Below are 143,577 nucleotides of genomic sequence, written 5' to 3'. Positions count from 1 at the left end.
TGTGCCTATAGTCGTGACAGGTAGCATGACTCAAACACTAGCCACTGGCATTGATACCATTGATTGCCCAGAGCAAGACATCAAATGAACTAGGGGAGTGTGTCTATTCTTAGCTCTGACTAAGAGCTTGAGACCATAGTTAGGTCTGTTTTGTGCTCCATGATTTCTGATGCTCTGCTGACCCTTTTTTAAACACAACTGGTCTACCCCTTATTGTGCCATAAAGAAGTCTATTACCATCATGAGCCAGTGGGTCAGAGCCACAGGGTCAAAGAGGGACACAGAGGAACATTCCACCAATGTCCTTGGAATTCCAATGGAAACACTGGAATACTAAATGTGTATGCACCAAACAGCAGAACTTTAAAATACCTAAAGCAAAAACTGCTAAAATTGAAAGGAAAAATAGACAAATTCACAATTTTGGTTGGTGATTCCAACACTCCTCTCTCAGCAATTGCTTCAGTAACTAGATAGAACAATCATCAAGGATATAGAAGAACTAAATAACATCGTCAACCAACAAAATGTAATTGACATTTAAAGAACCCAACAGCAGCAGAATATACATTTTTTTCCCAAGTGTCCATGGACCATTCACCAGGACAGACCATATTCTTGACCATAAAACAAACCTCAACAAAGCATACAGATTAAAAAGGAAAAAGCAAAACCATCCTTATTTGTAGATAACACCACTGTCTGTTTTATCACGTCCTACCCACCTCATTACCAGGGGAGGAATTCCTACCCTATAGTTATAGAAATGGCCTGACACACGACACTGGACAGACAAGATGGACAACAGTCTATTAACCACATACACTCAGAGCCCAGGGAAAGAGGGCATTGCGTGACATGCAGGGCCACACAGGGTTTTATGTGGGAAAGAGAGAGCAAGAGGGGATAAGATTGATGCAGGCTCCGTAGTAGCAAGAGGGTGAGGTGACCTCTAGTTCCTTCAGGAGCATGTGAGTGGCTTGTTTGAGTAATCTGCAGAATGGCAGGGGACTGAAATCCATTACTGAGGCATCAGCAGGAACTTCAGCCCCTCTGGTGAGGCAGGTAGTCTGTCCGGGGGACCACAGCCATGGAGGCAGAACGAGGGGGTGAACTTGCAGTTAGAATGTTAAGGCTTTCCTTGTTTCACCACATGTCAAGACAGCACATAATACTGGGTCATTATTTTAGGCCCTACGCTCCATTGTCTAGGTAGTAAATTATAAAGAATCTACATAAAAACAAAGCAAAACAAACAAAAAAAAACCCCTAGAACTAATATGTGAGTTTAGAAATGTAGGGTACAAGAGCAACACACAAAAAAAACAGTTGTATTTCTGTGAATTCAGAACTAATATGTAGATAACAAAATGAAAAACCCAACACCACTTACAACCACTCCAAAAAAATAGGAAATATTTAAGTACAAATACAAAAAAAATTTCAGGATTTTATAAAACAAGGCAATATAGAAGTAAATAATAAAAAGACAGACCATGTTCATGGATCGGAAGGCTCAACATAGTAAAAATGTTAACCATCTCTCAAATGGATCAATCAGCTTAACACAATTTCTATCAAAATTCCAACCAATGTTTTTGTATATATAGACAAGCTTCTTTTAAAATGTCTATGGAGGCCCTGGCCAGTTAGCTTAGTCGGTTAGAGCATTGTCCCAAGATGACAAGGTTGCAGGTTTGATCCCCAGTCAGGGCACACATGAGAGGCGACCAATAAATGTACAACTAGGTGGAACAACAAATGAATGCTTCCTTTCCCCCTCCCTTCTCTCTCCTTCCTCTCTCTGTCTCTCTAAAATATCAATAAAAATAAATAAATAAATAAATAAACAAACAAGCAAGCCCTGGCCAAATAGCTCAGTTAGTTGCAGCATCATCCTGAAGCACAGAGGTTGCTGGTTCAATCCCCAGTCAGGGCACATACAAGAATAGCTCAGTGTTTCTCTCTCTCTCTCTCTCTCTCTCTCTCTCTCTCTCTCTCCTCTCTCTCCTCTCTCTCCCTACCTTTCTCTAAAAAAAAAAAAAATGTATATGGAAATGCAAAAGCACTAGAATAGCTAATGTAATCTGGATAAAGAAAAATAAAGTAGGAGTGATCACTGCATTTAATTTTAATTCTAAATGGCCAAGTAATTAAAATAGTGAGGTATACAGGAGGACCGACAAACACATAGACCAATGGAATCGAATAGAGTCTGGAAGTAGACCCATACAGGTACTCCCAAATGATGTTTGACAAAGAAGGAGAAGTCATTCAATGAAGGATAGTCTTTTCAACAAATGAGACCAGGGTACTTGGACATCCACAGACAAAAGTGAGTCTTGACCTTAACTTCACACACCTCACACAAATTAATTCAAAATGGATCATGAATTTAAATGTAAACATTGTAATGCTATAAAACTTTTAGAAGAAAACAGAGGAGAAAATCTTTAGGACCCAGACAAAGAGTTCTCAGCCATGACACCAAAAACCATAATCCCATATGAAAAAAATAATAAGAAGAAGAACTTGGACTCTATCAAAATTTTAAAATTTTGTTTCATAAAAATAATAAGATTAAAAAAAATCAAACTACAGATCAGGAGAAAATATTTGCAGCCTACATATCTCTTTAAGGGAATTCTAACATATCAAATAAGCTAAAACTCAGCCCTGGCCAGTTGGTTCAGCAGTAGAGTATCAACCTGACGTGTAGAAATTCCAGGTTCAATTCCCACTCAGGGCACACAGGAGAGGTGACCATCTGCTTCTCCACCCCTCCACCTCCCTCTTCTCTCTCTCTCTCTCTCTCTCTCTCTCTACCTTTCCCACAGCCATGGCTCAATTCATTCAAGCACAACAGCCCCAGGCGCTGAGGATGGCTCCATAGAGCCTCCACCTCAAGCACTAAAAATAGCTTGTCAGTTAAGAGCATGGCCCTAGACAGGAGTTACCAGGTGGATCCCAGTCGGGGACCATGCAGGAGCCTGTCTCTCTATCTCCCCTTCTCTCACTTCAAAAAAAAGAAAAAGAAAAAGAAAGCTAAAACTCCTTTATACATACTCACCCTACTATCAAAGGGAAAGGAGGGCAGGGTCTGTAAATTCTGAATGCTGAACAGAGTAGGACTCCATTTGCACTTCTACTTTCAACTCTAGTCTCATATGAGTTTCCATTAAGATCACTTTCTTTCTTGACCTCAACGGGGATGGTCAGTTCATAGATTTTTAATTGAATCTCAAAATTATGTGCTAATCCCACCGTCTTACATTATACAACACAGTTATGGGCTCAGCACATACTTCTTCAACATGAGTTAAAAAATAATGCTGTATGCTTTTCAAAAGACAAGCTCCTTTTGCTTATTCCTTGAGCGGGAAGAACTGTCACCATCTCTCTAGGACATTCCTCAAGGGCTGGTTAAGGAAGAACGTTGGGGGCCAAAGCTTACTCGATGTACCATGTGTCGTGGGAAAGGCCCCTAAGAGGATCAGCTGACAACACAGGAAAAAACCAGCAACGAGACCAACAAGGACAGAGACACCTGGACCGTCCCATTCAAGGGAGTCACCAATGCCCCATGAGGAAGGACTGTGGGCTGCTCAGCACATCACCTGTTTTGCTCTGTCTGTGAACACGTGAGCATGTGTCTGCCGATAAGCTTTCTCACTGAACTAGATAATACACAGTGGCTGGTTCATTTCATAGCGTGAGTTGGGCTCTTCTCTGCCCCACAGCTCAAAACTTTCATTTGCCTTTCAAAGTATCTGGTTGCTAAGGACATTGCTGAGGTTCCACCAGGGATCAGTATTCGTCAGCCAGGTGCACTGGGGGCACAGGCGAAGGAAGCGGCGTTCTCACGGCAGGGCCTGAGCAGAGTGTGCCGGGGCGTGGCCGCCTGCCACTGTGCGCTCCTTCCCCTCCACGCACCACACACTTTCCTGGCTCTGACAACGGCAGCTGCTAATGCATCCCAGAACGTGTTTACAGTGTGTGCGCACAAGCGCTCCACCCCCGAAGCTGTGAACAAGGATGCCTGCCACATGCTGGACCTCCCAACGATGGGAAGGGGGGGTAGGGGGCTGAAGATCAGCTCGGAGCCCCTGGGCTACCTCCAAGATGCAAGGCCGGGAAGCCTGACCTGGGGAATGAGGCCAAGGTCTGGTAGGGCGTGCTTCCACCAGAGAGCCCGGGGCAGCGGGGCTCCCTGGAAAGGTGGTCCTGCCTCCTAAGGGTGCACGAAGTATCTGCACTGAAGGAAATTTCGTTTGAACAGACACAGGGCACTAGACCTGCCTCCCTGCCCCCCACCCACACATTTCCCTTCCTTCTCAACCTGAGTTGAGTTACTGCCAACGAACGGGCAACCCTTCCTCTCCGAAGGCCAGCCCTGCTCCTCCCATCAGGCCGCCTCCCTTCCACCTCTATCTCCATCCCAGCGAGCGGGCAGGTCACCACGCAGCCTCACAGAGAGACCCCAACCTGTGCAAGAGGGTCTGCACAGCCCTGACTTCCCCCCAGCAGAGATCCCCACAGTGCCTTCTCCTTTCCAAACTCACCGGGACTCCTGGCTCTCAGACCCTGCTGTACCACCATAAGCAAGTTTTGCTTACAGCAGGGGTCCCCAAACTACTGCCAGCAGGCCGCATGCGGCCCCCTGAGGCCATTTATCCGGCCCCGCCGCACTTCCGGAAGGGGCACCTGTTTCATTGGTGGTCAGTGAGAGGAGTTCCTGGAGTACTGTATGTGGCGGCCCTGCAAAGCCGGGCGTCGCTCACGTACAGTACTACTTCCGGTGACGCAGGACGCACGCGTCATGGCTCCGGAAGCGCGTCATATCACTTGTTACGACGGCTAGCAGTGACAAATATGGAACCGGACATTGACCATCTCATTAGCCAAAAGCAGGCTCATAGTTCCCATTGAAATACTGGTCAGTTTGTTGATTTAAATTTACTTGTTCTTTATTTTAAATATTGGATTTGTTCCCGTTTTATTTTTTTTACTTTAAAATAAGATATGTGCAGTGTGCATAGGGATTTGTTCATAGTTTTTTTTTTTATAGTCCAGCCCTCCAACGGTCTGAGGGACAGTGAACTGGCCCCCTGTGTAAAAAGTTTGGGGACCCCTGGCTTACAGTATTCTCCCTGCTCCCCCACTTACCTGTACCTTATTTTTGTTCATTAACATACATAGGTCTCTCTTTTTATAAACTATAGATTAAATAAATAAAGCACAATTAAATAATGCATAATAAAAACACAATTAAATTATGGGTCTCCACCCTGGCAAGGTGGCTCTGTGGTAGAATGTTGGCCCAGCATGTGGATTACTCAGGTTCAATTTCTGTTTAGGGCACTCAGGAGAAGCAACCATCTGCTTGTTGTCCCCTCTCCTCTGCTCCCCCCTTCTCTCTTTCTCTCTCTTTTCCTCCTGCAGCCATAGCTCAATTGATTCCAGCGCATCGGCCCTGGACACTAAGGATGGTTCTGTAGCGCATCTGCCTCAGATGATAAAGTAGCTTGGTTGCGATCATGGCCCCCAGATAAGCAGAGCCTGGGTCCCAGACAGGGGTCGCCTGGAGGATCCCAGTCAGGGTGCATGTGGGAATTTTTCTATCTTCCCTCCTCTCACTTGGAAAAGAAGGAAAATAAATCATGGATCTCCACTTGATAACATAGCTTAAAATATACCCCTAAATGAGCCACATCAACACTCAGGGTTCCCTGCCCTGATAACCGAGGTGATCACTTCTACCTGGATTGGAGGGTGACAGAGTTTAAAATGTCTGGATCACACATAAACTGACAACACCTTTAGTGATATCAAATGCTGGAGAGATATGGTCAGCAGGGCCCCCTCCGAGGCTGTCTATGGGGGTGTGAACTGGCACAAGTTGGTAATAAAGACATATATTTGTGTACAAAGATGTTGAAGACTTCATTATTGATAATATGGATATGTGAAATATTGATAATTTTGATAACTAAAAAGCAGGCCAGAGGCAAGATTATAAAATAGTCAGAATTCAATCTCATCGACACCAGGGCCCACACTTCCTCTGGAGGGAGAAGTCCATCGGTTGGCAGAGCACTAGACGAGCACATGGTGAGCTCCTGAAGACAAAGGCTTGCAGGAGCCAAAAAGAGAGAGACCGCTGCCCCCCAGCACGAAACAGGAATTTGTGGGGGAAGTATACACAGAGAAAGGACCAGGGAACAAAGAGAGGGGATAAGAAGACAACAGTCCCCAACACAGAAATGCAATTTATTGTCAACGATCCATGGACATTTAGAAGAACGGCAAGTAGTCCAATACCCTTGCAATATTCATGAAATTGACCACTTTAAAACTACACATTTCAAAACTTATAAAACTTAGGCTGTCTTCTATGAAGAAAACAATTAGACATAAATTAAAACAAAATAATAGCTCTGGCAGGATAGCTCAGTTGGTTGGAGCATTGTCCCAATAAGCAAAATCTGCTAGGTTTGATCCCCCTTCAGGGCACATACAGAAACAGATTGATTTTTCTCTCTCTGTTTCTCTCTCTCTCTCTATTTCTCTCCCTTCCTTCATAAAATCAATAAATAAATTTAAAAATTAATAAAACAAAATAACTTTTAAAACTGCTGTTGGAAAGATTATAAAATACTCCCCGTTGTCCTAAAAAAAATTTAACTTCTGATAAAATAGAAGGTTTCCAGGAAAAGGTAGATTAACAGATTTGATTAAAGAAGCAGGAGGAAAACCTAAATGATCAATAATCATTTAAAAGTTTTATTTCTTTTTTTTTACTCAGTGAAAAGAGGAGAGGCAGAGACAGACTTCCACACGCACCCCAACCAGGATCCACTCAGCAAGCCCAATAGGGGGAGATACTCTGTCTGGGGCATTGCTCTGTTGCTCAGCAACTGAGCTCTTTTTAGCACCTGAGGTGGAGGCCATGGAGCCATCCTTAGCACCTAGGGCCAACTCACTTCAATCGATTCATGGCTGCAGGAGAAGAAGAGGGGGAGACGGGGCGAGGGGAGAAGCAAGAGGGGAAGGGGTGGAGAAGCAGATGGGCGCTTCTCCTGTGTGCCCTGACTGGGACTCGAACCCAGAACTTCCACATGCCAGGCTGATGCTCCACCACTGAGCCAACCACCCAGGGCCTAATATAAAACATTTTAAAAAGTTGTTGTAGAACTACTCCCCATCCAAAGGTCTGTTCCCCACTGATCTCACCACCCAGCTCTCCCACCTTCAGGAGCAGGTTATTCCTGTTACTCAGACTGACCTAGAAAAGAATCAAAAAAATGGAAAATGCCTCTATCCTTGTTATGAAGGTAACAAACATCTTGATATGAAAACCTGAGAAGTACTAACCGATATTACTCATGACTACAGCTGTACTGCTTTTCAACAAAATATCTGCAAACCAAATCCGGCTGAGCACTAAAGAGACCATGTATCGTGGCCAAGGACAGTTAATGCCAAAACGACAAGGATGATTCAATATTAGGAAACCGATGGATGTGATTCATCATGTTAGTAAGTTGGAGGAGTGAAAGAATATGACCATCTAGACAGCTCTGAGGAACCCTGCTGACCAGCGTGCTGGGAATTCCAGCTTCCCAGGGAGAGTAACAGGTCTGGGAGGGGAATACCCCACCCAGGAGAAAGCTACACCCTGGCCAACCAGGATCTGGGAGTTGTGTTCAGGAGTTCATTGATTAAACCCCCTCCCTCCACTCCAATGTCAGAGATGGAGAATCAATAAGTACACACACAACCTGGCTGGTGGCTCAGCGGTAGAGCACTGGCATAGCATGTGAATGTCCCAGGTTCAATTCCTGGTCAGGGCACACAGGAGAAACAACCATCTGCTTCTCCACCCCTCCCCCTCCCCCTTCTCTCTCTGTCTCTCTCTCTCTTCCCCTCCTGCAGCCATGGCTCAATTGATTTGAGCACATCCGCCCCAGGTGCTGAGGATGTCTCCATGGAGCCTCCACCTCAGGCACTAAAAATAGCTCAGTTGTAAGCATGGCCCTAGGTGGGCCGAGTATCGGCCCCAAATGGGGTTTGTTGGGTGGATCCCAGTTGGGGTGCATGCAGGAGTCTGTCTCTGTACATCTCCTCCTCTCACTTGGAAAAGAAAAAAATACGAACAGAGGGAGACAGAGAATAGGGTCTCCTAGTGAGGACAGGGTTCTTTATCAAACTGTATAAACAGCCCCTGAATGTGGCATGAAATTAATTTATTAAGTCTTAATCAGACTTTTTTTTTTTATAGAACCAACTGGAATTAAATGGATGAAAAAGCAAATGTGACAGTGAGTGACTCATAGGAAGGAGAAGTGTGGTTTCTTAAAACTTTCGTTCCAGTAATAAGGAAACATATAATACGCATGCATTGAGTCACGATGTTAATCAATTCAGTTCTTCCTGTGGGTCACAGTCAAAAAGTTTAAGTAACATCGAGGTGGGGGTTGAGAGGAATCAGTTTCTAGATTTCTAGTTGCTATAGACTAAGGATCAGGGTTGAGGTAATCAGTGAAACAGAACAGAAGGTATCACAGCCTCCCTGCTTTTACACAGTGAATGGAGATGTGGCCACATCCCCTCATAAGTGTCAACTCATCCCAATTCAGTAATGCTAGTTTATAATGATGGCGTGAGGGTCGTGATTGAAGCAGGCCTTCTGAATTTATACTGCCTCAATGAAGAGCCGGGTTCTGCCAATTAGATTCGATTATTGTTCAAAAATATTCCCACCCCTTACCCTGCACATACGGACACACAATCTCTATGAGCGCATACTTGCCCACTCCAGTGTTCTGGGTTTGCCATATAAAACCTGTTCTAAGCTCACATCAGGTGAGGGCACTTCCCTACCCTCTGACGGTGGCCTTGGCTATGTGAGTTGCTTTGGCCAGTGAGATATTTGCAGAAATGGCACAGAGAATGAACAAGCATTTGTATTTGTAGCAGCATGATTTGCAACAGCAAAATGCTGATCAGCCTATATGTTCAGCAGTAAAGAATCAGTTAATAAAATATTGCCCTGGCCGATTGGCTTAGTTAGTGGATAGAACATCAGCCCAGAGTGTGGATGTTCCAGGTTCAATTCCCAGTCAGGGCATACAAGAGAAGTGACCATCTACTTCTCTCCTCCTCTCTCTCTCTCTCTCTCTCTCTCTCTCTCTCTTCCCTTCCTGCAGCTAGCCGCTTGATTGGTTCACGCATGGCCCTGTGTGCTGAGGATAGCTTGGTTGATTCGAGCATTGGCTCCAAATAGGGGTTACTGGGTGGATTCTGGATGAGGCACATGGGAGACTGTCTATCTCCCCTCCTCTCACTTAAAAAAATTACTATCCAAGGATGCAATACTAGGAAGTCACTAGATATTAACATAGAAAAAGACTGACTGGTATGTAAGAATATTCCTCACATTGTTATATAATTTAAAAGTTGCAAACAAAATACAGTGTAATCACTTTTTATAAGATACATACGGCCCTGGCCGGTTGGCTCAGCGGTAGAGCGTCGGCCTGGCGTGCATGAGTCCCGGGTTTGATTCCCGGCCAGGGCACACAGGAGAAGCACCCATCTGCTTCTCCACCCCTCCCCCTCTCCTTCCTCTCTGTCTCTCTCTTCCCCTCCCGCAGCCAGGGCTCCATTGGAGCAAAGATGGCCCGGGTGCTGGGGATGGCTCTGTGGCCTCTGCCTCAGGCGCTAGAATGGCTCTGGATGCAACAGAGCGACGCCCCAGAGGGGCAGAACATCGCCCCCTGGTGGGCATGCCGGGTGGATCCCGGTCGGGCGCATGCGGGAGTACATACAGGGGTGGGCAAAAGGAGGTTTCCAGTTGTGCACAAATAAGAAGCACAGAGTTTATTCTTGTAATATTATTTATTAATTGTTGCATTATATATTTGTGCAACTGTCAACCTCCTTTTGCCCACCCCTGTATGTATGTGCACCTTCTAAGAATATTAAAAATAAACACCACGAAATCCTCACAACTGGTAGAATTACAGGTAATTACTTTCCATCTTTGTCCTTTCCTGAGTTTTCCACATTTTTATAATGAAAAAATTTTATGTTTTTAAAGAAAGGGGGGGGGGGAGGTGGGAACACAATGGAAATTTCAAAAGAGAGAGTGAAGAGAACTTAGAGTCCTTTCATCCTGTAAATAAGTTTTTAATACAAGAGTTCTTCTTCCTTGTTTTTAAATTATCCTCAGAATAAAATGCTATTATGTTTCTCGCCAAAGACTTGGAGAAGAACTGCACCCCTGCGGACAGACGGACGGGACCACAGTAATTTACAGCACACATTGGCTGGAGCCCTTCCACGCTGACAAATTCCAGAAAGTAATTGCATAAAATACTTGGAGAGGAAACTGCTTTATGCTGCCATGCTATTTATGGAAATTAGCATCTTTGTAAAAATAAACGGAGAGCAAGGACCATTGTAAGCCCTGAAATGTGGTTTCCATACGATGTTAGCTGGGTGCTTTAAGATCTACTCTCAGTGAAGTGGGGAACGCGGCCTCCTTTCTTTCCGTAACGAAACAATTACCTAAATTGGTTTGTTCCTCCTGTGTCTTTAATCCCTCCCTTTCTCCTGGCTGCTTCCCTGTGGAGGACTTATATACTGAATGTTCGCTTTGCTTCAAAACCAAGAAACCTTCCCACTGGTGCTGTTCCTCCCTCAAACAGTATTATTCATTTTCCTTATTCAGTGTTTCACCATCCCCAGTCCACACCTTCCCCTGAAGCTGCTCCTTCAAATGGAAGGAACCATTTCGCAAGATCGGGGTTAACTCTCAGCTTCATGTGTCCCCTAAAACTTGTTCAAAAACCTCAAGGAATTTTCAGTTTCTCTCTCTCCCCCAATGGCACGTCTCAAGTTCTATACTTCAGGTTCCTAAATGGCTCCCATATTCATGTCCTCTTATCTACAACTAAGTCCTGACCCGTTTAGTCCAGTGAACGGAGTTGACAGGCTCATTGTTACTGATCTGGATCAGTGCCAGTGGCCTCCCAAGTGTCCTTTGCTCAGCGTGTGCCCATCAGTCCAGGGGAGTTTCAGGGGTACCTCCCATCACCTCTCAATCAACGTCCCCAGGACTGGGTGCTGCCCATTGAACACAGTCCTCTTTATTATGTGTTTATCATGCTCCTCAAGGTCCGGCCCAGCACAGCCACAAACTGTCTTTACCATCCTGATCACACACCCGTGCTGCCACGTACCCTACCCAAAACAGGTGGTCTCAATAGAAACGAAGAAGAGCCTGACCAGGTGGTGGTGCAGTAGATAGAGCGTCGGACTGGGATGCAGTGGACCCAGGTTTGAGACCCCGAGGTCGCCAGCTTGAGTGCGGGCTCATCTGGTTTGAGCAAAGCTAACCAGCTTGGACCCAAGGTCGCTGGCTTGAGCAAGGGGTCACTCGGTCTGCTGAAGGCCCGCGGTCAAGGCACATATGAGAAAGCAAACAATGAACAACTAAGGTGTCGCAACGAAAAACTGATAATTGATGCCTCTCATCTCTCTCCGTTCCTGTCTGTCTGTCCCTGTCTATCCCTCTCTCTGACTCTCTCTCTGTCTCTGTAAAAAAAAAAAAAAAGAGAGAGACATTTCTGAGATGGACTGAGGGAGCCTGGGTGACTGAATGGGAGTGACAGAAAAGAAGGCACCTGGAAGGACCCAGGATTCTGGCTCCAATGACGACGTGATGGAGAAGTCAGGCCCTGGGACAGAGCTGAGTGGGTGGGGAGGACTCCCACGTAGCAGGTGTTGTGTTTGAGGCCCCGGGGAACATGCTGGTGGAGGTGGGTAGTCGCTAGTGGACGTACTGGCCTACAGCTCACGGGAGAGGCAGGTGCGTCTCAGAGACACTGAGACACCTCATTTAGAGAGGTCCTTGAGTTTAAAAAAGAGAAATCAATAAAAACCAGAATAGAGTTATCAAGATAATGTTTTAAACTCAACGTTCACATTCAACAGGTAGTGTAAAACAATGGACTTTTTATGTTTCCAGTGTATCTATAATCCTATTTGAAGAGAACATTAGAGGGCTAGATGAGAAAGTCTGGATCATTCTGAGACCCAGGTCCCCCTGGGAGAAGCCCCAGGCAGGCGCCTCTGAGGGAGCCACTCGGGGGCCAGAGGAGGACACAGTGAGGGGGGCAGGAAGAAACCGAAGGGAGTAGAACTCTGAGACTGAACAGCTGGGGAAAAGAGGCAGAGCTGGAAAAGTCAGAGAGGAAGAAAGAGAAAAAGGACGGCAAACAAAGAGGGAGGTCCTGTGCACCCCCCTCTGCCTTCCCACGGGAAATGTCCGGTGACCCCAATTCGCAGTGGCAGGAATGGGGACAACGTGTTCACGAGGCAGAGCCTGTGTCCAGGACAGGCTTAAAAGGCCTTCTGCTCAAGACTCCACCATCCGTGTCAACAGAGCTGGGGACATGCATCCAAAATCACCATGCATGATGAGGCTGCACAAGAAGTCCATTTCCAACATAAAATCCAAAGTCCTGGGAAATCTTCACCCAGGATAAGACAGGGAAAGAGGAGGAAGGCCAATCTACTATGAAAAATTATTGTAAGGAAATATCTGAATAAGTGAACAAAGATGTGAGCATAGTGTTCACTGCAGGTGGCTGATAGCAAACTCAAGTAAACAGAACATCCTGGAAATGACTCAAATGTCTAATAAAGAAACACTGTGTTGTGGCCCTGGCCAGTTGGCTCAGTGGTAAAGCATCAGCTTGGAGTGTGGATGCCCCAGGTTCAATTTCCAGTCAGGGAACACAGGAGAAGTGACCATATGCTTCTCCACCCCTTCTCTCTCTCTCTCTCTCTCTTCTCCTCCCGCAGCCATGGCTCAGTTGATTCAAGCACATCGACCCCAGGTGCTGAGCATGGCTCCACGGAGTCTCTGCCTCAAGCACTAAAAATAGTTCGGGTGCGAGCATGGCCCCAGATGGGCAGAGCACCAGCCACAGACAGGGGTCGCCAAGTGGATCCCAGCCAGGGTGCATGCAGGAGTCTGTCTATCTCCCCTCCTCTCACTTAAATTAAAAAAAAAAAAAAGGCATGCATATGAAAGTAAAGAAAAAAAGTGAGTGCAAAAAGCCCCACAACTACCATCAATTAATTGGAAGCATAAGAAACTCTGAGAAAAGGTCAGTACAAGTGTTTATGGATCTCCAACCATTGGCCCAGCTACCCAATTCACTCAAGAAGACACGGGCACAGGCTATCGTCTCAGACTGAGTGGGCCACCCTCTTCCTCCTTGGCCAGAGAGTGGCTGGGAGGAGGCACCGTTTCTAACTCTCAGACCATGGGGCCTGGGTCTCCGTCTGACCTGCGGGAGCTGGAGTGAAGCTAACAGCTGGGAGTGATGCCCGCAGTGTCAGCGGGGAAGAAGTCCCCCCACGGGCAGAGCCAACACCCTGACAGAGTGACTAGTACCACAGCCTCCACCAGGGTGACAGCTGCACAAACGAAAATGCCATCGAGACCAGAACAACCAAAATATGCAGAATCACTGAGACCAGAACCACTGCCAAACTCAAACCGATGGAACCAGAATGCTGGATTAAGACCAGAAATAACACCGTGGCCAAAAAAACACCGGGGAGAACCACTGAAAGCAACACTTCAAAGTGAGACCAGAACCACTAAAAGATATTCACAGGGACTCTCCCAATAACAAAACTGGATTTTAGGGCCTAGAGCTGATGACAAAGAGGAGTAACTCACATTCTTTTTTTTTTTTTTTTTTGTATTTTTCCAAAGTGAGAAGTGGGGGGAGGCAGAGAGACAGGCTCCTGCATGCGCCCAACTGGGATCCACCCAGCATGCCCACCAGGGGGCGATGCTCGGCTCATCTGGGGTGTTGTTCTGCTGTAACCGGAGCCATTCTAGTGCCTGAGACAGAGGCCACAGAGCCATCCTCAGCGCCCAGGCCAACTTTGCTCCCATGGAGCCTTGGCTGCAGGAGGGAAAGAGAGAGACAGAGAAGAAAAAGAAGAGGAAGGATGGAGAAGCAGATGGGCGCTTCTCCTGTGTTCCCTGGCCAGGAATCGAACCCGGGACTTCCACACACCGGGCTGATGCTCTACTGCTGAGCCAACCCATCAGGGCTAGTAACCCACATTCTTAAGAGAGGTTCCAACACAAAGCAGACGTCTCCCATACAGCTCATGAAGAAGAGGCTGTTAAGTCCTGTTATCAACGGCCTCCACCTCCCTCGCCCCCTCCCTAATCTCTAAGAAGGGCTGAGATGCATTGAAGGAAAAGAGAATCACTTGTAGAGACTGGAGGTGCCTTCAAGTAGAGATGAGCAACCCCCCCCCCCCCCCGCCCAGATGGACATCTGCTTAGACTGGATCTGCTCCGGCCCGAGACCCATGAGAGCAGGAAACGGAGAACTGAAGGGGATGTCAGGACAGAGAGAGGAGGCAGAACCCCACACCCACACTCTCTGCACAGCAGGGGTGCAGGCATTTCCTGTGGATCAGTGGGCAACGTCAAAGGGGGCCCAGGTTGAAACCAGCCTGCCAGCAACCTAGCCAACAGGGCTGCTTGCTGGGCAAGGACCCAGCAGCACGGGCCAAGCTGAGCTGCATCTCCTGTTTCAGGAAAGGTAGGTCCTGCAGAACTCACACGTGCTCCCCAGCAGGCGAGAGTCAACAAGGGCGGTGAGGGAGTGGCAACCAGCACAGAGAGTAATCCATTGGCCCTGGTCTGTCGGCTCAGGGGTAGAGCATCTACCCGGTGTGTGGATGTCCTGGGTTTGATTCCTGGTCAGGGTTAGAGGCGACCATCTGCTTCTCCACTACTCCACCCCCCCTCCCTTCTTTCTCTCTCTCTCTCTCTCTCTCTCTCTCTCTCTCTCTCTCTCCCTCTCTCTCTCCTCCTTCTCCCACAGCCACTGGCCCCGGATGTTGAGGATGGCTCCATGGAGCCTTCACCTTAGGCACTAAAAATAGCTCAGTTGCAAGCATGGCCCCTGATGGGCAAAGCATCGGCCCCAGACAGGGTTGCTGGGTGGATTCTGGTCAGGGCACATGCGGGAGTCCGTCTATCTCCCCTCCTCTCACTTGGAAAAAAAGGAAGAAAAAAAAAAGGAATCCAGTAAAGAGCTGCATGCCTTTCTCCCCAACCCCTCTCCTTGTGTCCAACCCCAGGAATGTCGGACCCAGAATAATAAAAAGCAAGATCCATCCAAGAGCCAGTTCTCACCACCGCTGGCAATGAGAAAACAGCACAGCATGGCCCCACTTTGGGACCTGGAGCCATGGGTTCTGCCCCAATGAGACAAAAGAGAGGTGGGATTTAAATCAAGTAGGAGATCAAAATGTTAAATGGAATTGGACTTTTCATCAATGAAATCCCAGGATTTCACAGGACAGGGTTGGATGGAGTGCAGCCACCGCCTGTGATTGGGTCCACATTTATGTCCCAATGAGCCGAGATGCCTCCATGAAGAAGGCTGGAAGGGAGAGCTGGAACAGTAGCAGCTGTCTTCTCAGGGAAGATCAGGGTCCCCAGAGAGAGGACCTGGAACAACAGGAAGCTTCCAGGGTCCATGAGGCAGGAGGAGGGAGCCCTTCCAGAGTCTGGGTGAGGAAACAGGAAGCGCCTCCAGAAATGGCCACGGCCGGGTTAGAAAAAAACCAGACTGCTGACCTCATGGCTTGCTCTGTAATCTATCACAATTATTTGTGGTCAGTGAGTATACGGGTTTACATTTTAGCTGATTTAATAAAGAAAAATCCCGTTTTTATTAAATTAGTTGGCACATCCCATACTCCCTAATGTTCAGCCTCAAACGTGTATTAATTCGTTACCAGCCACCTGGTGGCAGCACTAGTGAGGCAAGGAGTTATATTGAAGAACACCTTTAAAGAACCCCCCAACACCAAAACCCCAAGAAACCTCATAGGGCCAGCTGTGAATCACACTCACACTGTCCCCGGGGAGATCACCAAGTGTCCAACCCACTTACTGTATGCTCCTTATGTGTCAGACTCTGTTTCTGTTTGGTTTTGTTACTTTCTCCCCATTCACAATGATTTAACTGCTCCAAACGATCCTATGATTGTTTCCCCCTCTACAGATGCGGAAACTGCGATGTTTATGCAACCGGTCGTGAAGTGGTAGGGCTGGGATTTGAACAGTGGACACTGTGGACAGTGGAGACTGCCGGCCTGGAATCTGCATTTATGATCTTCTGTGCACACTGCCCCATACATGGAAACACACTGCCGGAGGCACACAGATAACAGAAAAATCCGAAAGAGGTTAGTGATTCAAGCTGGGCAAACACTGCCCTTGGCCAAAGGTCAACAAGCTGCCTCAAAGCACATTTAGATTTTATAGGGCAAAAGGCAACAACGTGAAACCCACCTCCCTGGAGCCCCAGCCCCATCTGACAAGGCACAAACCAACCCCCGAAGCTCTCCCAGCCTGTGTCAGACCAGCCAATGGGGCGGAAAAGCAAGTGTCCGCTTTTGCCACATACTACACCTTGCTGACCAGGAAACCATAAACGCACCCTGAAAATACTTAACTGTCATTCTAGCACAAGATACCAATTAAAATGTGATTATGGAGCAGCATCAGTAAAAATGGGATTAACGAGAGAGATGTACTTCTGTTCTCATGAGTCACAGAAACCATGGGACATCAGAGCTAAAAAAGGCCTTAGAAGCAGAGTCCAAGGGAGGCAGAGAAATCTGATTAATCTACCCCAAGTATTATCTCTTTATTCATGTGTGCATGTTCACTTAACAGACACAAAAGCCCCTATTAAGTGCCGGGCCCTTTGTGGACCCTGAGGGTATATAGGCCACCAAGCCATATGCCTGAGAATTACAACTGCAGGGAGGTGGTATACTTGTCCTAATGCACACAAGGGGAGCCCATACTGTATGGGTTAGCTTGTTCTAAGTCACACAAGGTATGAGCTAGCAGCAGCCCTCAGAACACAATACTAAGATTTGTCCTGTACCTTTAAATCTGGGACTACAAACTGCTTGACCATATATATCTAGGCTTTAAACAAATTTGTCTGACTTTTAGCGCTTTAAAAACTAGGAGATCTCATAGGAAATCTGGACAATCTAGCTACCTTGAAAAACTGGAAGATCTGGCCATCGTGGGCTGTGTCCCCACTCGGTGAAGATCTGCTGGAGTTGAGTAGAGGTGGCTTTGAATAGACAAAGCCTATGTGATTCACTTTGCCACTGTCCCCACCACTCCCTACTGTCTTTCAGGCAATACTAGCTTCACTCCTTTGAGTCTGCCCTGTCGGCAGGAGGATGCAGTAGACGGGCTGGGTCCTCCCAGACTAGTGGGGAAGTCAAGAGTCTAAAGAAAAGATTGCAAAACATTGTGGTATGTGTTGACAGAAGTAAACTCAGAACACTTAACTTAGCAGCTGAGCTAAACTCAGACCCTGAGCTCTGCCCATTCCTTGTGTCCTGGCCTTTAGCAGCCCGGCCTGCACTGGGCACATGCAGACAGCCATTCTACATGGAGAAGACAGGATCCGTCACTGCCCCAAGTCACCACGGGCACATGGTACCCACAGTGGTGTTAAGGCCCTTGCTCAGGACTCAGAGATAACCGAAGGGGTTTGTATTATTCTTACAGGTAAGTCAACCAGAAATACCATTTGCTGGAGATTAGAGAGAAAATTGTATTCTCTTTGGCATAGTTATTAACATGATTCACAACACATGTTAGGTGATCTAACTAGAATAATGCTCCTATGTAAACATAGGGATGCCGCCCATTCCTCCTCCCTTCCCTCTTACCTGCAGGAGAGCAGAGTGCATGAAAACCATCCATCTCAGCAGCCACCAGGGGCTCTTCCAGAAAGCCATGAGGTCTCGTGTCTTGGGAGGTCTCACCTACAAAAGAGGAAATGGTTTCCAACCCACTCCAGCCCCAGGCGCAGCTCCCATTACTGAACAGGCCTATCAGAGGGCGACTGGAAAGGTTTATGTTGGTCCAGGATGGGGCTACCTACTACAGGGTGCAGGCTGCCTGGGGCTTCCTTAAGGATGCGACCAAACCAAGGTCAAGAGGGCAGCTGGACCTGCCTCAAGTGTGCGGCCTGTGCCTCTGGCCCTCCACAACCGGAGACATCTCTGCACCAGCCACTTTCCCGCTCAGGGTGTCAGCCGCAGGGTGTGGCTACTGGCAACCAACTCAGGAAGCCAACTTGGAGCCAAGGGTTAGGGTACCTGCCAGCTTCTGCTACTTCATGCAAAAATGAGTCTTAAGGCCAACTGAGCCAGCCCAAAGAGGGGAAGGGACCTGCCTAAGGTCACACAGTGAGACGGACTATATTCCAGGACTGGAATGCAAGTCCTCTGAAAGTTCAAGGCTTTACCCACCCGATGACACGTGGCCCCTGAGAGCCCCAAAGCTGCAGCCAGAAGAGGCCTGAGAGGCAGCCAATGCGGTCACCCAAAGGAGGGAGGGCGAACCAGCAGAGGCCCTGTGGCACTCGGAGGGCAGTAGGGGGTTTCTTCAGGGTTCTCCTGAGAGTTCACAGAGAAATCAGTGAGTGGAGGCTGGAAAAGCCCAAATCACCCTCTCTTTGCGCTTCGCCTCGCGGGTGCCTTGGCGGAGCCGGTGTCCGGGGGCGGGTCGGTGGCTCCTCTCCATCTGGAGAAAGCATTAAGGGCCTGGCCTAATGCGATCCGCAAATGTGCTGCGGCTTCCGACCTGGGGCGGCGACTCCGGGCTGCAGGGAGGCGGCCCGGCCGGGGACCGCGCGCCCCTCACTCGCCCGCTGGCAGAGACGCCCCAACGCACAGCCTCTGCGACCCGCGGCCCCGCCGTCGCTGCTCCGGCGCCTCGCCGCGTCCCTGTCACCCCGCTCCCACTTTCCGCGCCGGGCGCGTCGCCTCCGCTCTCAGCCCTCTAGGCGCTTTCGACCCGCGCGCGGCCAACCTGCTGAACCTTCCGACGCTCGAAGCTCCTGGCTGCCGTCCGCCGGGTTCTCCCTAGACGCCCCCAAACCTGAGAGACCCGGCTCTGAAAGCACTCCAGAGCGCCCCTCCGACCGCGCAGAGCCCCGCACGTCCCTCCCCGAAACCCCCAGACCCCGCGCCCTTAGGGGGTTTTGAAGGGCGGTAGGTTTTAGTATTGCCCAGTAACTGGCATCTTCATTTTTTAAGTTTGAATTGCCAAATGTATATGTCTAAAGTGTCCCCAACCTCCCAGCGCCCGCGCCGAGCACCCACCTGGCGCCGCAGACGGGTCTGGAAGGGGCAGCACGGGCGGCACGCGGTGAGGAGACGCGGCGCGGCGGCCCCGTCGACACTTGGTGCGGACTCGGCCCGAATCTTCCCCGACGCCGGCCTCCTGCCCGCCGCGCCGCCGCCGCGAAGTTAAATGGGGCCGGGCCGGGCCGCCCCGCCTCTCCGGGCGCGCGGCGCGGCGCTGGCCCGGACCCAGGGCGCAGGGCGCGCGCCGCCACCTGCACCGCCCGGCAAGTGCACGGCGCGGCCTGCCCCGCCCGCCAGCCCGCGCCCTCCGGCTACGCGGGGTCGTCGGCGCGCAGGGACCGTGAGGGGCCCGGCCGGGCGCTCGGAGCGCGCGGGGCCGCGGCGACGGCGAGACGCGGCTGGAACGCTCCTCCGCCCGCTTCCTGGAAGCCACTCCTCGCCCGGGCCGGCCTCCAGGCGTGGTGCCAGAGCCGGGATTGCCGACGCCGCCGCCGCCGCCGCCGCCGCCGCCGGCAGGCGCGCTGGGGAAAGGGGGCCGCGCGCGAGCCAGCCGGGGCGCCCCGCCTTCGCCGCGGCCGAGTGGGGATGCCGCCCCCCGCCTCCACCCGCCTCCGGCCCGGGCGCCGGCTCTGCTCAGACAGACCCAGCGGCCACACGGACGTTTGCCCGGAACCGCTGGCTCGTGCCTGCGCTCCGGCGCTCCGGGCCAGGCATGACCGAAGCGCAGACCAGTGCCCCTCCCGGCGCCCGGCACAGGGGCCGCGGACTCCAGGGACCTCGCTGCTCGCCGTATATCTGTCTCCTAGGGACCACAAATGGCCGAGTAGGGCCACCTCTTAGTCGGGAACCTCGTGCCACTTCCTGTGAGCCGAGCTGGGGTAACACCTCTGCAGCTACCCCAATAGTAGGGCGGCCAGGGCCATGATCTGGGGTGGGAATGGTGATGTCAGGGACCAGAGTGAGTTTCCTGTGGATGTCTGGAGGTGAAGAGAACTAAGGCACAATGTTTGTTGCTGGCCTTGGCCCACTCTCAGAGGTCTAAAGCCAAGGGCCAGGGGATTGCTGTGAAAGTCATTATGTCCCCACCCAGGTACACAACATTTCAACTTGACTTGCGGGGAGAGTGTTCCCCCACTGTGTCGACCTCCTAACGTGCAGCCAACCTCCCCTATGGCATTAGTTAATAGCATCATTCCCACTTCACCCCTGAGGACACTGAGGCTCAGGAGGACCAAGAACTGGTACACAGTAAGTTGCAAAGAGTTGGAGCCCACAGCTCTTCGGAGGTTGCTCTCCTGCCTGTTCCGTGGTTGGCACATTCCACATGGTATTAGAGCTTTACCAAGAGGGGCGGGTCCTGCATGCCTGGGCCTTTGTGGTCCCTTCCTCACTCTGGTTACTTCCTCTGGCCAAGAGGAGGATATCAAGACTGTCTCCCCACACCATACAAAATGGCTGGAATCTGGTGGGACTCGGGCAGAGAGCATTCAGTGTGAAGGAGACAGAGAGGCAGGAGGTAGGAAGACCAATCAGTGAGGGCAGGGAGGGTTGGGCTAAACCTGAGTGAGTGCACCTGTGTGCAGCTGAGTCTCCTTAAGACACTACTATAGTTATGTTCTATAAAGTCAATGAGTTTGTGAACATGGAACCATTGCTCCTAGGGGAAATACAGGGTTAGGTTCCTGCAGCCTCTGGTTGGTCGCGGCATTTTTGTTATTCAATCCATACATGACCTTATTGGATGTGTGTTTCTCTTTCAAAACAGGCTATTTAACCTATATTGTTGGTTCACTAACATTGAACTCAGCACAACCAGCACGTGAAGGAAGCTTATCTTGCAGCAGTATCTTGCCTTAACACAAGGATTTTCTCCACAGGGCATGTGCTGGCCTTCTTCTGCTTTGGAACACCAGACAAACTTCAGCACTGCTCTTGGGGGTCATTTTAAGCAGTGAAATCACTAATAAAAAAGACAAAAATATAAACAGTGCCATGACATGGGCCACAAAAGGACACTTGTTGACAAGAAGGCTGAGTGTTGCCTTGTTCAGTCTCAGCTGGGAACACACCGAGCAGGCAACTCAAAATTCTCACCCTCGTTAAATGACCATGAAAGGGTTGCATGGACTGATTTGGGGACTGCCAGTAAATGTTAACCAGTAGGAGAAGTCACAAATACGAATCTGCAAATAATGAGGACCGACTGGATGTGCTTCTCATATGGGAAGAGGAAGAACAATAAAATTTCAGAACAGGCCCTTGACTTGTATTGACTCAGTCATCACACCGGCCTATGGGGCAGGTATGATTTTCACTCCGTTTTATTGGATACAAATGAGACTGATGTAGAAAGGCTTAACACCACATGTCCTTAGCAGCTAGACTCTCCGACCACTCATGTCATTCACATTCTAAAACCAGCCCTGGTGTATCATGGGGTCTGTTGCAAAAAATCCCATGAATATTCAAGATGAAATGGAGAATTCAAAGAGATATTATGCTTTGCAGTGGCAGCTGTGCTGAGCCGAGTTTCCAACGCCTGCAATTCAAGAAGACCCTGAGAAAGTGTTTGCAGTGGAGGCTAGTTGGGGACATTTGAGCTGCTCTGCTCTAAGGTATGAATGGCTCAGCAGGACTTCCTGTCGCTGTTTCCTTCAGCCGGGCTCCCTCCTGGGAGTGCCCACAGTAAGCATGGAGGCCAGGACTGAGCCTTTGTCTATCATGCTGTCTACCTAGTATCAAGCCAACCCCCTCAAGACACAGTTGGTCAGCGGAGAAAGGAGAAGAAAAGACATCACCAATACCCTATCCGAAGCTCTGCCGTCCTATTCTCTAGCACAGGGGTCGGGAACCTATGGCTCGCAAGCCAGATGTGGCTCTTTTGATGGCTGCATCTGGCTCGCAGACAGTGGTAGAGCGTCAGCCTGGCGTGCAGGAGTCCCGGGTTCGATTCCCGGCCAGGGCACATAGGAGAAGCGCCTATCTGCTTCTCCACCCCTCCCCCTCTCCTTCCTCTCTGTCTCTCTCTTCCCCTCCCACAGCCGAGGCTCCATTGGAGCAAAAGATGACTCGGGCGCTGGGGATGGCTCCTTGGCCTCTGCCCCAGGCGCTAGAGTGGCTCTGGTCACGACAGAGCAACGCCCCGGATGGGCAGAGCATCGCCCCCTGGTGGGCATGCCGGATGGATCCCGGTCGGGCACATGCGGGAGTCTGTCTGACTGCCTCCCCTTTTCAAGCTTCGGAAAAGTGCAAATAAATAAATAAATAAATAAAAAATAAAACATTCTCATGTATTACAATCCATTCATTTCCTAACGCTCATGATCATGGTTGCGGGTGGCTGGAGCCAATCACAGCTGTCCTCCGGGACAACACCAAATTTTTATTGGATAATGCGTAACGTACACGGGTCGTTGTATGGCTCTCACGGAATTACATTTTAAAATATGTGGCGTTCATGGCTCTCTCAGCCAAAAAGGTTCCCGACCCCTGCTCTAGCAGGTCAAACAGTCCTCATACATGGATAAAGCCCTATGAATTAAGATAACTGGGAGCCATGGAGGGACCGCACTCGGGGAGGGCTGATCGGACCTTACAGGTCCTGTCCAATGTCACCACCTAACTACCCCAATGGGACTCTCCATACAAAGGTAGCCCTGTGTTTCTCTGGTCGGGGCCGTCGGCAATACTGGGGGGTGGAGATAGGATCTCTGACACTGGTGGGGGAGAGGCAGATCACACAGAATGCAGGCTTGGGTAGTGGCGATGACTCTGCCTGCCCAGAGTGGGGTCCTTCTTTAGAACAGAAATTTGCTTTATAAATTGTATTCAAGTCTTCATCTGGTTGCTCTCCTGCCTCCTAAGCGAAAGTGGTCACTGGAAGGAGGTATGACAGGAGGCGCTTCTACCGGGGAGAAGCTCTGCGTGCGTGGCGTGCACACCCTCGTTCTCGGTTTCTCCTCTCGTCCTGCACTGAGATCCTGGGAGCACCTTGGGGTGTCAGATACATGATTTCAAGTCAGGAGCTCGCTGGAGGTCTAAACCGATCAATATCTCTGTCAGGGGGGTGAGGGTGGTGTTGGGCTTTCTAGAAAGTTCCAAATAATTGGTGGTGGGGCAAGGGAGGGCTAGAGTCCGCTTAAGTGCTCGAAGGAACAGAATTGGGCCAGCAAACTCTCCAGGCCCCGAACCAAGGCCATTTCCTGTCTGGCCTCCAGGGCTGGGAAGGTGTCGGCCTGACTCAGATGTGTGTGGCTCTCACTTCAGTGCATACACAAAAGCACATCCACACAGACTCCACTGCGGAGAGTGAACAAAACCGTCCCCTGGGAAGAGATTTGCTAGTGCCCTTGACCTCATCTCACTCTGCCCTTGACAAAGCCCTTCTCTCCTCCCCCTCAAGGCAGAAGGTAGGTGTAGAGAACCAGACCTATAGTAAGGAACCCACCGCTGGGACCGGCTTGCGACAAACTAGGGAACTCTGGGCGAGTTCCTTCACATCTCTGACCATCAAATTTCTTCGTATTATGAAAGTATAGGATTAGAAAGTTCCAGCAGGCCCTTCCAATGTAGTTTCTGCGGTTGTTTTTACACTTTGCTGTATAATGCAGCAACAACTTCCTAATCTGGAACACAACATTGGCACTCTCTCCCTAGTGCCACCACCACCACAGACAGGGCCCCGGCCATCCAGCCAACACCAGATTTAAGCCTACGGCACAGAAGCAAAGACCTAGGTCTTACTTGAGACTATAAGTCCTCACTTTGCACATAGTTCTAACTTGTTTATCTAGTTTTCAAGACTAAATCTGAGGCTAGAAATTAGAAAGAGACAGAATGCCTGCTAGCCCTGGCCGGTTGGCTCAGCAGTAGAGTGTCAGCCCAAGTATGTGGAAATCCCGGGTTTGATCCCGGGCCAAAAGCACCCATCTGCTTCTCCACCCTTTCCCCTCTTCTTTTTATATCTCTCTCTTCCCCTCCCGCAGCCAAGATTCCATTGGAGCAAAGTTAGCCCTGGCGCTGAGGATGGCTCCATGGCCTCCACCTCAGGCGCTAGAATGACTCAGATTGCAGCAGAGCAATGCCCCAAATGGGCTGAGCATCGCCCCCTGGTGGGCATGTGGGTGGATCCGGGTCAGATGCATGAGGGAGTCTGTCTGTCCCCACCCCCCACCCTGCTTCTCACTTCAGAAAAATACAATAAATAAATAAATAAATAAGAAAGGGTATAGGAACAGCAGAAGAGTGCTTCGGAATGCGGTAGGAGGCACTAAGTAGTAAAGAGAACATGGCCTGATACAGCTTTGTGTACCTCATGGGGCCAGAGACCATCAGAGTGTCGCTGTGTGTGAGTGTGCTCCTGTCCCCACACCCAGGTCATCTGTGAACACGTCTGTCCATTACAGACTCTGCATGGAGGTGTCGGAGCTCATGCTACTTCTGAGAAAAAAATATTCACTCACAAGAGGGTTAAACTTAAAAAGAACACACCAAGCGATACATAGTCCTTCAACTATTCGCGCTTGGCTTTCTGGAAAATTGACATCTAGAACCTCATCTCGGACCTCTCCAGGAGACCAAGGTTTTCTTCCAGAATAGATTACTCTGAGCAAGAAGAACAGAGTGCAAAGTGCCCTCTGCACGTCATTGTTTTAGAACGCGAGGCCCATGTTCTTGCACACTGTCAGGAGCCACACACGCGAGTGTCTGCTGTGGCGCGGATGGCGCGTCGCTCAGCCTGTACCACAAGTGAGGCCCGCCTGTTTAGTCTGCTTCCCTGCGCGTTCTGGACTCTCCCTGCTTGACAATATTTGGGTTGGAAACACCACAAAGGAATACTTGAGAAGCCTTTCTCAACTATAAGTTCAATCAAAACATTTCTATGTATTAAGTTTTGCAAAACACACTTAACTTTGGGAGGGTCTGGATAGCCAATTAAGCACTTTTATCCCTTCTCTACCAAGACTCGGGTAACAAACGTTCTATGATGAATGTGAAGAACTAATTTTCCGCAGATCCCACCATCCATACTGGGTCAGCTTTAGGCCTAATGCACAACTCGGCCACAGGCAGTGCAGTGTAATGCCAATTAACTGGACATCTATTTTGTGTCCAGCACATGCTAGGTCCCAGGAGCACATGGCAGAAGATATAGCCACTGCCCTGAAGGAGTAAATCAGATGCCATGCGATAAATGACAGCCTAACCATGCATAAGTGGTAGTGAGGATAAAAGGAAATAGAAACAATTTGAGAGTTGATAGAGAGGTAGAACTGATGCCTCCTGAGGAAAGATTTAAAGAGTATGGGGGAGGCCCTGGCAGGTTGGCTCAGTGGTAGAGCATCGGCCAAGCATGTGAAAGTCCCAGGCTCGATTACTGGTCAGGGCACACAGGAGAAGTGCCCATCTGCTTCTCCACCCCTCCCCTTCTCACCTTCTTCTCTCTTTCTCTCTCTCCCCCTCCTGCAGCCATGGCTCAATTGGAGCGAGTTGGCCCCGAGCTCTGAGGATGGTTTCATGGCATCTGCCTCAGATGCTAAGAAGAGCTCAGTTGCTGAGCAACAGAGCAATGCCCCATGTGGGCAGAGCATCACCCCCTAAAGGGTTTCCCAGGTGGATCCCGGTCAGAGCACATGCAGGAGTCTGTCTCTGCCTCCCCTCCTCACTAAAAAAAAAAAAAAAAAGAGTATGGAGAAGAGACAGTCAAAGCTGGTACCCCAATTTCTGACACAGGCCCAGGGAAGAGAGTGGCCATCAGTGCCATTCACCAATGAAGGACACATAAGAGGAGGAGGATCATATCGGGTGGAGGGTGCAATGCCCAAACAATGGCTTCGCCTAGAATGTTTTGAGCTGGAAATGCCTGGAGGTCTAGAATCAGGAAATCAACCTGAGCGGGAGATTGGGTTCTGGGACCTGTTGGCATACTTGACGTCCTGGGAATTGACAGTGTGGACAAAACAGCTGGCTGCCCCATCCATTCACCCTCTGTGCATGCCTCTGTTTATCAGGAAAGGAATTTCTACAGGCTCTTTAATGTGCATGTAATGTGTTACAATTCCCCCTAAACAGTGAAAACATCAAAGGTCTAAAAACAAAACAAAATAAACACAAACAAAAAAAAAAAACAGGCAGCAATCAGAGGTCGTCAAACTTTTTATAAAAACCGCCCACTTTTGCAGTGCTGGTCAACCTGGTCCCTACCGTGCAACCAAACAGCGCCGGGATTGGCCCATCATAAAAGCTGGAACGCCCACTAGTGGGCGGTAGGGACCAGGTCGACCAGCACTGCAAAAGTAGGCGGTTTTTATAAAAAGTTTGACGACCCCTTGCTCCTACAGCTCAGTGGCTCTGGCCACACAGATGTTTCCTCAGCTCTGGTCTTTGCTCTTCTACCATGAACTTCAGCCTGAAAGACACACCCAAGGACCCTAGATCCTCATGGCAAGTCTGACATCATCCAGCCTGGTCTCTGGTTTACCATCAAAACCGGAGGGGGACTGACTCTTCATTTCCCATGAAATTGCTAAATGCTGCTTCATTAAATATGAACCAGAGCAGTGTATTTTTATTGTTGTTTTAAAAAAAAAAAAAAACATGATGAAAGAAACCAAAAGATATCATGAAACAAATATCCCAAATTCATGTATGGGATCAGGCAAACAGAACAAACTGTCCCGTGTCCTGCAAAGCATAAATAAGAAAAAAGGAGAAAAAAATTTTAAAAACTGTTATTGATGTAGAGGTCAGGTAGAGACCAAATTGTGCAAGACCACAGTTTGAGCCCAAATGTGTTACTCGAGCCACCCAATTCCCTACTGACATCACGACCTGGGGATGACAGAAAGTTCTATATAGATGCTGGAAACTGGGGAAGGGAATCGCCCCACAACTGAGACTCAGAGGGTTGAGACGCAGCAGCAGCCATGGCAACAATGGCGTCCATGATGAGGGAAGAGCGCTGTGCAATGCGAACAACCTCCTTTGACCCTGCCAAGAAGGAGCAGTCTGAAAATAAATCACGTGACAGATATACAAAAGCATAACTAGTACAGGTCTACAACATCACTATCCCTCTTCCGCCTTCAGAGGTGGAGCAGGAAATGTGTGCTCCTTGCTGCCTGCAGCAAACTCAAGGTCAAGGGCTCTGTCCCTGTGGGCGGAGGTGTGGCAGTCCAGCCCCTCTGGGACAAGTGACCCTCTGATGACTGTGGGCTCAGTTAGCAGACCCTTTGGCTCTCAATTGAAGCTACATCCCCTGACTTCACTTCTTAATGACAGGTTTATATCAGCCCTCGTCTGTTTTAACTCTGTTGCCTCAGTTTGTCTCAGGAGGGAGAGACGGGTGCTGTTCGTTGGACTCACCGTCAGTACTTGCCTAGTTCACCACCCCGTATTGCTTAGGGTGCCAATGTCTGTTCATCTACAGTGCTGCTCTCAATCCTGACTGTACCTTAGAATCATTTGAGGGGCTTTAAAAAATGACCAAGGTACAAGTTAACCCCCAATCACTTAAATCAAAATGTAGGGGCCTTTGTAGTGGATAAAACATCAGACTGGGACATGGAGGACCCAGGTTCAAAACCCCAAGGTCGCTGGCTTGAGCGTGGGCTCGTCCAGCTTGAGTGCAGGGTCACTTGCTTGAGCATGGGATCATAGACATGACCCCATAGTCACTGGCTTGAGGCCCAAGGTCACTGGCTTGAGCCCAAGGTCACTGGCTTGAGCAAGGGGTCACTTGTTCTACTGTAAAGTCCCCCCCTCCCGTCAAGGTACGTATGAGAAAGCAGTCAATGAACAAAGCAATCAATGAACAACTAAGATGCTGCAATGAAGAATTGATGCTTCTCATCTCTCTCTCTTCCTGTCTGTTTGTCCCTATCTGTTCCTCTCTACCTCTCTGTCTCTGTCAAAAATAAAAAAATTTAGGGGCCCTGGCCAGGTAGCTCAGGTGGTTAGAGCATTGTCCAGACATGCTGAGGTTGTGGGTTCAATCATCGGTCAGGGCACATACAAGAATCAACCAATGATGGCATGAATGAGTGGCATGAAATTGATGTTTCTCTGTGTGTGTGTGTCTGCCTCTCTTTCTTAAAAAAAAAAAAATCAATAAAAAACATTGTAGGAATGAGATCCAGACATATATTTTGAAGTAGTCCAGAGTTTAATACACAGGAAGAGAGGAGAAGCTCTTATCTAAACCATCTCAGCTATCCTGCAATGTGTCACCTCTGCTCTGGGTTCCCACACAGCCCAGTTCCCAAGACAGATGTGTGAGATGCAGTTTTCCTCCAATGAAACAGAAGCCCCCTTTTATTTTTCACCGAACAATAAAGCCCACCCATCTCTATAGGTAAAGCTGCAACCTGAACCTCCAAGACAAACACACACAAGTATGTGGGGGCAGAGGCCGCGGAGGGATGTTCGTGCAGGAAAGTCATGCTACCTCTAGGTCAACCAGCCTTGGACCCGGGTGGAAAATCAGAGCTTCTCATCCCAGCCGGGGAAATAGCCTAACGGGGGTGACAGGCATAACTGACAAACACAACAGAGGGAGCAAACACTACTTAACATGTGCAGCATTGGGGCTGAACCCGCAGCCATTCTAACATGGGTCTTATCAGGAACTATAGAAAATTGTCCCAGAGAAAGACACAAATGCCCATACACCAGGGTCCAAAGATCCACACCTTGGACCCACTCTGAGTCTCTCCCGTGTGATACTTTAGTCCCTGAATACCCCCCCCCCCCCCGCTGCCTCATTCTCAAAGTTCCTGCACACATGTGCCAGACATTGGCATTTAAGGAGGCTTGACTAAAAACCAACTGACCCTGGCCGGGTAGCTCAGTTGGTTAGAGCATCATCCCGATGCGCCAAGGTTGCAGGTTTGATCCCCAGTCAGGGCGCATAAAAGAATCAAGCAATGAATGCATAAGTGGAACAAGTGGGACGAGTCACTGTTTCTCTCTCTCTTTCCTACCCCCTCAAGTCAATAAATAAATAAAAACTGAAAAGACAAAAGAGAAATATGGAAACGTAATCCATCTTATCATTGGAGAAGGCAACAGTGGAAAATGTAGCTCAGATTTCTGGGCCAGAGGTTATCACATTCAAACCCCACGATCAGACGGACTTACCCACCCAGTCACGGGAGGCCCCGAAGCACCCCGGACTTCCCCCACGGAGCAGGGTCTTTATCTGCAAGCACACAGCACGGCCAGCAGTGACTGACCACGCGTGCCCTCTGCAGACAGGCCCAGTCCTCCATGAGGACAAGGAGGCACTGGTTGGCACACAGGCCTGTCTCTAGACTCAGGGGTCAGATCGGCATTTCTGCTCTGAGGTGGACTTGGAGGAGAGCCTGAGGAAGGCTCTTTCATTGATAAACTCAACAGTGCACAGCGGGTTTTCCATCCCGAGCTGGAAGGAGGGTGTGCAATGTCTGAGTCAGGTGCGAAGTGAGGGCCCACTCTTTGGGCCTGCTGACGTGGCCAGTAGCAAATGGCTAAGCATCCCTGTGGTGACCCCTGCTCAGCCATGGGGCACAGAGGTTTGCAGCTGGAAGACTGCACTTAAATATCAGCCTACCAGCCCTGGCCAGTTAGCTCAGTCGGTTGAGAGCATTGTCCCAAAACAACAAGATTGCAGGTTCAATCCCTGGTCAGGGCACACACGTGAAGCAACCGATGAGTACACAACTGAGTGGAACAACAAATGAATGCTCCCCTTCCCCTGCCCTCTCTTCCCCTTCCTTTCTCTTGTCTCTCTGAAACAATAAATCAAAAGAAATTAAGCCCTGTCTGGACAGCTCAGTTGGTTGGAGCGTCATCCTGGAGCACGGAGGTTGTCAGTTCAATTCCCCAGTCAGGGCACATACAGGAGCAGCTCAGTGTTTCTGTCTCTCTCTCTCTCTCCCTGCCTCTTTCTCAAAAAAAAAAAAAAAAAAAATCAACCTACCATTTAAAAATAACCAAAGACGTTTGCCAACACAGTGTCATATTTATTGGTCTATTCACAGATCAGCTAAAACACGATGAAGGGGAAAGACCAGATGCCATCAGTCACGGCAAGAAACAGAATATTTAGCATGTCTTCATTTTGAATTTTGCGTTTGGCATTCACTGACATAACTGCAGTGGGTGCAATTTATTTTTCGCAACCAGAAGCACATCCATTTATTTAAACAATGACTTTTAGGGCAATAAGCGAAAAAACAGAAAACAGTATTTTCATGTAGCTACAGCAAGAAAATCATTTATACAAATCAATTGGATATAAAATACATTATAAAGGGAACACACATACAAAAGTCGTTGAGTTGGCCAGAGAGCAAGGATGTCACAGAACACCGTGCGGAGAGGACACCGCTGCGAATTCACTTGCTGTGGAGGCGTGTCCCGGGTTTGCGTTACAGTTTACTGAGGTAAAGGCACAATCACATCAACATAGTTAATGGGGAAGAACCCGGACTCCCCACGCAGCATTCCCTCATACCAGTTCTCATCTATCTGATTGGTTAGTGTGATGATGTCTCCTTCTTTAAATCCTAATTCTCCTTGGTTTTCTGGCTCAAAGTCATACAGGCCACGGCAGCAGGGCTGGTCCAGGGCGGCGTTAGAACCTGTCCACATCACACGGAGACAAAAAGGCAGAGTTAACATGACAGGTTAGCCACGAAGAGCAGCAACGATGGAGCCTTGGCCGGACCATGGACAGCAGTGCCCTGCAGGCTGTCTCCCAACGAGGCGGAGTCAGCCCGGCTCCCTGGGGCTGGCTTATGGTCTCTGTCCTCCTCAGCCGTCCCAGCTGTCCCTCGCTGACCTCCGAGGCCCCGGCTTTTCTCATCAGCCAGATGATTCCAGCCCTGCCCGCCTCCTCGAGGCCCTGCCTGAAGGCCACAGGACGGACACAAGACCCAACCCCTGCCCTTAGGGAGCTCCCAGATGCTCGGTACAGACTGGACACTACAGGGGAAATACTGAGAAGACAAGGATGAGGGGGAATCAGTCGCTCAGACGAAAAGGAAGTAGGAAAGGCTGGGTGGTTGGGGACATCTCCCCCAAGCTGGGGACCGAGAGCTGGAATACTCACAGACCAACCTGACCTCTTAGGGTTACTGTACTAACCCAGAAGTTCTACAGATAGCGTTTTTAAATAATTACGTTTTTAATTTCCAAACTAAAACATGGTAATTGTAAAAAGAGAAAAGAAAAAAAAAAAGATCAAAGACATGCAAAATTAAGAAAAGTCCGGGCCCTGGCCTGTTGGCTCAGAGGTAGAGCGTCGGCCTGGCGTGCGGGGGACCCAGGTTTGATTCCCGGCCAGGGCACATAGGAGAAGCGCCCATTTGCTTCTCCACCCCCACCCCCTCCTTCCTCTCTGTCTCTCTCTTCCCCTCCCACAGCCAAGGCTCCATTGGAGCAAAGATGGCCCAGGCGCTGGGGATGGCTCCTTGGCCTCTGCCCCAGGCGCTGGAGTGGCTCTGGTTGCGGCAGAGCAACGCCCCAGAGGGGCAGAGCATCGCCCCCTCGTGGGCAGAGCGGCCCTGGTGGGCGTGCTGGGTGGATCCTGGTTGGGCACATGCGGGAGTCTGTCTGACTGTCTCTCCCCGTTTCCGGCTTCAGAAAAATACAAAAAAAAAAAAAAAAAAGGAAAAAAAAAAGAAAAGTCCGCTAGAACCACTAACCCAGAGATAAACATTACTAAACTCACATTTTGGCATAGATGCTTCCAAATATCTTTATGAAAATACATACAGTTGTTTCCATAAAAGAATCTTCCTGTATGCATTATATAAACGTCTTTGCAGATGACTTTTAGTTCCTGACCAGTTGTCAACTATATTACAGTAACATGATTTCTTTATCAATATATTATTGGATATTTGAGGACCTTCCTTCCTTCCCTTCTTTTTCTCTCTTCCTTTCTTCTTCTCTTTTTCTCTCTTACTTTCTTCATTCCTTCCTATTCTTTCTTGTTTTCTCTTGCTTTCATAGATAACAGTGAAAAGTACCCTAATGTACATGTATTTACAAATGTGACAATTCCAGAGGATGAACTCTTAGAAGAGACTGCTATTCCTAGACCGTGAACTTTTCCAAGACTTTCAACATTTCCTATCAACTTATTTTCCATCATTCTTTATATGAAAAGTTTTAGGAGCCCCTATTATCCTGTAGTTGCTAAGCTTTTATCTGTCATGTTTGATACAAGCATGATTACCAGCTTATCATCAGGTTTTTCCATTTTGTTTCTGGGAAGGGGGTTCTGTTTTCTTGGCACATACAGAAATTTTCAACAGCACAGCCAAATTGGTCAAACTTTTCATTCACGGTTCCTCTTCCACATTTATATCTAAATGTTCAACTAAATTTATCCCAGTTTTTAAATTTAATTTTTCACATGACATATTTTCTTTTAATCCATGTGGAATTTGGCAAATAAAGGCATTGTTTATTTCAATAATGTTTCAGCAGTTATGGCTACACATTTTATTAACTGACCCATACTTTCTCCACTGATTTCAAATACTTTCATCTTTTTATATATATAATTATCATGAACACTTGGACCTATTTTAAGATTTTTCTGGCCTTGGCCGGTTGGCTCAGTGGTAGGGCGTTGGCCTAGTGTACGGATGTCTGGGTTCGATTCTTGGTCAGGGCACACAGGAGAAGACCCATCTGCTTCTCCCCCTTCTCTCCCCCCTTCCCTCTCGCTCTCTTCCCTTCCTGAAGCCATGGCTCAATTGGAGCGGGTTGCCCCCCCACTCCAGCACGGAGGATGGCTCCATGGCTTCTGCCTCAGGCACTAATATGACTCAGTTGCTGAGCAACAGAGCAATGAAAAACACCCCAGATGGGCAGAGCATCGCCCCCTAGTGGGCTTGCCGGGTGGATCCTGGTCGAGGTGCATGTGGGAGTCTGTCTCTCTGCCTCCTCTCCTCTCCTCTCACTGAAGTAAAAAATAAAATAAATTTTAAAAAAGATTTTTTGGTTTTGTTTCACTGCTCCATTTTGGTCACTACTGTATCGTTTAAAATACTGTCACTTGAAAATAAATGTTAACAACTAGTAAAGCAAGTTCTTCCTCGTTATGCTTCTATTTCAGAATTGCCTATTTTCACAAAATCATTCAACCAGGTAAGCTTCAGTAGCAATGCATCAAGCTTCTCCCACAAAAATCTCATTTCAATTTTCAACTGCAGCATATTTTCTTAGTAATCACAAGATTAAATTTATAAGATTCTTCAAAACTGAGTGACTGCTGCATGCCTTAAAGAAACCACAGCTATTCGTGTGTTCTACACTTTTATCCTATGGCTAGACTGCGCCCGTTCCTATTTAAGAGTTTTGCATCTGTATTTAAGAATGAAATTACTTCCTTTTTATATTCTGGTCAGGCATTGGTACCAGAGCATGTTAACTTTATATAATAAAATAAACTCTTCAATTTCCTAAAATAGTCAAACTTAAAGATTTGAGGGGGAAATGGCCCCAAATTATCTAGGCCTATGGATTTCTGAATGTGGAATATTTCCTAGGACAGGTTATGACAGTGACTGAGTGTCCCCCTGCTCCAGTTTGCTACAGCCCCCAACAGGGACACATGCCTTGGGGATTCCCATGGTTCCAACGACAGACCCATCCTGGGGAGCAGTGGCTTGAGCACAAATGTCAGTTCTTCCATAAGGGTCTCTGGAGGCCTTTCACAAACCCACCTCTCTCTGAAAAAGAGCCAGAACAAGACCCCAGGGCTCCAGGTCCAGCCTGTGACCTGCCCTCCTGATGTCACCTCCTACATGACCTACGGCACTGCAGAGGGTTGCCAAGACACCACCACACTGACGGCAGGCCCTCTCCTCCCACTCTGCAGGCCACCTGCCATGACTACAGCAAATCCGACACGGCAGGCGTGCATGCGCCCAGGCCACCACCTCCGTGTACACCTGCGTGCACTCCCTGCATACGCACACCGAACATCACTCACATCTCACGCCATTTATTCCAAGCAAGGGACCGCGGCCACACTGCCCACTTGGCTTTTCTAAGAGCTGGAGAGTGACCAGCCCTCCTATCATACTCCATCAGCAAATGAACCCGAAACGTGCCATCTCCCCTGAGAACGCTGATTGTGAACGCCTGGGGCAGGTGAGGCCAGAGGGCAGGGCCTCCAGCCGTGTCTGTGCAGCCCAGGCCTGGGCCCGGGTCTTACCAGTGTGCACACTGGGGGGATCCACACCTCCCAGAGTTCAGGCTACATCTTGGATCACATACCCAGCAGGACGACATTCTGAAATCTCACAATGCATCTGTCACCCAGAGTCCCTTTGGCTGTCTGGGGCCGCAAGCCCAGGACTGGTGGCCTCCCTTACTTTAGGGAGAGGGAGGAACCAGCACACGAACAAAGTAGTCCGTGTTTAGCTTTTTGGTGCCAGAATAAACCATCTCAGCTGTGAAGTGTCATGAAAGTCAAAGCTTTCTGGCTTTTCTAGCCAGATTGGCTTTGACGGGATTTGACAGAGAGACACTCACTAAGACTCCTGGGTTCCCGGAACCAGAGCAGGAAGAGCTCGGAGCACAGGGACTCAATTACCAGTGGTGGAGAGGGAAGAGCTGTCCCTGCCACTGGTAAGGGACAAGAGCCCCTCACTCACGCCGCAGTGGCCTGTAACTCCCTGCCCCACCCTGGCAACAGCTTGGGGTAGAGAAGTGGGGAGGACAGACCTTTGAGGAAAAACCAACATCCCCGACAAGAAATTTTTTTTTTCTTTTTTTCTGAAGCTGGAAACGGGGAGAGACAGTCAGACAGACTCCCGCATGCGCCCGACCGACCGGGATCCACCCGGCACGCCCACCAGGGGGCGATGCTCTGCCCCCTCCAGGGCGTCGCTCTGTTGCGACCAGAGCCACTCTAGCGCCTGGGGCAGAGGCCAAGGAGCCATCCCCAGCACCCGGGTCATCTTTGCTCCAATGGAGCCTTGGCTACAGGAGGGGAAGAGAGAGACAGAGAGGAAGGAGAGGGGGAGGGGTGGAGAAGCAGATGGGCGCCTCTCCTGTGTGCCCCGGCCAGGAATCGAACCCGGGACCTCCGCACGCCAGGCAAACGCTCTACCACTGAGCCAGCCGGCCAGGGCCCCCGACAAGGAATTTCAACTGAACTGACCAAGTTTAAATTCTGAATTGACAAAGTAATAAATGGATAGCCTACGCTTTCTATTGGAAGAGGCTCAGTTACCTTGAAATGGTAAAGACTGCATTTTTTTCCACCATTAGAAGAAATGGAAAAAAGATTAATTTTTTTTTGAGGGGGGCCAACTGCAGAAATGGAAAAAAGCTTAAGCTGTTTCCGTTGTGGGTCAAAATGGAGCCTCCAAAGTAAGTTCAGTTAAAGAGGAATAAAGGAATAAAGTGTCTGTCCACCTGAGTGGCAGGTGAATTTTCCCTCCAACAAACAATAAATCACTGTCACCAGGGTTGGAACCCAAAAGCCCAAGCAGAACCACCTCCATTCCTCTGTGGGGTCTTTGAAACTGGGCCAGATACACATATATACATGAGTAAGGTGCCGAGACTGTCCTATAAGAAAAGACAGGTCCTTGCCCTGGCTGGCTGGCTCAGTGGTGAAGTGTCCACCTGGTGTGTGGATCTCCTGGGTTCAATTCCCAGTCAGGGCACACAAGAGAAAGGATCATCTGCTTCTCCCACACCTCTCCCTCCCTCCACCCTCTTCCCTTCCCGCAGCCATGGCTAGATTGGTTCAAGTGAGATGGCCCAGGGTGATAAGGATGGCTGGTGAAGCCTCAGCCTCAGGAGCTAAAAATAGCTCAGTTGCTGAGCAACAGATGGCCCCAGATGGGCAGAGCATCGCCCCTAGAGGGCTTACTGGGTGGATCCCGGTTGGGGTGCATGTGGGAGTCTGACTCTTTGTCTTCCCTTCTCTCACTTAAAAAAAGGAAAAAAGAAAAGATGGGTTCTGTGCAGGGGAACCCCTTGGCCTCACACTCTCAGGTGGGCAGTAGTTGGCACCTAAAATCTCTGCAAGGTGGTGCCCATGAAGCCGACCATCTGATGTGGACACGAGTGCTTCCGTACAACATGCGGCCGCACTCCCACCCCACGCTGGCCGGTGGAGAGACTGTGTCCTGGCCTGGCCACGGAGCTGGGTCCATTTCCTCCTGCTCCTGAGACCTGGCAAGCGTATCACGGGAGCAGAGGTGTGGAGAACATTCTCCTCCTTGGGACCACGTTGAAACAAAGACAACTATAACACAGAAAAGGGAGTGTCTCTGTTAAATATTTAGTACTAAAGCACTGGTCCACACAATTGGGAAGAGAGAAATGAGGGGGAGACCTAACACAAGAGGTGTAAGCGCTGTCAGCTATACAAATAGGGAAACCACGTTCTCCCCAAAAATAAATGTCCCTGTCCTCTTAGCAACAATATGGACCAGTTTCTTCTAACAATATTGGGTCCCCTCCGATTTTAACAGCAGGAAATTTCTTTTGAGTGCCCTTCCCCCACCCCACCTCTTTGTCCCCAAGTCCCTGATGCGAAGGGCCACTTGCTCACACAGACATGTTGGCCCGGTCTCTGCTGGTGGGGGCGGCCCTCCAGTCGGCAGCCCCAGTCCGTTGTGGGCACGCAGTAACAGCCTCCGTGTGCAGGCTGTGCCACCTGCCCAGATAATGTTCTTAGGGCCCCCGAGATAGAAACAAATTTAGTTACCAGGAAGCCCTCTGACAGGTGCCACCACTATGCCGATTCGATGGCGGGAGACTGATGACGTGCAGAGGGTCACAGCCATGAAGCCGCGGGGACCTCCGTCCCCAGGCGGAGCCTGTGCTCTCGACCACTATGTCATAGACCCACCCCAACACTCCCCCCATGCTTGTGAGTATGTCCCGGCCCAGGGGGTGGTCAGTCAGTCAGTGGGGCTGGGAAGAAGCCAGTGGGTCCCGGGCCTTGGAGAGTTGGACAGCCTTCTCCACCTCCACCTCCCAGGGCCCAGGAAGGTCCGCCCAGGCCCCGCCTCCCCACTCCCGGGGCCCTGGATGGGGGATGCGTGTCAGGCAAACACCCTCACAGTCCATCTCTCAGCCCGAGCTCCTGCTCCAACGTGAGCAGTGCAAGGTTTTAACAAGACAGCGTCCACTCCAGGTGGCGGATCAGACACCAGGGAGACGACACCGATGGACTGGCAGACTCCCTGCCCTGCTCATGGGTTCTCGCTCCCTTCCTCCCTCTCTCTCCGCCACAAGCCAGTATCTGGGAGTCTGTTCTCAGGGGCTGCCTTCCTAATCCTGACCTGGAGACAGAGATGGAGGTGGGGGTGGCCAGTAAGGCAGCGGGGTGCAAACTCACAGCTTTCCTGCGGCCCCTGAACTTGGGTTCTTTTCAGACCATCAGAGGAGCCCAATGCACTCTCTTCGCCTCAGCTGGCCCCGACTTTGGGGAGCTCATTACCCAGAGGCATCCCCCCCTGAGGGGCAAACTAGACTCCTCGTCCCTCTTCCTACTGGGGGAAAGGGCGTGGGGAGAGAGGTCATCTCCACAACTGATGTCAAAGGGAGTCCCTGTCAGGGTACAAGGAACGGATCCCCAGGAAGCTACTGACCTGCGGAGGGCTCTTGGTCTTTGGGTAAGTGCCCAGGACTGCTGTGCCTTTGCGAGTTTGTTCCTGCTTTTTATAGTGTCTCTCTTGCCTCCCTTGTCGTCAGGCTGCGACCTGTCACTTTCTGCTTCCGAAGAGTCCCTCAGGACTTTCTAATCTGCTGCCTCCAGTCTGCTGTGGGCTGGGAAGTCAGATAACGGATTATGTAACACCGAGGGCTGCCGTAGCCCGGGCTCTTACTCTGAACCAAGTACTATGCGCGTCCGGCACCTCTAATTCACGAGCCGGTTTAATCCTTAGAATAACCCTGCCTGGCTGGGGTGACCATTCTGGTTCTTTCGATGATGGAATCAAGACTCAGAGGTTATGGAGCCAGGTCCGGGCCTTCCTCTGACTCCAAGGCCCCCTTTTAACAGGAAGGCCGACAGGTGACACCTGTCTCGGCCGGGTGGGCTCACTCTGCTCATTTCCCGGTCTGAAGTCCGGAAGTTCAGAGGTGTTTCCTTAGTATTGGGGCCAGTGGGGAGCAGGGAAGGATAATGGGCAGAGTTGCTGGTCTAGTCAGGGATGGGGCTCATCCCCTTCTGGTGGAGGCTTTGGTTAGCCCACCAAGATCACCCTGAGATTTAACTGTCTGACTGCAGAGTTTATCTCTTAATACGCTGGGAACTCATGATTTCTGGCCCAGACTCATTCATTCTCCAGCACTCGGGGGGGGAGGGGTGCCCTGGGCCAGCACCATCCTCAGCTGAGTAGGCACCATCTCTTTTGAATTAGGACAACCACAGTTGGTTCAAGTACCATTCAACAGTTGTGGTATCTTCTTTCCAATTTAAAATCTCAAGCTGCGGTAGCAGGAATTCTCAAAGCTAGCACGATCCCTTGAGCTGACCCAGACAGAGCACTGGTGTAGAATTCTGATAAATATCCCAAAACCCATGTTGTTCAACATCTCTAAAACTGCACTTGTAGCTATTGGTGCGAACGTGCTGGGGAGAAACTTCCGATCCTTGAGTTGTAGCTCTGGATTAGGTCGCTTCTAGGCCTGGATTTCCTTATCCACTAGTTAATGTTAAGTATTGAACCGTAGTTAATGCACGCTATGGACCGAATGTTTGAATCACCCCCAAACTTGTACGCTGAAGTCCGAATCCCCAACATGGTGATATTTGGAGCTGGGGCCTTTAGGACGTGAGTAGGCCATGAGGGTGGAGCCCTCATGAGTGAGACAGTGACCCCATGTGAGGACACAGCAGAAGACGGCCATCTGCAAACCAGGAAGTGGGCCCTCACCAAACACGGAATCTACTGACACCTTGATCTTGCACGTCCCAGCCTCCAGAATTGTGAGAAACAACTGTTAGCTGTTCAAGCCACTCTTGGTCTGTGGTATTCTGTGACCCCAGTGCAAGCTGATTGAAACAGTTAAGTACGAAACTCCTAAGTTAAGTCTAGTGACAGTCTACGAATTGTCTTTCTAGAGATAAGACCCCTCTCTTTATCCACAGATGTGGTTTAATTAAAAATCACCTGCCAATGGAACTCAAGCTTCATCATGATAACCTATCAGAATAAGCTCGTGACTTGTTTTAACCTTATATTAATCCTCCACGGCTTACACAGGTCTAACTAGTAATGTCCGCGCCCTCCACTTTACCAAGTCTTGGCTTCTATACAGCAAGACCTTGACACTGTCAATAGGTTCTGCGACTTTAGGCAAAGTGACATAAAAGAAGACCAGTGTTATCCTAGGCTAACTGCTGTAAACAACAGCGACGTTTCCATGGCATCCCATCAACACTGTCATGGAATGATGTTAAACAAAACAATGGTATTCGTGAAACTTCTGTACTGAGTTGACTCCTGCAGGTATAGTAGAAGCTGGGTCCATTTATTTATCAAAGCCTCCTGGGAGGTGATCCATCTACCACAGCCAGGCGCAAGGCCTGCAGGCCACCTCTGCCTCTCTGGGCGAAGGGAAACAGGAAGGCAGAGGACGGCCTTGGCCGGCGGTGGCGTCCCGGCCACGGGCATAGGGCTCAGCTGCAGGCAGTGTTCCATGTGGCCGGCTCTTTGCTGTGTATCATGTGTGCCAGTTGCCAATACTTAAAAATCAGGAGATTTCACCTAACTGTATAGTTTCTGGCTTCACTTGAAAAATCAGAAAGGCTGGCTGTCCTGGTCCCACCTTCTCAGGCAGCAAGCAGCGGCGATGGACTTGGGCCTCCCCGTGGACAAGTGTTCTCTGGTGGGCTGCAGACCCCTCTCTCCCGGGGGCGCTCCTGACTTAGAGGTCTGGTGCCAGCATTTGTCACTGGCCTTGCTCTGTTTCCTTACACTTTCCTATGTCTCTCATTCCCAAAACTGGAGCCTGAGGCCACATGCGCTGGACAAAACCAGGGGTGTCATTCATGCAAACACAAGAGTCCTCTGGGCACAGGTGCCCTGGTTGCGAGCTCTGGAAACAAGTGACTTCTATACTATTTTTTAGACATAAGTACTTATATACTGATACTTAATTTACTATATTTAGATGAAAGTGTTTTAAAGTTTAGCTTATAGCCCAACATATCATTCTCGGATGTATATTAAGATTTTTAAATAAGCAGCATTCGAGATAATATATAATCATATCACCACGTCATCCAAGTGGTGTTAGAAGTCCCACAGTAAATCAGAAGTTACATCACATAGGCTTTTGCGAGCTCATCTGACAGGCTGGGAGAAGCGCAGGAAACTATGCCCTGCAGTGAGAGAACCCGTCACCTAAAATTTCCTTTGGATTGAAAACTAAAGCCCTGGCCGGTTGGCTCAGTGTATCAACCCTGCATGTGAAAGTCCCAGGTTCGATTCCCGGTCAGGGCACACAGGAGAAGCGACCATCTGCTTCTCCCTTCCTCCTCCTCTCTCTCACTCACTCTCTCTCTCTCTCCCTCCTACAGCCATGGCTCGCTGATTCGAGCGCATTCGTCCAGGGCACTGAGGATGGCATTGTGGAGCCTCCACCTCAGGTGCTAAAAATAGCTTGGTTGTGAGCATGGCCCCAGATGGGCAGAGCATCAGCCCCAGACAGGGTCCACCGGGTGGATCCTGGTAGGAGCATATATAGGAGTCTGTCTCTTTATTTCCCCTCCTCTCACTTAAATAAAATTTTTTTAAAAGAAAGGAAAGAAAAAGAAAACTAAGGTAAGGCCTCTTCCCCTCTCCTACATCAATGGCCACAAATAAACAATAATAATCAGAGCTCACATATTAATTTTATAAATATTTTTTAAAATCTAGACATTAGAAAATGCCCAACCTGCACACTTTTCCAATATCTAAGAATGCTACGTACTTATAAAAGATAAATATTGCAGCCACAGAAAGTAGAACTGGAAAAGAACCCTAGAATGTATTAAATCTAATCAGTTCACTTAGGGACAAGTTCAAATCAGTCCAGAAATGTTAAGAAACTCACCCAAAGTCACACAGCTAATGAGTGCCAGAATGTGAACGTGAACTACATCGCCAGGCTCCTGCTTCCTTGTTTATTTCTCTGTTGGCTCAGTGGTAGATGAGCCTAGCATGTGGATGTCCTGGATTCAAGTCCCAATCAGGGCACACAGAAGCAGTGACCATCTGCTTCTCCATCCATCCCTCCCTTCCCCCCTTTCTCTCCTTCCCTCCTGAAGCCATGGCTCGATTAGAGCGAGTTGGCCCCAGGCGCTAAGGATGGCTCCAAGGCCTCTACCTCAGGCACTAAGAAGAGCTTGGTTGCTGAGCAATGGAGGAACACCCCAGATGGGCAGGGCATCACCCCCTAGTGGTCTTACCGGGTGGATCCCAGTCAGGGCATATGCAAGGGTCTGTCTCTGCCTCCCCTCCTCTCATTGACTAAAAAAAGAAAAAAGAAAAAAAAACAAAAAAAAAAAACCCTGACTGAGCCACCACACTGCCACTGCTCTGAAATTTTAATTTCCTCTTTGGAAATTTAGGTTAAAAATAAAATGCACATGTCTATTTTCAAAGTGCTTGTCTTTTTTCATGTTCATATTTCACACTTTACTTCTGAACCCACGTTTCTTTCCTAATGTAATCCTAGAGACTTTGTTCCAATGAGGGAAGGACCGGCTCTAGACATTATTTCCAAACCTCTTAGAAAAGTATCAAGAAATTTATAAAAGTCTCTTTTATACCTACAGGGAGCTAGAATGTCTTCATACGAGCCATGTGAGAGATTGATTCCGCCCCGCTCTGTGCGCCTGCAGCACACCTCAGGAACCCCCTTTTCTTCCCTAACCTCAGCCTCTCACATTTTTGAAGCCGATCCCAGTTTGAAGCACTTTAACCCTTAGCTGGGATTATATAAAGTTGTACCCTCTTTAAGAAGTTCAGTGAAAAAAACTACAACAACAAAGTTTATAAATAAATGAGTTGATTTAAAAAATATAAGATATACTTTGTCCTCTAGTCTTTAAATTTATAATTCATGCCCTGGCTGGTTGGCTCAGTGATAAAGCATCAGCCTGGTGTGTGGATATCCTGGGTTCAAGTCTCAGTCACGGCACACAGGAGAAGTGACCTTCTGATTCTCTACCCCTCTCCCTCCCCCTTATCTCTCCCTCTCTTCCCCTCCCACAGCCATGACTTGATTGGTTTGAGTGTATCGACCCTGGGCACTGAGGATGGCTCCACAGAGCCCCCGCCTCAGGCACTAAAAATAGCTCAGTAGTGAGCATGGTCCCAGGTGGGCAGAGCATCAGCCCCAGACAAGGGTTGCCAGGAGGATCCCGGTTAGGGTGGATGCAGGAGTCTGTCTCTTTATCTCCCCCTCCTCTCACTTGGAAAAGAAGAAAAAATAAAACAAATGAATATATAAATCTCTAAGTGACAACGCTGGGGCCTGATCAAGATTCGCTGGGGTAGGGAAGAGACTTGAGCCTGGGTCACCAGTTCTTACACTATTTTCCTCAAAACCAGTGGTTTTCTGGGAACTACCCAGGCACACCGTTCAGTTCAAGGACTTTCCTTGGCCTCCTTTTCTGTTTGGGGACAGCCTCCACTGATGAAGTGTCACGACCCCATCTTCACGGTCTTGGACAAGCGGCGCGTTCTCCCAGCCAGGGCCTAAACTTGGATTTGCTCTGCAATCCATCATCGCAAGATGTGATTTCCACTGCCGGCCCCCCTTCCCCGTTGCTGGCTGACTCGATTCATTCTCGTAAGTACCTAGAAATGATGTTATCAAAGATTCCATCTCGGCCCGACAATGGGCTCTGCCTAATTGACCCGGGTTCTTTCATCCCCCCCTCTCTTTTTTTCTGTAGAAAAAAGAAATGAGGGAGAAAATGTTCTTGGATTTCGTTTCTGGCAGAGTCCTGGGAGCTTTGCTTTAAATTGTTAGTGAAATGCTTGACATTTTTCCTTCACTTTATAAACATTATGTGCAAATCATTCAGAATCCTAATGGAAAGTAATTTCCCATTAATGTAGGTTATAAAATGCCATGTTCTTTTGAAATGGTGCCTTAGAAACAAACAGCACGAGACCCCTTTACGCTTGCAAATTCCATCCACAAATCAAGGAGGCCGGCGCTGGAGTGTCAGAGTCGGGGTGAGAGCCCCCGCCAAGGGCAATGCGGGAGAGGTGACGAGGACACTGAGAAGGGACAGGCTCGTGTCAAACAGTGGCTGACAGAGGCGTTGTTGGACACTGAGCCTCCTTTAAAGCTATCTTTTGTACATCTGTGATCTCTGGCTGACCAGCACCCTTCTAACAACTTAATCTGCCCAGAGGGTGAGCTGCTGGCCAAGGAGGAGGGACCACAGAACTGAGTGTCCTCTTGGGGTCTCCTTCTTCCACGACACACATACTCACTCTGTGACCCCTTGCTGGCTGTGGGTTCCCTGTGATCAGGAATCCTGAAAACAGACTCTTTCCTGAGGCTCTTGAACATTTTATATGTCGCCCCCGTAACCCTTCTGAATGAAATAAAACATCGGTGACGAGCCTAGTTCCGCTTTTGGCTCTGTGATCTTGACAAAATCCCACTGACTCATCTGTAAAATGGGAACGATGACAGGACCAGAAACATGTATGAAGTCTTTACTCCGTTACCTGCCTCACAGCAAGTACTCAACAAGGATGGCTGCTCCATTGTGGTATTATGTGTTACTGTTTTATTTTATAGTATCACTTTCTTGTAATATTGTTATGAGGATTAAATAAGTTTTGTATAAAAATCATGAAATAATAATGCCTGGCATATTTTTGGCACTCAAATGCAACATTCTTATGCCCTTAAAGTGGTACTTTAACTAAAAATACTTTGTGGAGCCTGACCAGGCTCAGTGGGTAAAGCATTGACCCGGGATGTTGAGGGCCCAGGTTTGAAACCCCGAGCTCACTGGCTTGAACATGAGATCAATTGAAATGATCCCATGGTTGCTGGCTTGAAGCCCAAGGTCACTGGTTTAAGCAAGGGGTCACTGGCTCAGCTAGAGTCCCCTGATCAAAGCATGTCTGAGAAGCAATCAATGAACACCTAAGGTGACACAACTACAAGTTGATGCTTCTCATCTCTGTCCTTTCTTGTTTCTCTCTCTATCTCTCTCTTGCGCAAAAAAAAAAAAAGTCATTTTTCGAGGACAAAGCTCTCCACACTGCCTGTCTGAGAGGTCAGATGCAGTGCCCTGTCTGTGATAAACAGAGACCCATCACCAAAGGAAAGCTGAGTTCTCTCTTGTAGCAGGTAATACCATGGCGTCTGGGAGCTTCAGCTCAAGTCCTGTCTCCAGGAACGACACCCCACCCCATCCGGACACAGGCGGGCAGGGCAGAGAAGCTGGGGCAGGGGTCTGCTGCTTCGGCCTCCCTCACACATAATGTACACAGGGTGGGGGTTGGGGGGTTCGTTTTCAGAGTTTTAATTCATTTGCATCCAGCTTCTTTCTAAACAGAAGTGCTGACGTGGCTGATAGTAATTCCTGCTTGAACCAGTTTTCTCGAGTCTCCGTGCAACAGTAGTTACTACCACCTTAACTCACACACAAACTGGTGCCAGAAGTGGGGGGTTGTCAGAAGAAAAACTCCAATGAATGGCACTGACCCCGCAGCCAGGCAGTGATGAAGGAGGAGACGTAAGGGGCATGCGAGCCGGTGACCTCCTTAGGTCACGGAAAACATTCGGGAGGACTTTGCCTGTGACACCTGGGAAAGTACCGGTCACTTTAAGAAAGAAGCGGGATAAAACAGAGTGTCAGCAGGCCTTGGTACTTCTTGGCGCATTTAGCGACTTAGTATAAGAAAGATAAGAAGTGCTCGGTTTGCACGCAAAAATCAAACATCAAGGAGCAGAATCGGAGTTGGTTTCAGTGTGTTGTTAGCCAAGCTCCCTGCTTCTGTGCCCCAAAGAACAGAAGATAAGCCAGTTTTCCCTCCAAGTCCCTCCCGGAGACCTGTCTAAAGCCAACAAAGGCACCCAGGTCTGCAGCGAGGTCAAGATACCGCCTCCCACTCAGGTCTGTTGTTTCAGATGACCTGAAGGTACCCCGCACAGGTGAAGAGAGGGCCGCGTGGGTTCATCAAGAAAGAGAAGAGAGAGAGTGGTTGTCGGGGCTGGATCTGGAGAGAGCCTGCAGTGTATACTCACGGGACTGGAGACCTCACGCTGTCCCAGTGACAAGACAGTCCCGGGCCTCCCCACGTCTGCACCCACAGGGAGAGGCGACGACAGCAACAGAGCAGCAGGCGGGGGGAAGGGCCCTCTGAGAGCCCTGCACCATCAAAGAGACGGTTACACAAGGAATACTGTATAATGAAAACAGCGTTTATAAGAAAATTGGAAGAGGAGGGAAGGAGAAGTCTAGGGAGAGGCTGACGGGTGGGGAGCTAAGGCCTCATCTCCCATGTCGGGCAATCAAAAGAGCAGTGGTTTTAAACCACTGGTCCGCGGACTGGTCCACGACAAGTTTCGTGCGGTCTGCAAAAGAGTTAACCACCCTGATGTTGTATGAAGATTATAGACCTAATGATCCTGGCCGAATTTGCTCATGCTCAGGGTGATTTCTGCCTTAGCAATCCCCCAAATTATTCTCCTAATTTCACTGGTCCCCAAGAGAAAAAAGGTTGAAGACCACTGCAATAGATAATAATATCCCAGATCGAAAAAAAATAAAAAATAGCAACATAAGCATATTATTTAGAACAATGAAACTAAATACCAAAATAACAGCTGAAAGTGTTAAAAGAAAGAGTAGGAAATAGAGATTGGGGGAGGAGTAGAGAAAGATGGCTGTTTTCCATAAAAAACCCCATAGTACCATTTTTTAAAATAAAACTATATATATGTCTATTACTCCGGCCATTTGTATTTTTAATTGAAAACAAACCTTACAGCACAGCAATAGTGTTGGAAGAAAATCCCAACTGCACAGAGCATGTTATGGAGGAGGAACCTGAAATCGTGAATCTCGACCTGAGTCTCACACTGACACAAAAATTAACTCAAAGGAAATCATAGGCCCTGGCCCACAGGCTCAGTGGATAGAGCATCAGCCTGGCATACAGATGTCCTGGGTTCAATCCCTGGGCAGGGCACACAGGAGAGGTGACCATCTGCTTCTCTCCCCTCCCCTCTCCCCTTCTCTCCCTCTTCCCCTCCTACAGCCAGTGGCTCGACTGGTTCGAGCATCAGCCCTGGGTACTGAGGATAGTTCAGTAGGTCAGAGCATCAGCCTTAGGTGCTGAAAACAGCTTGGCTGATTTGAGTATCGGCCCCAGATGAGGTGTGCCAGGTAGATCCCCATGGGGTGCACTTCCAGGAAAAACCAAGGGAGGAAATCTTCAGGATTGAGGGCTCAGCAAAAAAATTCTCAAACTTTACATCAAAAGCATCACCTTAAAAGGAAAAATTGATAAACTGGACTTCATCAAAATTTAAAAATTTGGATATCAAAAATGCTATAAAGACACTAAAAAGAACCTGCAGAGTGAAAGCAAATATTTGGAAACCACATATAAGTCAAAGAACTTCATTTAGACTATATAAGAATGCTAAAATCTCAGTAACAAATTGGGGGAAAAACCTTAATCTCCCCATATGTCAAGAATTCTTATTAATCAGTAAGACAAAGTAAACTACCCAAAGAAAAAAATGAATCACATGAACAGACAGTTCAAACATGAGAAAATACAAATGATAAATTAAACACAGGAAAAAAAAACCCACTTAACCTCACTAGTTATCACAGAAAGGCAAATTAAGATTGAATACCATTTTTTTAAAAACATGAACGCTTGGCAAAACTGGAAGTCCAATGGCCCGGGGTGGTTGGCTCAGTGGTAGAGCCTCAGCCGGGTGTGTTGATATCCTGGGTTTGATTCCTGGTCAGGACACACAGAAGAAGTGACCATCTGCTTCTCCACCCCTCCCCTTTCTCTCTCTCTCTCTCTCTCTCTCTCTTTCTCTCTCCCTCCCTCCCTCTCCCACAGTCATGGCTAGATTGGTTTGAGTGCATCAGCCCTGGGTGGTGCAGATGGTTCTGTGGAGCCTCCACTTCAGGTGTTAAAAATAACTCGGTTGCAAGCATGGCCCAGATGGGCAAAGCATCGGCCCCACACGGGGGTTGCTGGGTGGATACCAGTCAGGGCGATGTGGGAGTCTGTCTCTCTGCCTCTCCCGCTCTCACATGGAAAAAAAGAAAAAAAAAAAAAGAAAGTCTAATGACATGGGTTTGGGGAAGCAGGTATTACTACATTAACCCTTTGAGTAGTATGAACGTCATGTACATCCTTGTGCCACCAGACCATCCAGAGTATGATCGATTTATTTTATTTTTTATTTTATTTTTTGTATTTTTCTGAAGCCAGAAATGGGGAGGCAGTCAGACAGACTCCCGCATGCGCCCAACCAGGATCCACCCGGCACGCCCACCAGGGGGCGATGCTCTGCCCATCTGGGGCATCGCTCTGTTGCAACCAGAGCCATTCTAGTGCCTGAGGCAGAGGCCACAGAACCATCCTCAGCGCCCTGGCCATCTTTGCTCCAATGGAGCCTTGGCTGCGGGAGGGGAAGAGAGAGACAGAGAGGAAGGAGAGGGGGAGGGGTGGAGAAGCAGATGGGTGCTTCTCCTGTGTGCCCTGGCCGGGAATCGAACCCAGGACTCCTGCACACCAGGCCGACGCTCTACCACTGAGCCAACCAGCCAGGGCTATGATCGATTTATTTTAAAAATGTGTAAAGCAATATTTTAAAAAGGCAAATGTATGTTCTTCTTGTTTCCATATATTGGTTATCAAATAAACATGACTTTAAGTTAATAAAACTGGAACTAATTTCATTTTTTGAAAAAGAACTCTCTCCTGGGGGTCAATAAGCATGAAAAAAACTCACTACTCAAAGGGTTAATAGCAGTGTGCCATGTTGTATATCTACACTCACTTAAAACTTGCATTCACTCTAACCCAGCAATTTCATTTCCAAGAAAGACTTGCCTCTCAGCATATATAAAATATTCTATCAACATAGGATATTCCCTTGAGCAAATAACTAAAAACAACTTTCACGCCCATTAACAAGGAAATGTATGTATAATGAGAAACTACCAAACTGTCAAAAAAAAACATGGAAATAACTGAAAGGAATCCTGACACATTTACAGAAATCTAAAACTGTGAGTACAGTGTTCATAAACAGACCAACTGTTAACAGTGGCCACTTGCAGGGCGGGGCCTGGGACACCGCAGGTGAACACGGGAAACCACAGTGTGACTTACACTTGAGGGTGTTTATTCTCGGTGTGATCATTCCATTCACGAACATGTTTGTGCCATTTGTCCAATTAACAAATAATGACGCAGCACTTAAGAAAGTGGCTTGCATGCAGCAGGTGCTCAACAAATGCTAATTCAAAGCTTTTAAAAATAAGTACAATATTTTGAAAGGGTTAAAAATGGAAACATAAAGGGTTTTGTGGCATGATCATACACGTTAAGAGGCAGGGAGTAGTCATGGAATTCTTCCTGGGGCTGGTTTGCAAAAGTTGGCGTAAGTACCCAAAACCAGGAAGCAGGGAAAGGGGTATTATTGGTGGAGCAGGGGAGTTACCAAACAACCGAAGAAGAAACTGAGGGTCTTAGTGTATTTAACAATAGAAAAACACGTGGTGAGCAGAGGCTTCCGCAGAGCCTGACCGCAGGGCTCACCTGGCCCACAGAATGGGCATCTCACCTGCTGTGTTGGCGGATGAGGTGGTGGCCACCCCGTTGAGCTCACTAGGGCTCCTCTTTAGGGGTCGTGGCTTGTATTCCCGCCTGGGCAGAGCGGACGCAGCCGATATTCTGTAACACAAATGGGAAGACGAGTCAGACACCTGCTGGACCCGAGTCACGTCTGCCCTGCCCTGCTGGACCCATAGACTGGGGGGGAACATGGTGCCAGCCACCAAGGGGTGACTTTTACAGCCTGGTTCTCGAGTAGCCAGAGCTGCTAGAAGTTTCACAATGAGGGATTCAAAAAGTGTCTCCCATGAAGTCTCCGAGCAGCCAGGGGTGCACGGGGCAGTCAACAGTGGAGGCTGCCTTCTCTCGTTCTCCCCAAACAGGGATAGGAAATGAAAACACAATCGGGTGAGCTCCAGGCGACCTCCCATCTCCAGCGTGGATGCCTCACTGAGTGGACACACCTTTTGTCTTCCCTCTGTAATTACGGTGCTGACATAAGCAAAAATCCCTCCAACTTTATTCATTATCAGAATCCCACACAAGACAAGTTTCTGTCATCAAATCCGGTCAAAAAAAACTGGCAGTTTTTTTCACCCTTTATTTTAATGAACAGGGTTACTGTGCATACTCCATGTGATATCGTTAATTTTCAAAAAAGTATAGACTACATTGATCCTTAAGGTCATAAGGAACACAGCAATTTTTCTTTGATCATTTATAAAGTACCTGAGTCTCAATACCACTCAGAGTCAATATCATGAACATGACCTGATTTCTGAACTGTTGAGTTAAACATGTCTTTGTCCACATACTGATGTACTTCCTGACATCTGTCTCTTCACCACATCCCCAGACTGGAAGTGGGGGGGGGAGGGGCTAAGCTCTCAAGCAGCAATAAGACCAGGATAGCTCTGCAGGGGCCGAACTCAAGTTTGGTGAGCAATTTTGCCCAGTTGCCCTAAACATAGGTCATGGAAAAGGGCTTTGATGAAAAGAAAAAGGTAATAAATTTCTAGCTCCCTTTTCCCGATTCTAAAGCCATGTATGGATTATCTTAGTGCTACCCCACACCCAACTGTGAAACCAGCTACAGAAAATTCAATACCCTGGCTGATGGCTCAATAGTAGAGCATCAGCCTGGCATATGGACGTCCTGGGTTCAATTCCCAGTCAGGGCACACAAGAGAAGCAACCATATGCTTCTGCTCCCCCCTCCCCCTTCTCCTCATCTTCCCCTCCCACTGCCAGTGGCTCAATTGGTTTGAGCAGGGGCCTGGACACTGAAGATAGCTCTGCTGAAGCGCATTAGCCTCAGGTGCTAAAAATAGCTCTGCACTCGAGCATTGGCCCAAGATGGGATTGCCCGGTGGATTGCGGTCAATGTGCATGTGTGAGTCTGCCTCACTATCCCCCCTCCTTTCACCTGAAAAAAGGAAAAAAGAAAATTCAAAACCAAACTGGGCAATGGGAAGGGGGAGAACAGAGACAGAGAGACAGAGAAATTGATTTCCACTAATTCTAGCTCTGCAACCCAGGGCCATGCCCAGTAGGCTCTTACCGCATCCGAAGCTTTTTCTGGAGCTCCTGCAGAATCTCGGTGGATTGCTTGTGATAGTCTAATGCAGCCTCTATAAACACAGCCAACTGGCTGACTTGTTCTACCTGCAGCAGAAGCAGAAAGTTACTTCACGGAGGCCAGAGCCTGCGGCGGTCCGAGGAAGGACACCAGCAACAGGGATCTAGACTTGCAGGGAAGCCTGCGTCTCCCTCGACTCCGGTCCATCTCATTCCATGTCATCTGGGAGCCCTGGTAGTAATCACACAGGTCCCGGGAGAGACGGAAATACTGGCGACACATGTGAAAACTGAGTTCCGATTATAATCTGATTTAGCTCAATAACAATGCCTGTTATTCCAATGAGGTGATAGTCGCCGATCTTAATGTGATCAAGTTCATCAATCTGAAAATGAAATCAAGTTTTCCAAAGAAAGCCAACACTGAGACAGAGGAACTGCTTCCTCACACCAAGGTGTTTCTGGGGGTCCTTTCTACTTTCAGTCAGAGCAGGAGACTATGAAAATTAAGCTCCTTCTCAGACAAGATGGAAGCCAGGGCACAGCCGCCGGCCCCCTGGACGGAGTGGTTGCTGTAGATACAACATCCTTTCCTTGAAACACATCACTGAGAGGAATACACCCTCAAGGCTGTGGCATCTCTCTTTCCCATGAACCCAGGCATCCATGAAACCTGTGACCAGATTACAGGGGACACGGAAAAATAAGCTAAAAACGCTGTGTCCCCTCAGGAAGTCTCAAAGACCTGGAGATGCCTCATTTGAGGAGGAGACGCCACCAGCCAGCCCGAGCACTTCCCCGGCTCCCACGTGTCCGAGGGGCTGCTACAGAAACAAGGGATTAAATGAGTTTATTTGTGGAATCCCCGGAGGCAGGCCCACTGGGTGGAGGTGGGAGGGGACCCCAGCACAAATCCCACACACGCCAGATCCAAACACACAAAACAAAACCACCACCCCTCTCCCAAGCTCCCCAAAGCCTCTGCGCCATTTCCTCAGTCCGTTTGCTCATCAGCGTTGGGCAAAGCCAGCCCTGAGCAGGCACGTCCTCACCCTGCCGAACCCTCCGCAACGCGTCTGCCTCGAAGATCCAAACTGGCTCCGTGTACTGTTAGGTCCACTTCCCTTGCCTTGCCCACTTATCCCACTGCAAACACGGATTCAGTGTGCCTCTCAGAGCTGCGTGAGCCCCACCAGGATCAGTGTCGGAACCAGGAAGCCTCACCACACGTTCGCCACGCTCTGTGGCTGGAGGACCTCCAAAGCCCAGCCTCAAATTTCCCAAACCGTGCAAACAAAACAGGGACAGCACGACCCCTCCGAAACCCTACGGATTCTTACGTTTCACCTCTTTGGCTCTGACACACACTTTCTGAGCAAGTCCAGGGCCTCTAATGAGATCAGAGCGGAATCAGCTACAGAAAGTAAGTTCCCACAGGGCCCGAGTTGCATGCCGGGTGGATCCGCACCAGCCGCCCTGACTTCGGGAAAGCGGATTTCTATCTTCATGCCCGCTTTGAAATCAGCCCGGCGTGACGTGACGTGTAAAGGCACAGAGGAAGGGGGTCAGATGAACTTTCTTTGAAACGCATGTGAAGTTTGGGCAGGGCAGAGGGGGACGTCACCACTCTCCTCTCTGATGTGGTTAAAATACAAGATTATGTCACCAAGAGATGCACTTGTAACTAGTCACTCCATGGCTGACTTCGGGAAGGAATCATGGGCTGTCACGTGCACAGAGTGGGTGCTCAGTGCAACTAGGGAAGAGGTGGTCACCAGGCTCTGAGTCTCCAGTGAGGGACACATGGTGTCACCATGGCTTATCTGCCTCCCCCTGCTAGACAGTGGAGGCTCCCTGCTGCCCCGGGCCATAAGCAGTAGGCAGGTGGCCTCTGCCTCCCAAACCACGCTTAGAAGTCAACACCTGGACAGGCAGAACCAAGGTCGCAATAAACCCAGGCCTGTGAGAGGGTAAAACACTTCTCTCACTGGCTGCACCACTCAGCCTGGCAAATGCACCTGTCGGCTCCGGGCAGGTGGGAGGGGCTTACCTCCTGTATGACAAGCAGGGAACTGCCAACCCTCCTGAATGAACAGAGGACTGGATTTTTATAAAAAAGGATCACTGCTGACTTTTTTTTTTTTTTTTTCTGAAGCTGGAAACGGGGAGAGACAGACAGACTCCCGCATGCGCCCGACCGGGATCCACCTGGCACGCCCACCAGGGGGCGACGCTCTGCCCACCAGGGGGCGATGCTCTGCCCCTCCGGGGCATCGCTCTGTCGTGACCAGAGCCACTCTAGCGCCTGGGGCAGAGGCCAAGGAGCCATCCCCAGCGCCCGGGCCATCTTTGCTCCAATGGAGCCTCAGCTGCGGGAGAGGAAGAGAGAGACAGAGAGGAAGGAGAGGGGGAGGGGTGGAGAAGCAGATAGGCACTTCTCCTGTGTGCCCTGGCTGGGAATCGAACCCAGGACCCCTGCACGCCAGGCCGACGCTCTACCGCTGAGCCAGCCAGCCAGGGCCACTGCTGACTTTTGACTGATACTGAAGAGAAACTGAGGTCTCCCTAGGATCAACCCAGGGAGACAGGCCTCCCTGATGAAGCGTGTGGGTCGGACAGCTAGTCCCGCACAGGAGTCCACCTGAGGGGTTAAACCACCACTCATGGGCGTGGGGCACGTGCAGCTGACAACAAATACACCAAAAACCTTTTCCCAAATGCTTCCAAAAATAACACGTGCAACCGACACAAAACCAAACCAAACTGCTATTGCTCAGGGACCATTTCAAAAGGAAATTTACGTATTTAAGGGAGAACAAACCAGCAAAACAACAGAGCAAATTGCGACCACCCTTCCTGTTTCCCACGCTATGTAAAAACCTGACAAAATATTTGAAAGAAGAAACAAACAGAGTGTGCTTTTGAGCGCTCAGGTTTAACGGACGTGGAAATTTCAAAATGTCCCCCCCCCCCAGGACTACTCTTGTTGATACTGGACGTCACCCCCTACCCAAAATATCCCCACGGCTATAAAAAGTGCTCAGTTCGACTTGACTCAAAGATGCAAGACCTCAATGTGCCTTTTAATGAACTATAATAAGCAGAAGGTGGTTTTGCAGATAGATAAATCCTCCGATTTGTACCCACAGATTTCAAAGTTCAACAAGCAGGGCCACAGCAAGCACTGAGCCGAGATGGCACGTCCGCGGCCCCGCTGAGGGCAGGAACTCTGGGGGGAGGCAGGGGACCCCGGGTTCTTCCGCTCAGGCACCGAAACATGCCCAGTGACTCCTCGCCACCAACAAAGAGGGGAACCCCCACTCCACCACCCCCCTTAATCCTATTTTGTCTAACTTCTCTCGGGGAAATACAGCTGGTGGCGAGAATCCCAGTGCAGGACACCATCAGCCTGTCTGACGGCTGTGTCCCAAGACCTCCACAGTCCCCGTGCCCGCCAGCACCGCTATGACATAGCTAAGGAATTTCGGCCTATGTCCTGAGAGGTCTCTCTCTACTGTGACAGGTGAAGGCATCAGAGTGCTGGATGGTGCGCAAGGCTCTCCCACCAGCGCAGAGAGATGCTCCCTCTCCCATGTGTGCAAAACTGTCCATTGCCACGTGGCATGGGCTTTCCATCCGAAAAAACCAGCAACGCTATGACCTTGGAAACAAAAACTGGCCGCAGGGTGATTCCCAAGATACCCCCACTTCACCAAGGCCAACCCCAGCACAGCACGGAAGCCACCCTGGGGATGACCGGGCACCCCAAGACCTTAGATTTCAGCTGGGACATGCTGAATATCTAAAGCTCTGAGGCAGGGGAGAATGGTTACAGAAAGTTCTGGAAACTTTCATCACAGTCAAGGCTCTAGCGCCCCTCCGCAAACACAGAGTCAACGTTCTCATTCCCACGAAAGTCTCCCATTCGGAATCAATACTTACATCATTCTCTAAAAAATTAAACATGCTTCGTTCAGCCAAGTCCTTCGACTCTTCAAATTTCTCTATGGCTTGTCTGATTTCTTCATCAGGTATCTTACCTACTCGCTTCTTTTTATAATCGTAGTCCAGGCGGCGGCCCTCCAGCTTTCTCAGGTGGTGCTAGGAGACAGAAGGGCTTTCTCAGGTGGTGCTAGGAGACAGAGGGGCTTTCTCAGGTGGTGCTAGGAGACAGAGGGGCTTTCTCAGGTGGTGCTAGGAGACAGAGGGGACAGACCTCCAGGAATGCAGAGCATGGCTCACACAGACCTTCCTCACTTTCATGAGGAGACTCTTTATTTTTCTTCTTGGCCTAAATTTTAGGGGGCAGGGTCCCATTTAAAATTTTATTTTTGGTGGGCACCTCAGCATCTGTTAGAGGCTCCTTTCATTGCAAATTCTCAAGGATGGATGGATGGTTAGATGGATGGAAGGAAGATGGAGGATGAGGGATAGATGGGTGAATGGATGGAGGATGATGGATGGATGGAAGGAGGATGGATAGAAGATGGATGGATGATGGATGGATGATGGATGGATGGAGGATGATGAATGGATAGAGGATGATGGATGGATGAATGGATGGATGATGATGGATGGATAGAGGGAGAATAGATGGATAAATGAATATCCAAAATGAGAATGGAGGCCCTGGCCGGTTGGCTCAGTGGTAGAGCGTCAGCCTTGCATGCAGAAGTCCCAGATTCGATTACCGGCCAGGGCACACAGGAGAAGCACCCATCTGCTTCTCCACCCCTCCCCCTCTCCTTCCTCTCTGTCACTCTCTTCCCCTCCCGAAGCAGAGGCTCCATTGGAGAAAAGTTGGCCTGGGCACTGGGGATGGCTCTGTGGCCTTTGCCTCAGGTGCTAGAGTGGCTCTGGTCGCAACAGAGGGATGCCCCGGATGGGCAGAGCGGCATCACCCCCTGGCGTGCCGGGTGGATCCCGGTTGGGCACATGCAGGAGTCTGTCTGACTGCCTCCTCGTTCCTGGCTTCAGAAAAATACAAAAAAAAAAAAAAAATGAGGATGGATGGAGGATGGATGATGGATGGAGGATGATGGATGGATAGAGGATGATGGATGGATGGATGGATGATGATGGATGGATGGATGATGGATGGATAGAGGGAGGATGGATAGAGGGAGAATAGATGGATGAATGGATCTCCAAAAAGAGGATGGATGGAGGATGGATGGAGGATGGATGGAGGATGGATAGATGGATGGATGGATAGATGATGATGGGTGGATGGAGGATAATGGAGGATGATGGATGGATGAATAGATGGATGGATGAGTGGATGGATGGATGAATGGACAGACGGAATGAATGAATGAATGATGAACGGATAATGGAATAAATGAAGAAATGGGTGGATGGGTTGATGGATGGATGAATGGATGGCAGAATAAATGAGTGTCAATATGGAATATAAGGACACAGTACTGGCATTGATTCATTTTCCAACGTTCTTTTAAGATTTTATTTATTGATTTTTTTAGAGAGAGAATAGAGAGGGAAGTATGAAAAGGGAAGTATCAACGTGTAATAGTTCCTTTCTGTATGTGCCTTGACCGGGCAAGCCCGGTGTTTTGCACTAGTGGCCTCAGCCTTCCAGGTCAGTGCTTTATCCATTGCACCACCACAGGCCAGGCAATCAGCGTTCTTTATAGGACTCTTCACTTTGGCTCTGTTAATGTCCAGATAATTTCCAACCAAAGTAACTGTACCAAAATGAAGGCTGTTTCTTTTGGCACTATTGTCAACTCCTCACTAAAAAGTAGATGACAGGCCCTGGCTGGGTAGCTCAGTTGGTAAGAAAATCATCCCAATATGCCAAGGTTGCAGATTCAATCCCCGGTCAAGGCACATACAAGAAGCAAACAATGAATGCATAAATGATTGGAACAATAAATCAATGATTCTCTCTCTTTCTCCGTTCCTTTCTCTCTAAAATCAATTTTAAGAAAAAGTAGATGATAAAAACACAAATTTCTAGTATCCTCTAGAATATTTATGTGTTTTTCATAAAGTTCCCTGACAATTAATTACAGAACAAGTTGAGTAAATGCTACAGTGCGTGTACACCCTCTGTGTGTGCTGGGGGTGGCCACTTTAAATAGTTTTCCAAGCACAAAATGAGGTCAAGGAGAATAATGACCTCACTCGTATGACGCATCAAAAGATGCAACAAATAGATGAGTTTCAGTATCAAAAACCCACTACACAGTTCTAGAATCACCATATGCAAGAAATGGCTGGGGAAATAAGTATCTTTAACTTGGTTTCTGTTTGGCTTCAATGCGCTACAGGATAAAGAGCCCACTGAGCCTGGAGCTCCCTCCTGGGCCAGGGGAACAGAACCGAGTGATTTCTCTCAACGCACACAATCAGCTGATGTTTGCATTTGGTCCCTAAAGGAACGTCCTAATGATGTTACATATAAACATCACTTAAGGAGCAATAGGTGTGGGTTTACAGCCAAGAAAACTTACCCCAATCTCTTTTAAATCTTTGTCTTGTAGTAACTGAAGTGGATCAATAAAAGTTTGCTTTACGTTAATATCAAGGGAGTCTTTGACTTCAGCCATCAGCTTCATGGATTCGCCAACTTCTACCAGTGCATTGCCTGGAATAGTTAATACAAATAAAAAGGATTTATTGGCAGCATACTTTAAGGTTGGGAGTGATACATATTTCTTTCCAAAAGTTTGTGGATGATGGTTTAATAAGGCCTGGGACTGACTCAGAAAAAAAATTAAAAAAAAACTTTCTACATTTCTTTTCTACAGTCCGCATTTTCTTCCTAACACTCACCTGGAGGCGGACAGGCCGAGGCACTTACCATTTTGGCCACTAGGTGGAGATAAAGCTCCATTTATAAAAAGGTAACTTGGGTGAACTGGCACCAAGGGTTTCTTAGAAGCTCCAGAACAAAGTCCCTCTTTGTAAACAATGAAAGGATTGAGTCATGGGGGGGCCAAGCATCAACCAATAAAGATTACAATAGAAATAAATTAACAAAATCTCATCTCAGCTTTTGCTGCCAGATTTTCCTGAGGCCACTGGCTGGATCCTTCAGATGGTTCGAGGGCTCCCCATCCTCCCTGAGTCAGAGAAGCCAGGCAGTGCCACACAGGGAGCGTCCCAGCAGGGCAGGCAGGGTCTGCGGCCGCCCCGAGGCCTGGGCAGTCATGCCGATCCTGGGTGGTGACAGGCAGCTCTGGCTGAATTACGGGTGGCACCTGGGCACCAGCCAATCCGCACTGGTTTGCAAGCAGGGGCCCTGGGAGCTGCGCGTGATGAGGGTGCAGGGTCTCTAAAGTTCATCTCTGGCACACGCCTCCCTGGACAGAACCAGCTGTCCCGTGTCGGGGGGGGGGGGGTGGTGGTGTCCAAGTTGAGTTTGTAAAAAGGCAGAGCGTGTGGCCCCTCAACTCCCAAGCTGAAGAAGACCTTAAAAGCCAGCCCAAGATTTTGCATTCCTAACCAATTCTGACCTTCAATAGTTTCACTTATTAGTTGAAGGCATGCATAATTCATTCATTTGTAAAACAGGGATAGCACTACTGTCTCATTCCTTTTTTAAAAAAAAGAAAAGAAAAGAAAGGAACTAGATAACATATGCTGTAGGATTTCACAAAATAGCAGTGACTAAACCACAGCTGCCTGGGACTCCCTTTGACCCACTGGCAGCTTCACTCCTCCTGGGAGGCTAACTTAGGAGTCTGACTCTACATTGTTCCGATGGAGACGGGACGTCCTTTCCTAACCTGGAGATTCTTCTCTGCCCAGGAAGTCAGAAACGAAGGGTTCTGCTCCTGACCTCATCACTCTGCCGCCTGTGCCCGTGCCCCAGAATGTCACTTAATTCAGCTTTGACAAAAACATTTCCAAGTGTATTTCTTTGAAGACTCCAAAGATGACATTCTGCATGAACTGGACACTCCCTCTACTTGCCCAAGGTCAGTGCTGTCAATTCCAGGAGGGTGTGGGGCTCAGTCTCCACCCCCCAAGGTTTCTGCACTTGAAGGAGGTCCCACCACATGGCTCCGAGAAAGCATCCGATAGCACAGCCTGTTCCTCAGAGCACCACGCGGCCCATCTGTTCCTAACAACCCAGCCCTCCTGACATAGCTCTCTTCCATATCCCGGGTTCCAGTAAGTTGCTGGGCACTTGCGAAGCTACCATGCTGTCTGCCCCCCCAAGCCCCCTGCCCTGTCACTGCGGCCAGATGCACAGCAGGAACCCCCCTGGGTGTCAGGGCCTGTCTGATGGCCTCACCTGTCCCCCATCGGGCCTGCCATCAAGGTACAAGAAAAGGTTACCTTGTCTCCACTCACAGGGAACAAAATAAAATCACATTCTACTGCTCTAGCAGATATTGTTATTCTTGGTAACTAATTCATGTGTTAAAGTTTCATTTTTCTTTTTTTTAAGTTTTCAAAATACACCCCCCCCCCCAATTTCATAGATGAATCACTACGGCCAAATACTTAAAAGCCTCAACTCCATGTCCTTCCTTGTTACCACTCCCTGCACAGCAAAGGTCCCAAACCCTCCCAGAAGGCTTCATACATTGAATTCAATTCACCCCCGATCTAATTAATGTATTCATTTCAAGAAATCTTCATCAAAATTGAATGAGCATTTTGTTCCTTAGTAGAGGGGACTTAAAATGACTCTTAAGTTTTATCTGCAAAACTAAAACAGGCAAATATGTCCGTGAAATTTTTCCAATATCTAGGGGCAATTTCACTTACCTATGTTAAAATGTGCTTTTAAATTACAATACTAAAACAACATGACAGTTGATCAAAATAGGGTATGGATCAAGAAACCAGGGAAGACCAGAAACAAACTTAAAATGAATAATTTTTAGCCTATACCAAAAAAGGTTAGTTCAGCCTAACCAGGCAGTGGTGCAGTGGATAGAGCGTCAGCTTGGGATGCTGAGGACCCATGTTTGAAACTCCGAGGTCACCAGCTTGAGTGGAGGCTCGCCAGCATGAGCGTGAGACCATAGACATGACTCCAGTGTCACTGGCTTGAGCAAGGGGTCACTCGCTCTGCTACAGGCCCTCCCTCCGTCAAGGCACATATGAGAAAGCAATCACTGAACAACTAAGGTGCCTCAATGAAGAACTGATGCTTCTCATCTCTCTGCCTTCCTGTCTGTCTGTCCTTGCTGCGTCCCTCTCTCTCTCTTGATTAAAAAAATTAAAAAAAAAAAAAAAGGTTAGTTCAAATCAGAAAGATCGACTGCATTAGGACAACTAAAACAAAACTAGAACCCTCTTGCACGGATTCACCCGTTAAACTCAGGACCCTGGAAATGTAAAGGTAAGAAAAGAAAGCATACGGATGTAAGTATAAATAAACATTTGCACAATTAGTGGGAGTGAGATGAAAAGTTTTTCTAAACTTGACAGCAAAGCCATAAAGCATTAAGGAGACCCAGTGACCCCACTACATGAAAAGCAAAAATCTTTCTTCATTACAATGACCCCCACCCACAAGGTCCGAAGTGAATGCCTACCTGGTATTAAACTCCATCAACTTAGAAGGTCAGCGAAGATTCTGACCATTGAAAGAGCTAACTAAAAAGAAAAAAAGGGGGCAGCCCTGGCCAGGTAGCTCAGTTGGTTAGAGTGTTTCAAGGTTGCAGATTTAATCCCTGGTCAGGACACATACAAGAATCAGTCAATGAATGCATAAGTAAGTGGAACAACAAATCAATGTTTTTCTCTTTCTCTCTCTCTCTCTCTCTTCCTCTCTCTCTCTCAAATCAATAAACTAAAAAAAAAAAAAAAAATTTAGGCCCTGGTCAGTTTGCTCAGTGGATAGAGCATTGGCCCAGCGTGCGGACGTCCAGGGTTCTGTCCCCAGTCAGGGCACACGTGAGAAGTGACCATCTGCTTCTCCCTCTCCCCCTCTCACAGCCAGTGGCTCCCTGGCTCAAGCATTGGCCCAGGTGCTGAGGACAGCTCAGCTGATTTGGATGTCAGCCCCAGGTGCATATATGGTTCGGGTGGTGTCAGCATTTTCCTTTATCTTACTTGGCTAGGTTTTCTAAACTTCCTGTTACAAATACGTAGTACTTGTAGTACTTTGGTAATAAGAATACACAAGTACAGGCTGTTACAATAAAGGCTTCTTGTAGAACCTACAAGCACCAAGGGGTGCGCCCTCACTCCCCGGGGTCACGGTGCCACTCACCGAAGGTGGAGGCTTCCCCGAGCTCCCGGCCGTACTTCAGCATGCAGTCGCCCAGCAAGCCCTCCGTCTGCGGGTACCCGGTGGTCCTCACCTGCCCTCGGATCTTCGACACGGTGCTCAGCATGCCCAGCTTAGCTCTGTATGCTTAAAAACATTGTCATTTGTAATCCCTTCCAGTGACGAGGCAGAGGGACAGGCTCGGAGCATTCAATAAACGCGGCTGGTGAAATCGAGGTCACCCTAACAAAATGCCAAGGGCCTAAAGCAGGAAAGGGCTGTGTGTGACCCAGTCAGTCCCTCATGCGACTTCCAAGATTCTTTACTGAGGTGGGGATAAGAGCTCAGTTGCAGTCAGGTGAGAAAACAGGAACTGCACACATGTCGCTGAATTTCCAAATGACAGCAAGTGGGCTGCCAGGACCTAAGACAGCAGCTGCCCTCAAGGGGCTTGCTTCAGATACTGGAAGGCAGATTATACAAAATGTGATTACACAAATGAAGTTTGGGTGTGGTCTCCAGAAAGGAAAATATAGCAAAGTGCTATATTGAAAAAGGATACAATGATGCCTCTAATATGTGGAAACATAAGCGATAGCGGAGGGACTACCATGGTATTTAACCACCATAATGAGCAGGCAGATCTGACCCAAGAAGTTAACACAGGGCCAATCGGAAGATCTCTATGGGAAAACATAACTGTGGCCTGAAAACCAAGGTAAGGCTTTAGGATTCCACTCCATGGGCTATAGAGAGTTACAGACTAGCTTGTGGTTTCTGAGATGGTTTTAGGTAATGAAGGCATACACTTTTTTTTTTAAGTGAGAACAGGGGAGGCAGAGAGACAGACTCCCGCATGCGTCCCAATCGGGATCCACCCAGTAAGCCCCCTACCAGGGGCCATCGCTCCATTGCTTGGCAACCGAGCTGTTTTAGTGCCTGAGGCGAGGCCATGGAACCATGCTCAGTGCCTGGGGTCAACTTGCTCGAACCAATTGAGCCATGGCTACGGGAGAGGAAGTGAGAGAGATTGAGAGAAGGGGAAGGAGGGGTGGAGAAGCAGATGGTCACTTCTCCTGTGTGTGCTGATACTGACCCAGAATCAATCTCAGGACTTCCACACCCGGTCCAACGCTCCACTGCTGAGCCAACAGGCCAGGGCCCCCTTTTATTTTCCTTTGCTTTAATAATTACATCCTTGTTTCAATTCTAAACCAGCATTTCTCAAAGTGTCACATGTATACAAACCACCTGAGGAAACTGCTAAAATGGACAGTCTGATGCAGACAGTCTGGGATGAGTCCAAGACTGAATGTCTTCCCCACAGTTCTGCAGTGGAGGCTGAGCCTGCTGCTCCGTGGACCACACTTTGAGCAGGAAGAGCCAGACGCTCCCAGTGACGGCATCTTTTAATCTCACCCACGTCAGCCTCAAAGGACTTATCCTCCTGGTCTCCAGGGCACACAGGTATCACTCGCCCAACATACACATGTGCATGCAATCACTCATGCACATATGCACGCACTGCACACGCATGCATGCAATCACTCATGCACATGTGCACGCACTGCACCCGCATGCATGCTCCTCTTCCCCAGGGTGAAGAGTGGGATGCAGTCACCCTGTGACTGAAGCCATGACCTGGATCAGAGGCTGCTAGGCCTGCTTTCTGCTTCTCAGGCAAGAACCAAAGGCTTCTGGCTAGTGGACACCTTCACTGTTGGCCAGCATCTCCTCACCGAATTCCACCCTCAGCTCTCTGAGGACAGGATCTCCACCCACTTAAAAGCACATTCCAGAACCCAGGGGCACTGCGTGACTTATCAGAAAAAGGAACTGGTATGATTCACGCCAATCACTGATGAGGCCAGGGAAGAGATATATTATTATGGCTTTTAAAACTGTAATCATCTACACAATTCTAAGGTTCCTGTACCCACTGACCTCCCTGGTCATGATTTTTACAAAATCCAGGATTAAAATTTTTACTTTCTTGATTTTCAAATGGTCCAATCTGTGCTGATTCCTACAGCCGAGGGGTCAGAGTAACCACATGCAAATGAGTCTTAAAAAGTAAAGTTTTGGAAATCCACAAAATTCAAGGACTGGGGGCCTCTATCAGTTTCTATAATTTATAACCCAGGATCAGCTCGTCAAGAATGCTGCTTCAGCCCTGGCCAGGGGGTAGCACCATTGGTTGGAGCACTGTCCCAGTACGCCAAGGTTATGGGTTTGTTACCTGGTCAGGGCGCATACAAGTATTGACCAATGAATGCATGGATAAGTGGAACAAATTGATGTTTCTCTCTCTCTCTCTCTCAAATCAATTAATAAATTAAAACACATACACGTGGCCCTGGCCGGTTGGCTCAGTGGTAGAGCGTCGGCCTGGCGTGCAGAAGTCCTGGGTTCGATTCCCGGCCAGGGCACACAGGAGAAGCGCCCATCTGCTTCTCCACCCCTCCCCCTCTCCTTCCTCTCTGTCTCTCTCTTCCCCTCCTGCAGCCGAGGCTCCATTGGAGCAAAGATGGCCCGGGCGCTGGGGATGGCTCCTTGGCCTCTGCCCCAGGCGCTAGAGTGGCTCTGGTCGCGACAGAGCGACGCCCCGGAGGGGCAGAGCATCACCCCCTGGTGGGCAGAGCGTTGCCCCCTGGTGGGCAGAGCATCACCCCTTGGTGGGCAGAGCGTCGCCCCCTGGTGGGCCTGCCGGGTGGATCCCGGTCGGGTGCATGCGGGAGTCTGTCTGTCTCTCCCCGTTTCCAGCTTCAGAAAAATACAAAAAAAAAAATACAAAAAAAACCCCCCACACACACGCACACCAAACAGAACGCTGCTTCACAGCCTAGGAACGGAAACCTCCCGTCAGGAGGCTGATCTAAACCTGGATCCATGCTGCTTTCCATATTATCATGCCTCATTTCTTTAGCATTTGAGCCAAAGTGAAAGCCATTTCCAATTAATATATCCCTTCAGAACAGGAGGACATAATTTTTTCTTTAAAAAAGGAGGAAATGGCTAAATAAGCAAACATTTACAAAACGTTTAAAGGGTTTCTGAAGCAAAAAAAAAAAAAAAAGTCTTTGCTTAGCAGTGTCTGGCTGCCAGATAAAGACCCCTCCAAACGATGTCCCCACGGTTCACAGGACTGTCTGCTCGTGTCTCAACGGCTAGGATTCATGGCAACTATGGAGTTGCCGGAGACGTGACTTTATTGGGACACAGAGGCCATTGTTTCCAGAGCATGCCCAACTAGTGCCAGATAAACACAGCGCACTGGCGTCTGCCACAAGTGAATGAACAAGAGAACAGTTCAAGGCGTCGTCTAACTTTACCTGGATTGGGCTGAAGGTATTCTGTGGCTTTTGAAAGAATTTCTGCAACAGCTTTGTTGGTGACATCTATTTTCTTTAAAAAAAAAGAAAAGGAAAGGAAAAAAAGAAAGCACATAAAATGTTGGTAAATGACAAACAATTAATTCACCGAAAAACAGAGAAGTAATTTTCACCCAAGACAGAGGGAAGGGAACCGAGGAGGTCGGCAATTCCCAGTGGCCCCGCGGGGCTCCGCACAGGTGACCAGGAAACACGGTGAGGGACAGAGACATGTTACAGTCACTTCTGTGAGAGCCCCGTCATCACTTCCCAGATGCTTTCACTTATGTGAATGTTCTGCATAACTGTCACAACCGCCGTGTGAGCAGGAAGGGCACCCAGTGCCGCTGGTGTCATCCTCGGCGGTGTCACCCTCGGGGCAGGGGCCCCCCGCTGACACAGGCTCACACGCAGGTCCCAGGGCAGTGCCAGGGTCACATGATTGTCATACCACTACAGGTGGTCCTCAGGTTACAACAGTCTGGACATACTTTATGACAACGCTCACTCCAAAAAAAATTGAGTCGTGAGTGTTTCGGATTACGCCGTTGGCATTGTACTTACGGATGACATGGTCAAACTAGTTTGGTTATGCGCAGCGGAAGAATACGCAGTAACACAGCCCATGAGTGAGGGAGTTGGGATTTTTCTGTGGCTTAATTGTGTTTTTATGGTCTAGATCAGTGGTAGTCAACCCGGTCCCTACCATCCACTAGTGGGCGTTCCAGCTTTCGTGGTGGGCGGTAGCAGAGCAACCAAAGTATAAATAAAAAGATAGATTTAACTATAGTAAGTTGTTTTATAAAGATTTATTCTGCCAAACTTAGCAAAAATCCGACATAAAGTACTTGGTAAGTAATTATTATTATTATATGCTTTAACTTTCTGTAACTCTGCTTTATAAATTTTATAAAGTAAAGTTACTTCCTTACTTTATAAATCACCATTACTGTGGAACCGGTGGGCGGTTAGAAAATTTTACCACTAACAGAGATACAAAAGTGGGCGGTAGGTATAAAAAGGTTGACTACCGCTGGTCTAGATCATGATTTTACAACTGTGTTAGGATAGGTAAGTGACTTAGGCTAGGGTGTGTTTTGACTGACACCAAAATTCAGGTTACGTCACTATCATAGGAACAGAACTGGGTCATAACCTGAGGACCCCCTGGTATCGTGACAGAGTCAGGGCCGACACACAGGGTGTCAATATTTATGTCTTTGATGGGTCTCATCCCAGAAGTACGTTTTGACTGCCCAAGGTATATAATCCCAGTGACACTGGGATTATAACTATTTGCCGAAGTTGACCACCTTTTTAACTATTTGCCAAAGTCGACCACCTTTTGAGCATTCTGAGTTTTGTCCGTTAGAGAGAACCGGTTAACCAACTCCCACTTCCTTCAGGGTCAAGGCTCCTTATCTGGCCACAGGTGTGTGAAAGAGCTGCCTTTTGGATTCTGGGGTCCCAGCCGTATGCGGCACCCTAGATGTGCACCCCAATGCCTCTGACGGCAGCAGCGAGTCTCATCTCGCGATGCAAGTCAAACGTGTAACTCAACGGGCACGAGCGCGCTCGCTTACCCTTTCCATGTCAAGAAATTCGTCATCGAGTTTCGTCCCTTCGATGCCACTTATCTTTTCACTAAAGAGCTGCAGAAATAAACACAAAGAATTGCACGATGATTTGTAATCACAGTTTCTGATCCAACATATCACAAACACACACAGAAGGGAAAACCCTCCGATTCAGATTGTTGGATTTTTTTGGGGGGGGAGAGGGGGATTAAGTCCTCCAAGAAAATTATCTCACTCATTCAACAGATATTTATTATGCTCCTACTATGCATAAAGCAGATGGCGGGCGCTCCAGTAGAAACAGAGATAAGATAGGACCCTTGTCACCTAGGAACCCAGAGTTCGGCCAGAGAGTTCATATGTAAACTAAAATACAGCTACAATACAAGGAAGAACAGTGAAAATGATAAAAATAAAAAGAAGAAGAAAAAGAATAGTTCCGGATACCAATTACTGCAAACACACTAAGCACTACAGTGATTAGCAGAAAGCTGTGTATGTGTGTGTGTGTGGGGGGGGGGGGGGGGGGGATCCAGGATCTGTTTCCTAGAAGGCTTGGCATTCGCGCTGGCTTGTTAAGGATAAAGGACGTCTCAATGGGCAGCACTGATGGGAAGACCTTCCAGCCTGAGGCAGGATTATTAAAAAAGACTTCTGTGTGAGACCGGGTTTCTCGATCTTGGCACTTGGGGATTGAGAGCAGAAAGTTCTCTGTCCTGTGCACTGCAGGATGTTTTACAGCAGGGGTCCCCAAACTTTTTACACAGGGGGCCAGTTCACTGTCCCTCAGACCGTTGGAGGGCCAGACTATAAAAAAAACTATGAACAAATCCCTATGCACACTGCACATATCTTATTTTAAAGTAAAAAAACAAAACGGGAACCAATACAATATTTAAAATAAAGAACAAGTAAATTTAAATCAACAAACTGACCAGTATTTCAATGGGAACTATGCTCCTCTCACTGACCACCAATGAAAGAGGTGCCTCTTCTGGAAGTGTGGTGGGGGCCAGATAAATGGCCTCGGGGCCGCATGCGGCCCGCGGGCCATAGTTTGGGGACCCCTGTTTTAAGCATCCCCGCCCCTACCCGTGAGATGCTAGCATCGCGCACACCCCGCCTTGTGACAACCAAAACTGTCTCCAGACACTTGAGAACCGCTGGTGTCGCGGAAATGGGCTCAAGAGACAGCCTGAGGTTTGGTTTAACTGTAACGAATCGAGCTCAAGGGGGATGACTGGACGAGAACAGGAAGGTTAGCGGGGCCACATCACCGACTCTCAAACACCAAGGAAAAGAGGTCACTGAGAAGCCTCCAGAGAGACTTCCTCAGACACAGCACAGGTAGAGGAACCTTGCAGCGGAGCAAGTCTGGCTCCAGAACAAGGAAAATTGAGTGGAAATGGAAAATACGTTACATCACTTCCTCTAGAACAGTACATCAGCCTAATTTGTTCATCCCTTTAGGATACATACATGAATCTAAAACTCAGCAGTAAAGGTGGGTGGGTGTCATCAGTGTATTGCACACACAGTATGACTAACAGGAGGAAGGTATGTGCAGAGAGTATTCAACTTAACCTTGAGCAGTGAGAAGGAAGTACTTAAAGAGTAGACAGAGGAGATCACACAATTCTCCACCTTCCTAGTACGTCTTTTTTTTGTGTGTGTATTTTTTTTTTGTGTGTATATATATTGGGGATTGAGAGCAGAAAGTTCTCTGTCCTGTGCACTGCAGGATGTATAAAATATATATATATATATATATATATATATATATATATTTTTTTTTTGTATTTTTCTGAAGCTGGAAACGGGGAGAGACAGTCAGACAGACTCCCGCATGCGCCCGACCGGGATCCACCCGGCACGCCCACCAGGGGGTGACGCTCTGCCCACCAGGGGGCGATGCTCTGCCCCTCCGGGGCGTCGCTCTGTCGCAACCAGAGCCACTCTAGCGCCTGGGGCAGAGGCCAAGGAGCCATCCCCAGCGCCCGGGCCATCTTTGCTCCAGTGGAGCTTTGGCTGCGGGAGGGGAAGAGAGAGACAGAGAGGAAGGAGGGGGGGTGGAGAAGCAAATGGGCGCTTCTCCTATGTGCCCTGGCCGGGAATCGAACCCAGGTCCCCCGCACGCCAGGCCAACGCTCTACCGCTGAGCCAACCGGCCAGGGCCCTTCCTAGTACATCTTTACAGTTCCTCCTGGTCAGAGTTGGAGTCCATTGGATCTGGGCTGCTGTGCTTGTGGCTTGTGCTGACCACAGAAACCAGCCTACAATTTACCAGATCTTGCATGCTTTCTCGCATAGTTCTGAAATCCGGCTGCCACCAGGTGAGCAAGCCCCAGCTAATCTGCTGGGTGGTGAGAGACCAGTGGCCACAACACCCCACCAAAACAGCCAGTCAATCCCCAGGATAAGGCCCGAGCTGACCTGCAGGAGCTGCTGACACGCAAGAGAGCCCAGCTGAGACCAGCCTAATGGCTGACCCGCGGAAACCAGTCAAAAACTGGTGGAGCGCTTTACTATTCAGCAGAAGTTAGCGCATACACTGGACAACGCTCTTGTTTCTCAGGCTCAGTAACGAAGTCAGAGAGGATTATCCTGACACCTAGATACAAGGTGTAACCTTCAACAGAAGGATAGAGAATCCCATTGCTACATACCAAGCAGTGTTTCAACAGATGCATCCATCAGTTAGGACTCCCCCCCATCTCCGAATATCATTTTGTTCATTAGTGAAATCAGTTTAACTGTTGGTTCTCAACTTTGGAGGTAATAGAGCCATGACAATAAAAAGTTTGATACAGATGAAATAAAGCAGACTAGGCATAATCAGAGAGAAAACTGGTAAGCTAGAAAATATTATTAAGGGACTTACTCAAAGAACAAAAAAAAAAGTTTAAAGGCAATAGAGTTTTCTTTTTCTTTCTTTCTTTTTTTTTGAGAGGAGGGGACATAGAGGGACAGACTCCTGTAGGTGTCCCTACTGGGATCCAGCTAGCAAGCCCCATTTGCAGCCAATGCTCTGTGCATCTGGAGCTGGTGCTCATAATCGAGCTATTTTTAGCGCCCTCAGCACTTGGGGCGGTAGCACTCAAACAAATCAAGCCATGCCTGCAGGAGGGGAAGAGAGAAAGAAAAGGGGAAGGGGAGGGAGTGGAGAAGCAGATGGTGCCTTCTCCTGCGTGCCCTGACTGGGAATTGAACCTGGGACATCCACACGTCAGGCTGACACTCTACTGCTGAGCCAACCAGCCAGGACCAGAGTTTATTTTTCTTAAACAGGAAATATTAGTTAGTTGGTGTGGAGGATAAGTAAGAGGCTCCAACACACATCGGACAGGCCCTCAGGGAGAAAAGGACAGAATGTAGGAGAAACAGTACCATAAGAGTTAACAGCTTCTTTTAATCCTACAATTAAGGATGATGTGAGTTTATGGTTTAGAAATATACTCAAGTGCTAAGCAAGATAAAAATATTAATTCACACCTAGACACATCAAGATATCAAGAATAAATTCTAAAGCTACTACGGGGTAAACAAGCAGCCAAAGCAACGTAAGATTGACAGCTGATTTTTTTCTTTGGCAAAAGCAGGTATCAGATGGTGGGAGAAACAGCTTCAAGGTGCAGAGAAGAAATGTGAAATTCTTAACCTCTCCCTAAAACTGCCGTTTAAGAAAGAGAGCAAAATAAAGACAAATTCAGACCATCATCATCTCTCATAAAAGTAATGCTAAAGTACTCCATCAAAAAATTGAACAAAGTTAAAAGTATGCACCACAAGGAACAGTGGTAAAAAAAAGGGAATTGATCAACTATGCTAACAAGTTTAACTACTGACTAAAAAGAAGCAAGCAAACCCTAGCTGGCTGGGTGGCTCAGTTGGTTAGAGCATCATCCTAATACACCAAAGTTGTGGGTTCAATCCCTGGTCAGGGCATATACAGGAATCAACCATGAATGCATAAATAAATGGAACCACAAACTGATCTCTCTCTCTTTTCTCTCTAAAATCAATCCATAAATAAAAAATAAAAACAAGCCCTGACCAGTTGGCTCAGTGGCCCCATGTACGGACATCCCAGGTTCAGTTCCTGGTCAGGACACACAAAAGAAGCGACCACCTGCTTCTCTTCCCCTCCTTCTCCCCCTTCTCTCTCTCTTCCCCTCCCACAGCCAGTGGCTCGACTGGTCTAAGCATCGGCTCCAAACACTGAGGATAGCTCGGTTGATTCAAGAATGGGGTTGCCAAGTAGATCCCAGTTGGGCATTATGCAGGAATCTCTCTATCTCCCCTTTTCTCACATAAAAAAAAAACTCTTTTAGAAATTATAAAAATTCTTAAATTTAAGAATAAAAATACTCAGGCCTGGCTGGGTAGCTCAGTTGGGAGTGCATCATCCCTATATGCCGAAGTTGTGGGTTTGATCTCTGGTCAGTGCGTATACAAGAAACAACTAATGTAGCGTGCGGAGGACCCGGGTTTGATTCCCGGCCAGGGCACACAGGAGAAGCGCCCATTTGCTTCTCCACCCCTCCGCCGCGCTTTCCTCTCTGTCTCTCTCTTCCCCTCCCGCAGCCAAGGCTCCATTGGAGCAAAGATGGCCCGGGCGCTGGGGATGGCTCTGTGGCCTCTGCCTCAGGCGCTAGAGTGGCTCTGGTCGCAACATGGCGACGGCCAGGATGGGCAGAGCATCGCCCCCTGGTGGGCAGAGCGTCGCCCCTGGTGGGCGTGCCGGGTGGATCCCGGTCGGGCGCATGCGGGAGTCTGTCTGACTGTCTCTCCCCGTTTCCAGCTTCAGAAAAATGAAAAAAAAAAAAAAAAAAGAAACAACTAATGAATGTATAAATAAGTAGAACAACAAATCAATGTCTCTTTCTTTTCTTTCCTCTCTCTCTACAATCAATAATTTTTTTAAAACCTCAAAAAAATAAATAAAAATACTATATATCACAACCAATGTGGAATGCAGCAAAAGCAGTATTTATAAATCAATGTATAACCCTAAATTCATTTTTTTTTTATCTAACACTGCCCTGGCCAGTTAGCTCAGTTGGTTAGGAGTGTCATCTCAAAACAACAAGGTTGCAGGTTCAATCCCAGGCCAGGGCACACATGGGAAGCAACCAATGAGTGCACAACTGAGTGGAAAAACAAATGAATGCTTTCTTTCCCCCTCCCTTCTCTCCCTCTCTCTCTGAAAACAAAAAATACATACATACATATATACATACATACATACATAAAAGAAATTAAGCCCTGGCCAGATTGCTGAAGTCAGTTGGAGTGTCCCTCTGGAGCATGGAGGTTGCTGGTTCCATTTCCCAGTCAGGGCACGTACAGGAGCAGCTTGATATTCCTGTTTCTCTCTTCCCACCTCTCCCCACCCCACCCCCCAAAAATCCAAACACTTCCACCTTACACTTCAAATTGACACAATGTCATTCAATCTCATTCAACAAACATCTGAAAGTCTGCCAACTGTATCATGACGCTGGACACAAAGACCAAGCCCTCCACATTCCAACCGCGGGGGCCACTGAGAGGTAGACACGAATGGCCGGGACACCGTGACACAAGTACTTTTCCATGAGAGAGACGCAGAATCTATTACTGGAACCCAGATGAGCGGAAGCAAATAACATAGCCGGAAGTTCCAGGGCAGATATAGGAGTCACGTGAAGTGTGTGCCAGGGAGACTAGCGAGGAGGTAGCGTTTCCAGCAGAGAGAGAACAGCATGGGCGAAGACATAACTTATTTACAAAGATATATGAGGTCATTCAGGGAACAGCATCACAATTCAATAAGGGTAACTGATGGGAAAGGCTGGACCCGGTGCAGATGAACACACTGGCCAGCTCAGGAACTGAGCTTAATCTCGTGGGCGGTGGGCACTGTCAGCAGGTGAGTGCAAGGGTCAGGTCTGCCTTTCAGGAAGATCACTCAGGTGGCCCTTGGAGAAGGCACGAGAGGGGAGCCAGAGGTGGACAAGGACATTCACCTGGAAATGGTAAGCGATATGCACTTTCTGAAGAGGGAGACTTGGGAAAAGTGTCAACATCTTAACCAAAAACTCGAACCACATTCTTCAACTTCAAATACAAGCTGCCCTCACCTAGTCCGCCTCTCATCACAAGCCCTGCATCTCAATGGGCTCGCCAGACAGACGCGCGACTTTAAATGCGTTGTGTGGCTCACGGGGTCTTCCCCAGTGAGAAGGAGAGAGAATCAGGCTGTAAATTAGACCCATCGCGGGATGGTTGGGTGCTAGTCAGACGTAAAATCCTCTGTCTCCATCCAGGTCTCAGCAGGCTCCAATTTTGTCAATAATAGAAAAATGAAAACCATTTTTCGAGGACAACAACAGAGCAGTGAGGGAAAGAGTTATTCAGGATTCGTGAAGCTGTGTGTGTGGCTTTTCACCTAGACTTGTCGGAGCTTCACTGGGAAATGTCAGCACAGCCTTGGCCTCCTTCTTGTAAAAGTATCTGTTTTCAAAGAAATCTTGGCTTCTCCAATTCTTGCTGTCAAAAATTAAACAGCAAGAAAGCCAGAACCTGGGAGAAGATGCTAAACAGCAAAATGTCTACCTGTTGGGAAGTTCTGCAGAGCAGTATTTTGCAATGTATGAGCCACAGAACACTGGCTGCACAACTGTCACTCCGAGTACAGTGAAGGACAGCTCCTTGACCAGATACATTTGATAAAGAAAACTGAGCAGCCTGACCAGTTGTGGCACAGTGAATAGAGCATCCACCTGGGACACTGAGGTCCCAGGTTCAAAACTCTAAGGTCGCCAGCTTGAGCACGGGCTCACCAGCTTGAGCGCAGGTCGATGGCTTGAGCATGGGATCATCGACATGATTCCAAGGTCACTGGCTTGAGCCCAAAGGTTGCTGGCTTGAGTAAGGGGTCACTGCCTCCACGAGAGCCTGTGGTCAAGGCACATATGAGAGGCAATCAGTGAACAACTAAAGTGATGCAACTATGAGTTGCTGCTTCTTCTCTCTCTCCCTTCCCGTCTCTCTCACTCTCAAGAAAAAGAAAAACGGCCCTGACTGGTTGGCTCAGTGGTAGAGCGTCAGCCTGGTGTGCAGAAGTCCCGGGTTCGATTCCCGGCCAGGGCTCACAGGAGAAGCGCCCATCTGCTTCACCACCCCTCCCCCTCTCCTTCCTCTCTGTCTCTCTCTTCCCCTCCCGCAGCCGAGGCTCCATTGGAGCAAGGATGGCCCGGGCGCTGGGGATGGCTCCTTGGCCTCTGCCCCAGGCGCTAGAGTAGCCCTGGTCACAACAGAGCGATGCCCCAGAGGGGCAGAGCATCGCCCCCTGGTGGGCGTGCCGGGTGGATCCCGGTCGGGTGCATGCGGGAGTCTGTCTGACTGTCTCTCCCCATTTCCAGCTTCGGAAAAATGCAAAAAAAAAAAAAGAAAAAGAAAAACCTAGTAGATCTCTTTACTAGAACACTTTTCAGAAGCTGTAACATGAAAATGGGCATATCATAGACGCCTAAGGAGGTCCATATTAGATACAGCGTGCCCACCAATTGAGGCCCATGGGAGGTGTCTCCTTTGAGGGAAAAGTTCAGAAGAGAATTGATCTGAGCAGCGTCTGTCAGCCTGCACCAGAGATGTCACCCTCTCTACCGGCTCCTCGTTTTTTCTCTCGGCCAGTTAGGGGTCACGCTCTTGGGAAATACGGCAACACTCAATTATAAATCCAGACAGTTAAGGATCCTTGTAAATTGTTAACATTAGGGGAAGATAAGGGATGCTCTCTGTACTAACTGCACTTTTCTGTAAGTTTAAAATTATTTCAAAATTTAAAATTGCTTATAATCTCTGAAGGCATCCGAGAACAACCAAGGTCGTCAGGACCTGAGGCGCGAAGATGGGAGGGAGGGTGGGAGAGGCCCTGGGAACAGCCCTCCATCCACAGCCGCCGTTCCCTGTGTGGAAACCCTCCGCACGCAGCACAGGACACAGGAAAGCTGAGCAGAACCGAGGCAGTCTCCCTGGGCTGGGGGGAGAACGGGAGAGCACGGTTGCCTAGGAAACGAGTATGTGAGGCCAAATTTCCAGGGAAAAGGGAAACAAAGAAGTAAACCTGGCAGGTTATCTGAAATGTCCTCTGGAGGCTTCCGATGATCCCTGAGATGGAAGGCACCAGCACCAGGGGGCATCTTGAAGGCTGAAGCCCTAAGCAGAGACGTCGGCAGTAACAGAGATGAGGAGACAACACTGGCATTCAGGTGTGCCCAGGAAAGAGATAGCCGATGCGTGAAAACACCTAAAATATAGGCATTTTAGAGTTGCAGAACAAAAGGGCAGAGATATGGGGAAGAAGCAGTACTGGCAGAGGAGATGGTCAATCGTTGGACAATTCTTGGAACAACTCAATATAGTCCAAGACAACAAGCTACAGATTAAAACTCTTCCATAGGCCCTGGCTATCTGGCTCAGTGGTAGAGCATCGGCCCGGTGTATGCAAGTCCCGGGTTCAATTTCTGGTCAGGGCACACAGGAGAAGTGCCCATCTACTTCTCCACTCTTCCCCCTCTTCTTTCTCTATCTCTCTCTTCCCCTCCCGTAGCCAGGGCTCCATTGGAGCAAAGTTGACCCGGGCGCTGATGATGGCTCCATGGCCTCCGCCTCAGGCGCTAGAATGGCTACGGCTGCAACAGAGCGACGCCCCAGATGGGCAGAGCATCTCCCCCTGGTGGGCGTGCCGGGTGGATCCTGGTCAGATGCATGCGGGAGTCTGTCTGACTGCCTCCCTGCTTCTCACTTCAGAAAAATACAAAAAAAAGCTAAAACCTCTTCCTTGAATGTGCAGCAGGGTAAGTATAAAGGAAAGCATCCCTAGGCATTATTAGTCTTTTGCTGAAGACCAAAGACAGGGAAACTTAAAAACAACCAAAGAACGCCATGCATTCAAAAAAGCAGCCAAAAAAAAAAAATTGTTGAAATTGCCACAGAAGCCATGGAAGCTACCAAACAAATGAAATCACATCTTTAAAGTGCCCACCTCAAATTCTACTCTTGGTGAATATATCCTTCATAAATGAAAGCAAATTTTAAACAAGTACTCAGATCAAAAAAAAAAAAATTTTTTTTTTGAGATAATTCATCACCAACAAACCCACCAAAGGAAACAATAACGGGAGTTCTTTGCCTAAAAGAAAACTATCCCAGATGGAAACAAGGACATGCGGACAGAAATGGAAACAACCAGAGAGATAAATCTAAGTGAATGTTGACAGCTGAAACAGTAGTAATACCTTGTGAGGTTTTAATTATACATAGAGTTTTAACACATGAAAATAGTAGCACAAAAATAGTAGCACTGGAGAGAGTTAACTTGTGACATCTTCTATGGCTTCAAAGTCACCAAGTACTCATTTGAGACAGACTCTGCCACATAAAATATGCACGCTATAATCTCTAGTACTGCTTTTCAAATAATCGTATATATGTAGCTAGCAAGCTCCTAGAGAAGCAAAATGGGATAAAAGTTATAAAAATCAGCCACCAAGTCGTACCCGTCCGACATCACAAACATCTCCTGACACTGTGTCCTGCCCATGCTCGCTCATGCGTCCTCAGTCCAGACCACCTGTAAGGCCGGTGGTTGAGGCCAGGCAGGTTCACCATGGATTCAGGCGATGGTAGAGGAACTGCAAAGCCGGAAAGCCTCAGCCCTTTGCCATTTATTAGATTCTCACAACGGCAGACGAGCAAACAGGCAGGGAAAACCGCTCGTCACGGTGGCGGGCGAACAAACTGCCAACGGTCCCTCACAGTGGCAGGCGAGCAGTCCACCAAACACCACCCCGAGGGAAGCTCCTGTAGCCTCACATAGGCTACACACACGTGCCACTGCCACATGCTCGTCCACTAATCATGCAGAGTGCAAGCGAGCAAGCCTAACAGTTTTCCCAACACCAGTCACCTCACCCCAAACTATGCTAACCGCCTCTGATCTGGACCCCTCCAATTCCTGCCCCACGCTGCTGCCAGTGAATAATGTCACCCCCAGACAGACTCAGTGGCTCCCTGTTGCCTTTAAAATAGAGCCCATACCCCTTAATATGGTGTGCCACACCCCGACATCTGGCTGCCTCTCGGCCTCCCTCCCCAGCTCACGCACTGCCACTCTGAGAAGTGCCCGCCCTTCCCATCCTGGCCCTTAGTCAGGAGCGCCCTCCTCTTTCCAGCCCTGATCACGCCTGTCCCACCTGGAACGTGGTTCCTACCTGGCTGAGTCTTACAAGGCCCTCGAGGCTCAGATCAAGTGTTACTAGGTTGTCTGGCCTGAATCCTGAGGCCTCCCCTTAACATTTAGTGTAAAGTCACTTTCTGTAGCCTTCGTCCCCTCCTGCCGTTTGGTTATAAACCGAACACCGTGGAACACCAAGTGTGAACGTCCCCATTCGCTCCACAGAAAGGCTTTGCTGACTCTGGGGTAGTCGGGGCTTTGGCCAAAATGGGGGTTCTGAGGAGGAGAATTATCACTGATGTCACATCAAGTTGAATTTGAAGATCTGAGGCCACAAAGAGATGAAATGGATAAAGGCAAAAACAAAACAAACCCACAAGTACTCTAGGCCGCACCAGGTGCGGAAGCTGAGGCTGGGTCTGCATCTGGAGCTGAGGACCAGGACACCTCCAGGATTTCAGAGAAAATCTAGACACTCTCCAGACTTGGCCACAGGGACCTGAAGCCAGTAATGTGAACTAATTCATAACCATGCACAGGGCCAGGTGAGTACCGAAGGCAGCACGGGACCACTCTGCACAGTGCATGATCTTCTAACCACCTCGCTGCACACTTGTAACCGATCCAGAATAATACAGAATGTCAACAGTAATTGAATAATTAAATAACTTTTTTGAATAATAATAAGTTTTTTTAAGTTAAGGTGGCCCTGGCTGGTTGGATCAGTGGATCGAGCGTCGGCCCAGCATGTGGATATCCAGGGTTCAATTCCTCGTCAGGGCACACAGGAGAGGCAACAGGCAACCATCTGCTTCTTTCCCCCTCCCTCTCCCCCTTCTCTCCCTCTTCCTCTCCCGCAGCCAGTGACTCAAATGCTCTGAGTGCAGCCCTGGGTGCTGAGGAGAGCTCGGTTGATTCAAGTGTCGGCCCCAGACGGGTTGCCGGGTAGATCCCAGTCAGGGCGCATGTGGGAGTCTGACTCTCTATCTCCCCTCCTCTCACTTAAAAAATAAACAACATTAAAAAGTTAAGTAAGGAGCCTTGGTGCTGGTAGGAATGGCTGGGGTCCACCCCCTGCCCACCCTCCTGCTAGCCAGTGCCCTCACAGAAAAAAAATGTGAGTCTTGGGCAGGTCCTCTCCGTCTCTTCTCTAAAAAGCCTCACTCCTCCCCGGGCACCCCAACCCGCCCTTCCAAACTGTGAAAAGTGCTCATTTGTTTCCACTGTGTCACTTTAGTTCAAGGCTAAAGGACTCAAGTCAAGTGAGACGTCACTGATATTGTAGCAAATAGTAACAATAAAATGTACTGTTGGTCTACTTTGAGATGCTGATAAAAGGTAGAAATGAATGGTACATTATTTTTTGTTTTTAGATTTTTTAATTTTTCCATTGATTTGAGAGAGTGTAGAAGGGTGGGGTGGGGGGAAGGGAGAGAGAGAGAGAGAGAGAGAGAGAGAGGCCTTAATTCATTGTCCCACTTATTTATGCTTCATTGGTTGCTTCCCATATGTGCCCTGACCCAAGACCGAACCCGGTACCTGCGTACCAGGATGATGCTATATCCGCTGAGCCACCGGGCCAGGGCCCGAATGTTACATTCTTTTCACTCAATACTTTAACAACCATACTTTCTCTCCAGGATTTGTCCCTGAAAAAAAAAAAAGTGCAAATCTGGTTTTCATAATTCAAAACCTATTTTAAATTCATTTTAGGAACATGCTTATTTAAAAAAGATTCAAGAATCCTTTGAAAATGTTACGGTGTTAATGAAGTGAAATCACTCTTAGATCCATTTGTCATATAAGTTACATTTGTTACTATAATAAATTAGTGATATTGTTAAATATATTGTAAAACATGTATTGTTATAAAATAAAATTTAATAACAATTATCACTAATACCATATATACACACACACACACACACACACACAAAACAAAGTATTTCCAACTTTTCATTTTCCTAGAAAAGAACTTAAAATTAAAAATAAGAAAGTCTTTTAAGCCCTGACAGGATGGCTCATGCCAGGGTCACAGGTTTGATCCTCAGTCAGGGCACAGACAAGAAGCAACCAGTGAGTGCACAACTAAGTGGAACAACTACGGGGGACAAGGAGTTGATGCTTCTCCCCCTCTCTCTCCCTCTTTCTTCCCTTTCTCCCTCTCTCTCTCAAATCAATGGAAAAATTTAAAAATTAAATAAGGTCCTTTAAATACTAAAATTATATGAAGAACACAATCTCTGAAACCAAATTAATTCAGTTTTGCTAGAAATTCACTTTCTTTTCTTATTTGTCCTTATACTTTTCACATTTTTCCCAGGACCAGTGAGCACTTCAAAGTTCAGATGAAGATCTGAGAGTGGGTGTGTCCTCACCGGCAGTCCTGCAGGTGGCTCTCCAGAGCAGGGGTCCCCAAACTTTTCACACAGGGGGCCAGTTCACTGTCCCTCAGACCGTTGGAGGGCCGGACTATAAAAAAAACTATGAACAAATCCCTATGCACACTGCACATATCTTATTTTAAAGTAAAAAAACAAAACGGGAACAAATATAACATTTAAAATAAAGAACAAGTAAATTTAAATCAACAAACTGACCAGTATTTCAATGGGAACTATGCTCCTCTCACTGACCACCAATGAAAGAGGTGCCCCTTCCGGAAGTGCGGTGGGGGCCAGATAAATGGCCTCAGGGGCCGCATGTGGCCCGCGGGCCATAGTTTGGGGACCCCTGCTCCAGAGGAAGCTCCTCCTACACTGGCGTGCTAGCGCCCACAGCTCCCCTTACTCACTTGCTCTTCTGATTGGCCAGTTGTCTCTAGGACTGCCTGAAAGCCACACCCCTGCATGGAAGTAGACAAGCTTTACTAGTCCTTCACAGAGCCAGAGAAAAGATTGACTGGTTGCTTCCCATTTTTCACTCTGGCTGCCAGGAAGCTCAACATCAAAATTGTGGATTAACACCTTGGTGGGGTAGCTCATCATCAGTTGGTTAGAGCATCATCCTGATACACCAAGGTTGTGGGTTTGATCCCTGGTCAGGGCACATAAAAGAATCAACCAACAAATGCATAAATAAGTGGAACAAATCGAGTTCCTCTCTCTCTTTCCCTTCCTCTTTCTCTCTTTCTAAAATCATAAAAAAAAAATTATATTTTTCCAAACTTAGAAGCGGGGAGGCAGTCAGACAGACTCCCGCATGTGCCCAACCGGGATTCACTGGCATGCCCACTAGGGGGCGATGCTCTACCCATCTGGGGCGTTGCTCTGTTGCAGCCGGAGCCATTCTAGCGCCTGAGGCAGAGGCCACAGAGCCATCCTCAGCACCCGGGGCCAACTTTGCTCCAATGGAGCCTTGTCTGCAGAAGGAGAAGAGAGAGACAGAGAGAAAGGAGAGGGGGAGGGGTGGAGAAGCAGATGGGCACTTCTCCTGTGTGCGCTGGCTAGGAATCGAACCCAGGACTTCCACACGCTGGGCCAGTACTCTACTGCTGAGCCAACCAGCCAGGGCCTAAATTTTCTTTTTAAATTGTGGACCAACAATAGCCATTCCACAGGTCTTTTTACACGTATATTTATTTACACATAAACACACTCCCACAGACCTTCATAAGCCTTGACTTTTCCACAGCATATCTGTATGTTCCCTGTTCATGATTCATTCTTATTAATGGGGGAATTACTGCATCAGCAAAGCTCATTTTTTTACCCTAAAAGATATAATATAGTGGCTGTCAGCTTAATTTAAAATTCACATAGCTTCCAAACAATAAGAGGCACTTTTCTTTTACATGAACAAAGACATTTTATTCTTAAGTGAATGAAGCAAAGACTCCTTCTATTCGATCTACATGAAGCAATTCTGCATTTCTGTACAAAATGAAGTCTTCTGCGCCAGGCAGAGCCATATTCTAGAACCGCTGTGCCTTCCGGATGAAGTTTCTGATGACTGCACATGCAATAATAACAAAAAGCACTTTGTATTACCAAATAAGAAAAAAAAAATCCTTAAGCCTACCATGACACTCTCTTCTGTCTCTCCCTCGTCACAAGGGCTTGGTGGCCATATACATTAATGTATTCACGGGATCCATGCTGGGCGCGTCCATGGGGGGGATGCAGACAGGGTGTGGGCCAAAGGGGAAAGACCAAAGACAATAAACATGAAACGACGCCAAACATCTGGGCCACTGTTTTTGGCTGAATTTTTTCCAAGACTATAATGTAAAATAGATTAGGAGAAAAAGACTGGGGTGAGGAGGCATCTCTCCAAAGGAATTGTAAACTCCTTCCAGATACAACAGGCTACTTTCTACTCATTCTAGGGAGAAATATTTCTATTTTCTAGATAATTATGGAGGCCTTATTAAAAGATTATATATTTTTTATTATTATTTATTATTTTATATATATTTATTATATATATATTTATTATTATTATTAAGTGAGAGGGGGGAGGCAGAGCGACAGACTCCCTCATGTGCCCCAACCAGGATCCACCTGGCAAGCCCTCTACTAGGGAATGCTCTGCTCATCAGGGGCCACTGCTCTATTGCTTGGCAACCAAGCTATTTTAGAGCTTGAGGCAAGGCCATGGAGCCATCCTCAGCACCTGGGGACAACTTGCTCTAACTATTTAAGCCATGGCTGAAGGAGAGGAAGAGAGAGAGAGAGAGAGAAAGGGGAGGCAGAGGGAGAAGCAGATGGTCACTTCTCCTGTGTGCCCTGACTGGGAATTGAACCTGGGACATCCATACGTCAGGCTAACGCTCTAGTGCTGAGCCAACCAGCCAGGGCCAAAAGATTATGTTTGGGTTTTTTGTTTTTTTTTTTTGGTTTTTTTTTTTTGACAGAGAGAGGGACAGATAAGGACAGACAGGAAGGGAGAGAGATGAGAAGCATTAAATCTTCCTTGCAGCATCTTAGTTATCCATTGATTGCTTTCTCATATGTGCCTTGACTGGAGGCTATAGCAGAGCGAGTGACCCCTTGCTCAAGCCAGTGACCTTGGGCTCAAGCCAGCGACCTTGGGCTTCAAGCTAGCGACCTTTGGGCTCCTGTTTATGATCCTACACTCAAGCCAGTGACCCTGCTCTTAAGTCAGTGAGCCTGTGCTCAAGCCGGCAACCTTGGGGTTTCGAACCTGGGTCCTCTGCATCCCAGTCTGAGGCTCCATCCACTGAGCCACTGCCTGGTCAGACAGAATGATTACATTCTTTAAAGGACTTTGTTCTCTTGCCTTTTCCTAAAAGTTTAAATCATCTTCTTAAAAATATTCTTAATATAGTTCTGAAATTTAACAGTAACCAACACGACCAATCTGTTAAGTTTAATAGAAACCAACATTTATCACACCAATAAAACTGAATCTGAAATATCAAGACTTAAAAACAAAGTTATTCATTAATCCCACTATAGAGCAACAAATTACTGAGCAGTCTCGTTTCCTGGATGAATAACTAGTAAGAAACAGCAGAAAATATAAACAACTTAAAGCTGGAATCCATCGCCTTTTGGGAATCATGCACTTTGAACTTGTGACTGTACTTAATAATGTTCAAGAGAAATTAACAGAATTTATCAACGGTATGACTTGTTTGAGGGATTTAACTGGTTACGTTTATAAACTGAGCATTAAAGAGCAAGCGTGGTTAGCTCAGTCAGTTAAGAGTATCATCCAGAAACAATAAGGTTGCGGGTTCAATCCCTGGTCAGGGCACACACAGGAAGCAATTAATGAATGCACAGCTGAGTGGAACAACAAATGAATGCTTCCCTTTCCCCTCCCCTCTCTCCTTTCCCCCTTCTCTCTAAAAATCAACCAATAAAGAAAACCCTGGCCAGTCAGCTCAGTTGGCTGGAGCATCGTCCGGCTCAGAGGTTTCCGGTTCAATTCCAAGGTCAGGGCACATCCAGGAGCAGCTTGATGTTCCTGTCTCTCTATCTCCCTGCCTCTCTCAAAAGCAAACAAAAAACAGCAACTGAAATGAGTACTTTTCATTTTAACACAAAGATGAGCAGATTTACAAATAAGCAGACAAGATTTACAAGTTGTTTTGAAAAGTTTAAGGTTTTTACATCTTACTTTAATGAATGAAATATCAGATAAAATACTGTTGATCCTAATCTCCCATTCTGAGCCCTGGGACATTAAAAACAAGGAACAAGTAAAGACAGAGCTCCAGATCACAACAGGCCGGGCAGGTACAAAATATGGTAGGAGCCCTGGCCGGTTGGCTCAGTGGTAGAGCATCGGCCTGGCGTGTAGAAGTCCCGGGTTCGATTCCCAGCCAGGGCACACAGGAGAAGCGCCCATCTGCTTCTCCACCCCTCCCTCTCTCCTTCCTCTCTGTCTCTCTCTTCCCCTCCCACAGCCCAGGCTCCACTGGAGCAAAGATGGCCTGGGCGCTGGGGATGGCTCCTTGGCCTCTGCCCCAGGCACTAGAGTGGCTCTGGTCGCAAAACAGCGACACCCCGGAGGGGCAGAGCATCGCCCCCTGGTGGGCAGAGCGTCGCCCCCTGGTGGGTGTGCCGGGTGGATCCCGGTCGGGCGCATGCAGGAGTCTGTCTGACTGTCTTTCCCCGTTTCCAGCTTCAGAAAAATACAAAAAATATATATATATGGTAGGAACATAGGACTTGCAGCAACCAACTTTCCTGGGGGGGGAGATGGGGGGGGACCAACAGGTGGGCAGTGGAGGGAGCATGTACCAGCAGGGAGGACCACGGGCTCAGTCCACTGCGGAGCCCAACAGAGCATGAGGTGGAACCTGCCGGGGTTCTGGCTGGCTGGCTGAGGCGGCGACCCAGGCAGAGGAGGGGTGAGGAGCAGTAGCAGTTTACCCCGAGCACCCCTGAAGGATGTTTAGAAGGGCATGACACACTCAGATGTCTCCATTCCTTTCTTAGAACCTCTGCGGCACTTTCTTCTCTCTTGCTCCAACACTTAACACCCCTGGGGGACCATAACCTGGTAGACAGCCAGCCAGAGCTACAGGAGAAGCCCCACATGTGACCTGGACCCTAACCCCTGGCCCCCAGCATGTGGCAGTCAAGACCACTCTGAGTCAAGAGTTATGTCTGCAGGTGTGGGGGAGTGGTGGTCCCTCTGCACCATTGTCGATTATTTTAAAGCATATCCCAGACATCACATGATTTCATTTGCAAAATCTTCCCATTGTAGCTCTAAGAGATAAGCACTCTTCCCTTCAGCATAACCAGGAAACAATGTTCAGCCCTGGCCAGTGGCTCAGTGGATAAAGCATCGACCCAGAATGCCAGAGGTGGTGGGTTCTCTTCTCCATCAGGACACGTATGAAAAGCAACCAATGAATATACAACTATATGGAATAACTAAGTGAAACAATGAGTTGATGCCCTTCTCTGTCCCTCTCCTCCTTCCCTTCACTCCCTCTCTCAAAATCAATGGAAATTTTAAAAAAAGAAAGAAAGAAAGAAAGAAAGAAACAGGGCCCTGGCTGGTTGGTAGAGTATCAGCCCGGTGTGTGGAAGTCCCGCGTTCAATTCCCGTCCAGGGCACACAGAAGAAGTACCCATCTGCTTCTCCACCCCTCCCCCTCTCCTTCCTCTCTGTCTCTCTCTTCCCCTCCTGCAGCCAAGGCTCCAATGGAGCAAAGCTGGCCCAGGCTCTGAGGATGGCTCCATGGTCTCCACCTCAGGCACTAGAATGGATCCAGTTGCAATGGAGCAATGCCCCAGATGGGCAGAGCATCGCCCCCTAGTGGGCATGCCAGGTGGATCCCAGTCAGGTGCTTGCAGAAGTCTGTCTCTCTGACTCCCTGCTTTTCACTTTAGAAAAATTAAAAAAAAAAAAAAGAAAAGAAAAAAAGAAAAGAAGCAAGGTTCACATCTAAAAAACTGAACAATATTTCTTAAAATCATCTGGCATACGCTCAGGTAGCGTACACTGCTCACAAAAATTAGGGGATATTTCAAAATGAATATGAAGCCATAAAATATCCCCTAATTTTTGTGAGCAGTATATTTCCCCAATAGATTCATGCCTTTTTGCAGATGGTTTGAAAAAGGGTGCAAGCAAAGCCCGTAGATTGTATTGTATTGTTCCTGTTTCTCTTTGATTTCCCCCAGAAATAGGTCCCAAGGGCAAAGGGTTTATTGGGAGGTGTCAGCAGCCAAGCTGGTGGGAGAGCAGAAACGAGCCAGAGGAGGGAAGAAGGTCAGCACAGGGCGAGTGCTCCTGAGGACAAAGAATGCAGGGGTCCCGGGCAGCACTGAGCGTCCACCTGGCGGGGGACCTGGCGAGGAAGCGGGTCTTGATCCACCTCCTCTGTCACCCTGGGCAGCTGCTTCCAGAGACATGACTCTCCAGGCCATTAACTCTCCGGCACTCTGCTCTGCTGGCCGCCGGGGTGATCTTGCCCACAGGATAAAAGCCCATAGGCAAAGGGCCACCAGAGTCCCCAACAAGAGACAAAAATGGAATAAACGTGGCATGCACAGTATGCAGCCCAGTCTCAGAAAAATCCCTTTCATTAACACTTCCCTCATTTTGTTCTTCGCAATCTATTTACTGAAGAAACATGTCGTCTGTCCTTTAGGATTTCCACACGGTAGATCTGGCAGATGGCTTCCCGGCGGTGTGAACATCTCCGTACTTACCGGACACTAAGTAGGTAGAATGTTGATCAGATTCCAATTCTGTTTTTGACAGAAATACTTGAGGCGATGCCGTGTCCTTCTAAAGGCATCGCATCAGGAAGGGGGGGCCTCTCCAAACTAAAAGGTTGCCTCGCTGAAACAAGCCTGTTTCCCCTTTTGTAGGTCAGTTATGTGACTAAATTCAGTGTAATCCCAACTTCCCAGTCGCTACAGACCTCCACGCGCCAACTTCTTCCACGCGCTGAGGACAACCAGCCCATGTGAAACGCACAAGGCTCCATATCGTCCCCAGGCCTCCCTGGAAAATTCCAAGCACGATCTTCTGGTGACGTGGACCACACACTGAAGGTGTCCATCACTCGCCTGCTGCCTAGAGTGCCCTTCGAACACCCAGCCCCCACAGCAGAACACATGGGCACCACATGCATTTCCCTGACTCTGCGAAGCCGCTGACACTTTAGTTGCGACAAATTCCAAAGCAGATAGATCCTCTTGTACTGACGCCATCTCTAGAGAAAAGTCTGCCTTACCGCACCTCCACACACAGCCAGCCAGGTGCTCTGGGAGGAACACTCGCGATCTCTAGTCAATGCAGTGTTTCCTACAAAGCTGACACATGGGAGGTCTCCGGCCACTGGTGTTGGGGGAGGAGCTGCCCTGGACTCTGTTTTATCATCCAAGGTCACGTCCAGCTGCCTGAATCAACCCTTCCCCAGGCGCGTCCATGTTGTCCGATTCTCTCATCAAGAAACACGGGCCCTAGCCGGTTGGCTCAGCGGTAGAGCGTCGGCCTGGCGTGCGGGGGACCCGGGTTCGATTCCCAGCCAGGGCACATAGGAGAAGCGCCCATTTACTTCTCCACCCTCCCCTCCTTCCTCTCTGTCTCTCTCTTCCCCTCCCGCAGCCAAGGCTCCATTGGAGCAAAGATGGCCTGGGCGCTGGGGATGGCTCCTTGGCCTCTCCCCCAGGCGCTAGAGTGGCTCTGGTTGCGGCAGAGCGACGCCCTGGAGGGGTGGAGCGTCGCCCCCTGGTGGGCAGAGCGTCGCCCCTGGTGGGCGTGCCGGGTGGACCCCTGTTGGGCACATGCGGGAGTCTGTCTGACTCTCTCCCCGTTTCCAGCTTCAGAAAAATACAAAAAAAAAAAAAAAATACTGTATAAAAAATATTAAAAAAAAGAAATAAAATAAAAAAATAAAAAATAAATAAAAAATAAGAAACACGGACTGACGGTGTGAGCTCCAGAACGGAGCAGCCACTGGTGGGAAGGGGTTTCTCCTGCTCTCCTCTGTGCCACCAGCTCCTTCAGGGTCACCCCAAACTAGCAACAACATTCCAGACTCTCCATCTGAAAGCCATCAAACATGTGGGGGTTTTCCCTCCAAGCAGCAACCGCTTCCCCAACACCGACCAGGTCTCCCGCGGTTCAGTTCCGACACTAACGACCAGCCGCGGCATCAGGCTCCATGGGTGTAAAGGCTCCATCCACGAGATGGTCCTTACCTCAGACGCCACTCACAGGTACTGATCGGGTCCCCAGGTGACCTGCACCTGGCTACACAGCCGGGGGTTCCCACAATCTCCTCCTGGGGTTTGAGAAAGTGCTAGAACGGCGTATAGACCTCAGGAAAGCACTTGACTATTCAGGTGTACTAGAAAGATACTCTCAGAAGGAGCCAAAGGGAAGAGAGGCGTGGAGCGTCCTGCCCTCCCTGGGCCGACACCATCCCGGCACCGCAATGGGTTCACCAACCTGGAAGCTCCCCAAACCTCTTCGTTGAAGGGTATTTATGAAGGCTAACCAGGGAGGCATGACTGATTAAATCACTGCTCATTGGTAATTAGTTCCTTCCCAGCCCTTCTCCCTCCTGTAGGAAGTCAAGGGGCGAGGCTAACTGTTCCAACCCTCTCGTCATGCCTTGGTCTTTCTGGGGACCAGCCCCCACCCTAAAGCCACCCAGGGGCCCCAGACACCCGTCAGCTCACTAGCATAAGAGTCACCTATCACTCCGGAGATGCCAAGGGTTTGAGGAGCAGTGTGTCAGGAAGCAGGGACAGTAACCCAATATTGATGTTTCATTCCATCACAGACACTGCACATGCTGCTTATCTTCATATACAGTGTCCAACTCCACTATTTCATAAAGACGCTTCGAGATGCAAAACATGGCCAGGGCTGGTTGGTTCAGCAATCGAGTGTCAGCCTGTCGTGTGCAAGTCCTGGGTTCTGTCCCGGTCAGTGCCCGCAGAAGCAACCATCTGCTTCTTCACACACACACACTCTTCTCTCTCTCCCTCTCCCACAGCCATGGCTCAAATGGTTCAAGCGAAAAGTTGGCCCCAGGCCCTGAGAATGGCTCCATGGCCTCACCTCAGGTGCTAAAACAGCTGAGCAACAGAGCTGTGGCCCAGCCAGGCAAAGCATCACCAGGTCAGGGCACATGTGGGAGTCTGTGTCTGCCTCCACACCTCTAACTTATTTAAAAAAAAAAGAGAGCCCTGGCCGGTTGGCTCAGCGGTAGAGCGTCAGCCTGGCGTGCGGGGGACCCGGGTTCGATTTCCGGCCAGGGCACACAGGAGAAGCGCCCATCTGCTTCTCTACCCCTCCCCCTCTCCTTCCTCTCTGTCTCTCTCTTCCCCTCCCGCAGCCAAGGCTCCATTGGAGCAAAGTTGGCCCGGGCGCTGGGGATGGCTCCTTGGCCTCTGCCCCAGGCGCTAGAGTGGCTCTGGTCGCAGCAGAGCGACGCCCCGGAGGGGCAGAGCATCGCCCCCTGGTGGGCGTGCCGGGTGGATCCCGGTCGGGCACATGCGGGAGTCTGTCTGACTGTCTCTCCCCATTTCCAGCTTCAGAAAAATACAAAAAAAAAGAGTCTTCAAGGCTCAGGACACTGCTCCTTGGGAAAAGGCTCTTATTAATTTAAAACTTCTGGCTAATTTACAATGAAAAAGGAATGGGTTCCAGAGGACACTGCTGCTCCCGGGAGAGCCTATGGGTTCTTCCCACCCTGCAGGCACTGTCCCACCCAGAGAGACGCCAGGGCTGTCCTCGACGGGCCTAGGTTACCCCGCCGGCTGACCTGATGACGTCACAGAGAATGCACCTTACTTCTGAGCCCAGGACGTCGCCACTGGTTTCCTATCTGTTTTCAGAGCCCCCCCCCCCCCACTTCTTCTGTATGCCTATGGAGGTTATTTCAAAACCTATAAATAGCATTTTCCACCCACTACATTTACCAGAAAAAACAAATTGTGACACAGGAGGTGCTCTGAATGGCTTTGTCCCCACGTGGAGGCTGAGTACCTTGGTGGTCCCCCGTGTCCTCTAGCCTTTTACCCATCGGTGACAGCATGTGAGTCACTTGCGACAATGCAGTGTGCAGAGAGAGCAAACAAGGTCCTTTCACTAACGGGCAGTGGTAACAGCACATCTAGGGAGGCAGCCTAGACCCACAGGGAAAAGAAGACTCCACTACCCAAGAGTGGAGACCTCTGGAGCAGCCCGACCTCCTCCTCCTCCTCCCTGAGGTTGGTTCTCACACAGGTCATCATCAATCTCTGCCCAGACCACTGGGCCATACAATTCAGTCCCAATGACCCCATTCCCCTGCCCAGCAAAAGATCCCCTGAGCCGTCTGACCTGTTGTGGCGCAGTGGATAAAGCGTCGACCTGGAAATGCTGAGGTCGCCGTTCGAAACCCTGGGCTTGCCTGGTCAAGGCACATATGGGAGTTGATGCTTCCAGCTCCTCCCCCCTTCTCTCTCTCTGTCTCTCTCTCTCCCTCTCTCTCTCCTCTCTAAAAATGAATAAAGAAAAAAAAAAGATTTTAAAAAAAAGAAAGAAAGAAAGAAAAAAGATCCCCTGAGCCTTGCACCCAGGGGCTGGGTCCCTTTTACCTGCCTGTGTATCTGTCTAGCTACTTGTTTCCTTTCTCTCTCCTGATAATTCCCGTCCGACTCCACTGCCGACACAAACACGTCCCACAGGCTGTTCTCCCTCAAACTAGCCTCATTCCCCTGCTTGATGTCACCTGGAAAGAGCATTTCAGTTCAACCTCTCTGTTGTAACGAGAGGTGGAGGTCCAGAGAGGGTAAGAGACTTTCCCAAGATCACAGAGCAGTGGTAGACTGAAGTCTAGAACTTCTGTGCCCCCGGGTTACTGCTCCAACTGAGTATCCGAGGAACCTGGCGTTTCTAGTTACGGGGAATAATGCAGCTGGCAGATACGCAAGGTGGTCCCTGGGCCCTGGGGTATCAATCACACTGTGGCTAGGGACTGGGTGATGGAAAGCATTTACTGCTGGGGGGGCTACAGGAAGGGGTACCCCATCCAGGGAGCAGTCAACATCCCAGGAAGGTGGACACAGGGAATGCAACAGGGATGGATGAAGAAGGGGAGGTAACAACACTTAACCTGGACCGTGCAAATTCGGGTGGTTTCCCCATTCTCCTCTAGTTCTGCTGTGCCTGCTGCTCGAGTTCTGTGCACACGGAGCTATTTACCTTCATAATGAGGGAAAGTGGGCCTTCAAGCCCGATTCCGACAGTCACACTCGGGAGCCAGCCTTCTTTCCCGGGAGTCACACAAGATGTGACATGTGCCTGCAGAACGCCACCAGGAGAAACGAAGCCACAAGCTGGCCGGCGGCTATGGCTATTCGCAAGGCTCTCCCTCCATGAGCACGAGCAACGCCGGACTTCCCGGGTGGCCAGGCACCCCGGGTCACGGCATCGCAGCCTCAGAACTGGCCGGGACCTTTGTCAGAAAGTCCACACAGGCCTCCCGAGGCAGGGGAGGCAGGTAACTGACTGTACCTGGATGGATGCTCACTGAAGTCTCCACGAAAGCTAACGGAAGTGGGGCAGGGGGTAGCCAGGGGTCCGACAAGAGCCCACCCAACATGTACCCACATCAGAAGGACCGTTTACAGAGGAGAAGGAACGCAAGGGCACAGTCACCAACCAGCGAACACCAGCCACACAAGCCAAGGGTCTGCTGTGACAACTCACCACAGGAGGGGACATGCCCTCCGTCACAGACACTGAAGATCTAGGCGTTTACCATACAGTTTCCTGGCAAGCGGCAGTCAGATGACTCGTGCTGACAAGGGTCCTCAGGAACAGGCACCTTTTTCGAATTCAGAAAAAGAGCACCACCTGGGCTAGCAGTGGCCCCATCAGCATTCTAACCCCACACAAGCCTCAAGGGATTCAATCCAAAATGCCCGGCACTGCTGGGAACCCCTTCTAGGGTCCAGGCCCCAGCAGTCTCAGTACCTCTCGCTCCCATCCACCCCAGGGTGCACCTGGGAGCATGCTGGCAGGTGCAGAGATGAGCAGACAAACTGCCTCCCAAGGTGTGGCCTCCTCAACTGGGAGCAGACTGGCAGGTATAAATCTTCAGGTCCACAAAGTCAACAACCATTTTAGCACTTGTCAGAAAATGGACAGGGTGACGAGGTCACCAGTTTGAGCATGGGGTCACAGACATGACCCCATAGTCGCCGGCTTGAACCCAAAGGTTCCTGGTTTGAGCAAGGGATCACTCGCTCTGCTGTAAACCCCCCCCCCCCCATCAAGGCACATATGAGAAGCCATCAATGAACAACTAAGGTGCCACAACTATGAATTGATGCTTCTCATCTCTCTCCCTTCCTGTCTGTCTGTCCTTCTCTCTTTCTTTAAAAAAAAAAAAAAGGAGGAGGACAGGATGAGAAAAAGAAACTGTATCAGCCCAAAAGAGCTGCCCAAGATGAGCTGCAGGCCAGAACTGCCCCACTGGGGACACCAGCTCAGCCCCGGGCCATGGCGTGAGGACAGGCCATGCTCAAGTCAAAGGTGATGTTTCCGTTAGGAAAAAATAATCAATCTCGAGTCTCCAAACTCTCCAGCAGGGCCGGGAACAAGGCTGCCCCTCACAGTGCTCCACTGCACTCTGACAAGTGTGTGGTTAGAAAAAGATTGTTTTGCTTCCCTTTCCCAGCCCAAAGTCTCAGTTTCTGAACAATACATTTTCCCAGTTCACTGTAACTCAGCTCAAAAACAAATCAATGAGGCCATTTCTGGAGGGAACTGTCAGAAGGACCCGTGGGGGCAGGTAGGAGTACTTTAAATGCAGCTCCATCTCAGTAGAGAGAAAGTCACAAATCAGGGGAAACCAATGCCCGCCTAACCTCCTGGTGACATCAACCCTGGTCCCAAAGTCATCCACTAAGGGGTCATTTCAGCTTGTCTCTAGCCCCTGCGGATCTTTCCAGGCTTGTTCTGGCCCCACAAAGTGCCAACTGTGTGTTCTGGAAAAAGGTCCATCATCTCCATATGCCTGTTACCTCACCTGTTAAATAGGGACAGACATACCTTCTTCACAGACTTGAGAGAATCGTATGAGGTAAGCATGCACAGTGTGCCTGGCACATAGTTATTTTATTATTAGATCAAACGGGGATAAAAATGGAGTTTGCTATTCATTATTATGAGAGGGTAGATACATGAACTTACAGTGACAGGCTCTAAAGACACATAAAGATAAAAACAATAGCAGAAGAATTGTATAGGGTTAAGGGCGGACATTTTCCCCTTTTAAAAAAATTTGCGCCCTGGCCGGTTGGCTCAGCGGTAGAGCGTCGGCCTGGCGTGCAGGAGTCCCAGGTTCGATTCCCGGCCAGGGCACACAGGAGAAGCGCCCATCTGCTTCTCCACCCCTCCCCCTCTCCTTCCTCTCTGTCTCTCTCTTCCCCTCCCGCAGCCAAGGCTCCATTGGAGCAAAGATGGCCCGGACACTGAGGATGGCTCTGTGGCCTCTGCCTCAGGTGCTAGAATGGCTCTGGATGCAACAGAGCGACGCCCCAGATGGGCAGAGCATTGCCCCCTGGTGGGCATGCCGGGTGGATCCCGGTCGGGTGCATGCGGGAGTCTGTCTGACTGCCTCCCCATTTCCAGCTTCGGAAAAATGAAAAGAAAAAAAAATCAGAAAAAAAAAATTGCATTTGTGTTGTAATCATTTTAAAATAAAAATTGCAGAAATTATTTTCATGCCCAAAGAATCAACTAAAAATTAATTTTCCTCCAAAGGACTCTCATCTTACATTGTAATGAACACAGGAAATGTAATTAGACTGACAAAGAACCTGAAGGAACTTAATGAATAATCACATAATAAGAAAAACTAGGCCCTGGCCAGGGGCTGAGTGGATAGAACGTCAGCCTGGCTTACGCACATCCCAGGTTCAATTCCCAGTCAGAGCACATAGGAGAAGCAACCTTCTGCTTCTCCACCCATCCTTCCTCCCTCTTTCCTTCCCATACCCAGTGGCTCAATGGGTTTGAGCGTGGCCCCAGGTGCAGAGGATAGCTCCATTAGACCACATCGGCCTCAGGCACTAAAAAAAGCTCAGTACTTGAGCACCGGACCCAGACGGGGTTGCCAGGTGGATCGTGGTGGGAGTATATGCTGGAGTCTGCCTCAGTGTCTCCCCTCATCTCACCTAAAAAGAAAAGAAAAGAAAAGAAAAGAAAAGAAAAGAAAAGAAAAGAAAAGAAAAGCTAGCAATTACTATAAGGCAAGCCTTCTACCAAGGGCCTTACACGTGTCCACTCTGTGAATCCGCATCAAAAGCCTAGGAAAGAGGCACTGTTATTATGTCCATTTTACAAATGAGAAAACTGGAGCACAATAAGCAGGGTACCCAAGATCACAGAGCTGGGGTGGCAGAGGCCACGGTCCACACAGAGGCAGAGGATGCTGTGAGAGCCCCCCCACCCCACCCCCACCCCCAGAGCTCACTCGACTACAAGCTCAAGACTGTTGACTGCGAAGCTACACATTTCAGGCTCCATCTGTTTTTTGTTTTGTTTTTGTTCTCAAGCCACATGAACAACATCAGCCCATGTGGCAGGCAAACTAGAGGGCTTCAAATAATTAATGTTCCCAAGAGCAGCCCTTAGCAAACAACGGCTGGGGCAGTTGGTAGATAAATGCCTCAGCACCTGCCTCTGGCTGGGATAACACTCACATATCTCTGAGAATTCCCCAACAGGCCTGAGGCCCAAGTGCCCTCAAAGGTCACTAACTTGCTAGCACACCTTTACTGGCTGCTTCTGTTCCCTGTGGGTTTTTCTGGGATCACCTCAAAACCAAAAAAAAAAACATACAAAAAATGACCTTGCCACCCATTCTTGTCTCAAGGTCTGCTTGAGAGGAGGGGCTGCCAACCCAAAAACCAACGCACAGTAGAGCGCGGCTACGCACACCCCACACACGCTGACCACCAGGCTCCCCTCCAGCACCAAGGAAAGCACAGGCACATTGCTTCAGGGGCGACCCCAAAGTGCGCACCTTCGGAGGGTCCTGACAACAGGTCCTTAAATCATGAACTGTCGCCCTGGCCAGTTGGCTCAGTGGTAGAGCGTCGGCCTGGCGTGCAGAAGTCCCAGGTTCGATTCCCAGCCAGGGCACACAGGAGAGGCGCCCATCTGCTTCTCCACCCCTCCCCCTCTCCTTCCTCTCTGTCTCTCTCTTCCCTTCCTGCAGCGAGGCTCCATTGGAGCAAAGATGGCCCGGGTGCTGGGGATGGCTCCTTGACCTCTGCCCCAGGCACTGGAGTGGCTCTGGTCGCAACAGAGCGATGCCCCAGAGGGGCAGAGCATCGCCCCCTGGTGGGCAGAGCGTCGGCCCTGGTGGGTGTGCCGGGTGGATCCCGGCTGGGCGCATGCGGGAGTCTGTCGGACTGTCTCTCCCCGTTTCCGGCTTCAGAAAAATACAAAAAATAAATAAAATAAAAAAATCATGAATTGTTAAGCACTGGCCTGAATGTGTGTGGCCTGGTGTCTGGGGAGTTTGCAGGGAGTTGAGGGACCTGAGGCGTCACCCAGCAAGCCTTCTGCTCCCCAGGGGCCCAGCGAAGCGTTCTCACGAAGCACAGCGAGCCTGTGAGGGGGAAGCTCGGCCAAGGAGCAGAGGCTGACTTTCTATCCCGGGCACGAGGCCGTCTGGGAAAGTTACCAGCGAGCATTTCTCACACGTGTGTTACATGGCAAGCCCAGCGCTCGACACATACATGCATTTGCCAATTTAATCCACTGAGATTCTCCCCACTGTGCAGAACAGGGGACTGGGGCTTACAGAAGGGGAGTGACTTGTCCACGGTCACACAGCTACTAGACAGCTTAGCTGAGACACGTACCAGGTGTCCCCACGTGGCTGGGGCTTCCGGGTTCGGTTATCTGCAGAGATACACAGCCCCAATCTCTGCTATCCCTGCTCAGGGTCAATGCGCAGATGTGAGGAGCACTAGTCTGCAGCGCCCTCCTGCTCACAGTGCTCCTCCCGTAGGGCCCACCATATCCAGGACCTGCAGGTCCTCCCAAGTCTTGTCTTCTCTGACCCTGTCCCGTTAGCTTTCAGTTAAATGACTTGGCCTTCACTGCCCATCATCCTGTGGGCCTTGGCGATGTCCCCAGCCCATACCCACCTACTCTAACTCCCCAAATCCCTGCTATAAGATCGAAGTGGCAAATCGAAGAAAACACATTCTCGGATTATACTTTCCTTTACCTAAGTCTACAAGCCTTGTTCTCAAAGAAGTGAATTTGAATAAACCCAGTAACATCTGTTTCTTAACACTCTAGGCTGGTCTTCTGACATCACGCGCCTTGTGCTAACAAGACGCTCCAAAGAATTTGTCAAGTACAGCCATTTCGGCTGAGCTGCCTTCTCAAAGAACCCCCTCTAAGTCTCCCAAGGAGACAAATGCACCGCGTTTCTTTAAAATATGCAAGTCTGGCAACTCGAAAAGGGTACCATCTGGTTCACATCATTTCTGCATGAGGTTTCTGAAAAGCCGATAGCACGTGCACGGGCCTCTCCCGCCACGGAACAGCCCGTTCCTGCCGCACAAACGGGCTCGGGGAATGGAGGCCAGGACGGGCCGTGGTCCTCGCAAGGGGGTCCAATGTTCAAGTCTCTTAGAACACGGCTCACGAGTGAAAATACACGTATTGAAGCGAAGTTATGCAAGACAGGAAAGATACACAGGAAAACAGCATCACCCTCAGAATCTCTTTGAGTGCCGGGAAAAGGAAGTCGTGACGCTGGCAGGAAAAGCTCGCTGGGTCTCTTTCAAACTGAAGCCAGGAGAAGGCGGAAGATAGTCGGAATAATTAAAACAAGAAGGATGAGGCCCTGGCCGGTTGGCTCAGTGGTAGAGCGTCGGCCTGGCGTGCAGAAGTCCCGGGTTCGATTCCCGGCCAGGGCACACAGGAGAAGCGCCCATCTGCTTCTCCACCCCTCCCCCTCTCCTTCCTCTCTGTCTCTCTCTTCCCCTCCCGCAGCCAAGGCTCCACTGGAGCAAAGATGGCCCGGGTGCTGGGGATGGCTCCTTGGCCTCTGCCCCAGGCGCTAGAGTGGCTCTGGTAGCAACAGAGCGACACCCCGGAGGGGCAGAGCATCGCCCCCTGGTGGGCAGAGCGTAGCCCCATGGTGGGCGTGCCGGGTGGATCCCGGTCGGGCGCATGCGGGAGTCTGTCTGACTGTCTCTCCCCGTTTCCGGCTTCAGAAAAAAATTAAAAAATTAAAAAATAAAACAAGAAGGACGGATGACGGAAGTGGGCAGAACCCAACCAGGCGAGCGAGGGCTGTTTCCCTGGCGAGGAATCCCTAACGCCAGTGACCTGTAACCAAAAAAAAACGCTTCTTGGGTTCCTGTCCACAGACCAGGGCCGCCCTTCTCCAGCACCGCCCACTGCGGACAGAGGCGTCCAGTGAGTGACAGTGACGGCCAGTGAGGCATGAGCAGAGAGGTGACTTCAGGGTCCAGGAGTCTCCTGACTTACAAAGGATGACTCTATTCCAGAGGGAGGCCCTTCCCAGGGCATCAGGATGGGTCGGATTGGTTGAGCGATTGGAGATTTTCCAAACAATGCACAACCCAAGTGCAGACACAGACAAAACGTTTTCAGCATTTCGTCCAGGGCTCCCGGAATGTGCACACCAACATCCATCAGTTCCCCCGACAGACGGCTCAGAGCAGAGGTTGGGGCTTTTCTGGGAAGGGCCAGACACTAATATCTCAGGCTGCGCACACCACACGGTCTCGTCATAGCTGTTCACCTCCGCCATTACGGGGAAACCTCCGCCATTACGGGGAAACCGTGGCCGGAGACAGCACGCGTGCAAAAGAGCATGGCGCTCTTCCAATAAAACTTTATAAATATGGGATCTGGATCACATGTAATTATCATGTATCACAAAATAATATTCTTTTTTTTTTTTTCCAACCATTAAAATATTGTATGGCCCTGGCCAGTTGGCTCAGCGGTAGAGCATCAGCCTGGCGTGCGGGGGATCCGGGTTCGATTCCCGGCCAGGGCACATAGGAGAAGCGCCCATGTGCTTCTCCACCTCCACCCCCTCCTTCCTCTCTGTCTCTCTCATAAATGGTGACAAGTACTAAACCATACCTGCCGAGGAATCACACAGGCCTGTCCCTGAGTCCCCACAAGGCTTTTACACGGGTAAAAACCTTGTAAAAAGAGGGCTAAGAACAGCACCTTCTTTATAGAGCTGGCATGAGGATGAAACACGGTCCTGCTTCTAAAAACATCTTGCACGGCAAGATTACACTAATCCGCACTAACTGCAAAATTACACTAATCAGCACTAACACTCGTGGAGTGACTGGTCGGTTGATGGCAAAACATTTTTCCTGGTTGTGGCAATAAGGTTTTTAGAAGTCCTGACTCCTCGTTTATAAAAGCCAACACGTAACACAAAGTAGACGCCAGAGTTAAACACAAAATGAACACAACAAAAGGAACATTTAACTTTGGTGCCATGCTTGAGTTCCCCAGCTGTCGAGAATCGAGAAACCTCAAATTTCTGTAAGGTTGTGCACGTGAAGTCATGAAAAAAAGAATGCAGCCATGAATAGTCATGTGTTCACACAACAGCATTTCTGAAGACTCCTTGTGTGATAAGCAGTTTCTAATTTCGAGTAGGAGGAGCCCAACAAGTAACCAAAATAATTTCAACACAATAAACATGACACTATTGATGGGTGGACGCCCAGAGGTCAGGGAACAGTGAGGAGAGCAACCGCTTCGAAGAAGGAAAAAGAGGCTCTGGCCAGTGGCTCAGTGGATACAGTGTCAGCCTGGCATGCAAACATCCTGGGTTCAATTCCTGGTCAGGGCACACAGGAGAAATGACCATTTGCTTCTTTCCCTCTTCCCCTCCTACAGCCAGTGGCTTGACTGAGTGTGGCCCCGGTGCTGAGGATAATTCAGTTGGTCAAAGCACATCAACCTCAGGCACTAAAAGTAGCTTGGTACTTCAGCATCAGCCATGAATGGGTTTGCCAGGTAGATTTTGGTCAGGTTGTATGTGGGAGTCTGCCTCACTATCTCCCTTACTCTCATCTAAAAAAATAGCAATAATGAAAATTTAATAAAATAAAATAAAGAAGGAAGAGGGAGGCTCTGGCTGGGTAGCTCAGGTGGTTAGAGCATCGTCCCTATACAACAAGGTTGCAGGTTCAATCCCCAGTCAGGATACATACAAGAATCAACTAGTGGATGCATAAATAAGTGGAACAAAACATTGATCTCTCTCTCTCTCCCCCACCCTTCCTCTCATTCTAAAAATAATAAGTAATAAAAATAAAAATGAAGACTGTGACTGTGGATGAGGAAGGAGAATAGAGGAAGCTGAGGAGGCTGGAGCCCTGCGGGCTCTGAGATGAGGGGACAGAGACTTTCCAGGAAGTAGTGATACCAGAACAAAGGAGTGGATGAGCTCAAGGCTCCTGGAAAACGGAGCTAGAAGCTGCTAGGAGGAGCTGGGCCAGCAGGAAAGGTCATTGCACACCAACTTAAGGAGCTGAGAGTCTAGTCTATGCCTCTGGGGACCCCACAGCAACTGGGAAGGGAAATGACACGGTCAAATCTCACCATCATGAGAAATCAACCCTAAAGAGACGGGACCGCGTGTTTTAGACCATGACTGTCTTTTCTTGGAAAAAGCACTTGGACTAAGACATCAATCTGAATAGCAGAAATCCAGGATGAATGAAGTTCAAGGATCTTGGCTGACCCTTTTCAAACAAATTTTACAAGTTCTATAAAATGTATTAAAATCTGTCTTAAGATACGTAACTTTTACTTTTGACATGCTGAGGCTCAGTGAAAGCACCCAAGAAGAGGTTCTGTCTGCCTTAGAATATTCTAGAAACCACCTCTTCTCAAAATACTTCCAAATAGGCCCTGGCCGGGTAACACAATTGGTTAGAGAGTCATGCTGATATGCAAAGGTTGCAGGTTCAATCCCTGGTCAGGGCACATACAGAACCAGATCGATGTTTCTGTCTCTCTCTCTCTCCCTTCCTCTCTAAAATCAATAAATAAAAAAAATTAATATATATTTACAAATAGGTCACACAAGCAAAGCACGGGCTCCGCCTCATGTCTGGCCAGGATTCGCACACTGGCATGAGCTGCGCACTCCCTCCTGAGCCTGGTTCCGCTGCTCCGCCCACTCGTCGGGATCACGTGGGGACAGCTCTCTGCCCTCACTCCGGACCACCTCACAGTCACCACACTAGGCCAGCTGGGCTCCTGCCAACAGCCCAACACCACAGTACATGGGCAAATAGATGCTCAGTTCGGTTCCACCCAATCTGCATGCCAACAATGTCTCCAGGAACTCTGGACCAAACGCCAAGAGCTGTCTCTACAGAAACCATCTTTAGATCCTAAGCAAGTACCAGCAACACCGTGGGCGACTGGGAATCGTCCTGCTACTATTCCGAACCTGAGAAAGAGCAGGCCTGCAGGGGCGCCTATGGCGTGTATGCCTCAGCCTTTTAAGCAGAAGGCAGAAGTTGCCAACTACTTGACAGCAGGTGTATGAATTCATCTCATGTGTTTTTCTTTTGGGATGAACAGCTTTTTAATATTTTAATTAATTGCCAATATTTCAAAACTAGGAAATGTGACAGAAAGTCTGGGTTTTGACCCTGGCCAGGTAGCTCAGTTGGTTAGAGTACCATCCGCATACACCAAGGTTGCAAGTTTTATGCCTGGTCAGAGCACATGCAAGAATCAACGAATGAATGAATGAATGAATGAATGAATGAAGGGAAATAACAAATCGATTTTTTTTCTCTCTCTCTCCTCTCCCTGTAAGATCAATTAAAAGAAAAAAAAATCTGGGTTTTGAACATTCCTCCCCCCAAATCACAAGGATCTAGGTAAACAACAGGTTGGAGTTAAACAGAAACAGACTATTAGTGGATGGCTGCTGAGCACCTACTACGTGCCAAGCAGTGTTTAAAAGGTTTAGAGGACAAGCAATTATCAGACAGTCGTATCTGCTAAGAAGGGATGTTAACTGGGTACCACAAACGACTCACAACTCAGGAAACTGACTCCTCTACCTGCCGACAAAAGGATCCAGGAAAGAAGAAACGTAACTGGGAGACGGGCGCACCAGCAGGAGCCAAATCCCTGAAAAAATGAGCAGATATGGAGCTCAAAACAGGAGAGAGAGCAGCCAGCCAGGTGTGCCGGGTCCTTGTCCCAGCAGGAGAAACAGGTGCACCCACACCTTCGCTGACGCGTCCCTCTGGACTTTGGAACTGTGTCCTGTAAGGAGACAGAACTCGGTGTGGATGACAGGAGAGGGCTCAGATGTCCGGCTCACTGGGGAGCACCCAAGTCCTCCAGGGTGGGTTAGCAGCAGCTTCTACCGTGGACAGAGCTCATGAGCAGGGAGCACGTGCGGTCATCAGTGATGGAGAAAGATGCATCCAGTGCGGGGGACAGACAGCACGGCCCGGTGAACCCGAAAGAAAGTCACAAGAAACAACACCGGGCTCAGAAACGTCACTGCTGTTGGTGCCAGGGTCCAAACTCATGGGGATGACCTTGGGAATAGCCGGGAAGAGCCCCCGGAAATAGTTAGAATAGTCAGAACTGCAACAATGCCTATTGCTTCCCCAGCCCCCTCCCCCGACTAAACACCTTCCCAGGTTTCTACTGAAAAGCAAAATCCAGTTCTCCACATTTTGCTAATGGAGATTCTCTTTTTTCCCTTTTTCTCCAATTGAGAGGAGGGGAGATAGAGAGACAGATTACTGCATGTACCCCAACCAGGATCCACCCAGCAACCTCATCTACAGCTGATGCTCTGCCCATCTGGGGCCATGCTCACAACTGAGCTATTTTTAGCGCCTGAGGCAGAGGCTCCACTGAACCATCCTCAGCGCCCAGCGCCAATGTGCTCAAAGCAATCAAGCCATGGCTGCAGGAGGAGAAGAGAGAGAGAGATGGGAAGGGGTGGAGAAACAGATGGTCACTTCTCCTGTGTGCCCTGACCAGGAATCAAACCCTGGACATCCACATGCCAGCCAACAATCTATCACTGAGCCAACTGGCCAGGGTCTGATGGAGACCATTTAGAATACGTTTGCCAATTATTCAGGCAAATAAAATAGCATATAAGTTCTGTTTACTGGCAGTTTTATTTTATAGGTAAAGCATGCCAACAATAACCCCTCCCAAATGCATGCTACACCCCCACACACACCCACTTAACTTTGGGAAATATATTTACAGTCACTTTTTAAGTAAAACTGAAAAGTTAATCTGGGGCCCTGACTTGTTTGCTCAGTGGTAGAGTGTCGGCCTGGTGTGTGGATATCCCAGGTTCAATTCCGGGTCACAACCCACAGGAGAAGCGCCCATCTGCTTCTCCACCCCTCTCCCTTTCCCTTGTCTATCTCTCTTTTCCCTTCCTGCAGTCATGGCTCAATTGGAGCAAGCTGGCCCAGGTGCTGAGGATGGCTCCATGACTTCCCCTCAGACACTAAGAAGCACTGAACTGCTGAGCAACGGAGCACCATCCCAGATGGGCAGAGTATCACCCCCTAGTGGGCTTGCCGGGTGGATCCCAGTCAGGGCACATGCGGGAGTCTGTCTCTGCCTCCCCTCCTCTCGCTAAATTAAAAAAAAAAAAATTAATTTGAAAAAATATCTGTCCTAAAAAAATTCCTGCTTTCAAATGCATTTTAAGATCAAATTCCAAATTCCAAATGACACCCTAAGTGACATTTACTTTAGAGGAAAAAGTTACCAGAGGTCAGAAATATGTGGATTGTACCGTGTCCTTCAAATATTACAAAAATCAAAAATCAATTTGGTGCGAACATGTATGCTTGCACCCTGACTTAAAAAATAATACTGTGGCCCTGGCCGGTTGGCTCAGCGGTAGAGCGTCGGCCTGGCGTGCGGAGGACCCGGGTTCGATTCCCGGCCAGGGCACACAGGAGAAGCGCCCGTTTGCTTCTCCACCCCTCTGCCGCGCTTTCCTCTCTGTCTCTCTCTTCCCCTCCCGCAGCCAAGGCTCCATTGGAGCAAAGATGGCCCGGGCGCTGGGGATGGCTCTGTGGCCTCTGCCTCTGGCGCTAGAGTGGCTCTGGTCGCAACATGGCGACGCCCAGGATGGGCAGAGCATCGCCCCCTGGTGGGCAGAGCGTCGCCCCTGGTGGGCGTGCCAGGTGGAGCCCGGTCGGGCGCATGCGGGAGTCTGTCTGACTGTCTCTCCCTGTTTCCAGCTTCAGAAAAATGAAAAAAAAAATAATAATAATACTGTATAGGTTTAGGGATTAATTCATGAAGCAATCGATGTGGATGGGAGCAAGAATGTTTCAGGCTCAACCTATTTTCTGATGCATCTAAGAAAAAAAATATAAATCATTATGGATTTTGCAAAGTGCAGTTTTATCTTTGTCTCTAATGAGAAAATGAAACAAGAGCCATTCACTGCCTCTCGAGAGAGTCTCATAATATACAGAGAACATCTTTCTCAGAACTGTTTGCCCATAAATGGCCAGTCGGTCATTACAGGGCAAATGTCCGGGCTGCCTGCAACTGCTCATTTTTCTGGTTAATGCATTAAAAGAGAAAGAGAAAAAGTTACCCCCAAAAGCTGTCTCGCATGCCCATATTCCCTGTTGTTGTTGGGTCACGTACCCGGGGGTTCAAGGGCACTGCTGTGTAAGGACAGAAAAAGGTCAGTTTAACGTAAGCCCACACTGTCATCAGCATCTAGTGTCAGCACTAGCTGGTTAGTTTTGGGAGAGAAGAAGGCAGAGAGGAGATGTAACTCTTGCCTAGACCTTCATGGGATGGGGAGCCAGCTCCCGGAAACCCAGAGGGAGGCACGGTGCCAGTCAGAGCAAGCACAGGTGTGGCCTGAGGTCCCACGCCAACGACAATGAACACACTGCGGAGCAGCGGCGCTGGTGTGGTTATCGGGTGTGAACATTTTTCCTGGTCCAGCGCCGCATTTCACAGGAAACCACAATCCCATCAGCGACCTATTTGTGTGCACCTCTAGTAACTCAAGCTGCACCCCAACAAAAGACTTTAACAATGTATTTAATTACATACTTGGGACACTGGGGTTCCAGTCCCGGATGCCGCAGGAAAGAATTACATTTTGTATTTGACCCCGACCCTTCTCATTTCAGTTTATTCCTCCCTCTTTCCTGCCGGTCTTCACGTGCTTCCCACACGGTGCTGAACCCCTGTGTTTACAGCTCTTCATTCTCTGCAAAGGGATTTTTTTTTTCCTTCAGGGGTCAGTGAGGGATCAAGAAAGAAGAACCAGTTAACCAGGAGGCTATTGGTCACTTTAACTTGCCTACCATTGACAGAGATCATCTGTCAGTCAGGGTCCTGGCTCCCTTATTTGTAAAAGACTTCTCTGATCAACTTTGTCTTTGTCTAAAATACTTTAAGTGGATTACTTAAACACTTCAGGACTGGAAAATATATATCTCTATATACATACATATCTATACACACACATATACACACACTGTATTGAGATATAAAACGCATACCATATAATCTGCCTATTAAGTGTGCAATTCAGTGGTTTTTAGTATATTCACAGAACTGTGCACTTAATTTTAGAACAGAGACGCAGCTTCTAAATCCTCTAATCCAGGGGTAGTCAACCTTTTTATACCTACCGCCCACTTTTGTATCTGTTAGTAGTAAAATTTTCTAACTGCCCACCAGTTCCACAGTAATGGTGATTTATAAAGTAGGGAAGTAACTTTACTTTATAAAATTCATAAAGCAGAGTTACAGCAAGTTAAAGTATATAATAATGATTACTTACCAAGTATTTTATGTTGGATTTTCACTAAGTTTGGCAGAATAAATCTTTATAAAACAACTTACTATAGTTAAATCTATCTTTTTATTTATACTTTGGTTGCTCCGCTACTACCCGCCATGAAAGCTGGAATGCCCACTAGTGGACTGTAGGGACCAGGTTGACTAGCACTGCTCTAATAATTCATCACAAAGAGAGAAACCAAGGTCCAGAGGGGTTAAGTCACATTCCCAGGGTCACAGAGCTGGCCAGTGGCAGAACCAGGCCTGGACCCCTGGAGATTAGTAAGCCACTGACATCATCCAGGACTCCCGTTCCCCTGCCCTGGGAAAGCTCTACATGAATTAAAACCTGCTGTTAAAATCTCTAAGAGAAACATTTGCTGTTAAAATATCCTGCTCCCTCTTATATTAAACTCAGCCTAATTTCTTCGCCAAATCTGTCACATTGCAAGAGTTCTTAGAAAGACTTCTAGAACAGATAAAAATCTATCTAGGGGGCACTCTGACTACAAAAATGACCAGAGAGAATCTGTGATATCTTTCTTTTCAGATAAATTCACGAAGATTTCAGCCAATGCAAAAAAAAAAAAAAAAGCTAAATTAGACCCTCTGCTCATTTGGTTCGTAATGCACTGATTACAGGGCGTTAACCCAAACAGCCTCATCATATTTTTCCAATACCAATAACTTCCTAAGATTTCAACCATTAGTCACGTTGGTTAGTGGTCAGAAACCAACCTGAATTACCCAAGGGCTTATGGGTTGGTTCTCTCTCAGATTTGCTTCTATGATGCCCATACCCAGCAAAAGGACATTTTTCAAAAGAGGAGGTTGATTCCCTGTCAATGAGAAGGAAGCCAGAGTGACCAGTACAGCCAGCGATGGCTCTGGCATTGACCTCCGCACGGTGGCACCCGGCCTGAGAGCCAGGTCCTGGTTCACAGCAGCTCTGTTGGAGGTCCCTGCTCCCTGGGTTCCCGTGACACTCTTCTCTCCCTTGCATGCGCCCACTTCCTTCCTTCCTGTGTTCCTCCACCCAAAAACTTTCATTTCTTCTGTGTTCCTATACTGAGTAGCCACTCTTACCAAGTACTGGGCTACACAAGTCCCTAAATGTGGGTGCTCCTTAGAGTCTATATTTAGCTCACTGTACACTGTCTTACTTTCCATTTGCTCTTTTATTTTTCAATCTCCATTTAGGCTGGAAATGCCAAAAATAAGTCTGTAGCGCCAGTCCTGGCCCCATGCCCTGTACCCCAGGTAAGGATAAGCACCTGCGCCCAAGCCAGTGACATCTGCACGTCCCACAGACCTCTCTAAGTGCCCAGAGTCAGCAGGGAGTCCACCATCGCCCCTCACCAACTGATCCCTCCGCTGGCTCTTCATCTCCCTGAAGAGCTCCCCACCCAGCTTCCTCGTGGAAGGGGAGTGAAGGAAGAGAAGAGGAACTGAGGCGACAAGAAGAGAATCCTGTCATCCCCGCTGCTTTTTGGGCCAACTTGTGGGAGACGCAGGATGAGACCTCAGAAATGTGGATGCCTAATGAAGTCTGTCCACCTGGCTGCAGCAAAGTCTGGGGGCTGCGGGGAGGGAGGGGCGGAGCAACAGGTGCAGGGGTGCAGGCACAGGACAGGTTTCACAGGGTGAGCTCTGCTGTGGCCGCCTGAGGCTCCAACACTGGAATACGAATTGACTTGTCCACACACACGGATTTCACGCCTCCCTGCCTGTTTTCCTGTTTCCTCTGCTCAGAGCGCCCTTCCTCCTTTCCTCCCAACCCCAACCACAAACTGCTCCTCATATTTAATTCTCCAACGACGTCTCCTCCTCCGAGGATCTTTCCCGTACGCCCCCGCGGTGTTGTCTGCCATCCTCTGCGCGTGGAGGTGTGTCTAACACTGTTTACTTGTCTGTCTCAGTGTCTCACCACCAGATCTGCAGCTCTTTAAGAGCAGCAGCTTGGTGCCCAGCCCGGGGCGATCGGGGGAGGCGGCGGGGGAGGAAGGTCAGCGGTGCGGACCCCGGCCCGGAGCGGGACACACTCGGGTCCACTGCGAAGCGCGCGCCCAGGAAGCGGCGCCACCGGCCCGCCGACCCCCACGCGGGCACCGCTCTCCCTGGGTCCTCCTCACAGCCCCAGGCGGGAGAGGCACGAGCGGGGCCTCCCGACGCCCACCCTCTTCCGCGCGGAGACTCTGAGGCGGCCACCTCCTCTGTCCCCCACAAACCCTCAGAATCTCAGCGGCGCGGGCGGGGGCTGGGAGGAGAGAGGCGGGAAGATATGGAGCCCAAGAGGGGGGCCTTGGAGCGTCAGAGCCCTAAATGCCCCGGAGCCTTGGGGACCCGCCTCCCCGCTCCCCGCTCTGCGCCCCCTACCTGGCTGGCTTTGTGGAACTGCTTCTTTAGCCCCGCCACCGACATCGCGGCTGTGCCCGGCCAAGCCTGGGTGGTCTCTGGGTTCGGCCGGGCCACGCGCCCGTGACACGCAGGAGGAGCGGGCGCTGGGGCCGGTCCCCGCGCGCTGGGCTCGGCCGGGCCCGCCTCCCACGGCCACGGCCACCTCCACGGCCTCAGCTGCTGTCACACCCGCACACACGCGCGCACGCAGCTGGCAACACAGCGTTCCAGGGCCCCCGCGCAGCCCATTGGTGGAGCCGCGGCGGATGCAAATGAGATGCTGGGGCCGCCCACGCTACATTGTTGCGTGGGGACCCGGAGGACCCCCAGCGGCGGGAAAGTCAGGTTTGGGAAGCCGGGCGTGGAGAGGACCGGGGCTCAGGGTCCCACCGCGCTCCTGGCTGCGCGCAGGTTGAGATGCACCTGGCTTTATGATGGCCTGGGGAGGAGAGACAGGCACCACCTAGCTATGCTTCTGGGACTTGTGGGTAACCTGCTCCACTCACAGGCAACATCGCCTCCCTCCGGCGCAATTGGGTAGGTTTGTGTTTTAAGAAGGGGACACTAAAATGCGCTTTTGAGTAAAGGCTACAAGGGCAAGGGACCTGCGTAGGAGGAAGAGGCCTGTGAGCGGCTGCGCTGTTTCTTCTCTCCACACGTGGTGCTCGGGTTACAATCTGATCAAAAGATTTTGGTCCTCCAAGAGCCCGAAGTTCGTGTAAATGGCTGATAAATACGGTGCTCACCTCCCTAGAGCTCCGAGCCCACTGTCCTGTGCATTAAGAACAATGATCTCCAAGCAGCCATGAACAGCAAGCTCAGTCTACCCACTCCCCTGCCCTAGGTATTCACCAGATGAAAAACCCAGCTCCCTAGGTGTGTCGCTTACAGTATGATTTTGCACAGGGGCCAGAAGTCAGTGACGTGCATGACGGAGGCCTAGCCAGGAGCCTGGAGCATCCTGGTTGGTCCTCGGCCCTGTGTCCAAGCTGCTCCCAGCAGGTCAGCATCTGTGCTTAATCTGACCACCAAAAGTCCCCAGGGCTCCCGAGACCTACAACCCACTCAGCAATGCTGAACACGGAAAGAAACATCCCACTCCGGTCTCCACCTAAAGAAAGAAGCTCCTCTTTTGTGGGCCCTCCAGGTATCCATCTAGGACGCCCAGGAGCTCCCGTTTGCCCCCGACTCGCAGTTCACTGCCTATTCCCTGGTGTCCACTCCTGGCATCCTGAAATGTCCCCTGACCTCTCCTTTGCCCTTAGCTATCAACTTCCTCATCCCTGACTTGATCCGAGTGAAGATTGGGCTGGTAACTCCCAACTCCCTGTGCCTCAGTTTCCTCGCTTTCCTTTTCAAGGTGTGGACAGGAGCGTTCTTCTCTGATATAGAGAAAATTAGTGAGTTTAGTGGAAGGGATAAAGGCAGCCATCCAGAGGGTTAATTAGCATTACTTGGCTGCGTGCTGTGGGCTTGACAGGGTTAGCAGCCGCCCCCTCCCCCCTCCTCCTGCCAGGAGGCAGAGGCAGCTGGGTCCAGGACTGGGGTCATGGGGTCACGTTCCTGTGTCCTGAGCTAGTCTTAGAATGGGCTCATCTGCCTTTTTTTCTCCAAGAGTTGTTTATTTTTTTCTTTTCTTTTTTTTTTTTTTTGTATTTTTCCAAAGCTGGAAACGGGGAGAGACAGTCAGACAGACTCCTGCATGCGCCCGACCGGGATCCACCCGGCACGCCCACCAGGGGGCGATGCTCTGCCCCTCCCGGGGGTCCCTCTGTTGCGACCAGAGCCACGCTAGCGCCTGAGGCAGAGGCCAAGGAGCCATCCCCAACGCCCAGGCCATCTTTGCTCCAATGGAACCTCGGCTGTGGGAGGGGAAGAGAGAGACAGAGAGGAAGGAGAGGGGGAGGGGTGGAGAAGCAGATGGGTGCTTCTCCTGTGTGCCCTGGCCGGGAATCGAACCCGGGACTTCTGCACGCCAGGCCGACGTTCTACCACTGAGCCAACCGGCCAGGGCTCTCCAAGAGTTGTTTAAATAGCACAGGTTTGAAGAAACTTCCCCTAAACCAAACCAACCCGACTCTGTGCCTTTCCGGAAGAGGCTGATTTCCTTTTCTTTTTAATTTTTCCATTAATGAGAGAAAGAGAGAGAGGCATCAACTCGCTGTTCCACCTGGGTGTTCCATCTAGTTGTGCATTCATTGGCTGCCTCCTGCATGTGCCCTGACTGAGGTTGGAATCTGCAACCTCTGATGTGCTGGGCGGACGCTTGATCCACTGAGACACTGGGCCGGGGCTAAAGGGATGATTTTTATAAAAATACGCTTTGGCATTTCTTCGTGGTTGATAGCACAGACTGGGGCACAAGGAAGTTTACAGTTGTATCCCAGCTCGAATACACTAATTATAAGTAACAATACATGATCAAGTTTCTCTCTTCTGTTAATTTTGGTGATATACCTCTTCATTTAATCAACTGTCAGTTTATACGTCATACTCTCATAATTTTCAAACATCAGAATAATTCATAGACATTTTTCTTTTGTAAGAGTAGTTGTGATTTTTAAAAACTATCTACAAGCAGCAGCAACACCAGCAAGTAATGTTTATTTGGGAGCTCCTTAACCTCTTCATTTCAATGTATGGTTTATTTTTCTTCTTTTATTTTATTTTTTAATAATCGACACATTTAAAATGATAAATTTACGTGAGTGTGGTTTTGATTTCACACCTTGTTTCCATTGTGTGATGTAGCTCTTCTGATTACTTCCCCAATTAACTCGTCATTGCAGTTTTAATTTCCTTTGTAACTCAAATGTTATTTGAGCCAATTTTTAAAAATCTTTTCTTGGTGGTTTGATTGCTTCTAGTCAATGTATATTAAATTCTAGACTGGTAGTGCTATTATCAAATAACATGTCTTGAATTTTTTTAATTTTTTTTAATTTATTAATTTATTTTAGAGAGAAAGGAAGGAAGAGAGAGAAGAAAACATTGATTTGTTGTTCAACTTACTTATGCATTCATTGGTTGATTCTTGTATTTTCCCTGCCTGGGGATCAAACCCCCAACCTTGGTGTATCAGGACAACGCTCTAACCCAGTGGTCCCCAACCTTTTTTGGGCCACGGTCCGGTTTAATGTCAGAAAATATTTTCACAGACCGGCCTTTAGGGTGGGACGGATAAATGCACAAAATAAAATTATGGGACCGGTGTAAAAACTGTGGTATTTTTAAATATAATTGTTGAACTTACGAGACAAGTGTCAAGAGTGAGTCTTAGATGGATGTAACAGAGGGAATCTGGTCATTTTTTAAAAATAAAACATCATTCAGACTTAAATATAAATAAAACGGAAATAATGTAAGTTATTTATTCTTTCTCTGCGGACCGGTACCGGTCCGCGGCCCGGGGGTTGGGGACCGCTGCTCCAACCAATTGAGATTCCCAGCCAACAGAAATTTCTTTTTTCTTATATGAAGACCACCTTTAATAACTGGAGTGAAACCAGCCCATTAACACCTTTTAACCCATCAAGTTCAAATGAATCCTCCCATTCCCTGCTCCCCCACTCTTCAGCACCCGCACACAACACACTCAGAGAGGGCCCTAAAAGTTTTAATGTGTTAGTCCTGGCTGGTTGGCTCAGCGGTAGAGGTTCACCCAGCAAGTGGATGTCCTGGGTTTGATTCCTGGTCAGGGCACACAGGAGAAGCAAATATCTGCTTCTCCACCCTTCCCCCTCCCCTCATTCTCTCTCTCTCTCTCTCTACTTCTCTCTCTCTCTTCCCCTCCTGCAGCCATGGCTCTATTGGTTCGATCACATCAGCACTGGGCACTGAGGATGGCTCCGTGGAGCCTCTGCCTCAGGTGCTAAAAATAGCTCAGTTGCAAGTATGGCCCCAGATAGGCAGAGCATCAGCCCCAGACAGGGGTGGCCAAGTAGATCCCAGTCGGGGCCCATGCAGAAGTCTGTCTCTCTATTTCCCCTCCTCTAACTTGGAAAAGAAGGGGAAAAAAGTTTTAATATGTTGACAGTTCTTGATTTTTGAAATAGCATGTTTAATGAAAAAAATTATTTTTAATACTTAGACAAATTTCATTCTTAATACTAACTCCAGTCATACCACGGAGACAGCCGCGGATGAATAAATGAAATTTTTTTAGATTTTATTTATTCATCTTTAGAGAAAGAGGAGAGAGAGAGAGAGAAGTGGGGGAGGAGCAGGAAGCATCAACTCTCACATGTGCCTTGACCAGGCAAGCCCAGGGTTTCGAACTGGTAACCTCAGTGTTCTAGGTCAACACTTTATTCACTGCGCCACCGCAGGCCAGGGACTAACTCTTGTAACACATGCAGCTATCAGGTATTTTGTAAGGCTGTTCTCAGAGGTAGTGTTTTGTGCAAAATAACATGAGCATGTTTGTAATGAATCTCTTTTTTTATATTTCTTAAGTCTTTTTTTTTTTTAATTTTTCAATTACAGTTTACAGTCAATATTATTCTGTATTAGTTTCAGGTGTAGAGCATGGTGGTCAGACAATCATGTACTTTACAAAGCACCCCCAATATTTCCAGTCCCCCCCCCCTAGCACCACGCATAGTTATTACAATCTTATTGACTACACTCCCTGTGCTGCACTTGATTAGGTCCCTGTGGCGACTCTGTAACTGCCCATCCGTGCTCCTCAACCCGCCACCTTTCCACCCATCCCCACACCCCTCCCGTCCGACAGCCATCGGTCTGTTCTGTATTGCTTGTTGAAATTTCTTCTTTGGGCCCTGGCTGTTTGGCTCAGTGGTAGAGCGTCGGCCTGGCGTGCAGAAGTCCCGGGTTCGATTCCCGGCCAGGGCACACAGGAGAAGCACCCATCTGCTTCTCCACCCCTCCCCCTCTCCTTCCTCTCTGTCTCTCTCTTCCCCTCCCGCAGCCAAGGCTCCATTGGAGTAAAGATGGCCTGGGTGCTGGGGATGGCTCCTTGGCCTCTGCCCCAGGCGCTAGAGTGGCTCTGGTCGCAGCAGAGCGACGCCCCGGATGGGCAGAGCATCGCCCCCTGGTGGGCGTGCCGGGTGGATCTCGGTTGGGCGCATGCGGGAGTCTGTCTGACTGTCTCTCCCCGTTTCTAGCTTCAGAAATAAAATAAATAAATAAATAAATAATTCTTCTTTGTGTAGCCTGTATGTTCACATTTATAAATGAACTATTGGAAGTGTGTGTAGCCTTAGTTTCCAGGATGGAGTTTTTTAGTTCACCCATTATAGGAGCCTGTGTTCTGCCCCAGCATAGTTCAGAAGGAGAGTTCAAGCTCACGGTAGGTAGCTGGAGCCACGTCGGCTTGTTCAAGGCTTTGCCCTTCATGTCGCTGTCACCCTCCAGGGCCCCAAAGACCCATAGCTCAGCTCCTCCATATGTTTGGGGAAGGAGCATACTAATGTCCTGGGCTATTCGACATGGCTATCTCCGCGGTGTGACTCCCAGTGGGAGGGGCCAAGCACCACTGTAGACTGAAGGAGCTTTGGTCATGAGGGGGCCTGCACGGGTCAGTGACAAGGGGGATTCTCTGGTTGTCCCTGTCATGGAACCTGTGACCTGATACAAACTCCGGATGGCTGTTTTTGGAAGCCCTTGGAGAGCTGAGTTTAAATACTGCTGTCTTAAATACTAAGGTGTTCATTTAACACGACCTATCCATTTCTACTTTTGTCTCTGTTGTTCCCTTTTTAAAAGTTCTCACCTGCCTGACCTGTGGTGGCGCAGTGGATAAAGTGTCTACCTGGAATGCTGAGGTTGCCGGTTCGAAACCCCCAGTTTGCCCGTCAAGGCACTTACAAGAAGCAACTACAAGTTGATGCTTCCCGCTCCCCCACACACACTTTTCTCTCCCTCTTTCCCTCTCCCTCTCTCTCTCTCTCTCTCTCTGTCTCTCTTTCTCTCCCTCCCCTAAAATCAATTTTAAAAGTTCTCACCCAACTCCCTTCCGGGGAGGCATCGGGTACTCACACACGAAAGGGCAGGGCGTTGGCCGGCTACAGGGCCTCTGTGCAGTGAGCCAAGCACTGAGATGAACCAGGCCTAGAAGCGCTCCTTCCCTTGGTTTATACCCTACCTACTGGCTGCAGCAGACAGTTGTGAGCGGGCAGATTGAACTCCCTTCTTTGAAACTTCATTGGCCTTTCATAAGCTGTACATCTGGGAAAGATGTGTGCCCGTCAATGAGGTAACATTCAGACCTAATGAGTCCCAGATGCTGAACATGGTAACTCGCCTTGAACTTGCAAGATCACCACTGGGGACAAATGTATAGATTTTCTTCACTGGTTGTTTTATGTGATGCTGATGAAAAATCAATTGATCAGTTCAAGAAAAGGCCAGGAAAATCTTTCCATTTTAAAACGTGGAGAAAACAAGCTGAAATATTTTTATGAACTTTACAGCGAAGATTGGGTGAAGGGTACCATCTCAACAGTGAAAGCAAAAAAAAAAAAAAATCAATAGTGAATTAATGCATATTAGTAATCTACAATACATGACTCCATTTTTCTGGACTCATAAAATAAATTCATTAGAATTCTGAAGGGGGATAAGGAATTGGTGAGCAGTAAACTCATACTGCCACCTTGTGGTAATACTGAGATATGGCACAGGTAAACCTTTAGGAACCGTAAGCATATCAGATAGTGATTAGTTGCTTGCCATATAATTTTGTAAGCTAATGCTTTCACTTTGTGGTGACATGACAGGTAATTCAGAAATGACAGGTAATTAGGAACCAAAGCATATCAGCCGGTGATTATTTTCATGCCATTTAGGGTTTTTTTTTAATTACTTTTGAGAGAAAGGAAAATATTCATTTGTTGTTCCACATGGTTGTGTGTTTATTGGTTGCTTCCCGCATATGCCCTGACCTGGGATGGAACCCACAATCCTGGCGCCTCAACACAATGCTCCGACAGCGAACTGGCCAAGGCCAATACCATTTAATACTTTTGTAAGCTCATGCTGCCACCTTGTGGTGAAACTGAGAAATGGCCGAGGAAAACCTTTTGGAACCATAAGCTTATCAGACATTTGTTCTTTACTTCTATTTCAGAGTTTTTGAAGAGCACACCAACGCGTTTAGTCTTGTCACAGATGCTGTTTGAATGGTGTTGAAAATAATAATCTTGCTACAATTTGAGTCCTTTCAGATCTCAGGTCACACCTGGGACTTTAAGGGGGGACGGCTCTTGTGTTCTTAATGTAACAATGGCAAGAAGGGCTGTTCAGTCACTAGGGCACCAGCCAGAGAGGTAGAAGAACAAACGTTAAGGTGTCATGGCAGCAAAGGAGGGACTTCAAGCAAGAGGAAGTGGCCGTCAGAGCCAATCCCGACACTATCACTGTATAACATTTTCTTAGTCACTTGTTTCCTCCATAGCTCTCTGCTCTACCTAGGATACAGTAACATCTGTTTTAAATGTTTCACCATCTATCCAGCTACCACAATAAATGAACACTCTCAGGCAGCACTGTCCGGTAAATTTTTCTGTGATGATGGAAGTTTCCGTATGTGTTCTGTCCAAACCGAATAACCACCAATCAACTGCAGCTATTGATCACTTCATCACTTAAAAGGTGTCAAAAGCAGCTCTCAATTTTTAATTTTGCTAAATTTAATATATAAAATGTAGCCGCGCATGGCCCATGGCTACCATGTGGGCAGCATGAAGATTATTCCCCTTTATTTACACAGAGCTCCCAGAACCAGAGGGGAACCTGGAGTCCCATAAACATGAATATTCACTTAATGAATGAAGACATGACTAGAAAGAGGGCATGTGAAGATGTAGATCAGCAAGAAGTTGGAGTGATGATGAAGAAAGAGTTGTGGTAAAATAAGAGGGAGTTAGGCCCTAGCTGTTGGCTCAGCGGTAGAGCGTCGGCCTGGCGTGTGGAAGTCCCAGGTTCGATTCCCGGCCAGGGCACACAGGAGAAGCGCCCGTCTGCTTCTCCACCCCTCCCCCTCTCCTTCCTCTCTATCTCTCTCTTCCCTTCCTGCAGCCAAGGCTCCGGTGGAGTAAAGTCGGCCCAGGCACTCAGGACAGCTCCATGGCCTCCGCCTCAGGAGCTAGAATGGCTCCGGTTGTAGCAGAGCAACACCCCAGATGGGCAGATCATCACCGCCTGCTGGGCATGCCGGGTGGATCCCGGTCTGGCGCATGCAAGAGTCTGTTTCTCTGCCTCCCCACTTCTCACTTCAGAAAAATAAAAAAATTAAAAAAATTAAATAAAAAAAAAAGGAAATGAAAAAACAGATGGAGTTAAAGGGCCAAGGACATGTGAGATGTTGTCAGTCACGGTGCTCATTCAAGGTGATGGGAGCTGCAGTGCTACTGGTACTGACTTCATGGAGGGGTGTGAGCAAGGAGGCAGGTTGCACTGAGGTTCGGGAGTCCTGCTGGGACAGCCAGCAAAGGCAGGAGCACAGAAAACAGTTTCCCTGTGGGCACATCTGGGTGGATGTCATCGTGGCCAGGGAAGTACCTTCTGGTGTGGCCTTGTCCCTGACCTTTTTTTTTTTTTTTTTTTAATTTTTTTAAAGACTTTTTTATTTATTCATTATAGAGAGGGAAGAGAGAGAGAGAGAGAGAGAGAGAAGGGGGGAGGAGCAGGAAGCATCAACTCCCATATGTGCCTTGACCAGGCAAGCCCAGGGTTTTGAACCGGCAACCTCAGCATTTCCAGGTCGACGCTTTATCCACTGCACCACCACAGGTCAGGCTTCCCTGACCTTTTGAGAGCCCCGGCTCCTTACAAAGAATCTGAGGTTGATAACAGTGACCTCACAGGATGCAGGGCAGATTTGTGAAATGCATGAGATACTTTCATTCGTGTCATGGCTACACGTGCTTGCTCCCTCTTGTAGTCACTGCTCAGGGTTGCAGCAAAGCTTATCTGGCCCTAGACCCCATCAGTCCAACTTGGAACGTATTCTTCTACCTCTCTCATCTCCAGGCGCCAACTGGGACTAATGCTCTAACTGTGCCTGTTGTCCCCATTCCCCTTGGGGGGGGGGAGTCAATCCCCTTTATCAAATGTGCTAAATGGGTATCTCAAAGGCACCAATTCTTAGAATTTAGAGGGAATTACTATGGAATTATGGATCACTGAGTCATTCTAATAAAACCCCCAAATAAGATATGGACATTCAATTTTAAGAAAAACTGTTTTCTGGTCTACTAAATAAAAAAAGTTTACTTTTCTCCACCCATTTTCTATGAGCCTACATTTCTATGGGAGAGAATCAATCCTCCCTTCACTTCCTATTTCTCTTTCTACTTCCCTTTAAGTGTAGGATTTTTGTCACATTTGCAGATGCAGCAGCAATGCAGTCAGCACCTGGTATTTCAAGAATGTCCCGGCCCTGGCCGGTTTGCTCAGCGGTAGAGCATCGGCCTGGCGTGCGGGGGACCCGGGTTCGATTCCCAGCCAGGGCACATAGGAGAAGCGCCCATTTGCTTCTCCACCCTCCCCCTCCTTCCTCTCTGTCTCTCTCTTCCCCTCCCGCAGCCAAGGCTCCATTGGAGCAAAGATGGCCCGGGCGCTGGGGATGGCTCCTTGGCCTCTGCCCCAGGCGCTAGAGTGGCTCTGGTCGCGGCAGAGCGACGCCCAGGATGGGCAGAGCATTGCCCCCTGGTGGGCAGAGCGTCACCCCTGGTGGGCGTGCCGGGTGGATCCCAGTCGGGCGCATGCGGGAGTCTGTCTGACTGTCTCTCCCCGTTTCCAGCTTCAGAAAAATACAAAAAAAAAAAAAAAAAAAAGAATGTCCCACTTGTCCTGTTATGTGCCTCTAATCACAGAGCATCTCCCCCTGGATAGACTTTTAGTTAGTTCATTGCTGTTGTGACTATGGCCACTAGATGGCAGCAAAGATCACAAAATGAAACAGAAGACCTTGAACATATACGAAGTCCATGTGTGAGTCCTAATCTTTCGAAAGCAGGACTTCTCAGCCCTCAAGGTGCACACGGACACCCCCTTCCCCGGGAATCTGGTTAGAATGCAGGTTCCGGATCTCTGGGTCTGCAGAAGAATCCCAAGGCCAAAGACTCTGCATTTCCCACAATCTCCCAGGCGAGGCAGAAGCTGCTGGTTCAGGGACTACACTTTGAGCGGCAGCTGCACGTGTCCCTGACCGGCCCTCAGACCCCAGGATGCAACTTCTCCATTTACGTGCACAGTGGACACGCACGCCCACAGCTCCCGTATTTAGTGAATGGTCTGGGTGGAATATAGCTGAGTTCCAGACAATCTCTTTCCCTCGGCCATGGGGGTGTCATTTTCTCTCCTCTGCTGGTGGGTGTAGGATTCTGAGCCTAGATTGGCCAGATTTTGCCCCAACAGTAGAGTGTGCCCTCACTCTTGAAGCACAGAACTGGTGACCTAAGTCACCTTCTGGGGCCCAGGCCATACAAAGCCCTGGGTGTGGAAAGGGAAGAATGGGTAGTGTGCACGGGACATGCCAACCCTGTCAGTTACGGTCTCCGCTTTGGGGATAAGACCAAGCTCAGAGAGGAAAAGTGTCCCCAACAAGATGTAACTGACTCACCTCTCAAGCTCTGGCCTCAAAAAGTCCACCCCATCAACCCAGAGAGAATCAGGACTTTAAGTATGTGAGTATCCTGTGCTCTGAAGTGCATTGGGTTCATTCATTCGACACATTTATTGAGCACCTACTGTGTACCTGGCCTTGTGCGGGGCTGGGCCAGCAGAGGTGAACCAGCGATTGTCCTGCAGGAGCTGACATTGGAAGTGGGTGGGCAGGTGGCCAGACAGCCCCTGAGATCTCAGGAAAGCCAATGTGTGCTCCTACCACCTGCGCCTGCCAGGGGCCTGTCCCCAAGCCCGGTAATGCAGGACTATGTGTTTGATGTGTTGGAGACTGGATTGCTTTGTACCTAAATGTGACCCGTAAGTCACTGTAGTTAGTTGTGCCTTTCTTCTCTCTGCCAGGTTCTGAGCTGGGAAAACGGCTTCCGTAGGCCTGTGATGGTGAGAGCAGCCCTGCCCCAGCCTGTGACTCTCCTGGACCCCTGACACCTACATGCCCGCACCCTCTGCCCGCCCAGGCGGGGCTGAGAACGACACAGTTGAAGTGACGAGGAGGAGCGGGGACTGACACGTGCACGCTGTCACTCAGTCCCCTCCAGGTCCATGTGCTCACCGCCATCAAGCTTCTGGAAGACCAAGCTTGTCTGGCCTGTCCCTGTGCACGCGCACACACACACACACACACACACACGCGCGCACACTGACACACGCACACACACAGACACACGTGCACACACAGAGACGCATGCGCACACACACGCATGAGTGCACACTGACTAGTATGGAATCCGATGAACTCTGACCCCACAAAATCTGAGACACAAAATGAATGACTTAAGAGCTTCCCTGTGGGTTTACAGAGCAGGAATGGATTGACTCTAAAGTTCATTTTGCTTTAGGCAAGCCTGATCTAAACTGTTAGACATGAGGATGCCAGGTCCCCTGGGGAGGGGCCGTCATGACTGGAAGGGGTCACAGCAAGGCTTGTGTGTGTGTGTGTGTGGGGGGGTGCTAATGTTCTATTTCTCAGTCCAGGTGTGGGGCACAAGAGAGGTTCACTTTGTGAAAATAATCCTAAACTGTAACCTTCAAATTATGTGCAATTTTCTAGATGTGCAAAGAAATGACATGAAGTTCCTAACTTTGAAAGATTTTGACTACGTACAGAAGCAATTTTCAAAACAGGAATTCGAGGCCTGGCCGGGTAGCTCGGTTGGTTAGAGCGTTGTCCTGAAACATCGAGTTTGTGAGTGCAGTCCTGGTCCAGGCACTCATGGGAAGCGACCAATAAATGCACAACTAAGCGGACCAGTAAATGAATGCTTCCCTCTCTCTGCTTCTCTCTCTCTCCCTTTCTCTCTTCCTCACTCTGTCTCTCTAGAATCAAACAATACAAAAAAAAAAAAAAAAAAACCACGGGAATTAAATCATAATATATATATGAACAACGATGAACAAACGCCCTGAATCCTCTGTGCAGATCTGTCACGTCTGCTTAAAATCCAAACCTGTCGCCGATCACCTAGTCCCAGCCACCCCCACCCCCGTGCAACACGGCTCAGGCTAAAGACTTCAAAACCAGCCGTCTTCACTCTGTTTTCCATTCTGCCTTTGCCCTGCCCCCAACACTGACACTTCTTGAATGACCTCATCTGATTTCTATACAGAAAATTGAGTCCATGTGGTGTTAGCTCCCTCACCCCCTCGTCTCCACTTGAATAAATCCTGGGAACCCACGTCCTCCTCCCAGACCTCCCTGTGAACAGGAGGGAAGGGAGGCCCGTCTCCACGACTTGGACCCTGACACAGACCTCCAGGAGGGGCGCCCTCCCCAGAGAGGCCGGATGTTGCCCCTCCACTGCCAAGGTCTTCAACTTCAGGAAGAGAACTTGAGCTTCTCCCTGTCCCTCGAGGACGTTGGTCAAATTCTCCCGAGATCGCCTCTGAGTTTACCTTCTACGGAACCCTGACCCTTTGCTAGTTTTCTTACCTCTCCCTAATTTCCAGACAGAAATGGGGCCTAATTTTAAGTGGCTGTGGAAGTTGAGGTCCTTCCTTCAAATAATCTAATTAAATGGACTGTAATATTTGAGTTGCTCTGAGTGCCTAGAACCTCTCAACGCCCCAAGCAGGTGCTTTGGCTGTGCTGTCTGAGAGTGGAGGCCCAGGCCTTCCCTTTCTGTCCACAAAACCCACATAAGGGTCCGGCAGGGAAGCACCAAGTGTCACCTGATCTGGTTCCCAGCCTGCTGGAGTGCTCTGGGGAAGCCTGATTTGCTAAAACTGAAGCACCAACCCCCTTAATGACACGTCCCCAGAATATATAGTTGTATGATCTGCTGCGGGTCACGTAGAGAAAGCGGCCTTGCTCTCAGGGCTGCCCAGTCTTTGGGAGACAGTTTCCATATCTCCAAAGAGCTCTTGATATCTTTTAGTCGAACCAATAACTATTTTTTTAACCACTCCTTCTAAAGACAATTAAAATTTATTTTCCCGTTTCTAGGACATGTTTCACAGACTCCCAAGAATTTATACCCAAGATAGCAGATTTACCTTTTTGAAGTGTCTTAATTCCACTTTATGATTTAAAAAACGGGTTTTATAGAACTGGATACACCACAAGGAGTTGTAAGCCAGTCAAGGCACACAGAGGGCATGTGCTAAGTCAGCGAGCCCTGCCCACAGGGTTAGGGTGGAAAGAGGCAGGAGCTGGAACCCAACTGTGTGAATCTTCATTGCACTTTGTTTTTAAAGCTATAAAGATAAATAAAGGCTTAGGGATCACAAAATGCTAATCAATACATCCAACATTATTTGCTTGAGTTGAAGAACTATTTTTGTGGTTTGGTTTTTTCCCCCCCTCTACTCCGTTCTTTTCCTGTGCCTTCCAAAGCTAAGACCATTGAAAAGAGTACTCCTCACATCATCCGAGTCTGGGAAGAAGGCAGATGCTCGTCAGATAATGAAACCCAGGAGCTATGCCAACGGCCAGGATAGCTGATGTATGGTAGGTAACACACCTGGAGACCAGATGCCCACGATGGCCTCCTTCCATCCCACCAGCAGGATCTGAGGCTCCCTCCACCCTGCACGCGTCTGGGCAGAACGGAGAAACTCCCTGCAGGGGCCCCGCCCACAGACTGAGGAGACACGCCCAAGGCCATGGCCAAGGGCAGCCGTGCCAGGGAGAACGGTGAGGAATCAAAGGACAGGGGCTGGGCTACCTGCTGGGGGGCACTGAGCAGGATTATTACAGATGAGGACAAGCCTGGGAGAGATACTGAGAAGACAAATAAATACGGCTATCCATAAAGAGTGCCCTAAAACTGTGGAGACAAGGCCTGCCACTCACAAACAGTACATGGGGGTGAGCGGGGCGGACCAATTCCCACCACCCCTGTTTACCCCGAGCAGGTCGATTCTGTGACTGGGACATAAAGTTAAGAATTAGGTGCTTGTGGCCCTGGCTGGTTGGCTCAGTGGTAAAGCGTTGGCCCCATGTGTGGAAGTCCCAGGTTCAATTCTCAGTCAAGGCATAAAGGAGAAGCAACCATCTGCTTCTCTCCCCTTCCCCCTTTCCTTCCACAGCCATGGCTCAAATGAGCAAGTTGGCCCCGCCCGGGTGCTGAAGATGGCTCCATGCCCTTGCCTCAGGCGCTAATATCGATCGCTAGGTTGCTGAGCAACGGAGCAGCAGCCCCAGATGGGCAGAACATCAGCCCCAGACGGGGGTTGCCTGGTGGATCCGGTCAGGGTGAATGTGGGAGTCTGTCTCTCTGCCTTCCTGCCTCATACTTGATAAAAAAAGATAAAGAAGAAAATAATAATAATTAGGTGCTTGCTTTAGCAGCAGACATACTAAAACTGAAACAACAGAGAAAATTAGCATGGCCCTTGCACAAAGATGACATGCAAATTTGTGAAACATTCCATATTTTCCCCTGGCCCGGTCGCTCAGGTGGTCAGAGCATCATCCCAATTCACCAAGGTTGCAGGTTCGATCCCCATCCGGACACATACAAGACTCAACCAGTGAATGCCTAATTAAGAGCAAGAGCAAATTTCTCTCCCTCCCTCTCTCTCTCTCTCTCTCTCTCTCTCTCTCTCTCCTCCCCCTCTAAAATCAACAAATAAAAATAAATTTTAGAAAATTAAGCGAAGGAAGTTTTCGGCTAAACAAGGCGGACATAGCCTGTGTTCATTCCCTCACTTGCATAGGACGCTAATGGTTCTGGAAAGACAATGAGAGAGGAGGTGGCAGACGACGTTGTCAACTAAATCTGGGGAAATTGAAAACAGTTGAGGAAACGGTGCTGCCTGAGGCGTGGGAGCCGCCCGCAGAGGAAGTGAGCGCTGATTCGGGTGTAGAATCCGTGAGGGCCGGGCAGCCAGGCACCCGGCACCGCAGAGAGCGGGGCGCGTTCGCGGGAAGCAGGAGCGGCAGGAACCGCAGCTCGGAAGCCCACCCCACACGGCCAGGGAAGCACCCTGCCTGTCCGCGGAAGACAGGAGACTCACTCTCCAGGGCCTGGACCGGGAGCCCTGGCTCCAGCGCAGAAGTGAAAGGCAGCGCTGAACCCTCCGGGGCTCCCAGCGGGTTCTGAGAACAGGGGCCCAGGAGAGCTCTCTGCAGGGAAACCATGGACTGACAGGTCCGCCGGCCTGTTTGCCTCAGGGGAGCGTTTTAGAATAGTTGGGGCTGAATCGGTGATAATCAATTGCTTTAAAATTAAGTGAACAGAAAAGGTAATAATTACACATGGTACAATAAGGGGAATAAAATCATATCACAGTACGTATTATCCCTGCGCACAATGTTTGTATGGCCGTCATAATGGCAATCAAATATTACTTCGGCAAAAAAAACTATGATATCAGTAAATATGGAAGTGAGGGAGAGGGGTGTACGGTTGTTGGGAAAACAAAATAGGGTTGCAATAATATCAAGTCAATAGATGACTGCTAAAATGTTAATAATCAGAACTAGTAATATAAGCACGTTGTGCAGAAGGATCAAGGTTTAAAGCGAGTCGAGGGGCAGAGACTGAGGCCCGGGGTGGAGTTGGGCTGACTTTCCTGTAAGTCACGGCGTATCATTTGACTTAGAAAATTACATACATGCGTTGCTTTAGTAAGAAGTAAATTGCATTTTTAGAAGGAACTTGTTGGACATTCTTTAGAACGAGGTGTATGCACGCTCTTGGTGGAGAGGGGATTAGACCACCCTCTGCTCCCCCTAATCACCAGCAGATGTGCGGATTCCTTCAGAGTCTAAGAGAAGGATTGGAAGCGACCTCCACATGGAGCCAGCCTCGTAGCAGACCAACGAGGTCGATTTGCTTTGTTGGCTTGGATCCAGCCTTCCCTCCAATTAAAGACTGTCGCTGAGCCCTGGCCAGGTAGCTGAGTCAGTTAGAGAGTCCTCTCGACACACAGAGGTGGTGGATTTGATCCCTGGTCAGGGCATAGACAAGAATCAACCAATGAGCCCCGGCCAGATAGCTTGGTTGGTTGGAGCCTTGTCCCAAAGCATTGTCCCTGGAGGGGCAGAGCATCGCCCCCTGGTGGGCAGAGCATCCCCCCTGGTGGGCAGAGCGTCGCCCCTGGTGGGAGTGCCGGGTGGATCCCGGTCGGGCGCATGCGGGAGTCTGTCTGGCTGTCTCTCCCCGTTTCCAGCTTCAGAAAAATACAAAAAAATAAATAAATAAATAAATAAACTTTTTTCAGTGAAGGCCATAGCTGTCGGGGATGGTGCTGTGTCCACCCGAATCCCATAAAACCAAAACCGAGCAGAGAGGTGTCGGCCCTGCGCAGCCCCGTCCTGAGCGGCATGTTGCTCCGAGGAAGGAGGCCATTAGGTTCAGGCAGCAGCGCTATCTGGGCTAGAGCAACGGAAGGCGCCCAACTGGGGAAGAGATGGGCCAGCTGAGGGTGGGATCATATCTTGTTTTGCAACATAGAAGCTGCTCCCCTCACAGGCCTCCCAGGGGAGGTGCCAGGGAAGGTGGCCCATAGAAGCTAGTGGGCCCACCTTGTCTGCGTTGTGCACTTGGAGGCGTGGCCAGTCCATGCACCACGGAGCCAGTCATCCACAGGCATGGACGTCATGACCAGGCGCTGCTAGGGTGCTTCCATAGAGTCCCCACATATGTCTTTCTTTTCAAGTAGGTTTCCTGTAGATAGTGTATTATTTTTTAAAATCCAACCTGACAATTTTTGACTTTTAATTGACCATGATGTTGAATGTAATCATAAATAAGATTGAGTTTAAATGTACTATCTTGCTATTTGTTTTCTTTTTATTTTTTCTTTCAATGAAGAGGAGGAGAGATAGTGAAACAGACTCCTGCATGTACCCCAACCTATATCTACCCAGCAACCCCGTCTGGGGTTGATGCTCAAATCAACCGAGCCACTGGCTTCAAGAAGGGAAAGAGAGAGAGGGGGAGGGGGAGGGGGAGAGAAGCAGATGGTCACGTCTCATGTGTGCCCTGACCAGGAATTAAACCTGGGACGTCCATCCGCCGGGCCAATGCTCTACTGGCCAGGGCCGCCACTATTTGCTTTCTATTTCTCCCATCTGTTCTTTGTTCACTTTTCCCTCTTCTCCTGTCTTCTTTTGTGTCACTTGGGTACTGTGATTGTGGTAGGTGGGGGACGTGGAGGTGGCCTCCCAGCAGGAAGCAAGCTGTGACCTGGAATGTGGCGCATGAACGGGACAGACGCCTGCAGAGGTGCTGGGCAGCTGCTTTCTCCACCCCATCCTGGAGGGGAACTGCCGGCCCTGGGAGGGGCCTGGAAAGTGAGGGGCTTCGAGGCTTAAGCCTTCATTAAGTTCACAGTCGGCCTACACCGACCACTACAGAAGAACAGAACCAACTTCCCACCCACCTGTCATCTAAGACTTTGGATGATTTCCAAAATTCCATGTTACCCTCAAAGGGTGCAGATAGGCCCTGGCCCGTTGGCTCAGCGGTAGAGCGTCGGCCTGGCATGCGGGGGACCCGGGTTCGATTCCCGGCCAGGGCACATAGGAGAAGCGCCCATTTGCTTCTCCACCCCCCACTCCTTCCTCTCTGTCTCTCTCTTCCCCTCCCGCAGCCAAGGCTCCATTGGAGCAAAGATGGCCTGGGCGCTGGGGATGGCTCCTTGGCCTCTGCCCCAGGCGCTAGAGTGGCTCTGGTCTCTACAGAGCAACGCCCCAGAGGGGCAGAGCATCGCCCCCTGGTGGGCAAAGCGTTGCCCCTGGTGGGCGTGCTGGGTGGATCCTGGTCGGGCGCATGCGGGAGTCTGTCTGACTGTCTCTCTCTGTTTCCAGCTACAGAAAAATACAAAAAAAAAAAAAGGGTGCGGATAGCGTTTAAAGGATATCCCTCACAAGGAGTGTCAGAAATGAGACAGTCTCTTAGGATACATGTCCGGACCCTCACCAGGGTCCACAGGACATGCAGCCGCGGTCACCCAAGCTCCAGCCCATTATTTTTTTAGGAACACGGTTTCGTGAACACTGAGTCATATCAAGTAGAGATGTTTTCATTTTCTCTTATTAATTCAAACATGAAATAACTTTGAAATCGGGGTGGTCAGAATCAATGCTCCCCCGCGAGCTGAGCCCACTTGCGAGAACATGGTGTCTCAGCCAGTTTTGCTCAGACCTGACAACCTAGACAGCACAGAGGGACAAGCAATGCTTTTCTTGTCTCAGTCCCCTCTAACCCCAATTCAGCATTAAAGGATCTGTATTTAGTCATCCTTTCTTGGATGGAAAACTAGAGAAGTTTTTTTTTTGTTGTTGTTGTTTTGTTTTGTTTTGTTTTGTTTTGTATTTTTCTGAAGTTGGAAACGGGGAGGCAGTCAGACAGACTCCCGCATGCGCCCGACCGGGATCCACCCAGCATGCCCACCAGGGGGCGACGCTCTGCCCATCTGGGGCGTCGCTCTTTTGCAACCAGAGCCATTCTAGCGTCTGAGGCAGAGGCCACAGAGCCATCCTCAGCACCCGGGCCAACTTTGCTTCAATAGAGCCTCGGCTGTGGGAGGGGAAGAGAGAGACAGAGAGGAAGGAGAGGGGGAGGGATGGAGAAGCAGATGGGCGCTTCTCCTGTGTGCCCTGCCGGGAAACGAACCTGGGACTCCTGCACGCCAGGTCGACGCTCTACCACTGAGCCAACCAGCCAGGGCCTGAAAACTAGAGAAGTTTGACATGCTGTTAACTATGTTCTTTTAAAATTATTTTTTAATTGATTGATTGATTTTTAGGGAGAGGAAGTGGAGGAGAGAGAGAGAGAAACATCAATTTGTGGTTCCCCTTAATTATGCATTGATTGGTTGATCCTTATATGTGCCCTGACTGGGAATCAAACCTACAACCGTGACATATCAGATGACGCTCTAACCAACTGAGCTACCTGGCCAGGGCCTAAATTGTGTGATTTTTAAAATGAACTAAGTAAAAAACCAAATGACAAACTGGGGAAATATTTGCAACTTCTATCACAAACCATGGACTTCTATACCTAATACACTGAGCCCCTAACAATTCTCTATACAAGCAATATCCAAGTGGAAACATTCAAAAAAGAAAAAACAGCTTTTGTAGCAACCCCTGACCTTGTGGGGCCACAGACAGGTGGGGTGCCAGGACAGGGAGGGGGCTCAGTGTGCTGTGATCTGTCACTAGGCTCTTGTTATGAGCTGAATTGTGTCTCCAAAATTTGTGTGTTGAAGTCCCAGCCCCCAGAACTTCAGAATGACTGTGTTTGGAGATCAGGTCTTTAAAGATGTAATCAAGTTAAAATGAGGTCATTAGGGAGGTTGACTCAGACGCAGTGTGACTGGTGTCCTCGTGTGGACACAGGCACTCACAAGATAAGAGGCTATGGAGACACAGGAAGAAGGCGGACATCGACACAGCACAGACAGAGGACTCGGAAGAAGCCAACCCTGACGACGTGATCTTGGACTTCCACCACCAGGACCAGAAGAAAATTAACTTCTGTTGTTTAAGCCCCTAGGAACGACACAGAGCTTTGGTGGTTTGTAATGGCAACCCTGACGCATCACTGTGCCCACAGGACCACAGAAGATTCTGTCTCACGATTCTCCCAACTGCCGGCATCCTCTCTCAGCCCAGCTTCCAGAAGGAGCTAGAAACATGGCCCCTGGAAGCTTTAGTGCCCCAGAAAAAGGCTCTGATGGCCCAACATGAGTCAAGTCTCCATCAACGGGCCAGTCCCATAAGCCCAGGAGTACAGAGTGACTGGCTCAGGCAGAGTCCAGTGTGCACGCTCTTGTCAAGGGCACTGCCTGCCCTGCCGCCCGTCCGGCTCTTTGAAAGCAGGCCTGAGCTCCCACTTGGAGCTCTTGACCTTCCAGAGCATCACTCTGAGCGGAGTCACTTGTTTGACAGATGAGACAGACACTGACCCATGAACTGAAAGTCCAGAAGGATTCTGAACCCTCTATTCAAGCATACATGCTCCTGCCTGACCAGTAGTGGCTCGATGGATACAGTGTTGACCTAGAATGCCAAGGTCGCCGATTTAAAACCCGAGGTTGCCTGCTTGATCCCTGGTCGAGGCACATGCGAGAAACAACCAATGCACAACTACATGGAACAATGAGTTGATGTTTCTCTCTCTCTCTCTCTCTCTCTCTCTCTCTCTCTGTCCCTTCTTCTCTCTGTCTCTCTCAAGAAAAAAAAAAAAGTAAAAAAAAAATACATGATCCTGATAGTGGCTACCCATTGAATTTGTTGTCACTGTGCTGTTATTGTCTTTGTCACTTCATTTTTTCCTCCCTAGGTGAACGAGCAGAGAGCCCTAGAGCTTGTGGGAAGCCCAAACAATAGTTCTGGAAGAGTGAAGTGAGGAGCAAACAATGAGTTTCATCCATTTAAAACTTTTGCTGGGCTGCCTCTGCCTTTTTCTTCTTTCTTTGTTCTTCTTCTTTTCCAAGTGAGAGGAGGGGAGATAGAGAGACAGACTCCCACATGCATCCTGACTGGAATCCACCTGGCAACCCCCATCTAGGGCTGATGCTCTGCCCATCTGGGGCCATGCTCGCAACCAAGCTATTTTTAGCACTTGAGGTGGAGGCTCCATGGAGCCATCCTTACTGCCTGGGGCCCATGTGCTCAAACCAATTGAGCCATGGCTGCACGAAGGGAAGAGAGAGAAAGAGAAAGAAGGGACAGGAGGAGAGGTGCAGAAACAGATAGTCACTTCTCCTGTGCGCCTTGACCGGAAATCAAACCCGGGACATCCACACACTAGGTCGATACTCTACCACTGTACCAACCAGCCAGTTCTGCCTTTGAACTCCAAGAAAAATATCCTGATGTGAATTGTGGGGGCAGCATACACAGGTGTGGACTTCTAACTCAGATGGTCCAGGGGGCCTGACGTATCACTAGATTTATGAAACAAAACTCGCAAGTTCTTTATAATTATCCCTCTCTTAGTACCACACTTTAACTACATCCTTCAAAAAAAGAAAGCCAAAGAAACATCCCAATGTTTCAACTTCTCTGTTCCACCACCAGTTTTAAATTTTTTTTTTTTTTTTTTAATTTTATTAATTCATTTTAGAGAGAGGAGAGAGAGAGAGAGGAAGAGAGGAGAGAGACGGGGGAGGAGCTAGAAGCATCAACTCCCATATGTGCCTTGACCAGGCAAGCCCAGGGTTTCGAACCGGCGACCTCAGCATTTCCAGGTCGACGCTTTATCCACTGCGCCACCACAGGTCAGGCCTCCACCACCAGTTTTAAATTGGGGACACACACCCTGTCTTTGCTGAATCGGCGGCTTTTAAAACTTTCTTAATTTCAATGTTTTACTTGGAACCAGCAGCAGTCAAACCTCTCACGGTTGCGTCATCCAGCAGGACAGAGTCGTGGGAAGGGGGCTGAGAATGAATGAAGACAACAGGTGGTCAGGTTCTGGGACAGCAGCGTGGGCAGGTGGTGGCGAAGAGAGTGAGGAGAGTGGGCAAGGAGTTGGGTCAAAAAGAACCAGCACTAAGAATTTGAGGAACAAGGAAAGAAACCCAAACTGTATAATCTGGAACCGAATACCAGGCCAATATCCAGGCAAGGGGCCCGGACGGAGGCTGCTATGCTGGGATCTCCTGTTTGCACCTGGCCCTGGCCAGAGTTGAGCACCGATGAGATTTGATCATGTTCCTAAAAGTGTCTCCACGGAGCCATCTGCCTCTGAAGCTCCTGATTGGCTTGTTAAAAACACGGACTTCTCAGGCCCTGGCCGGTTGGCTCAGTGGTAGAGCGTCGGCCTGGAATGCAGGAGTCCCGGGTTCGATTCCCGGCCACGGCACACAGGAGAAGCGCCCATCTGCTTCTCCACCCCTCCCCCTCTCCTTCCTCTCTGTCTCTCTCTTCCCCTCCTGCAGCCAAGGCTCCATCGGAGCAAAGTTGGCCCAGGGCACTGGGGATGGCTCCATGGCCTCTGTCTCAGGAGCTAGAGTGGCTCTGGTTGCAACAGAGCAACGCCCCTGGTGGGCAGAGCGTCGCCCCTGGTGGGCGTGCCGGGTGGATCCCGGTCGGGTGCATGCGGGAGTCTGTCTGACTGCCTCCCCGTTTCCAACTTCAGAAAAATACAAACAACAACAACAACAAAAACAAAAACACGGACTTCTCAGCTATGCCTTGCCCAGGGCCGCCTACCCCAACATACCCACGGAATCTAAATCCACAGGGCCAGTGGCCAGGGAAGAGCGTTCACACAGCTCCTGCGATGAGTATTCCTCACTTTCACTTTTAGAACTTTGCTGAAGTAAAGGTTTGTGCCTTTAGAAGAAGGGAGAGAGACCAACTAGCCAGAAGGGTATTCTTAACACCAGAGCAGCAGTCAAAATCTAGATTTTCCAACTTAGTAGATCTGGATAGTTTTTCCCATGAGTCTCTGCCTCATGCTCTAACCTTGGCCCGTCCCCATTCCCCATTCCTGGTCTCCTGATGTCCCTACTCCCGGCTCAGCCTGACTCCAGGACCCCGGAATGACAGACTTGAGGGAGAAAGTCCTCCAGCTGGCAGGGACTTAGAGGGAGGTCGCCGCTCCTGGCAGATGGGCCCACGACAAGACATTCTCACCAACCTTGGCTCTGTCTCCAGTGTGAAATCCAGCTCACGGGCGGGCGCCTCGACTCCTGTCCTCAGCGCGTCCCTGCCGTGCTCCGGGGACTGAGGTCCCGCCCCAGTTGCTGGCTGTTGGGCTCTTGATGCCTGAACCGTTTCTGGAGACTCCGCTTTGCCTGGCAGCTCATCTCCTTCAGATGCCTCCCAACCAGCACCTCCCCTGGACCCTCTAGAGCCAAAACGGACACATAGTAGGTGCTGTGAGAATGGGGGGGGGGGGGCTGCATTGTCCCCTCCGTCTACTTCCTCCTTCCACCAGAAGGCATTGACCTAAGGTGACGTCCCAAGGCCACAGGTCTGCCTTGGGTTAACTGTCACTCTCGGGCAACCTCTGGCTCCACGCCCATCAGACCACACGTGGATGTCTGTGCATCAGACCACAGGCCCACGAATCCACATAATTGAGACAACGACCAGCAACCCCCAAATCCAACACCCTCTTTGGCTCTTTGGGTGGTCTATAGGGCCCATGCCCAGGAATGAAGGAACCCATCCGCTCTCCACTTCACTTTGCTGCCCCACACAGAGCCTCACTCAGAGGCTCATTAAACTGCCAGATTGAAACTTTAGCGCCAGCCACATGAGAAAAAAAAAATCACCTCAGGTGCAAACACGAAGCATTCGGAGGAGACTAAACACGCACGCACTCAACACAGCCAGGTCCCGACCTCCCCGTCTGCACCGCATGGCCCCGTCCGCAGGTCCCCCAGGATGACCCTGCAGCCCCCAATGCCAGGAAAGCGCTTCGCCAACATCAGGTGAGCCGTACAAATGAGAGGTAATTTGACAAGTGAGCCAGCGCGGAACAGCCAGCCCAGTCAATGCAGAGTGCTCTAATGCACTTAAAAGCCCAGGGCAAGCCCGGGCTGAGTAATAATGGCCTGAGCACCACCGGGGACTTCCCGCCTCTAATTTCTAGACCTGACAGCCACAGTGCTCCATCTCCATTGGGCTAATTAAGGCACAGCGGAGACAGAGTCTGACAGAGATGCTCACCCTGGCCTTGGTCTAGATTTATGGAGAAGAGAAGCTGCCAAGAAGGTAAATTAGACGTCAACAGGGCTTCCCCCAGGATGATGAGGTCTCGGGGGCTTTAAGACTGCGAGATTTAAAAGGGACTGTAGCTCAGTGTTGAGCAGAGAGACCAGGAGGTACGGGGGTTAGAGCAAGGACTCCTCCATTTGCTAACCATGGGGTCCTGGTGCATGTCACCTTTCAAGCTCTCAATCTCTTCATCTGTAAAACATAGTTAATAGTATCCATCCCCAAATATCCAGAAGGTTGTTGTGAAAATTGAATGCATGCATTGGGTCTAACACAGCATGAGTGCCCGATCAATGGTAGCTATTCTTACATTCTGTGAGAGTTCTGGTATTCTCAGCTGCAATGAAATGTCCACACAGGTGGCTAGTCCTGAATGGGACATTTGCGCTATGGGGAAAGTATGTTTAACATGGGATGTGTCCACTTAGGGTGGACACTTTTCTGTCAACTTCCCCAGATAACCAGCCCCTTCAGCCAGAACTGATGTGATTCACCTCTCCCTCAGCATTCTATAATATCCACTCAGGATGTGTCCTCCCCATTTCTAACTGCGCCTTTCCCACCAATGCCATAGGCACGCCAGGTGGTCAGATAGCACAGCCGTAGCCTGAGCTGCCTGCAAGAACAAAGAAACCCATGCCTCTCTCCTGATCTTCCCACAATCAACTCATCGACATAAGATTCCTGCTTCTGAGCCAGGAAGGCAGGTGCTAGCGGCTGGAGTGATAGTTTTCACTTCAGTGGAAGAAGAGTAAAGAAATGTCTATTCACTAGAGCTGTCCAACATAGATACATATACTACACATATGGACACGTATGTTGTGAGAGAGAAATTCAAAGGGTCAAGGTCTAACTCAAGTCTACACCAAGTTCACATATTGGACAACACGTTGTTAAGATTTTAATCTCTCTGCAGTTAATCTATAGATGAATCCCATCAAATTCTCCAAGGCTAGGTTTTGTTGAAATAGATGAGTTAACTAAATATTTGATGTGGAAAGGCAGAGGAGCTGGAAGAGTCAAAGTCATCTTGAAAAAGAAGACCAAATAAATAAGCCTGGCCGTTGGCTCAGCTGGCTCAGTGGCTAGAGTGTTGACCCAGCATGCAGATGTCCCAGGTTCGATCCCTGGTCAGGGCACACAGGACAAGCTACCATCTATTTCTATTCACCTCTTCCTCCCCCTCCCCTTTCTCTTTCTTTCTTCCCTTCTCATAGCCAGTGGCTCAATGGGTTTGAGCATCAGCCCTGGGTGCTGAGGATAGTGTGGTAGGTCCGAGCATCGGCCCCTTACAGGGGTTGCTTGGTAGATCCCAGTTGGGACACATGTGGCAATCTGTCTCTCTCTATCCCCTCCTCTCACTTAAAAAAAAATGGACAAAATACTTGAATAGACATTTCACAAAAGAAGATATACAAATCACCAACAGGCCATGAAAAGATGCTAAGCATCCTTTGTTATCTGGGAAATGCAAGTTAAATCCATAATGAAATACCATTTCACGTGCACTGGAATGGCTACAATTAAAACAATTTACAGCACCAGATATTGGTAACGATGTGGAGGCACTAGAAGTCTCACCCCACGTGTGCACACACTGCTGGTAGGAGCATTCAACAAAACAACCACTTTGAAAATGGTTTGAATCTTCTTATAAAGCTAAACATACGACCATTGTATGACACTCTGGGTATCTACTCAAGAAACACGAAAACATTTTTCCTCAAAGAGATCTGTGCCAGAATGTTTACAGCAACTTTATTCATAGTCTCCAAAAACAACCAAATCTCCATGAAAGGGAACAGATAAGCAGATACTAATATATTCACACTCTGGATGGCTTCCTAGCAATAAAGATGAACGAACAGCTAATATATATACCAACACAGATGAAGCTCGAAAATATTACATTGTATAAAATAAGCCAAACACAAGGGTACATACCACATATTCCATTTGTATGAAGTTCAAGAATGGGCAAGACTCACCTGCGGTGACAGAATTCAGGACAGCAGTTATCCTGGGGCCTTAGGATTTACTAAAAGGGGGCATGAGGGAACTTTCAGGCTGATGGAAATATTTTTTGTATTAAAGTGTAATGACAATTACATGGGTGTATACAGTGATCAAATCTCAACAAACTGTAGACTGCACATAAATTATACCTAAAAAAGAAATAGACTTTTAAACACATGACCTATCCGAGTTGCGTTTGCTTTTTCACAGTGTGATAGGTTAGCAATTCAGAAGCTACTTCCTGTGTCTTTCAGGCTGGAGCTATGAGTAAGTTCTTACCGTGTCCTCACATGGAAGAAGGGGCAAGGAAGCTCTCCGGGGTCTTTCATAAGGGCACTAACCCCATTCATTAGGGCCCACCCTTATGACCTAACTGCCTCCCAAAGGTCCCACCTCCAAACACCATCACAGTGGGGATTGCATTCAACACATGAGTTTATGGGGGAAGATGTGTGTGTGCAAACACTCAGTCTATGTCAGGGGCCAGTGTTCACTACTTACTGTCAAATTGTCCAGATTATAGTAATAATATGCACTTAAACACGATGTGCATGTGTGTGTACACACACAGAGAAAGAGGATGACAAAGAAAGTGGTGCGACACGCAAACCATTGGTGAGTCCACATCAAGTGCACACAGAGGCTCTTTGTACTACTTTTGCAACTTTTCTAAAAGCTTGAAATTCTATCGAAATTAAGTTGTAAGAATTAATTCTATTGACTCCATAACTCCTTACATATATTAATAGCAAGAACGAGATTGACCTGTGGGGGTGCAGTGGATAAAGTAACAACCTGGAACACAGAGGTCGCTGGTTCAAAGCCTTGGGCTTGCCTGGTCAAGGCGCATATGACAAGCTACCAATGAACAACTAAAGTGAAGCAACTAGGCCCTGGCCGGTTGGCTCAGCGGTAGAGTGTCGGCCTGGCGTGTGGGGGACCCGGGTTCGATTCCTGGCCAGGGCACATAGGAGAAGCACCCATTTGCTTCTCCACCTCCCCCCCCCCTCCTTCCTCTCTGTCTCTCTCTTCCCCTCCCGCAGCCAAGGCTCCATTGGAGCAAGGATGGCCCGGGCGCTGGGGATGGCTCCTTGGCCTCTGCCCCAGGCACTAGAGTGGCTCTGGTCGTGGCAGAGCGACGCCCCGGAGGGGCAGAGCATCGCCCCCTGGTGGGCAGAGCGTCGCCCCTGGTGGGCGTGCCAGGTGGATCCTGGTCGGGCGCATGCGGGAGTCTGTCTGACTGTCTCTCCCCGTTTCCAGCTTCAGAAAAATACAAAATAAATAAATAAATAAATAAATAAATAAAGTGAAGCAACTATGAGTTGATACTTCTTACTCCCCCCACCATAAATATCAATCAATCAATAAATATATATATATATATATTTAGCAAGAACTACATGTGTGTGTCAAGAACAAAAGCATTTTTACTCTTTTCCTACACTCCAAACCTCATGGGAAATGAAAGGCAAAGGTGTGACCTCTGACGAGTCAAAGCTCCGTGAACGTGTGAAACCTGGACGAAGACAGGAGACCGAGCTGAGCGCCAGCACAGCTCCTCCCCGCAGGTTTCCCGGAAATGGAATCTGAGGCAGAGCTGAAAGTACCGGAGCTGCCTGGCCCGTGGTGGCTCAGTGCATGGAGCATCCACCTGGAAGCTGAGCTTGCCGGTTCAGAACCCTGGCCTTGCCCAGTGAAGGCACATACGACAAGGAATCAATGAACAACCAAAGTGAAGCAACTCTGAGTTGTAATTCACGCTCCAACTCCCTCTCTCTCTTCTCTGTAAAAATCAATAAATAAATAAAAAAGAGAAAGTGCAGAACCTTTATCACAGACTGGAGGCCAGCACCTGTGGGAGGGAGAGAGGGACCCAGAACTGGACAGAGGAAGGAAAGAGACTCACCATTCTGGTGACAAAGGCCTCAGCTCCTCCCACGGGAACGCAGGAGCTGGATGGCCCTTGGGAGATGCCCTGAGTTCAGACCAGGCAGCTGGAACTTGATGTTCCTGTATCAGCCCCCCGAGGAAAGGGGAAGGAGAGAAGTTACAGAAAAGAGGAGAGGAGGTATAACAAGCCTCAGGAGATACTCCATTCAGAATCAGGGGTGAGGACAGACTTAGAAAGATGCAGATACACGTCTTCTGAGTTAAGCAGGAAAGCAGAGATAAATCATTTATAAGTAGTAAGCAGTCAAGTCAGACGACTCACCCATGGGCATCAGAACACTTCAAATTTATTTGAACAGAGACGAAATTCTCTGCAGTTCTCAGCCATGGTTACCTAATGACTTGTGAACACGTGAATTTCTTTCACAAGCTGGAGAAGACATGTAAGAGCCGGCGGGGACGCCGGGCAGACCCCCGACCGTCGCTGGAGGAAGAGTGCACTTGTCACAATGCCAGCCCAGGTTCCAGAACCAAACACCAGCAGAGTGAGCCTTGTCAGTGCCGTGGCCCCCGTGCAAATGGTCTCAGAATCTGGGCCAGTCAGTTGCCCCCTCCGCTTGTCACTTCCACGTCTGCCTGTGAACCTGGACCCAGGAGACTTGTAGCAGCCCCCATGGATGGACAACAGTATTTATGTTCCGTTAAAGTATCTTTCTCTATCACTTGACTGTGCACTCAGGATTCTCAAAAGTAATCTGATTGTATCAGAGCAACTAGCTCTGATATAAAGTGTGGCCAAGATGCACTTAAAAGTCAGCTACAGGGACTGCCTGAGATGCCATTCTTCTTGCTTTGTCTTGAAGGCAAGTTTTACAACGTGAAGATGGTTCCCCACCCTCGTCCTGAAGAGGGTCCAGCTTCATGCTGCAGGGAATCCGACTTGTCTCAGGGAACTGGGGATTACTGCCTGTTGTTTACCTTTCATGAGGTGTTTCTCTTACAATAGCATTTCTCAACCCTGACACTGCTGACACGTGGGCGGGATCGTTCTTTGCAGTGGGAGGGATTCTGTCCATGGTAGGAAGTTTAGCAGCTTCTCTGGTTTCTACCAGAAGCACTCAACCCACCCCTCTGCCGCCGCCACCACCATTTGTGACAACCAAAAACGTCTCTATATAGTTCCAGATGTCCTCTCAGGACAGAACTACTTTTGGCTGAGAACCACTGTCTTAAACTGAAATCTTATAAAAGATTTCAAATCTTTTATAACTGCTACACTTGATAGCTGGTTTGTTGACTCCCAACTCAAGGCTTTTGTGAAAATCTGGGTGAGCTGCATTCCTAGGGTGCACTGTCTCCCTGAGCACCTGCCCATCTCTCTGTATTTGCAAATGGCGAGACCTCATTGATCTGTCCATTCATAGATTCCATTATCCATTCATATTTTGACGCTGAGATGCTTGCTCAAACCATGTCTGCTGTGTCTAATGGTCTCAGGAATTTAAAAGCTTCCTGCCAGGAGGCATTTCCCAGTATTGACCGTGGTCTTCTAGAAAAAAGCACATTGCTTTTGCCTGAGTATGGTTGGGTCTCCCACTCCATCCCAAAGCGTCAGGTGTCATCCTGTCCACAAAATGATGGAGCGTTGAGAGTTTGTGTTCATTTATTTGCCATTTTGCTCCCGTGGAGCTACTGGCCAGACAGTCCCTCATCTGCTGCCACAGGACAGAAGCAGCAGCAAGCTTTGACCTCTGGGTTGAAAACAGTCTAATCTCTGCATCCTTCTATCCTGAGTTTCCTTTTTTAAAAAAATTCATTGCGCTACAGTAAGTCCTCGAGTTATAAACATCCGACTTACATACACCTCATACTTACGAACGGAGCACCCTAAGGGCTGTTGGTAATCAACTGCAGCTGGACATCAGTGAAAATGATATCACAGAGTCACTCGACTCCCATGGCAAAGGACTAACCAATGAAGAGCCTTGGGGTCGTCAAACTTTTTATAAAAACCGCCCATTTTTGCAGTGCTGGTCGACCTGGTCCCTACCGTGCAACCAAACAGCGCCACGATTGGCCCATCATGAAAGCTGGACCGCCCACTAGTGGGTGGTAGGGACCAGGTCTACCAGCACTGCAAAAATGGGCGGTTTTTATAAAAAGTTTGACGACCCCTACGAGCGGTTAGGGAAGAAAACAGGAACCTAGAAACTCCAGAACTGAAAGTTTTCTACAGAAGGGTTAGCTGATGTCTTTTGTCTCCTTGAAGCAAGAATGAGAAAGTTCGAGGAGCAAGAAGATCCTGACACAGAGAGGTTCACCACCGCTTACCTACAGTTACCGAAGGCCTGAGACGATGAGAACAAGAAAAGCTCTACACACCTCCCTGAGTGCCTACTTCAGGCGATTGAGCCCAGCGGCGGAATCAGACCCTGACTGGAACACCAGTCCCCTCCTCTCCAACAAGTCCATCATCTTCTGCATCATCCAAGATTTTTTAAGGTTCTATTTGAAAATGTTTAAGTATTTATATTCATAGAGAGGTAAAAATAAATACGGTGTTAAAGACAAACATCTAAGTTGCTTTTAATATTCAATGTACCTGCCCTGGCCGGTTGGCTCAGTGGTAGAGCATCAGCCTGGCGTGTAGAGGTCCCGAGTTCGATTCCCGGCCAGGGCACACAGGAGAAGTGCCCATCTGCTTCTCCACCCCTCCCCCTCTCCTTCCTCTCTGTCTCTCTCTTCCCCTCCCACAGCCGAGGCTCCATTGGAGCGAAGATGGCCCGGGCGCTGGGGATGGCTCCTTGGCCTCTGCCCCAGGTGCTAGAGCAGGGGTCCCCAAACTTTTTACACAGGGGGCCAGTTCACTGTCCCTCAGACCGTTGGAGGGCCGGACTATAAAAAAAACTATGAACACTGCACATATTTTAAAGTAAAAAAAAAAAAAAAAAGGGAACAAATACAATATTTAAAATAAAGAACAAGTAAATTTAAATCAACAAACTGACCAGTATTTCAATGGGAACTATGGGCCTGCTTTGGCTGAGATGGTCAATGTCCGGTTCCATATTTGTCACTGCTAGCCATACAAGTGATATGACGCACTTCCAGAGCTGTGATGCGTGCATCCCACGTCACCGGAAGTAGTACTGTACGTGAGCCATGCTGCGCTTTGTGGCGCCGCCACATACAGTACTCCCGGAGCACAGGATGAGGATGGATCCTGTGCTCCTCTCACTGACCACCAATGAAAGAGGTGCCCCTATCGGAGGTGCAGCGGGGGCCAGATAAATGGCCTCAGGGGGCTGCATGTGGCCCACGGTCCGTAGTTTGGGGACCCCTGTGCTAGAGTGGCTCTGGTTGCGGCAGAGCGACGCCCCGGAGGGGCAGAGCATCGCCCCCTGGTGGGCAGAGCGTCGCCCCTGGTGGGCATGCGGGAGTCTGACTGTCTCTCCCCGTTTCTAGCTTCAGAAAAATACAAAAATATATATATATATATATTCAATGTACCTGTTCCAACTCACATACAAATCCAACTTAAGAAGAAACCCACAGAACCTACTGTAAGGTCGGTGGATAATGGGGGATGGTCACGTGGGGAACTCAGACCTGCGAACTTTGGCTGGGACCGCCCACAACCAAGCGCGCCAAAAAGAGGCTTCACAGGAACCCTTCGGAAAAAAGCGACCGTCTGCCAGCCAGTGAGATTTCACCACGTCATATTAGCTTGACTTCCCTAGAGGGACCCTTTAAATATCTCCCACGCGGTTTAATCCTTGCGACTTCCCTGGCCTCCATCTTACCTCGGGGCCAGGGAACCTTGCCGGGCGGGATGCGCACTCTGTTCTCAATAAAGCCTTTTGTTCTTCCACACTTTGTGGCTCCGAGCCCCCTTCCTTCCTTCTCGGTGGGGAAAAACACCTTCACCTTACACCTATCTTGTTTGTAACCCGGGGACTGCCTGTACTTCACTTCAGACCAGTGAGGTGGGTCTAGCTGTGTTTGGAAATCTGTTGCAGTTTGCTATATCAGCACACCTTTTTATTCTTTTCTAGGAATCCTTTGTGCAATCCGGAAACGCTTCCGTGTGGTAGAAGCTGGTTCCCTCAGTTCTGCTTCGTGGAGGATAGAATCTTCGCTTTGCAGCTGCTTCGCCTGTAATACTGAGTGACATGTGCAGGGCTCCCCTCTGAGTCAAGTGCTTCCCATTCCATTCTTCTACCCAAACTCCATCCCACGACCCGCTTCTCTCAGGCACTTCTGCGTTCTCAAACTTCACCATGATGCCTCTTCTCCAAGCCCCCAGGATCCTTCCCTACACTACATCCAGTGCCTCCTCTTTGCCCTGCCCTCTACCCCCTAACCTAGTCTCCTCACTGGAACAAAGTGTGCCTTTCCAACAACAAAACTGTCTCCGCCACAGACTTCCCAACTTCCTCTAGCTCGCCGGTCAGCAAGTGGCAGAGCTAGGCTGCTAACCCACAAGCAGTAACTCTAGTCTTTCTCACTGCAAAGGGAAAACGATGAAAATAAGGAGCCTGTCTGTGGCTAAGGGAGAGAAAGTCTAGGGAGCAGTTCACGTGGTCTCTCCCCTTCCAGGAACGACGCTGACGTCCAAGAGGGAAGCTCTGGGAGGCAGCCGGTCACCTTTGCCAGGACAGGTGGGCTGGGGAAGAGCCAGCACTATGATCAGGCTTGGCAGGCCACGCTGGTGTGCAGAGCGGCAGGCCATGGGGGTGCAGAGCATGTACCCAGATGGCCACATGGAGCATGGCCCCCTAGGCCACATGCAGCGTCCTTGAGCTGGGGTGGAGGAAATGGGCACTGTGCAGACATCTACAGCCTACTGGGGCCATTCCTAGACTACGAGCCCACTCTGGCCAACCACCTGTGCCTCCTCCCAGCACTTCCAGAGCACGCCCAGCAACACAGACCCTTCGTTGGCCACCTAATCCCCTTTTGAAATAAAGCAGCAGAATTATCAGAAAAAGAATGCTAACTTATTTTTATCCTACTGTGGACATGCGTCTGGCGATACGATTTTTAAAAATCAGTGTGCACAGACAAGTAGCCTATGTGCCCTTATTTGCAAGGCTGCTTTGAAATCCATAAATATAGGTCCCTTTTGGTGTTTGAATGTGGTGTTTTTTCTCTAGATATTTAAAAATGTGAGCCTGACTGATGGTGGCACAGTGGGTAGAGAGCATCAACCCTGAATACTGAGGTCACTGGTTCAAAACCCAGAGGTCACTGGCTTGAGTGCAGGGTCATTGGCTTGAGCGTGGGATCATCGACACAATCCCAAAGGTCACAATCTTGAGCCCAAAGGTTGCTGGTTTGAGCAGGGGGTCACTGGCTCAGCTTGAGCCTGAGGTCTAGGCACATGGAAGAAGCAATCAATGTACAACTAAAGTGAAGCAACTATGAGTTGATGCTTCTCACGCTCTCTCCATTCCTGTCAATCTCTCTCAAAATAAAATGAAACAATAAAATAAATAAATAGTTATTTAAAATGTGAGACACTGTGGCCCAAGAACTCTCACACGTAATATTATCCTTCTAAACGGGTTCATGAAAAGTTATCTCAGAACTCTTATTTTCTCACCACTGTGAAAAGCTGCTGTCTACGATGTCTCTGCCCTGTGAAAAATGCGGGGTTTTATTTTAATATTAGACCCCAGGGTTAATTCAAAGATTATGCCAAGTTCATGTTCCAAATGCACTCCTTCCATCTGACCTGCAGGAACACATCTGCGCTGTGCGCCCCGCCCGCCCTTGACGGTGGCATGTGTCTGATTCCTTTGATTAAAGGGAAGGGTTTGTTAGGATGTCATGCACAATATATCAAAGGAGATCAGGCACCCGTCTTCAAGTCAGATGACAAAAGGAGCGATCGGGAAGGGCATGGCTACACAGCCTCTGCGAAGAGTTGGAGCAGGGGAATGAGTCATAATTTGGAAGTGTTCGTTAGCTGCGGCTTTGGTAATAATCACGCAGGGTCGGCAGCATTCAGTGAAGCAAAGTGATTTCCCAAACATCCAGCTGTCCGGAGCCCCGAATTTCAGCCCGCTGAAGAACCAGCGTAGCGAGGGGATTCCACAACATTTGGCAATCATTTTCCAACCGGGGGTGTCAGCTGTTCTGTCCATGGGTCTAGATTAGGAATGCGCCTTACCTTTAATCAAAGCATGATGAAAAGCTTTGTTTCTGAATAGCGAAGCTGCCCAAGAATATCATTTCCCTTAAAAAAAAAAAAAAAGTCAAAATATAGGCTCTGGCCGGTTAGCTCAGTTGGTTAAGAGCACCGTCCCAAAATGACAAGGTTGTAGGTTCAATCCCCGGTCAGGGCATCCATGAGAAGCAACCAAACAATGCACGACTGAGTGGAACAACAAATGAATGCTTCCTTTCCCCCTCCCCCTCTCTCCCTTCCTCTCTCTGTCTCTCTAAAAAAAAAAAAATCAATCAATTAAAAAAAAAAAAAAAAAAAAATTAAGCCCTGGCCGGTTGGCTCAGCGGTAGAGCGTCGGCCTAGCGTGCGGAGGACCCGGGTTCGATTCCCGGCCAGGGCACACAGGAGAAGCGCCCATTTGCTTCTCCACCCCTCCACCGCGCTTTCCCTCTCTGTCTCTCTCTTCCCCTCCCGCAGCCAAGGCTCCATTGGAGCAAAGATGGCCCGGGCGCTGGGGATGGCTCTGTGGCCTCTGCCCCAGGCGCTAGAGTGGCTCTGGTCGCAACATGGCGACGCCCAGGGTGGGCAGAGCATCGCCCCCTGGAGGGCAGAGCGTCGCCCCTGGTGGGCGTGCCGGGTGGATCCCGGTCGGGCGCATGCGGGAGTCTGTCTGACTGTCTCTCCCTGTTTCCAGCTTCAGAAAAATGAAAAAAAAAAAAAAAATTAGGTCCTGGCCAGATACCTCAGTTAGTAGGAACATTGTCTTGAAACACAGAAGGTGCTGATTCGATCCCTGGTCAGGGCACATACAGGAACAGCTCAATGTTCCAGTCCCTCTCTCCCTTCCTCTTTCTTTAACACACACACACACACTCACACACACTCACACACACTCACATACACTCACACACACACTCACACACACACACACACACACACACACCACACACACACACACACTCACATGCACTCACACACTCACATACACACTCACATACACTCACACACAAACACAGCAGGTACTTTGTAAACTGTTTTTGTTTTATACTCATTCTCCAAACGATATTTATTAAGTAACAAGTCTGTGTCACGCTTGGTGCTGGGAGCTAGGATAAAACGGGGAATGGAAAAGGGTCCGTCCCCTGGGAATTTGGGTTAATTGCAACAGATGTGGTTCAGGGAAAGCCTTTTCTCTTGGCCTTCAGGGTCGTGAGTCTCTTATAATGCTGCAGATATCCCCCCCCCCATCCACACCCCCCCGCCCCCGTGAAGACCGTGTCCGCTCTGCTTTCCGGTGTGCCACCCTCTAGCGGCCCAGACAGAGAGGGGCCGAGTGCCTGGGGCCCACGGAGGCTCCGGCTCCCCTCACAGCTGAGGCTGAGGAAGCTCTCCTGTCCCCTGTTCCCTGGGGCCCACGGAGGCTCCGGCTCCCCTCACAGCTGAGGCTGAGGAAGCTCTCCTGTTCCCTGTTCCCTGGGGCCCACCGAGGCTCCGGCTCCCCTCACAGCTGAGGCTGAGGAAGCTCTCCTGTCCCCTGTTCCCTGGGGCCCACCGAGGCTCCGGCTCCCCTCACAGCTGAGGCTGAGGAAGCTCTCCTGTCCTCTGTTCCCTGGGGCCCCCTCCGATCCTCTGGGCTGAGATACTCAGTGTGGCGGGAGCCTGCGGAGCTGGGCAGCAGAACACCGCCCCAGAGTGAAACTCCTGCCTGTGTCCAGAGCCAGGAGGAAGGTTCCAGGAGAGATTTTAGCCGTTTCCTTCATCTGAGCCCTGGAAGCTTCTGTGAAGAGGCTGGCCTTCCCCACCCACCTCCCTGATTGCAGCGCTGGCCAGAGGGCAAGCTGCGTCCAGGTGAGTCCTGCGGGCAAGCAGTGAGCTGGGCTGTGGTGGGGAGGGCGGCCCAGGATGGTCTCACTCGGGGCTGTTTTACATGCAAAGGCCCAGAGGAACCAGCTGCTAATCCCCCCACTGGAGCGGTATTCCATGCCAGCTCACCCCAGGTTCTGACATGTGCTCCATTCTATCCTGAGTTCCTGGAGCTGGGGGAGACGTTTTCTATTTGCATAGCTTCACGGACATTTCATAGAATCAGGAGAAAGGAAGCCTGGGTGCTCTTACTTTCCTCTGCCAGTTTCTACGTAAGTCAAGGAGCTCCTTTTAAAGAAAAAGTGAAATCAATATTGATGAAGAGTGCCTACTTTAAAACAAAAGCCAAAATTATGTCAAATGGCCAAAAGTTAGAAGTAGTCCCTATAAATCAAGGAACAAAACAGAGAGTCCCTATTTCCTCTCTTCATTCTTTGCCTTACACGCTGCTTTCCCCAGCTTTCCAGAGACATGACGGACATGGAAACAGCACGTGTTTACATGCATCGGGTCATCATGTTGTACACCTGACACTGACACAAGTGCTCTGTGTCCATCACGTTGCAATAGAGCCAGAAACCACTGTCTATACGTGGGTTTCCTAAACAGATTTCATTCTTTTCTTTCTTTCTCCAATAATTATCAATCACTTATTATGTGGAAATGAATGAAGTCTCACCAAATGAAAAGAAGCACAGGCTATTTATTCTGAACATGTGTAGTAAGGAAGTCAGAACCATCACCTGCATTTGGCAGAGACTCAAAGGCAGGTGGGGCCTGGGGAGGCTTCCAGCGGACAAAGGGAAGGCTCAGGTGTGGCCTGACATCAGGGGGCTGGAGGTCTGGGGAGCTGGAGGTGGGCTGGCTACAAGGGGGGCGTTCTGTCTGCTGGGTTAGGGCCCTGTATCTGGCTTTCTCTGATTGGTCCTAAGTAGAAAACAAGGACAAAAGTTAGGGCAGTTGTGAGTTACCATGCAGTCCCCGCCATGGGAGGCCAGTTGTTACAGAGTTACTGTTTAGCTTCCTGCCTTGTTGCTAGAGAGAACACCCTGGCTTCCTGCAGGTCTGACTGGGGCAGCCCGTCTTCCTCTGTTCATTATTGCAGATAAAAGGGTTGGCTTGCTACGCAGGTGCTGTAGGTTGTGGCTCAGAGTTTTACTTTGATGTATGGACTCACCATTGTCCATTTGTACATTCAGTCTTTCAACCCTGTCACAGATGCTAGGTGTGGGGATACAAAAATCATACAGATGATGCCTGCTCTCAAGGAGTTTACTGTCCAATCGTTACCATTTGTTTCAGTTTAGAAAATTTCTCCTAATGCAGTAAGATGTGAAAAAAAAAATGAGTCAAGATTGGAATCAAAGTTTAGCTGTATCATTATTTTCAGGTGGCTGAATCATGTTCTTTGGTATTAGCAGTTGTGGTAAGGCATACTTTTAGGCCAGTGGGTGGATATTTGTGGCAAGAAGTAGCTTATTTTGGCCCTGGCCAGTTGGCTCAATGGAGAGAACATCGGCCCGGTATGTGGACGTCCCAAGTTCAATCCCCAGTCAGGGCACACAGGAAAAGCACCTATCTGCTTCTCTCCCTCTCCCTTACCCCCTTTTCTCTCTCTTCCCCTCTTGCATCTAGTGGCCTGGCTAGTTTGACCATTGGTCCTGGGCACTGAGGATAGCTTGGTTGGTCCAAGTACATCAGCCTCAGGTGCTAAAAAATAGCTCAGTACTTGAGCATCGGCCTCAAACAGGGTTGCCATTGGATCCTAGCTGGGGCGCAAGTGGGAGTCTGTCTATCTATATCTCCTCCTCTCACTTGAAAAAAAAAAAGTCGCTTATTTTGTCACTGAAGTTAATAGTTATCATATAACAAAGACATCTCCCTCATATGATACAAAGAACGCCAGATGAGACCTGCCTCTCAGGGGTCATATAATCTCTAAGTATACTACAATCCCCATCCCACTGAACTGGCTCTGGGAGAGAGGCTCTATCTCCAACACAGGCACAGCAAGACATGTCATGTCCTACAGGGCAGCTGGCCTGGAACCAGGAACCAGCTTTATCCTAAGACAAATGTCTGAGAGACCTTCTCCATTCTCTCTTTTGGAATGCCATTAACGTGCCTCTTTGTCCCAGCTGCTGGTCTGAGACAGCCCCAAGAGTGGTCTTCCTGTGGTCAGGCCATGAGGAAGGTGCGGCGGGGAACGAGGGCAGTTACGTCTTGTTTCCTCCTCTTTCCTAAGAATTCACTGTCTCACCCCTTTCTCTGCTCAGAAGCAAGAATGGCCATTGCTGAGGAGAGACATGGGACCTGTGTGTGAGGCATCGGACGGCAGAGATGGAAGCTGATTCCTGCGGCAGCCCAGGTCTCAGACAGGAAGGGCCCGTGTGGCAGCTGACCTGTGGCAAGAGGAGCCACGCCCATAGTGATGCGCTCTCCATCCCTCGGATGGCAGCTGGGGAGACTTTTTCCGGGCATGCTGGGGAGAACGGGCATGCTGGGGAGAATGCGGTGATACCCTCAACACCCACTCCTCACCCCGCCTCCCCTGTGCAGCAGCCATATGATCAGCCTGTAGCATTCTCCAATAAGCACGTGACCCAGTTCAGGACTCTGGG

The 143,577-nt window shown here is 49.2% G+C and overlaps 2 protein-coding genes and 1 pseudogene across 3 annotated transcripts in view; 1 reads left to right on the top strand and 2 right to left on the bottom strand.

Moving 5' to 3' along the window:
• LOC136384641 (ADAMTS-like protein 3) overlaps window positions 1–19,642 on the bottom strand; it is a 248,229-nt gene extending 228,587 nt beyond the window's left edge. The window contains exons 1-2 of the mRNA XM_066355073.1: window positions 19,267–19,642; window positions 17,827–17,922 (exon numbers count right to left, since the gene is read on the bottom strand). Coding sequence (XP_066211170.1) covers window positions 17,827–17,895 — 69 coding nt within the window. The 5' untranslated portion in view covers window positions 17,896–17,922; window positions 19,267–19,642. The remainder of the gene's footprint in view (window positions 1–17,826; window positions 17,923–19,266) is intronic.
• A 10,596-nt stretch (window positions 19,643–30,238) lies between these two features.
• Window positions 30,239–105,439, bottom strand: LOC136384642 (endophilin-A3). 2 transcript variants are annotated; one of them, XM_066355074.1, is made up of 9 exons: window positions 105,210–105,439; window positions 65,798–65,866; window positions 64,176–64,248; window positions 60,847–60,990; window positions 57,122–57,255; window positions 54,588–54,746; window positions 50,629–50,732; window positions 49,078–49,187; window positions 30,239–30,872 (listed from the first exon to the last, which is right to left on the bottom strand). In XM_066355074.1, the coding sequence occupies exons 1-9, from the start codon at window positions 105,252–105,254 to the stop codon at window positions 30,667–30,669; spliced, it is 1,044 nt and encodes a 347-aa protein (XP_066211171.1). In that variant the 5' UTR covers window positions 105,255–105,439; the 3' UTR covers window positions 30,239–30,666. The 2 variants fall into 2 exon arrangements, with proteins under 2 accessions (XP_066211171.1, XP_066211172.1); XM_066355075.1 differs by lacking the exons at window positions 65,798–65,866; window positions 105,210–105,439 and having other exon boundaries at window positions 60,847–60,983; window positions 64,176–64,228.
• A 14,219-nt stretch (window positions 105,440–119,658) lies between these two features.
• On the top strand, window positions 119,659–119,759 carry LOC136385111 (U6 spliceosomal RNA; annotated as a pseudogene).
• Window positions 119,760–143,577: the final 23,818 nt, after the last annotated feature.

The sequence above is a fragment of the Saccopteryx leptura genome, chromosome 13, assembly GCF_036850995.1.
Source record: "Saccopteryx leptura isolate mSacLep1 chromosome 13, mSacLep1_pri_phased_curated, whole genome shotgun sequence".
Lineage (NCBI taxonomy): Eukaryota > Metazoa > Chordata > Mammalia > Chiroptera > Emballonuridae > Saccopteryx > Saccopteryx leptura.
This window is presented reverse-complemented; position numbering and strand designations above follow the sequence as displayed.

Excerpts from the sequence above, each read along its gene's own strand:
- LOC136384642 (XM_066355074.1), bottom strand. The coding sequence starts at position 105,254 with ATGTCGGTGGCGGGGCTAAAGAAGCAGTTCCACAAAGCCAGCCAG. Across the intron at positions 60,991-64,175 it reads ATACCTTCAGCCCAATCCAG|CATACAGAGCTAAGCTGGGC; the intron begins GTAAAGTTAGAC and ends AATGTTTTTAAG. Across the intron at positions 49,188-50,628 it reads CAGAAAAAGCTTCGGATGCG|AATATCGGCTGCGTCCGCTC; the intron begins GTAAGAGCCTAC and ends TTTGTGTTACAG.